Source organism: Hypanus sabinus, chromosome 3 (assembly GCF_030144855.1).
Source record: "Hypanus sabinus isolate sHypSab1 chromosome 3, sHypSab1.hap1, whole genome shotgun sequence".
NCBI classification, from domain to species: domain Eukaryota; kingdom Metazoa; phylum Chordata; class Chondrichthyes; order Myliobatiformes; family Dasyatidae; genus Hypanus; species Hypanus sabinus.
The window spans coordinates 18,947,271-19,091,449 of record NC_082708.1 but is presented as its reverse complement, the minus strand read 5'-3'; positions in this window follow the sequence as shown (position 1 = coordinate 19,091,449).

Sequence of the window (144,179 nt, the reverse complement as noted above, 5' to 3'; positions counted from 1 at the left end):
CCAATGATCCTTCTGGCCCTTTTTACATGCCTGTCTTTGTAAACGTTTTGAATAGTGGGAAGTTCACATCTACAGCTGTGCTGGGCTGTCTGCATCACTCTCTACAGAGTCTTGTGTTGAGGGAAGTACAGTTCCCAGGCAGTGATGCAGTCAGTCACGATTTTCTCAATAATACCCCTGTAGAAAGCTCTCAGGATTTGGGGACTCATGCTGAACTTCTTCAATGTTTTGAGGTGAGAGACGCGCAGCTGTGCTTTTTTCAACACATAGCCAGTATGTACAGACCATGTAAGACCCTCAGTGATGTCTATGCTGAGGAACTTAAAGTTGTTCACCCTCTTAACCCCAGATCTATTGATGTTGATAGGGGTTAGCCTGTCTCCATTCCTCCTGCAGTCCAAAACCAGCTCCTTTGTTTTTGCGACATTGAGGGGGATTGCGGGACATTGATGCGAAATGAGTTATTTTGCAGTAGTGCTGCTTCCCCTCTCCTAATTATGATGACAACATTCAAATGTGAATGTTAATTGTTATTCTGATGTGACGGGATCTGCTGAGCGCTTCCTACATTTTCTGTTTTATTTTGAGTAATTACCTTGATGGTTCCAATGGCTCTTCTTAAATTCATGCGTTCTAGTGTAGCAATGCCTCAAGTAGGTGGCATACATCACTAAGGAGCATGGACTTCCTGGCATACCCTTTTCTCTTTATCACCAATGAGGAGGAGGTCTAGAAGCCTGAAGACTTGAGCTCAATGATTCAGCAACTAATTCTACTTCTCCATCCTCAGATTCCGAATGGTTCATGAACCTATGAACCGGACCTCATTATTTTGCTCTAAATATTCTTACTGTAATCTACAGCAATGTTTAATTATTGAATCAGAATCAGGTTTAATATCACAGGGATATGTCATGAAATTTGTTGCTTAGCAGCAGCAGCACATCACAACACATAATAATAAAAATTATAAATTACAGTAAGTACATACAAAAATAAATTAAGTAAGTAGCGCAAGAAGAGAGGGAAAAAGTATTGAAGACTTGTTCCATGGGTTCATCGCCCGTTCAGCCATCTGGCGGCAGAGGGGAAGAAGCTGTTTTTGAAATGTTGAGTGTGGGTCAATAAATCAGCCATGACTATCTGTGCAGACCCTTTGGGCCAAAAGGCCTAATTCTATGAGCTTATGATCTTTTGGTCCATTCTTCTTAAGCGCAGGAATCCCTAATGGTAAATCCACTGCTCAAGCTCCTTGAAGGTAGCAATGAGAACAGGGCTTGCCCTGGGTGACGGGGCCCTTAATGATGCATTAAAATAACGACTTTGTGAGATATGTCACACCTGATTCTGATTCTAATTTCATGTCTTTGCACTGTACCGCAAAACAACAAATTTCACATGACTGCAGTGATAGAAAATCTAATTCTCATTCCGATTGTTACTATCACACTTAAATGATACTCCTTAACAATGTTGACATGTTTCCTTTACCTCTGATACAGTTGTCCCTATACTGAAACGAATGAGGTAAAGCTTAAGTGATCTGCGGCAGTTGAGAAAATGAAAGGAAAATCTGGAAAGAGCCTTTTATGGTCTTGAGTTATGCTTCAGCCAAATAAGTGTATCTGTAGCATGTACCCTTAGACAGCACAGGGAGTCAAATCAGCTGATCGTCGGATTAACCTCTGTGTGCAAGTTTTCTAAACTCAAATGATTATCGTTGGATAAATATCTGTTAGAATGCACTGGTGTAAATCTTTCTGTGATAGTGTAATTCGGACAAAATAAAGTTGGCAGCCAGTTTAATAATGTTCTCGATTTTGATTTGAGTTGAAATGAAAATTGGGAGAGATGCATTCTTGGCCCTCCAGCACTCATATTACTTGATTACAGAAGGGAAACCCTATCTATTAATAATCCAGCTGTTATTTTGGTCTCATACAGGCACAGTGTTGGGACACAAGAAACCAGATGTTGCTGTTGGAACATTGGATACTGAAGATGCTGGAATCTGGAGCAAAATGTCAAGTGCTGGTGGAACTCAGCGGGTCAGGCAGCAGCCAGAGAGGGAGATGGACAGTCGACGTTTCAGGTTGAGACCTCCAAATTAAAAAAGAGGGTTAACGAGATGGTGCTTCATGGGTTTATGGACCGTTCAGAAATCTGATGACGAAGAGGAAGAGGCTGTTCCTAAAATGTTGAGTATAGGTCTTCAGGCTCCTGGACCTTCACCCTGATGGTAGTAATGAGAAGAGAGCATGTCCCAGATGATGAGGGTCCTTAATGTTTGATGTCGCCCACTTGAGGCACCTCCTTTTGAAGCTATCATCGATGCTGGGGAGGGTTGTACCCAGAATGGAGCTGGCTGAGTCCACAAGGGTCTGGAACCTCTTCCAATCCTTTGCACTGAAGCCTTCCTGATAGACTGTGATGCAACATGTCAGAATGGTCTCTGCTGTGCATCTGTAAAAATCTGAAAGAGTCTGCATTGAGTTGCTGCAACATGATTGGCTGATTAGATATTTGCATTAGTTCATGTGTATCCAATAAAGTGGTCACTGAATATAAGTCCTCCAAGAGACCACAACCTTGATTTGGTTTGGGAAGCAGTTGGCTGGAGTCAAGGCTTTAGGCTTTGGCTTTTGCCAGGGTCACCCATACCAAACAAGTCAAAGGGTAGAAGCCAGACTATGAGTGGTCCACCTGTCCTCCAGGTTTGGGGGTTCAGCTCAGGACCATCAAACCTGACTGGTCCAAAAAAATTGTTACATAAATAGCAATGAAGAATCCTTCTACTGAGTGCAATGGTATTCCTGAGTCTCCATCTGGGACTTGCATGACCGACAGTAGAGAAAAACTGAGAGGAAGGTACTGACATAATGAAGGAAATCCTGAACACCAACAGAAATGGAAGACCTTCATTGCTGCCATAAATGGCAGCAGTTTAATGGGCAGTAAGTATGTTTAGTGACTTGACCTGCATTGCTTTTCAAATTGCCTTGGCCATACATGTACCCTGAAGCTGTGCATATAGGCTGGGTACAACACCAGGGCGAACAGATGGACAAAAGCTGGGCATGAACCATAATCTACCTGAAACGGCCCAGATTCAAGCTCAAGAGGCTGACTCACTTGTTCCTCACAGCTGATCTCCCTGGAAATGCAACACACTATACAGAAATGCTAATGGTGAAGAAGAGGTGGCAAGTTGCACATTTCAACTTGACAGTCCCTGAAACATTTAAATATTTAACCATCTGTAAACTTTGTTTCATTCTTAGCAAATATAATTAATGTTGGTGACTGAGTGGTGTTGTTAACAGTACCACTGCCTTTTCGTTCAACCATACACAATTATATAGCTAAACAAAACAGTGTTCCTCTGGGTCCTAGTTGCAAAACACAGTACATACGGTCACACACTGCACACAACACATGTAGTTATGAAAGCACATATAGACACAAAATAATATCAGCACAAATCCCTGAGTGGCATGGCCTAAAGATTGATGGTGCATGGAATGTTGTCCTGGAGCCATGTTTCTGCAAGAACAAGTATGCAGCAGTTCCTCATCTTCCACTGCGTCAGCCACAGATGAAGCAATCCAGCATGTCTTCCAGGGAGTGGACACCAGAGAGCAGCACTAATGGGAGAGCTAGACTGCAGGGGCAAGACCCCAAAGCAGCACATAATACAGCATTCTCACCATGCCTCTGTTCTCTCCCACACAGCCTCTGGTGCCTCCTCCCCTGGGTGGCTCTAACAGGTGACACTGCAGCGAGAGAATCTGGTCCACAAAGAGCCACACAGCCCCCTCGCCATCGGTCTCTACAATGAACCAATGAACTGGACTTGCAGAAGTTTGTATTACCAATGTCCAATAGGGTCTTGCAATCACAAGAAAAACGCTTAAGGCAAACATTTGCAGCATTTGTTGGACCCGGGGAAGCCACTGTGGCCAAACATACTACCATCTTACCAGAAATCAAATACATTCCTGGTGGAGTGTGCTCATCATCCCTGTTATCATGTGCATTTCCACCCAGTGCTCAGCCTTCCAAAGAGTGATGGATTGGTATCTGTAACAGAGCAGGTCGGCAATACTAACTTTCCCGCTAACTTTGCCTCTTTGGCTGGTTAGTCACTCCTACTCATTCTGTCCCTGATCTAGTTTCCCTAGTAGTTCACACACTTTTCCCTCCCATTCTGGAGTTCTTGGGCATTCACTATTTACATGCCTCAACAGTAAAACAATTGCTAGCTTGGCTAATCAAAACAATCCCTTCAAATAACTTGCTCTACTGTTTTATAACTCATAAAAATTTGGATTCTAGATACAGTCATTCCAAACAGTTTCATTTATTTTTGCTCACACCATTACATCGGTTTGCAGAGAGCAGAATGGCTCAAAAGACCTGAGGGACATTTTGGGGTATCCTAAAATAATGCCTGGGTTAGTGGGAGCAGGCTCCCTACACCTTGTGCAGGAAACGTCACCAGTGGGGAGGCATTATTCTTTTATATTCATCTGAGTGTGTGGGCACCGATCTATGTGTTTAACTGAGGCATTTGTGGCTGAATAAAACTGTAGTATTTAGAATCCCTGTTTAAAATGTTCCAATTCTGCATCTGAAATAATTATTATGGTCTGGTCACATGATTATCCCCCTCCCCTCAGACCACCAGTAGAATTTCCTGCTCCTTCTCGGCCAAGCTGAGGCAGATTTAAACCCTCAGTCTGGCTTTGCTAGAGAGGGGTGGAGGTTGGATTTGACAGTTGGTGAATAGTTATATTGGAAAGTTAAAGACAAAGTGTGCCGTGGAGAAAGCCTCTGTATACTTGTGAATTTTTGTAGATGAATGTTTGTATTCATTTGTCTATTTGTAAATATATTTTTTCTTCACTGCTTTTGGGCAGTTTTTGCACTTTTTTCACCTGGCACTAAATAAAGCACCTTGCTCTAGCATGCAGTTGCGGCTTACCAACTGCTTTTCTTTTCAATTGGTAACCCTCGTTGGCATGCTTACCCACACTTGATAGCGAGGTGTGGCTGCATCAGAATCAGAATCAGGTTTTTAATGCTACTGACATATGAGTTGATTTTTTTTTTGTTTTCCAGTAGAAGTACATTGGTTCAAAGTTCAAAGTAAATTTATTATCAAGGTACATACATGTCCCAAACACAACCCTGTGATTCATTTTCTTGTGCATTCACTCCATAAATCTATAATAGAATAATAACCATAACAGAATCAAAGAAAGACCACACCAGCTTGTGTGTTCAACCAGTGTACAAAAGACAACAAACTGTAAGTACAAAAAGAAAGAAATGCTAGTAGTAAATAAATAAACAATAAATATCTTGAACATGAGGTGAGGAGTCTTGGAAGTGAGTCCATAAGTTGTGGGAAAATTTCAATGATGGGGCAAGTGAAGTTGAGTGAAATTATTACCTCTGGTTCAAGAGCCTGATGGTTGAGGGGTGGTGATTGTTCCTGAACCTGATGGTGTGAGTCCTGAAGCTCCTATACCTTCTTCCTGATGACTGCAACAAGAAGAGAGTATGTCCTGAGAAGTGGGTGTCCCTGGTGGTTAATTTGTCACTGTAAACTTTTGCTTTGTGTGGATGACTGGTAGAATGGAAATGTTCTTAATGGGAGTGGGAGGTGGGGAAAGAGGAAGAATAAAATGTGTTAGGGTGGGATTAGTGGAAATGTGCAGTCTTAATGGCTGGCATGGACTTGATGGAATGAATACTCCATTTTTAATGATGTATCTTTCAGTGACTCTATAACTTATTAAATCTGAAAGAGTATGAGACCACCCCTCTTGAGATGGTCCAACACATTGGACTAATTTCAAGTTCCTAGGCGTCTATATCTCTGAGGACCTAACCCAGACACAACATATCGATCAATGCAGCTATAAAGAAGGCAAAACAGTGGCTACATTTCATTAGGAGTTTGAGGAGATTTGGTTTGTTAATTAAAACACACAAAAATTTCTACAACTGTATTGTGGAGAGCATCACCGTCTGGTATTTGGTGGGGGGGGGGGGGTTGCAAAAGGAGCTACTGCACTAGATCAAAGTAAGTTGCAATAACTTGTAAAATTAGTCAGCTTCATTATGGGTACTAGCCTTTGTAGTATCTAAGACATCTTCAAGGAGTGGTGACTTAGGAAGGTAGAGTCCAGCATTTAAAGTCCCCAACATCCAGGACATGCCCTCTTCTCAGTGTTACCATTGGAAAGGAGGTACAGAAGCCCGAAGGCACACAGTCAATGATTTAGGAACAGCTTCTTCCCCTCTGCCATCCAGTTTCTAAATGGACATTGAACCCATGAACACTACCTCAACGCTTTTTTATTTCTGGTTTTTTGCATTACTTATTTTAACTTAACTGTTTAATAGACAAATAGATACTTTATGCAACTCAGCTTTTTCCCTCAGTATTTATTTATCACGAAGTTCATTGGACTACTGCCGTTAACATAGTTCATGACACGTCAAAGATGTTAAATCTGATTCTGATATTGATCAGACAGCTAAGATTCTGAGCAAGTAGATAGGGCAAGGTCCTTACACATACTGGAAATAGAGGCCTAGGATTTTAAAACAGATGTCTGACCTGAAAGATCCATGGACCTTTGGAATTCTGAACTCCAATAGTCAATCAGGACTGAGATGTACAGACTTTTGGACATGGAATTTCAATATCTTGCAGGAAACTGTATGATGTAAGGGTTCAGAAATCATCTGAATGAATGGTAGACCAGCCTTGGAAAATGTTTATCTTCTATAATTTGTTACTTTGTTAAATTTCACTTTACTGCTAAATGCACATTTTATTGGGGTCTATTAAAGCTCAAGCCAGCCAACAAGATACAGCCACTGGTGTCTGCACAGGTCATTAAGAGCTGCAGGTCTGTATGGTAATGTTTAAAACTACTGTAACTATAAATCAGAGATAAAAGGTAGGACCCACTGCTCTACTGGAAAATGATTCCCACCCTCCAAAAGTCTTCTGCACTATCCTTTTCACACCCTGCACCCTCTCCACCAATATTTTGAGTTGATTTGTTATACTAACTAACCTGGCTCTCTGTCAACCAGTGTAACTGGCTCTCTTTAAACCCACATACACAGGACAACTGACTATTTTTATATTCCGTTTTTGATTGACTTTGATATGCACCTACATACAGCTAAAAGATAAGGCAAGATTGGCATGTACATACCTCCCATCTCCCCCTGCCCAGTGCTATGAAAGGGGGAAGAGAAGGCAGCAAAAACTGGTTTTATTAATTCATCTTGTCTGGTTTTCCTGTAGAAAGAATCTACAACACAACTTTTCATGTTGTGTTCATGAAAGTTCATGACCTCACTATAAGCCCTGTAAAATCTGATTCATTTGGGCAGTGCTTCCTGGATTTAATTACTCGTTAAGAGACCCCTTCTTTTGCAATAAAATTTTATATTTTGACCTCCTGCAAGGGAGATGAAAATGTCCTGGTGTTTTTCCCCTTTAAACTAGGTGGATTTGCACAGTGCACTAAAAGAGAGGGCACAATGCAGCGCTGAACGTTATGGGTAGGACACGAGGGGAAGAAGGTGTTGAGGGAATGTCTGCATAAGCACGGGCCAGTCTCGGTTTGATTGGGGCTAGCACCCACCGAAGTAATCGGTTTGAAAGCTGGATTGACTTGAACATCAGCGGAAGTGCGGAAAGGGAAGAATGAGTGTTAGGTGTCTGAGAGTGAAGGGAAACAGGCCGTGAAGTGATTGGGCACAAGCTTAAATCATGAGAGCGAAAATTATTAGACTGAAGTACAAAGCCATTTTTGGTTGAATATCAAAAATTCTGCAATTTGGAAGAAAATGCCTTAAAGGTTATGACCATTCTGCTGCAAATCTGGGCAGCTTGCTGCTTAACTATTTGTTTCATAACCGAGGCTAGTATTGTGGTCCGCTGATAGCTCCCACAGGAGAATTCAATCCAAGAGTTGATTCTTCTGTCACTAAACCTCTTCCAGCGTGCTCACTAATGGTGGGGTATTAACTTCTCAGGAGCTTCTGTCCTGGGCCAGCACATAGATGCAATCATGAAGATAGTGCGCTGGAGAGTCTACTTCCTTCAAAGCTCAGGGAGATTTGGGAAGCCACCAAGTACACAAACAAACTTCCACGAATGCACTGTGGAAAGTGTTTATACCATTGCATTGCGGCTCGGTACAGCATTTCCAAAGTACAGAGGCAGCAGTGGGTGATGGAGACAGAGTGGCACATTATGGGCACAGCCCTTCCCAGTACTGAAAGCAGCGACAGGGTTCAAAGATTCAAGATACATTTATTACTGAGTTGTGTGCAGTGTTCAGCTTCAAGATTCATCTCCTGTAGATAGACATGAAGCAAAGAAACACCATAGAACCCTTAAGAGGAAAGCATCCAACAACACCCAACGTGCAAATAGAAGAACAAATTGTGCGAATGGCAATAAAAATGAGCAAATAACACACAGAATCTTAAACATCAAACCACAGAGTCCTTGAAACAGTCAAGGAGTGTTCAGTCCAGTTCACGTCAGTCTAGTGCTGTGTCATTTATTGACTGCAAGCCGCAGAGCTAGACCGCGACAAAGTGCCCCAATTGAATCCTGTAAAATGGCAAAGTAAGGGTAACTAGAAAACAGAAACACATGTAACATGAACCACATCATCCTCCAAAACCGAGTCCAAACCTTGCTGCATAAGGCTCAGTGACTCTTGCATCCTCTTCTGGCAGCAGCAAGTGAGAGGAAGAGGGAAACTTGTCAAACACAGGCAGATGGCGTTGAACATCTGCTGACATTCCCATTGATTTCAATCTGGCTCGACACTTCAAGTGGTGAGAAGAAACAGAGTTGATCATGGGTTCACGTCTCAGCCCACTCTCAACCTCAATGAATTCCCTCAGAGACAGCAGAGGTGCCAGATCACTCAGTCAGCCCAAAAACACATCATCAAAATGTAAATCCAGGCTACAGTCGCACACAGCTGAGTAGTAGAAGCATATTTAAAAGGAGGTGCTGTCTCAAGAAGGTCAAGAATCTCAACCATCTTCTCACTGCTACAATCAGGCAAGAGGTACGTAATCCTGGAATTGCTCACCACCAGGTTCAGAGCAACTGATTTCTTATAGCCAACAGGATCTTGAACCCTATTCCTACCTCAGCAATGGAATAGCATTGACCATCACTTGCACGACCATGGTCTTGTCTCTGTTTGTAGTTTCTTGTGCACTAATGTCTTGTTTTGTGCTGTTTGCTCCACCATCTGGTATAATTTATGTATAACTTTTACTTTGTGCATTGTCCAAATCTAGGCTGCAAGCAAACTTTTCTTTGTACTTGTACTGCTCCGTACTCATTCCATATAACGATAAACTCAATTTGGCTATGATTTGGGTGAATGAACATGGAGGAGGACCGTCAGCGTATAAAAACCTGCACTGGAGAGAGAATCTTTGAACCACATACTTGACGTGAAAGAAGAAACAAGCCAAACAAGGAAGTACAGAGCAGTACAATAAAGGAGAGGTGAAGGGGGTGAGACTTGAGATTTCCTAGAAGGAGATCGAAAAGTAGGGCTTAGAAATCTGGCAGGAGCAAAGGATGTTGGGAATGGCTGTGGGAGGGGCGGGGACAGATGACAGAGACAGAACAATAGATGCTCATGGGTGATGGCACAGGAGCAGATATACACAGCCCTGAGGCACCAGGCAAGGTCAGTTTATTCTAAGCAACGGGGTTGTTGATCATTAAAGAATGTCTCTCTGGTGCTTCCCGCTCCCTCCCCTCCCCCTTCCCCTTTTCCCAACCATCATTCCCCTCTCCCTGCCCCCTTCCCGTATCAGAATCAGGTTTATTATCGCTCATATATGTCTTGAAGTTTCTTTTGCAGCAGCAGTACAGTGTATAAAATTACTAAGGAACTGTACAAAAGTCTGAGACATGCTAGCTATATATATGTGTCTAAGACTTTTGCACTGACTGTATCTTCATATCTGCTTCTAATATGCCCATCTCACCTTAAAGCTATGTCCTCTTTATTTCATACTTTCGTGATCTGTTCTATCTACACCTCTCACTACCTTATGTATGAGCAATCAGAATTAAACAGGATTTTCCTTCTGGGGTTGAGAGGAGTGATGATAGACTTCTCCTCTGGATGTGAGATTGTTGGCTCAAACTCCATTACAAACACCAGAGAACCAGCTCAAGGTTAACCCTCCAGTTTAACATGAAAGGGGATTATCAAAGTTTCGAGCAGGGGTTCCCAACCTTTTTTATGCCATGGACCAATACCAAAGGATTTGTAGATCCCAGGTTGGAACTTAAGAGGAACGTACCTAGTAGACAGGGCAATCTTTTACATTCAATGAAAAAGATCCCACCGTCCTACTTTCAGAAAATGCATCATTGCAATTAAATTATCCATTAATCAACACTACTAGAGTACTTATCAAACCATTATTTCATTGTCATTGAGTGCAAATTAACTGTCTTTATTGCATCAGTGGTTATATTTCAAAAGTACTAAATAAACTTCTAAACACAAGAGATTCTGCAGGTGCTGGAAATCCTGAGCAACATGCACAACATGCTGGAAGAACTCAGCAGGCCAGGCATCATCTATGGAGAGGAATAAAGAATCAATGCTTTGGGCCAAGGCCTTTCATCAAGTTCTAGAGTTTACAGAGAATGGTGGGAACAACATCTATAAAAAAAATCCAATGAGTGACAGTTCCATGGGTGAAAACACCTTGTAAAAGGGAGAGGTCTGAGGAGAGTGGCCAGACTGATTCAAGGATTCAAGATTGTTTAATGTCTTTTCCAATACACAAGTGTAAAGGAGAATGAAATATTGTTACCTTGCATCCAATGCAGCACAAAGCAAAACACAATATGATAAAGAACACAATAATTTAAAAATGCACAATAAATGTAAATACATAAGAAAGTTTATTTTCATTGTTTGTATGTCCATAAAGTGATGGTATGCACAGGAGAGTCAGTACATAAGGTGACTGAAAGGAAACGATAAAGTAGAGGTGGTTGGGCATGTGAAAGGGTGGGCTAGTGGGTGGAGGTGTTGATGCCTTTCTGTTTTTTGGGTCTGGTGGCACAGGCATGGATGCTACTTCCAGATGGGAGTGGGACAAATGGTCCATAAGCAAGATGGATGGGATCCTTCATGATATTACTGGCCCTTTTCTGGCACCTTTCTGTGTAGAAGTCCTTGATGTCAGGTAGACTGGGGGTGGTGATGCATCAGGCAGTTTTTTGACTCCCCGTTGTAGAGTCTTCCTGTCCTCAGCAGTGCTGCTTCCGTATCAAGAACTGACGCAGCTTGTTAGAAGTCTGGACTGTCTTACACAGAGAGGTTTGAGAGACTGGGCTTGTACACGCTGGAATTAAGGAGATTAAGAGGGGATCTGATTGCAACATATAAGATTATTAAGGGATTGGACAAGACAGAGGCGGGAAATATGTTCCAGATGCTGGGAGAGTCCAGTACCAGAGGGCATGGTTTGAGAATAAGGGGTAGGTCATTTAGGACAGAGTTAAGGAAAAATTTCTTCTCCCAAAGAGTTGTGGGGGTCTGGAATGCATTGCCTTGGAAGGTAGTGGAGGCTAATTCTCTGGATGCTTTCAAGAAGGAGCTAGATAAGTATCTTATGGATAGGGGAATCAAGGGATATGGGGACAAGGCAGGAACCGGGTATTGATAATAGATGATCAGCCATGATCTCAGAATGGTGGCGCAGGCTCGAAGGGCCGAATGGTCTACTTCGGCACCTATTGTCTATTGTCTATTGTTAGGATACTCTCTACTATGTATCTGTAGAATGGAATGAGTAGATGTGCGTAGTCCAGCTCTCTTCAGCCTCCTCAGAAAGTAGAGGTAGTGGTTCACTTTCCTGATTGTGTAGAATGTACTGAGGCCAAGTGGTTAAGGCTTTGGGCTGGCAATCTGAAGGTCATTAGTTCGAGCCTCAGCTGAGGCAGTGTGCATGTCCTTGAGCAAGGCATTTAACCAGACACTGTTCCTGCACGTTTATAGCCCAGTGGTGACGGTTGGTGCAGTCTGGGCAAGACATGACAAGAGACCATAAGAGACCAGGTGACATCTGACAGAAAGGTAACTCAGGTAACCACACGTTACAATAGTGGTGTATGCAGAAGGGCATCCCTGAATGCACAACATGTCAAATCTTGAAGCGGATGGCCTGCAGCAGCAGAAGCCCGTGGGCGTACAGTCAGTGGTTATTTTATTAGTTACAAGAGGTACCTAATAAAGGGGCCACTGAGTATAAATTAAGCAGAGGTTGGTCAACACATATTCTGTTCCTTCGTACCAGAAAGGAATTATTAGTCGACAACTTTGTTGATCCAGATGGTCCTAGAGAGGATGGCAAAGGCAATGATTCTCAAACTGACGTTTACAGTGCCGAGATAACTGAAATCTCACATTTCTCCCTGTACCATTGAATGTTACAGTGTCCCAGTGCTGTGTAAAGTGAAGGCCCTTAGTGTAAAAAAAAGGCCCTTTTCGGTATGTTAACCTCGCAGTGGTTTCTGCTATTTAATAATGGCTTATTTTATTGAAAAGATCAAAACCAATTATATTGTCATTTTCAAAACAAAACAGCACTAACGCCATGATTAGCCTGAAAATCCAAGCAATCTTTAATTATGATATAACAGACAAAGAATGTTTGAGAAGGGGGTGCTTAATGGGAAAATAGCTTAATGGGGAAATTATTTATGAGCCATTTGCAATGCACCTGAAAATACCTCTCGTGAAATTATGTTTGGCAACTTGAACTACTTTGAAGTCAATGGAGTGGCAATAAAAATTAGGCCTTCATTAGAGAACATTGGCTTTAAAATTGATTTGGCAAAGGTTCAGCAGGTCAAACATAGTTATGCTGCAATCTGGTTGGCAGCGAAACACACATGGTAGTAATTTTGCTGATTCTGTGCTGTTTTTATGATTTTCTCTTTCAAAATTTTCTCCCGCATGGCCTTTAATGTCCGCATTTAGGAAATTAACACTAACCATCAAATTACTTTGTAAATATGAAAGTAAGTATAGAACTTTTGAGAAATAGTTTCGCCCCTCAGGCAATTGCTTGGGAAGCAACAAAGGAATCCTTGATAGCTGTTTTTAGGTATGTGACTGCAGAGAAGTATGCTTTATTTTATCAAGTGTACATAATTTTTCAATTGAATTTAATATGCGGTACTTATTTCCCTGGTGTACATTTCCTGTGAATGCAGCGGCAGCAAGGGCTGGGAACCTGCTGAAAGTGGGTACAGGCAGGGGGAGAGGTGCAGCATTGGCCGGGTCATTTATAAACGCTTTAATTTTTGACCAAGAACAGATGAAGCTCATTGAGCTAAGCAGTTACTTTAACTAAGCGCTGTAATCATCGATAAGCAGAATCAGCGGAACTTGGAGGAATTCTAATCTGTGGAGATGTAAGATAATTACTTAATCACTTGCACTTGTAAATCTTATTATGAAAGAATTACTGTCTTGATCAAATTACACAAATAAATATGCTAATCACTTTGATTAACTGGTCATGTTAATCTGTCACTTTCAAGGCAGATACCAGTATTTTTTATTGTTTAATTTCTGTCTATTTTGTTTGAGTAGGTGCTGAATTAAGAATTGAAAGCAGACTATGGAAGTCACACTGCTTATGGGATAGAACACAGAACGTAGAACAGTACAGAACAGGAACAGGCCCTTCAGCCCACAATATTGTGCTGAGCCATTTAAGTGAGTAGTGATCTGGATGAGCATCATGTAGAAGAATCTTCACATTGGGTGACCACTAAAAGACCCTGACTTTTACTCACCATGGGAAACTGAAGAACGTTACTCTGGTGCAACTTCAGCGATATGCAACATGACAGAGATTGGTTGAATAGGTTAGGATTTCTCTGAAGCTCTGGAGAACGAGAGGAGAGTTGATAGAGATATGCAAAATTATGAGGGGTACGGTTACAGTGAATGTTTGGAGATGTATTCCCCTCAGATTCTGTGAGAGGTCATAGGTTTAGGGTGAAAGGTGAAATATTTAAGTGGAAGATGAGGGGGATTTTACTTTTTATTATTTAGCAATATCAGACAGAGTGAGTCCTTTAGGCCCCTCTAGTCAGGCTACCCTGTAACCCTCGACAAACCCAACTAACATTGGCCTAATTACGGGACAATTTATAATGACCGATTAACCTACCAGGTATATCATTGGACTGTGGGAGGAAACAGGAGCACCCACTGGGAAACCCCACGCATTCCACGGGGAGGACATGCAGACTTCTTTCACAATGGTGCTGGAATTGAATTCCAAAGGAATGCCTCGAGCTGTGATAGTGTTGTGCTAATTATTACGGTAATAGTAACTTCTTCACTCAGCGGGTGGTGTGAGTGTGTAACAGGCAGCCAGCAGGAGTGGTAGATACAGGTACAATTATAACGTTTAAGAGAAAATTGGATAGGCTTATGGATGAGAGAGGTATGCAGGGCTGTGGGCTGGGTGCAGATAGATGGGACTAGGCAGGAAACCAGGCTGGCATGAACTGTGCAAAAGTCTGAGGCACATATCTATAGCCAGGGTGCCTGAGACTTTTGCACAGGACTGTGTTTGTCAATGTGCTGCTGAGAACGAGTTTGTAAATCAGATGGAAGCATAGGATGTTGGGAATGGTGAAGGTGGAGTGCCATGGGAGGGGTGTAGGACAGGTGGCAGAGAAGGAGTGCTGGAGCTGGGTGTGTGACAGGTGCAGAACACACAGTCCTGAAACATGCTCAGTCTGCAACGGAGGCCCATATCAGATTCAGGTTTATCATCACTCACATATATCATGAAATTTATTTTGTTTTTGTGGCAGCAGTACAGTGCAAAACATAAAATTACTACAGTACTGTACAAAGCTTTTAGGCACCCTAGCTCTATATAAGTCTTTTGCACAGAAGGGCCTGTTGCTGTGGTGTTGGAGCTGTAAGATTCTCTGGCTTCTAGGTCACCACAGCATGCTGTAAGCCTGGTCAGCTGCTCACTCAATATGGATAGGATCATGAGGGACACAAGGTGATTGTACACAGCACCTGACATTGTGATCCTCACCAATGTGTACAACTGAATCCCAGCCAATTGTATCGACCCTCCATACTCTGTAGTATTCACCTATTGGTAAGAATCCAACATAGGGGTCAAGGTTAGGTAACGTGTGTAGTTATCCTGAGAACACTGTCTGTGTAAAGTGAAACTGAGACTTAAAAGATGATTTGGTTGTTCGTGTCAGAAGTTTAGTTGTAGTTATCGCGAGCTGTTGCTCATCGGATTTTACAATGATGTTTTAGCATAGGTTCACATGGCTGACTTTGGATCACATAGGTTCAGTTCAGAAGGACAAACCAGGATGAGACTTACACAGTAACACATACAAAGTGCTGGAGGAACTCAGCAGGTAATGCAGCATCTATGGAAAGGAATGAAGAGTTGACGTTTTGGATCGAGACCCTTCACCATAAGTTCCCAACATTTTTTAAGCCATGGAAACAATATCATTAAGCAAGTGGTCTATGGGAACCTCTGTCTTACCTTCATATTTCCTCAGTTCTTCTCATCTCCCCCTGGTGTCCCTCCTCCTTCTGTTTCCTCCACAATTCACTGTCCTTTCCCGTTAGATTCCTTCTTCTTTTATCTGTTACCTCCCAGTTTCTTACTTCATCCCTCCCATCCACCCACCTTCCCCCTTCACCTAGTCTCACCTACGACCTGTTAGCTTGTATCATTCCTCTTCCCCTCCCCCCACCTTCTTATTCTGGCTTCTGCCTCCTTCGTTTCCAGTCTCAGCCTGACATGTCGACTGTTTTTTCCCTCCATAGATACTTCCTGGCCTGCTGAGTTCCTCCAGCATTTCGTGTGAGTTACTCTGGATTTCCAGCATCTGCAGAATCGCTTGTATGTAAGACTTACGCAGTGAATGGTAAAGCGTGCAGTAGAACAAAAGGACCTATGAATATATATCTGTAATTCCTTGAAATTGGCATCACAGGTGAATAGGGTTATTGGCACATTTGTTTTCATAAAAACATTGTTGCGAGTACAGGAGTTGGAATGTTATGTTGAAGTCATTTAAGATGTTGGTAAGGCTGAATTTGAAGTTATTTTGTGCATTTATGGTCATCTACCTACAGAAAAGTTATCAATAAGCTTGAAAGAGTACAGAGAAATTTTACATGGAATTTAGCAGGACTTGACGACCTGAGTTAAAGGGAAACATTGAATAGGTTAGGACTTTATTCCCTGGAATGCTGAAGAGTAAGGGAAGATCTTAAACAGTTTCACAAAGTTATGAGATAGATAGGGGCAATGCATGCAGGCTTTCTCCTACCATGCTGGTGAGACTAGAACATGAGTTCGTAGGTTTAGGGTGAAATATGAAATATCTAAGGGGAACCTGAGAGGGGACATCTTCACTCAGAGGAAGGTGCGAGTGTGAATGAGCTACCAGTGGAAGTGGTAGATGTGGGTTCAATTGCAACATTTAAGAGAAGCTTGGATCAACATGTGGATGGAAGGATCATGGAGAATAATGATCCATGTTCAGGCAGATAGGTCTCAGCTGAAGATCAGGTAACCTTGGACCAGGTACACCAGGGACCCATTTCTGTGTAGTAATACTCTATGACTCTACGGCAGTGATGGTCAAAATGGGAGATGAATCTTCAGGGCAGTTAAAGATGAGAAAAAAAAACAACATACACCTTCAGTAACAGCCTTCTCCATCACTAGTAGAGGAAACCACTTGGGCAGTTCTAGCACCAATGAAAAATACTAAAATTAGGAGCTGGAACTGGCCTTTTATATCCTTAAAACATTTAGTGTGATCATTTATTTTACTTACTTGTTTGTGGGATGTTGACATCACAGAGAAGACCACTGGAGATACAAGCAATGGCTGATGCTGGAAGACCATAATTTATTGTCCATCAGTAATGGTGGATTACATGGCAATTTCAGTCATACATAAAGTGAAACAGATTAGGATAACAGGTTTCAAACTGTTTTTTTAATGACAGTTCAATAGCTTCAGGGTAGCCTCCTAATGATGCAAGGTTTTTAATTGCAGATTTAATTGAACACCTAGCCTTATATTCTGAATTATTTAATCACTTGGATTTAAGTTCCTCAGTTGCTATGGTGAGATTTGAGTTCATGTCTCTGATTGTCCAAGTCCCTGGATAGCAGCTGAATAATAACCACTATGTTACTTTACTGTCCCCTATCATCTGAATAACATATCTCTGTTCCAAATACCCAGCTTTATGTTTAAAAGCCACAGAATAAAACTTGTCAGCCTTGAAATAATGGTTAACAATTGACCCCACATCAATTATAATTTGTGGCAGAATCATCCAAACTTTCACTAGCTCTTTCTGTCTCAAATTTCACACCTCAAATTTTTAAGCTCCATCCCTAATCCTACGCTCCCCATATCTCTTTACTTTGGAATTCTGAAAATTCAAAGTTCAAAGTAAATTTATTATTGAACTACATATATGTCACCATATACTACTCTGAGATTCATTTTCTTGTAGGCATTCACAGCAGAACAAAGAAGTACAACAGAATTAATGAAAAACTACACTCAAAGAAAGACTGACAAAGAACAAACAACCAACATGCAAAAGGTCACCTTAATATTCTCTTGAAAGAAAACAAAGGACAATTGGCTTCAGTAACATTCATCCCATTTCCAGGCTGAACCGACTTTAATATAATGAACCAGGACTCCTCTTCTGACTTGTAGATTTCTTTGATTCTCTTGTCAGTGCTCAAGTGATTCTTTATCACCTCCTCAGGTCTCTGGTGCTGTGTTCACCCTACTTGACAGAAATCATCTCTCAATATTGCTCTTGGCCTGAAATGTTGACTCTTTATTCTTCTCTGTAGATGCCTGCTGCCCTGCTGAATTCCTCTAGTGTTTTATGTGCGTTACTCACAATATTGTTCCTCTTTCAAGTTAATACTTAGGTGATTTGGGATGCATTAATGTCTAGGTGACTGATGACCATATGCAATTTAGAGAGGGGAAATATTGCGGTGGGAGGAGTTTTACATAGGGCATTCCAGAACATTATGAATGGCATAGAGAACACCTTAGGAAAAAATTCACAGGTTGCATGTAGCCAACAAGAGCTAGTTTGCAGGTCATATGTCATTGACAATGTAATAACTTTGATGGAATAGTAGGATCTGTGAAGTTACCTTCCATCTAATATTCAACATACATCTTAATAAGCTTCACTCTGAGTATACTCTACACACATTCATTACCTATCACTCTTCATTTGCACCTTTCGAAGAATAAATACCTTCTGTCCAGAGTAAAGATTAAATCCTAAAAGCTTAGCTTTATTTATCACATGTATATTGAAACATACAGTGAAATATATAATTTGCTTTAAATCAAATCAGTAAGAATTGGGCAGCCTGTAGGTTTTGTCATGTTATTCAGAGCAAACATCAGAATGGGAAAGAATTTGAATTTTGAATTGACTTACATCCTTCCTATACATGAGGAGCAAAATCTTTACATTACGTCTGCATCTAAATGTGCAGTGTGCTATTTATAGTAATTTATAATAAATAGTATGTACAATAGGATTGTCAATATAACATAGAAATACAGTTGTGTCAGCATGAGTTAAGCATTCTGATGGCCTGGTGGAAGAAGCTGTCCCGGAGCCTGTTGGTCTTGGCTTTTATGCTCTGGTACTGTTTCCCGGATGGTAGCAGCTGGAACAGTGTGTGGTTGGGGTGATGCTGGTCCCCAGTGATCCTTTGGGCCCTTTTTACACATCTGTCTTTGTAAATGTCCTGAATAGTAGGAAGTTCACACCTACAGATGCTCTGGGCTGTCCGCACCACTCTTTGCAGAGTCCTGCGATTGAGGGAAGCACATTTTCCATACCAGGCAGTGATGCAGCCAGTCAGGGTGCTCTCAATTCTGCCGCTGTAGAAAGTTCTTTGGATTTGGGGGCCTACACCAAACTTCTTCAACTGTTTTTGGTGAAGGAGGCGCTGTTGTGATTTTTTCACCACACAGCTGGTGTGTACAGACCGCCATGATGTTTATGCTGAGGAACTTAAAGCTGTTCACCCTCTAAACCTCAGATCCATTGATGTCAATAGGGGTTAGCCTGTCTCCTTTCCTCCTGTAGTCCACAATCGGCTTCTTTGTTTTTGTGATATTGAGGGAGAGGTGGTGTTCTTGACACCACTGTGTTAGGGTGATGACTTCTTCTCTGTAGGCTACCTCATTATTATTTGAGATTAGACCAGTCAGTGTAGTGTCGTCAGCAAATTTAATTAGCAGTTTGGATCTGCCAGTTAAATAACTTTGACCATGGAACGATTGTTGGTGCCAGATGGGGTGGTTTGAGTATCTCAGAAAATGCAGATCTCCTGGGATTCCTACCCTCATTGGCCCCTAGAGTTTACAGATAATGGTGCGATAAACAATAAAAGACATCACAAGAGCAACAATTTGTGGGTAAGTATACCTTGCTAATGAGAAAGGTCAGAGGAGACAGGACAGACTGATTCAAGCTGACAGGAAGGTGACTATAACTCAAATAGCCATGCTACCACAGCGGTGTGCAGAAAAGCACCTTTGAATGCACAACACATCGAAGCTTGAAGTGGATGGGTTACAGAGCAAAAGACCATGATCACTCTATTAGGTACAGGAGGTACCTGGGAGTGCACATAATGGACAATCTCACTTGGTCCTTCAACACCACCTCTTTAGTCAAGATAGCACAGCAGCTTCCCTACTTCCTGAGCAGATTGATACAAGCACGACACTTCTCCACTACCACCATTCTAATCAATTTTTACAGGAGCACTATTGAGAGTGCCCTGACCAGTTTCATCACCGTCCGATACAGGAATTGCAAGTCATCTGACCCAACAAACTAACTGCTGAAAGACTCTTTGGGGTCTATCTTTCTGCAATCCAGGATACTTATCAGAAGAGCTCTATACATGGGGTCCCTGGCGTTGTCAAGGCTCCCTCCCATCTCTCCCACAATGTCTTTGACACCCTACCAAGTGCTAAATATCAATCTCCTGAGCTATACTTTACTATTTGTTAATTTATTTGTAGTAATATTACTTTAGGTTTTTTGTGTGAGTTTTATGTAGTGAGTTGTGCACGGTGGTGTACGTGTACACTGGTGAATGACAATGAACTTGAAATTGCGCTACAGGTTACTGCAAATCCATTGAACACTTACAAATAGGCGATTATACAGATGTACACTCACTTACTGCCCACTATGCTGCTGGCATTTAGGGCAGCAATGAAGGTCCCACATCTCTGTCGGTGCTCAGGGCTTCCCTCATCAAGTCAGTAGCTTCCTCTTAGTGTTCACTGCTGTCAGTCTTGCAAGTCCCAAGCAGAGACTCGGGAAATACCGCTGCACTCAGATGTAGAAGGAGTCTTCACTGTTGTTTTTTTGATAACAATTTTGTTTTACCAGTTGGGGTTGTTAGCCCAGAGCTGAACCTCGAAACTGCAGGACTGGTGGGCCACTCTTAGTCTGGCCTCCACTCTTTGACCTGTTTGGTACGGGTGACCTTACCAAGAGCCAAAGCATAAAGTGCTGACTCCCACCAACGTAGCTCTCCGGGTCATTGAGGCTTGCAAGCCTCCAAACCCTATGACAAGGTTATGGTCCTCTTGGAGGCTACAAAAGTATTAGCGAGCTTAATGAAGTTAAATTACAAGAAATGACATTTTGGACCCTAATTCAACAGGAAGTAGACATCTGGGATATTCTGTCCAATGTCCAGGTGAAGCAACTTTGTACAGTATTGTAATATTAATTAGACTTGTAAATAAAAGATTCTGATGTTTTGAACCTGCAATATTCAGACAAGAAAGCAGAGCTTTAAAAATACTTAGCACTAAATGATACGAAAAATCTTCCACTACTTAAGCATAGATGAGAATGGAATGATTGGAGTTCTGGGTCAGGTAGAATATAGTCTGTTCAGCATTGATACTAATCACACACTGATTAAATAGTTCCTGTTTGCAATTTCAATTATCTCATCTCCCAGAATTCCCACATTGGAAGGGATGCCTTTCCTGCATTTCACAGTGGGGAGAAAATAAGGTCAAGGGCAGTTCACATTTTTCAGACTTAGGAATGATGTGGAAAAAGGGGCCAGGGATGTAAGAAGCCACTGATGAAGAGAAGACAGATGGAATAGAGGGATGAGAAACTTAATTTCAGGCAGAGAAAGTGGGAAGCACCGTACAGCAAATAGAAATAAAAAGGGTAAATGGGGCAGATAAATCAGCAAGTAGGAGGAAAGCAATTTAATTTTGGTATTTATTTACATCCATATGTAGGTGGTGTAACTAACAAAGGGTGATGTATAAAATTAATCAGGTACATTGTCTTCTGCTGCCTTCCGCAATGGATCATGTACGATAGAATACTCACCATCTGCTTGAGAGTGTGCAGCTGCAAAATAAAGAAAGCTGATAAATTGTGCATTTATACAAACCTAGTGGAAACTTTATTAGATACTTCCTGTACCTAATAAAGTGGTCACTGAGAGCACGTTCGTGGTCTTCTGCTGCTGCAGCCGATCCACTTCAAGGTTCAACGTGTTGTGAGTTCGGAGATGCTCCTGCGCACATCACTGTTGTAATGTGTGGTTATTTGAACTCCTACTGCCTTCCCACAGAACTGTCAGTGATCTGAATGGGGTGGCTTTGCTCAGCATGCATTAGTTTCCACTGCGGGGTGACTGTGTAACTACAGCTTATCGCTGATTTTCCTAGCTCCCACCTAAGTCACCCACTTCATGTTTTTGGGATGTGGGAGGAAAGCAGAATGTTCAGAGGAAACCCCCTCATAGTCACAGGGAGAGGTTGCAAAGTCCAGACTGACAGTGTCAGAGGTCACGATTGAGAGTGGATCACTGGAGCCTGGAGGCAGCAGCAGCACTAACCACTGCTCCACCATGCTGGTCTCTTCTCTCTGTAGTCCATGATGGTGCTGCAGTGGCAATTGAAAGGTAATGAGGTACACCGGTCTCAATAGAGAAAACTACTGTATTTCCTTTCAATTTAGCAAATTATAGCAACAATTTCATTGTTTCCATACCTACCTTGGTCTGGTTCCAGTCATCTGGGCACAGACGAAAATATGGAAGAAATTATGCACGGAAATTCACAGGAGGAGCCAAGCCATGATGTTGGAGCAGTTTTCACCTCACACTCAGCAGTAGCGATGCGGAGAAAACAATGAATTACTCGGTTATACGATAGAAGCATTATCTCAGTGGAGAGTTTCTCAATGCTGTGTAATAAGCAACAGTTCTTCTTACACACTTTGTACAATCATACTGTTAAATGGTCATTATCAAGCTAACAGCTGATGTGTGCTCACCTCTGGGTCAAAGTCTCAGTAAATTAATTATCAAAGTACATACAGTACTGAGTAAAAGTCTTAGGCACGTATTCATATAAACTAGGGTGCCTAAGACTTTTGCATAGTAGTTTAGTAATGTTATGTATTGCTGCCACAAAAAAATTAAACAAATTTTATGATGTATGTGAGTGACGATAAAACTGAATCTGTTGTGGAGTGGAATTGGGAAGGGGGCAGGGAGAAGGGAATCATGGTTGGGGAAAGGGGAAGAAGCAGGAACACTAGAGAGGCATGGTGCGATGATCAATACACCAATCGTTTGGAATCAAACGACCTTGCCTGGTGTCTCAGGGCTGGGTTTGTCTGCACCTGCACTACCCCCCACCCCCACCCCAGCACTCTTTCTCTGCCACCTCTCCCACATCCCGCCTGCAGTGCATTCCCAACATCCTTTGCTCCCGCCAGATCTACAAACTCACTCTCCACTCCACATTGCCAAATACAATACTGCGCAGAAGTCTTAGGCACTCTAGCTATATACAGTACATGTGCCTAAGACTTTTGCACAATACTGTCTATGTCACCATATACTATCTTGAGATGTACTATCTTGCAGATATTTACAGAAAAATAAATACAATAACTATTTAAAAAGCTCTACATAATTAAAGACTGACAAATATTCAATGCACAAAAGATGATGACATATTGGTGTTATCAACTTCCTTTCCAGTCCTTGGAAATAGACTGAAGACTTCAGCATGCTGTTCCACTGAGAGAATGGAGGAGCTTATTTTTTTTCTGTTTTCTTTGGTATTATGATATGTTCAAGGTACTTGTAGAAATACAGACAGGGGAGTGAGCCATAACACAAAAAAAGCAGAATTAGGCCATTTTGTCCATTGAGTCCATCCTGCTATTCCATCACAGCTGGTTTATTATCTTTCTGCACCCCCTTCTCCTACCTTACTCCCATAACCTTTGACATCCTTACTAATCAGGAACCTATCAACTTTCTAAAGATTTAGCTTACATCTTTCTGTAGTGCTGGACTTGATAAAATGTTACGGTTAATTTTTTAAAAAATATTACTTATATTTTTGCTTTATTTGAATCTATTTAATATGTACATGTATATACTTACTGTAATTAATTTACTTTATTTTCTTTCTATATTATCATGTTTTGCATTGAACTGCTGCAGCTCAGATAATAAATGATAATAATGATAATAAAAGATAATAAATGATGACTGTGCCATAATTGGATGCATCAGCAGGGGAGATGAGGCTGAGTACAGGGCGACGGTGGGAAACTTTGTCACATGGTGTGAGCAGAATCATCTGCAGCTTAATGTGAAAAAGACTAAGGAGCTGGTGGTGGACCTGAGGAGGGCTAAGGCACCGGTGACCCCTGTTTCCATCCAAGGGGTCAGTGTGGACATGGTGGAGGATTACAAATACCTGGGGATATGAATTGACAATAAACTGGACTGGTCAAAGAACACTGACGCTGCCTATAAGAAGGGTCAGAGTCATCCCTACTTCCTGAGGAGACTGAGGTCCTTTAACATCTGCCGGACGATGCTGAGGATGTTCTACAAGTCTGTGGTGGCCAGTGCTATCATGTTTGCTGTTGTGTGCTGGGGCAGCAGGCTGAGGGTAGCAGACACCAACAGAATCAACAAACTCATTTGTAAGGCTAGTGATGTTGTGGGGGTGGAACTGGACTCTCTGACGGTGGTGTCTGAAAAGAGGATGCTGTCCAAGTTGCATGCCATCTTGGACAATGTCTCCCATCCACCCCATAATGTGCTGGTTAGGCACAGGAGTACATTCAGCCAGAGACTCATTCCACCGAGATGTAACACTGAGCGTCATAGGAAGTCATTCCTGCCTGTGGCCATCAAACTTTACAACTCCTCCCTCGGAGTGTCAGACACCCTGAGCCAATAGGCTGGTCCTGGACTTACTTCCACTTGGCATAATTTACTTATCATTATTTAATTATTTATGGTTTTATTTTGCTATATTTCTACACTATTCTTGGTTGGTGTGACTGTAACGAAACCCAATTTCCCTCGGGATCAATAAAGTATGTCTGTCTGTCTGTATGTCTGACAACACATCATAAACCTGATTCCGATTCTGATTCTGAAACCGTTAACTCTCATCTCTCCCTTAGTCCTGATGAACATAGATAGATAAATAGATAGATAGATAGATGGATAGATAGATAGATGGATAGATACTTTATTCATCCCCAAGGGGAAATTCAACATTTTTCCAGTGTCCCATACACTTATTGTAGCAAAACTAATTACATACAGTATTTAACTCAGTATAAATATGATATGCATCTAAAATCACCCTCCCAAAAAGCATTAATAAATAGCTTTTAAAAAGTTCTTAAATAGTTTACTAAAATGCATTGAGTGGTAACTTAAGCTCAGTCCTAACCCCGGCACTTAACATGTCTTGCCCCTGGTGGTTGAATTGTAGAGCCGAATGGCGTTGGGGAGTAATGATCTCTTCATCCTGTCTGAGGAGCATTGCATTGACAGCAACCTGCCGCTGAAGCTGCTTCTCTGTCTCTGGATGGTGCTGTGCAGAGGATGTTCAGGGTTTTCCATGATTGACCGTAGCCTACTCAGTGCCCTCCGCTCTGCCACCGATGTCATACTCTCCAGTTCTGTGCCCACGACAGAGCCCACCTTCCTTACCAGCTTATTAAGACGTGAGGCGTCCCTCTTCTTAATGCTGCCTCCCCAGCACGCCACCGCAAAGAAGAGGGCGCTCTCCACAACTGACCGATAGAACATCTTCAGCATCTCACTACAAACATTGAATGATGCCAGCCTTCTGAGGAAGTACAGTCGACTCTGTGCTTTCCTGCACAGGGCATCTGTGTTGGCAGTCCAGTCTAGCTTCTCGTCTAACTGCACTCCCAGATACTTGTAGGTCTTAACCTGCTCCACACATTCTCCATTAATGATCACTGGATCCATATACTATTATTTTCTTATGTACTATTATTATTATTATTTTCTGTCTTTATTTCAGATTTCCACCAACTGCAGGTTTTGTCTTTACCAGGACCACCTGAATCAGAAGGTTATGAGTCAAGTTCCACACTCAAGACTAGAAAGCAAAAACCACTTTGGGTGTCATGATAATGTAGCGGGTAGCGTGATGCTTTTACAGCACAGGGCGTTTATAAGCTTGGTGCCCTTCTGTAAGGGACCTCTGTACGTCCTCCCCGTGGAATGCATGTGTTTTCTGTGGGTTCGGTTCTCTCCCACAGTCCAAATACAGGCCAGGTGGGTAGAGTGGCCATTGTAAACTGTGCCCTGATTAGGTTAGGGTTCATTGGGTTTGTCAGGGGCCGCTGGGGATGGGTGGCTCGAAGTACAGGAAGGGCCTATTCTGTGCTGTATCGCAAAATTAATAAATAAAAATATCATATCGTTTAGACGGGCAAGCCCAATGCAGTGCTGCTGGGAAGCCTGTCTTTCAGATGTTGTGTTATACAGTGAACCTCCACAGTTGCTGTAAAGAGGCTTTGAACCTTTGTGAAAGTATGAGTCAAATTGGTATGCAACAGTATTCCTCTCTGGAGTGCACACAAACCTAACCTGGAAATGAGTGTTTATATTAAACTCTTTATTTCAGCGTTACAACATGAATTTTTTTTAGGAAGTTCATGTTCTTGGGAGCTTGACTGATCGCATTAACACTGTGGCTGCAAGAACAGGTCAGAAGCGAAGTATCTTGCGGCAACTGACTCACCTCCAGGCATTCCAAAGCACTTCCACCGTCCTCAAAGTATGATGGAATACTCCTTGAGAGTGTGTAGCTGCAAAATATAAATCGTGCCTTTATATACACTCCTACATACTTAATTGCTGCCTGTTACGCCACTGACGTTTAGGGCAGCAGAGAAGGCCCTCCATCTCTGGCGGTGTTCAGAGCTTCCGTCATCATGTTAGTAGCTTCCTCTACCGTCAGTCATGTGAGTCCTGGGTGGAGTCTCAGGAATACCGTCGCACTTAGATGTAGAACAATTCTTCATTACTGTTTCTGCAACAATTTTGTCTTTACCAGTCTGGGTTGTTAGCCCTGAGCTGAACCCCCAAAACCTGGAGGACTGGTGGTCCACTCTTAGTCCGGTCTCCGCCCTTTGACCTGTTTGGCATGGGTGACCCTGTCAAGAGCCCGAACATACGACCCTGACTCCGGTAAATGTAGCTCTGTGGGTCAATGAGGCAAACCTCTGAAACAAGACAAAGTTGTGGTCCTCCTGGAGGTTATGTACACTTAATGACCATTCTGTTATGTACCTCCCATACCTAATAAAGCGATCACTGAGCAATGGGCTGCTGTAGCCCTTCCACTCCAAGGTTTGATGAGTGGTGGTTTCAGAGATACTCTTTTGCACACCACTTTTGTAAATACATGGCTTCACTATCATCTTCCAGCTCGCCACCTTCCCTTCTCCCCACCTTTTTATTCTAGCGGCTTCCCCCCTTCCTTCTCAGTCCTGAAGAACGGTCCCAGCTCGAAATGTCGACTATCAATTTATTTCCATAGACGCTGCCTGACCTGCTGAGTTCCTCCAGCATTTTGTGGGTGTTGCTTTGGATTTCCAGCATCGGCAGATGTTCTCATGTTTACGGTTGTGGCATGTGGTTATTTCAGTTATTGTTGTCTTCCTGTTGGCTTGAAGCAGTCTGGTCATTCCTCTCTGACCCCGCATTTACGAGGTGTTATTGCCCACGGAACTGATGTTCACTAGATATTTCTGTTCTGTTTTCACCACTCTCTGTAAGCTCTAGAGACTGATGCGCAATAAAATCCCAGAAGATCTGCAGTTTCTGAGAGACGCCAACTTCCCCATTTGGCACCATAAATTATTCCACAGTCAAAATCACTTAGATCACACTTCTTTCCCCATTCTGATGTTTGGTCTGAACAGCAACCGAATCTCTTGACCAGGTCTGCATGCTTTTATGAATGGAAATGTTGCCACATGATTGGCTGATTAGATATTTGCATTAACGAGCAGGTGCACAGGTGTACCTAATAAAGTGGCCACTGAGTGTACCTCCAGGCTCAAGGACAGATTCTACCCCATTATTATAGATCAATTCAATCGTTTCCTGGTACTATAAAATGAACTTTGACCTCTCAATCTACCTCATTATGATCTTGCACATTATCATTTGCCTGCACTGCCCTTTCTCTGTAGCTGCTACACTTTATTCTACACTGTTTAACTTTGTTCTACCTTAATGCACTGTAAGGATTTGATCTGTATGAACAGTATGCAAGACAAACTTTTCTTTGTACAGTGCTGTGGCGAAGTCTATACAAAAGACGTTTGTATAATACTGAATACGCTGATGTAGAGTGGAGTTTGTAAATGTGATAGGAACAAAGGATGTTGGGAATGGCAAAGGTGGGAGGAGTGTGGGAGGGAGAAGGAGTGCCAGGACCAGAGGTGCAGACACACTCAGTCCTGAGACACCAGGTAATTTAATACCAAACCATTGATTTATTGATTAATTTGTTGTCTCTCTGTTGTCTCCCTTCTCTCTCCCTGCCCTTTTCCATTCTCAGTTCACAATAGAGATCCACATCAGATTCAGGTTTATCATCACTCACATATGTAATGACGTTTGTTTTTTTTGGCAGCAGTATAGTGCAATACATAAAATTACTACAGTACTCTGTATAAGTCTTAGGCATCCTCACTATACATATATGAATGGAAGACTTGGCACAGTACTGTATCTCAGTACATGTGACATTAATAAACCAACTCCTGTTCCAACAGAGAGCGTGATGGAGAAAGACTAAAAAGGGCCTGCAGTGGGTTAGAATACAGGTAACAGAGGATTATGGTACTAATCACAATCAAGAGAAAATCTGCAGATGCTGGAAATCCAAGCAACACACACAAAATGCTCGAGGATCTCAGCAGTCCAGGCTGCGTCAATGGAAAAAGAGTACAGTCGACGTCTAGGCCCAAAACATCAACTGTACTCTTTTCCATGGATACTGCCTGGCCTGCTGAGATCCTCCAGCATTTTGTGTGTGTTGCTCTGGGCTTCCAGAATCTCTTGTGCTTATCGATCTGCACACATCTCCTTACACTCCTCACATTCTCAACAAGTCGGTAGCATAGCTGTTTGTGTGGACCTATTGCAGCATGGGGCATCAGAGTTCAGAGGTCAATTTCGGCATTGCCTGTAAGGTGTGTGTCCATTCTCTCCTTGTCTGTGTGGATTTCCTCCAGGTGCTCTGGTTTCCTCCAAAGACATACTGGTTAGTAGTATAATTGGTGATTGTAAATTGCCCTGTGATCAGGCCAGGGTTAAATAGATGGGTTGCAGGGTAACACAGCTCCAGGAGACAGAAGGGCCTGTTCTGTGCTGTATCTCTAAGCAAATAAATAAAATCCTAAATAAAATTAATCAACTTCCATCTGATTCTATGATTCACTTGTGCATGAGGGGTAATTCACAACAGCTACAGGGACAATGTGCATCCGTCCTTCAGCCAGCACTAGAATTTATCCTGGAAATTATTTAAGATGTAAGGGACTTTATGTATTCCTGTGCCACCCAGATTTTTGGATGAGAACTTAATTATCAGGAAAGTGGGGAGCTTGGGGAGTGTAGACCTGCAATGGTCAAGTCCGGAGACAGTTGAACTAGTTCCAGTCCAACCCTCGCTGAAGTACGCCAACTGGGAACAATAGGTTAAATGCACCTGCACATTCAATTCCACTGCATTCCCTTCCTCTTCTCTCAGTCCCCATTGTTAAAATTGATACTAATACTGCTGTCTCCTCTGATTCATTTTCTCTGACAACTTCAAAACCATGAATTCCTTTCCCCTCTCAGACTTCACTACCTTCTACATTCCTTAAGCTTTCCTGTACCCAAATTTGACATAATCTAATCACTACATCCTGATTTACTTTATCTCCCCTTTCATGCATTTTAAATTTGGCCATATCATTCACTGTTTTTTACCCCCACACATTGTTTCCTCAAATTAAATATTTTAAAAAATCCTCATTAAAATCCGGTCCTTGACAGCTCCAAGCCTATGTGTTGGAAGATGGCATGCACCGTCTTATTGCTGAACTGTAAAGTTTAAGCATTAAAAATAAATATCCAGAGCCAAGGTCTGGCAGTCTTAGAAGAGAGATTGAATTTTTGCCGTGTGCAGCTTCTAATGAGGGAGGAGATGCGATGCAATGTAGGACAAAATGAGTTTGAGACGAGGGAAACACAGTGCGCATAATGAGTTTTTAAAATGTCTTTAGTTTTCGATCAGTGTAAATGACATTGCCATGGTGTCAGCACAGACAGAACAAGCTAATTTTTGCATATTTCAAATAAGAATTCCCTGCCACTACTTGTTGAGCCCAAAAGCAGATTCACATTTTAAATATACGAAGGTGTGAAACAACACAGGTTTCTGACAAGCCAAACATCACACACAGTTGTCTATATGGTAATTAAAAATTTTGCATCACTTGGTTATTTTGTAAAGCCTGGGGTCGAATCTTTTAACCCTTACATACTGTTCGGGTCAAATTTGACCCATTTTGACATTTGACAGTAGTAAAAACACCCTAAATGCCATTTTTTAAGCCAAAATTTGATGACTTTTTGTAAAGTGACCCAAAATGCGCAAAAATGAAAATATTTAAAAATTTTATACTTTTGCACAGGTGCTACAAATTTTTGTACATTGAGGATGTTCCAGGTCAAATTTGACCCGTATCTATTGAAATGGATTTTACATCTCTGAAAAGTTAATTAAGGATTAATCACCCATTTATTAATGTCAGATCGGCTATTTTACATTTTAAGTAGATTTGTGGTTCAAAATTTTGTATAGACACTTGTTATGAGGGGATTCTTGGGCCAGTCAAAATTGACCCAGACCATACTGTGAAGGTATAGAATATGAACTGTATGTATGGGTTAATGACATATAATGCAACATGTTATTATGGGGTCAATTTTAAAGCCAATGTGTGAGTATTTCTCTTTCTATCTGTTTATAAATAGACAAAAAACCTGATTCAACCTCATTCAGTGGCTTGGTAACTATCTGCCTGCTTCATTGAATGCCATTTTGGCTTCTCGATCTGTTCCATTTTGTTAGCAACTCATTTCACAGAATTATAAAAATTGATGGCACAGGAAAGGGCATTCACACTCGTGCAACACACTCAAAATGCTGGAGGAGCTAAACAGGTTAGGCATCTATGGAAATAAATAAACAGTAGACGTCTTGGTCTAATACTCTTCTTCAGAACTAGAAAGGAAGGGGGAAGACACCAGAATAAAAAGGTGGAGGGAGGGGAAGGAGGATAACTAGAAGGTCATGGGTGAAGCCAGGTGGGTTGGAAAGATTAAGGGATGGACAGGAAGAAATCTGATAGGAGAGGAGAGTGGACAATAGGAGAAGGGGACCCGGGGGAGGTGATAGGCAGGTGAAAAGAGGTGAAAGGTCAGAGTGGAGAATAGAGGAAGGGAGGGCATAATTGTTTTATTGGAAGGAGAACTAGATATTCATGCCATCAGGTTGGAGCCTGCTCAGACAGTATAGAAAATGTTTCTCCTCCACCCTGAGGGTGGCATCATATAGGCAAAAGAGGCGGCCATGGACTGACTGACCATATGAGGGGTGATTGATAAGGTTGTGCCTTAAGGTAGAAGGAGATGAGTTATTAACTTCAAACTTTCTGCATTTTCACTCAAAGAGTTGAACTTCACATGCATGTAACGAGAGCTGTATAACTCATTTCTTTCCAGCTTAGGCCACAAACTTATCAGTCACCCCTGCTGTGGACCACTTCTATAAAGAAGGGAGCTGTATGCTCCATGACCACTGGACTAAGTGTGTAAATGTAGGAGGGGACTATGTTGAAAAATAAATGGGCTAGGTTTTCTAAAATGGACTCTTTTGATCCGAGGCCACAAACTTATCAATCACCCCTCGTACACCAGTGTGTATTACCAACAGAAAATAAAGAACTATTGAATCTAATTTCCAGTTCTCAGTCGGTGGTATTGCAGATTTACTCTCTTCAAAATCAATATAAATGTGATGAGGATTTATTCCCTCACTACCCTTCTATCTTCTTCAAAGATCGTCACGTTATCATGGTGGAGAGGCTTGTGAATGCCTGATACCCCGTGTGTGATGCAGTATGGAGTTTAGCTCCTGCTAGGGTCACCCATGGCGGTAAGGTCAAGGGGAAGGTTCCAGATAAAGGGTGATTCAGCCAAGACCTCAACAGTAGTGTTGGTAGAAGGTGACGACGCATCAAGGCGGCAGTAAAGGTAGAAAATTGCAGCTGCAGTGAAGTGTCCCAGTCATCTTACATCCCATGCCACTGGATCCTGACCCCAGTCTGTCAAGCCCTGTGTGGTGGCTGCCCTTATATCAGCCTCCCCACATTTAAATAACGTCATGCACAGACATTCTTAATTAAGGGAATCCACCCGAACATCGCAGATTAAGTCTTGTGGAGAGTGGTAAGAGGCAAATGAGGCAGGATTGTGAGGTCTGGAAGCCCACATTGCACCTGAATATGTGGATCACAGATCAACCACTACAGTCACCTAAGGACCCACCCATAGACAGCCCCCTCAGAGAACATCTCACTCGACTTGAGTGATTGCACTATGACCCTTCTTAACAGAAGTCACAGGTCCCACCATTATCTGGGTAAAAGTAAAATCCACCCTTCCCCTCCTGTCTTTCTACCAGTTACCTTAAACCTACAGTTATACCTAGTTCCCCTGTTTCACCTGCATACTTTTCTATCGAGCTTACTGCTATACTCTGTGACTGTCCTTAAACAGTTTTGAAAATAATTGTGAGTGAGAAATATTATGTACAGGTGGCAATAGACACAGAACATAGAACGGTATAGCACAAGGATAGGTTCTTCAGCCCTCAATGTTGTGCTGAACCTCCCTCTGGAAACCTTTCTCCTTCCCTTTCTTCCATGGGCCACTGTCCTCTCCTATTAGTTTTCTTCTTCATCCTCTTTCCCCTCTCCTCACCTTCTTGTTCCAGGTTCTGCCTCCTTCCTTTCCAGTTCTCATCCATAAGTCCTACTTGACTTGTTGAGTTCCTCTAGTACTTTGAGCATGTTGCTCAAAGATTTCCAGCCTCTGCAGAATCTCTTGTATTTAAGACAGTGAAAGAACTGTTCTTTATTTTTTGCTACCTGCAAACGTTTAGAGCCCTTTCTCCATTGCCCTTGACAGGAGATGGGTGAGCATTCTTTCTAAACAGTGCAACCCTTTTGGTGAAGGGAACTCCAGGGTTTCTGCCACAGGTGAGGCAGAAAGCAGATGGAACACCTGCCTTCATAAATTCATAAATCGATACAGTTACATGGCATAGAGATAAACCCTTTAGCCCAACTCATGCAGGACTACCAAGTTGCCTATATAAGCTACACCCTTTTAAGAGCATAAAATAAAGAAGCAGAATTATTAGGCTGTTTGGCCATCAAGACTGCTCCACCGTTTCATCATGGCCGATCCATTTTCCTTCTCAGCCCCCACACCCCCCCCATATCCCTTCATGTTCTGACCAATCAAGAATCTATCAACCTCTGCCTTAAATATATTTAAGGAATTGGCTTCTGCAGCTGCCTGGGGCAATGAATTCCATTGATTCACTACTCTTTGGCTTAAGAAATTCCTCCTCATCTCCATTCTGAAAAGACATCCTTCTATTTTGAGGCTGTGTCCTCTGGTCTGAGCTACACCCACCATAGGAAGCTTCCTTTACAAATCCACTCCATCAAGGCCTTTCGCCACTCAATAGGTTTCAGTGAGGTCACCCCTCATTCTTCTGAATTCCAGTGAATGCAGGCCCAGAACCATCAAATGTTCTTCATATGACAAGCTTTTGGTCTTGGTATTATTTTCGTGAATCTCCTTTGAACCCTCTCAAGTTTCACCACATCATTTCTGAGATAAGGGCCCAAAACTGCTTACAATGCTCCAGGTGAGGCCTGACCAGTGCTTTATAAAGTCTCAACATTACATCCTTGCTTTTATATTCTACTCCTATTGAAATGAATGCCAACATTGCACTTGCCTTTCTCAACACAGTCTCAAGCTGCAAATTAACTTTTAGGGTTGCTACACAAGGACTCCCAAATCCCTTTGTGCTGCAGATTTTTGTATTATGTCTCCATTTAGAAAATAGCCAACCCTTTCATTAAGTGCATTACCATAAACTTCCCTGCCATTCTCCTAATCTTCTGTAGCTCTTCTGTAGCCTCCCTACTTTCGCAAAACTATCTGCCCCTCCACCCATCTTTGTATCATCATTAAAATTTGCAACAAAGCCATTAATTCCATCATCCAAATCATTGACATGTAACGTAAAAAGAATTGGTCCCAACACATGCTTCTGTGGAACACCACTAGTCACCAGTAACCAACTAGAAAAGGTTCCCTTTATACTCACTCTTTGCCTCCTGCCAATCCACCACTGCTTTATCCATGCTAGAATCTTTCCTGTAATACCATGGGCTCGTAGCTTGTTAATCAGCCTCATGTGTGACACCTTGTCAAAGGACTTCTGAAAATCCAAGCACACAACATTGACTGACTCTCCCTTGTCTATTCAGCTTGTTACTTCTTCAAAGGATTCCAATCAATTTGTCAGGCAAGGTTTTCCCTAGAGGAAACCTTGTTGACTACGGCCTATTTAATCATGTGCCTCAAAGAATGACAAAACCAAATCCTTTGCAATCAGCTTCAACATCTTCCCAACCACTGAGTTCAGAGTAACTGGCCTACAATATCCTTTCTTCAGCCTCTCTTCCTTCTTGAAGAATAGAGTGACATTTGCAATTTTCCAGTCTTCCAGAACCATTCTAGAATCGAGTAATTCTTGAAAGATCATAACTAATTTCTCCACTAATTTTTTACCCATCTCTTTCAGAACCCAGGGGTATACACCATTGGACCAGGTGAGTTACCTACCTTAAGACCTTTCAGTTTCCCAACCTCCTGTCTAGTCACGGTAACTTCACACACTTCATGACTCCTGATAGAATGGTTCATAACATGGAACATAGAACATAGAATTTTACAGCATAGTACAGGTCCTTTGTTGTGCTGACACTTTAACCTACTCTACAAGCAATCTATATTTCGCTCCTACAACACCCTCTTTTTTTCTTTCATATACAAGCCTCTTTCTAAGTCAAGATGTTATGGATCTTGGAGGGAGAACTGCTGGTGATAGTCCTCCCACATGCATTCCTGCACCTTGTCCTCCCTGGAGCTAGGGTCTTTGGGTTTGAAAGGTGTTATATCATACAAGCATAAGACATAGGAACAGAATTAGACCATTCAGCCCATTGAGGCTGCTCTGCCATTCCAATTGGCTGATTTATAACCCCTCTCTACTCCATTCTCCTGCCTTCTTGCTGTAACCTTTGACACCCTGACTAATCAAGAACCTATCAATCTCTGCTTTAAATATACTCAATGACTTGCCCCCCACACTGTCTGTGGCAATGAATTCCACAGATTCATTATTCTCTGGTTAAAGAAATTCCTCCTCATCTCTGTTCGAAAGGGGTGTCCTTCTATTCTGATGCTGTCCCTCTGGTCCTCGACTCCCCCAGTGTAGGGACCATCCTCCCCATGTTCACGGCGACTTGGATGCAGAATAAGGCCACTCAGCCTAGAAGGTCTTCCTGACTCCTGACAGTGCAGACCCATGTGAGACATACTTACTTACTGCCTCTTATGATGCCAGTGCTTGTGGCAGCAATAAAAGGCCTCCATTTTCTTTCTTTTTCAATCTTTTTATTATTATTATTAATATCAACAAAATAAAATTGATACATAGATAATGGGATTACAAACATACACATTTCAACTGAACATGAAAGAATACATAAGCAATGGTTACAGTATAAATGAATATTCCCAAATCATGGATGATACAATTTACAAATAAGCAAGGCAAACCTAGGTATATCATAATATATATATTAAAAAAAACAGAAAAAAAGAAAAAATTATGCAAAAAAACTAATCTAATAACTAATAAGGAAAAAAAACAAAAAAGAAAAAAGAGAAAAAAAAGGAAAAAAGGGCTGTTTATAATATCTCACAAAAATACAAAATCATCAGTGTCATCAACTCCGATCCTCTCAACATATAAAAAATTGAAACTGGAAAAACAAATAGGCTTGGAACAGAGTCATATGAAAATATGAAAATATTGAATAAATGGTCATATCTTTTCAAATTTAATAGAAGTATCAAATACAACACTTCTATTTTTTTCTAAATTTAGACATAACATAGTTTGAGAAAATCAATGAAATACAGTAGGAGGATTAATTTCTTTCCAATTCAACAAAATAGATCTTCTAGCCATTAATGTAAGAAATGCAATCATTTGACAAGCGGAAGAGGATAAATGGAGTGATTCCATCATTGGTAAACCAAAAATTGCAGTAATAGAATGAGGTTGTAAATCAATGTTCAATACCGTAGAAATAATATCAAAAATGTCTTTCCAATATTTTTTCAGAAGCGGACATGACCACAACATATAAGTTAAAGATGCTATCTCAGAATGACATCTGTCACAAATAGGATTTATATAGGAATAAAAATGAGCCAATTTATCCTTGGACATATGAGCCCTTTGCACAACCTTAAACTGTATTAATGAATGTTTAGCACATATAGATGATGTATTAACTAATTGAAGAATTTTATCCCAATTCTCAATAGGGATAGTAAGGTTAAGTTCTCTTTCCCAATCATTTTTAATCTTATAGAAGGGCTCTGAACGTATCTTCATAATTATATTGTAAAGTTTTGATATTAGCCCTTTCTGAGAAGAATTTAGTTCAAACAAATTCTCCAAAATACCTGAAGACACAAAATTTGGGAAAGTAGGAAGTACAGTATTTAAGAAATTCCTAATCTGTAAATATCTAAAAAAATGAAATCTAGGCAAATTATATTTATTAGATAATTGTTCAAAAGACATAAAACAATTATCCAAAAATAAATCGGAAAATCGTAGTAATCCTTTGGTCTTCTAAGCTGAATAAGCTTGGTCTATAATAGAAGGATAAAAAAAGCAATTGGATACAATAGGAATATTTAAAACAAACTGAGTCAACCCAAAAAATTTCCAAAATTGAAACCATGTACGTAAAGAATGTTTAACTATCGGGTTGTCAATTCGTTTCGGCAATTTAGAAAGAGCAAAGGGAAGAGAAGTCCCTAAAATAGAACCCAATGAAAATCCTTGTACAGATTTAATTTCCAGGTTCACCCAATGAGGGCTAAAAGATAAATCCCAATCCTTCAACCAACATATCAAATATCGGATATTAACTGCCCAATAATAAAATCTAAAATTAGGCAATGCCAATCCACCTTCCTTCCTTGCCTTCTGTAAATATTTTTTTCCTAATCTAGAATTTTTATTCTGCCATATGTATGAGGAAATTTTTGAATCAACATTAGCAAAAAAGGATTTCGGAATAAGAATTGGTACCGCTTGAAATATATATAAAAACTTGGGTAAAATAACCATCTTAATAGCATTAATCCGACCTATCAGAGATAAAGATAGTGGTGACCACTTAGTAAACAAACATTTAATCTGATCGATTAAGGGTAAAAAATTAACCTTAAATAAGTCCTTATAGTTTTTTTGTGATTTTAATCCCTAAGTAAATAAAAGAGTCATTAACTAATTTAAAAGGTAAATTTCCATAAATTGGAACGTGTCTACTTAAAGGCAACAATTCACTCTTATTAAGATTTAACTTATACCCGGAAAGATCACTAAATTGAGCCAACAATGATATAACTGCAGGAATGGATTTCTCAGGATCAGAAATAAATAATAATAAATCAACTGCATATAATGATAGCTTATGTATATCTGTCCCATGATTAATGCCAAAAATGTTCTGTGATTCTCTGATAGCAATTGCCAAAGGTTCTAAAGCAATATCAAATAATAATGGACTAAGAGGACAGCCTTGTCTAGTACCCCGAAATAAACAAATAAAAGGCCTCCATTTTCATTGGCGATTCAGGAACAATTTTTTTTTGATCAGTCAGAGTTGTTAGTCCTGAGCTGAATCCCCAAACCTGGGTGGACCTCTCTTATTCTGGCCACTACCCTTTGACCTGTTTGGCATGGGTGACCCGACCAGCAACTAAAGCCCAAAGCCCTGACTCCAGATAACCTAGTTCTCTGGTTACTGAGGCATGCAAGCCTCCAAACCCTATGGCAAGGTTGTGGTCTTCGTGGAGGAGGTGTTCTATTCTCCACTTTTTAATCACCTGTAGTCCTGTAAATTATTTCCCTTCCAAAATGCCCCTTTGATGCTGCTGCCAGTTACCTGCATCACAGAGTAATTTACAGTTGCTATTTGCATTAGGACGGGGGGGAGGGAAGTGGAAATACGAAGCAGTAACTCACACAGTCTAAGAGAGAAGGTGTAAACTCCTTACACACTGCACCGGAGTTCAGGCTCAAATCCAACTCTTTGAAATGTTGGTGCAGCAGCACTACCCGCTGCATGGGCATGCTTCCTATTAATTGATCTAGCACTGGGAATGGCACATAACAAGGGCAACCCTTTGAACGTCTCCAGGTATTGATGAGAGTTCGGTAATGGAATTCCACTCTGGCTCTTTCTGGAGTTATCCTGGGTTGCAAAATTTCTTAACGAGCCCAGTGAGGACCTAATGACTCTCCGCTGGCATTCTCCGTAAGGGAGTCAACACCAGGCTCAAGTCAGGCCTGTAACATAATTCTTCTTGGCATCTGAACTCAATCTGAGCAGCTGCGGGGATAAACTTCAGTAGATCATATTTACCCGAAGCAGCTGAAGCAATCTGAATGTTGTCACTTGAAACTTGGGATCAAGCTGCCTTTCCCCCTATTCATAAACACAAGAGACTCTGCAGATACTGGAAAACCAGAGCAATGCACATAAAATGCTGGGGGAGCTCAGCAGGTCAGGCAGTATCTATGGAAATGATTAAACAGCTGATGTTTCGGGACGAGACGTTAACTGGTAGTTCATTTCCATAGGTGCTGCCTGACTTGCTGAGTTCCCCTAGCATTCTGTGTATATTTCCCCTTATTCATATCATTTTCACTCAGTACATGAAGATTCACCAGCTACTTGTTTTGATTGTGAGCATCTCAATAACACTACCCACTAATTATAACATCAATCCTTAACTTCCACACCCAGATTTGTTTCTTTTTGTTTCAATTAGTTTGAGCTCTTCACCTTTAACGTAAGTATTCCCTCAGAGATGACACATGAAGAAAGCATGGGGGCGCTTTTCCTTCCATAATTTGCAAAGATACAGCATGGCATCTAAAACTTTGACAAACTTCTATGGACATGTGGAGCAGAGTGTATTGACTGTTTGCCTCACAGCCTGGTAGGGAATGCCCTTGGATGGAAAGTCCCACAAGAAGTCGTGCATATAACACAGTCCATCATGGGTAAAACTCTCCCTGCCACTGAGCGCATCTGCATGAAAGGAGAGCAGCATTCATCAAGGACCCCACCATCCAGGTCATGCTCTCCCCTCACTGCTGCCATCCTGAGGAAGGTACAAAAGCCTCTGGATTCACATCACGTTCAGGAACAGTTATTACCCCTGAACCATCAGGCTCTTGATCTAGAGGGGGCAATTGCACTCAATTTCACTTGCCCATCACTGAACTGTTCCCAGAACCTATGGACTCACTTTCAAGGACTCTTCATCTCATGTTCTGGATATCTATTGCTTATTTATTTATTTGTTTGTTTATTTATTTATTATTGCATATTTGCTGTTTGTTGACTTGGCATATTACATGTTTGTCTCTCCTGCTGAGCGTGGTCTTTCAATGGTTCTATTGTGTTTCTTGGATTTATTGAGTATGCCTGCAAGAAAGTGAACCTCAGTGTTGTATATGGTGACATTATGTACTTTGATAATAAATTTACTTTGAACATTGAACTTCACTTTGACCATGACTTTCCAAATAGATACTGAACAGTAGGTCTGTTCAGCCACAGAACCTCACTAATACTGTTCAGGCAGTAGCCAATGTCAGCAACAGCTGCATGGCAAAATTTGTGAAGCAGAGGTTTCAGAGCAATATCATTAAGGAACAATCCTGGACACATGGCCACTTTAAGTGTCATGTCATCTGATACATTTTATTTATTTATTGAGATATAGCGTGGAACAGGTCCCACTGCCCCTTCAAACCACACCGCCCAGCAATCCCCCATTTGACCCGAGCCTAATCATGGGGCAATTTACAACGACCAATTAACCTACCAATCTTTAATCTTTGGTCTGTGGGAGGAAACCGGAGCAACAGGAGGAAACCCACGCATGAACTCTTTAGAGGCAGCGGTGGGAATTGAACCTGAGTCGACTGTGCTGTAATGTGTTGTGCTAACCTCTGCGCTACCATGCTGCCCATTCATTCACTTAGAATTACCCTTGGTGTGCGCTCACCCAGAATATGACTCGATTGCATCTTCAGTTATTACTATTCTCAGCCTTTCCTCTTTGGACTCACTGCTAGGGTCAGCGAGCCCCTGGTGGGCAAAAGAAGCGATTTAACTGTAACATCAAAACAGCCTGAAGAAATTCAACTTTACATCTAAATACATTGCACTCAATAGATACAATCAGACCTGGAGGAAAGCTGTTCAAGAGGGAGCTGTGCTTCAGAGCACAAGAGGCCACTGTGAAAAAGGGAGACTGAACAACCAACAGACCCAACCACTATCCATAGCCATAATTTACTCGTGCCCAGAACATGTGGATGTTAGATACAGGCACCCGAGGACCCACAAAGACAACCTGCTATGAGAACATCAAATGATCCCACTACCAGCTGCCATACCATTCTACATGATAATGGGCCTGCACTGTTAATGCTTGCTCCTGGTCATTGGTGACGTTCCTGAATCTGCATCGGCTGCAACACATATTTATTGTTCTTCCCCAGGCATTACCCCACCAACTGCAACCTGCTGCTGAATTCCTGCCTGCCCAGCAGTTAAATATTACCAAGCTAAGCACTCAAAGGGAAGGGCTGCCTTCAGAATCAAATCCAATGCAATCCCTCAGATCTTCAGAGAATGTTTCCAGACTAACCAGAAGAATCCTGAATTGACAGCCTGGACTGAAGTTTGAAGGAATGCATTGGTTATCCTACTTAAAAGCCAGCAAATGGGGCTCACCTCCATGAGGATCACTACCTTGTTGTGGTTTTGCATGCCTCAGTGACCCAGAAAGCTACGTTGGCTGGAGTCAGGACTTTATATTTTGCCCCTTGGTTAGTGTTACCCATGCCAAGTAGGTCAAAGGGTAGAGGCCAGGCTAAGAGCATCTCCCAGGTTCAGGGACAACCCTGACTGGTTAAACAAAACATCACAGAAATAGCAATGAAGAATCCTTCTACATTTGGGTGTGACAGTATCCCTCAGTCTCCACCCAGGACTTGCATGAAAACCGAGAGGAAGCTACTGACCTGATGAGGGAAGCCCTGAACACTGCCAGAGATGGAGGACCTTCACTGCTGCCCTAAATGCCAGCGGTGTAAGTAAGCAACCTGGGTTCCAATTCCTGCTGCTGTCTGTGAGGAGTTCGTGCATTCTCCCCGTGACTGTACGGGTTTCCTGCCAGATTCCTAGAGGGTAAGGCTTAATAGGTTAACTTTTCACATGGGTGCAATTACGTGGTATTGGCTGGAAGTGTCTGTTACCATGCTTCTCTTTAAATCTGAAATCCTAATTTTAATTCTGTTTCATTTTATTAGCAGATCAGACAAATTATAACATCATCACCTCAAATATGTGCAACACACACACAAAATGCTGGTGGAATGCAGCAGGCCAGGCAGCATCTATAGGAAGAAGTACAGTCAATGTTTCGGGCCAAGACCCTTCGTCAGGACTGAATGTATGTGTGTGTTTCTGCTTATATCTGTCTGTCTTTATATTTGTGTATGTGTGTGCGTGCTCATGGGTGCATACGAGCATTTGCATGAATCTGTAAGAGTGTATACACGTGTGTGTCTGTGCATGTGCGTGTGTGCATATGTGTGTGTGTGTGTGTGTGTGTGTGTGTGTGTGTGTGTGTGTGTGTGTGTGTGTGTGTGTGTGTGCGCACATTAGAGTTCATTGAGGTGACCATCCACCTGTCTGCTGAATCTCCATGGGGAAGATTTCAATGGGATTAGTAACATAACAGCTGGACAATTCAGCCCACATGTTACCACCTTTGCAAAAGCAACCCTACCTATTCTTGGTGAATGCTGGTTAAATTGTATTAGTTGATGAGGCCTCCATCAATCATGGTTGACCATGGGCGTTGCATCCTAGCTGTCTAGATACACAAGCCTGTTCAGTAAGATACAGCCAGCAAGCTGTTGCCCATGTGGGAAGTTTCCACTCTCCATGCATCTGACAAACCCAAAGGAAATGCAGAGACCGATACAATTTAACACCAGCAGCATCACAGGAGATGCCTGTCAACATTGAACTCAATGTATGACTGCCTTAGGGACTCCAGTTCTGGAATCTTCCCTTGTGGCTTACTCCCGAAGCCTTCCCCATGAGTGGGTATAGCTGCAAGGCAGTGGAAGTTTGAGATTAATTTTCCTTCTCCTAGATAAGCAGCCAACCATGGCTGATGAGCCCAATCTGCCTGAAGAAACTGTTCTTAAGGTGCCAGAAGCCCAACTTTGGCCCTTCTCCTGTCAGTAGAAATGGTTCCACTGCACGTGAGGGCCAGGAGCTGGACTTGGTTGAACTTGGTTATCAGAAGTTATTTGAGTTGAACACCATTGGGGGGCATTTAATAGGTAGTAGGAGCTTATCCCCATTACCACCCCTGCCTATAATAACCTTAAGGAACCACTGTATTAGTTATGTTCAGACAAAGGGGGCTATTTATAACGTAAACACAAATGCAAATAAATCCAATTTAGAGCTCAGGTTAAACTTCCTTCACTTTCCAAGAATGAAAAGGGTTAATGCATGAGGAGTGTTTGATGGCTCTGGGCCCGTAGTCATCGGAGTTCAGAAGAATGAGGGGTGACCTCACTTAAACCTACGGAGTGGTGAAAGGCCTTGATGGAGTGGATTTGGAAAGGATGTTTCCTCTGGTGGGTGTATCTAAAACCAGAGGATACAGCCTCAGAATAGAAGGATGACCCTTTAGAACAGAGATGAAGAGGAATTTCTTTAGCCAGAGGAATATGACTCTGTGGAATACATTACCACGGAGGCCAAGTCATTGGGTATATTTAATACAGAAGTTGAGAGGTTCTTAATTAGTAAGGGCACCAAAGATTACGAGGAGAAGGCAGGAGAATAGGGTTGAGTGGGATAATAAATTAGCCATATAGACTTGATGGACTGAATAGCCTAATTCTGCTCCCATATCGTCTGGTCTAATGGTCTTGTATCAACAATATGGAATAACGCTATTGGAAGCAGTTGAGTTTCTATCATAGATGTATTTTGGAAAAGGTGCTGTAAATGTCTACTTCTCCAAGGGCCGTCTTTCTGCAGTCAGAGGCTGTGAGTTATTGAGAACACGAGAGCAATGCCGTCTGGAGTTTAGCCATGTGGATCTTAGCTCCTGGTAGGGCCAACCATGTAAAGTCAAGGGAAGGGTTCAGACAAAGAGTGATCCAATCGAGTCCTCAATGGCGGAGCTGGCTGAAGATGATGACATATCACAATGGCAGTGAAGGCGGAGGAAGGCTGCAGCAGTGAGCAGACCTCGGTCATCTTGCACACCTTACCCACTGAGCCCGATCTGTCAAGGACTGTGTGATGGCTGCCCGTGCATCAACCTTCCCACTTTAAACAAATCATGCACCACAGTCCTCTAGTAAGGGAATAACCCCTCAGGAGAACATCATACCGGTCTCTACTACTACTACTACAATACCACTCATACAATTAATACTCTCAGTGGCCAGTTTATTAGTTACCTCCCGTACCTAATGAAGTGGCTGCTGAGTGTACATTTGTCATCTTCTGCCGCTTGTAGCTCATCCACTTCAAGGTTTGACATATTGTGCATTCAGAGATGCTCTTCTGCACAACACTGTTGTAACATGAGGTTATTTGAGTTACTGTCACTTTCCTGTCAGCTTGAACCAGTTCGACCATTCTCCTCTGATCTCTCTCATTAACAAGGTGTTTTTGCCCACAGAACTGCCGCTCACTGGATTTTATTTTTGTTTATCACACCATTTTGTTTTTAAACTCTAGAAACAGTTGTGCATGAAAATCTTGGCCACTGGGTGTAGTTTGATGGCTTTAATGGGCATTGTTCACTTTCCTGGGGAACACAACTGAGAATGGGCTTACTTCATCACCCTACAAAATGTTGGAGGAGCTCGGCAGGTCAGGCAGCAACCATGGAAATGAGTAAACAGTTGACGTTTCAGGCCAAGATCCTTCTTCAGGGCTACAGATCTCCAGCATCTGCAGATTTTCTTGTGTTTGTACTTCAGTTACTGATATTACTGATATTGCAACTTATCTTCAGCCCGTCTTCAGAACAACTGCATTCCAACCCTTTCTCATTAAACCATCCTGTTCTCCACTGTTATCGCTGCAATTCTTTGTGCTCGTTATTAAACCTAATTAGCCAATCAAGACATTAGCCTTGCTAGGATGACAAAGATTGAGTAACTTGCTGATGTTATCCTTGCTTATAATTAGAGACATCAGTGTTCCTGGTGCCTGGGATGTTGATGTAAGACACATGGGCTGTGGGCATTGCAAATGATTAAAAGGAATTGGGCAAATGAACAAACATTAAAACAATTTTATCTTTGCCTATCGATGCTGTAATAAATGGACATGTTTCCAGCATGAACAGACATGCTGTGCAGTTCACACTGTAATATCTGTAAGGATAGTTAGAGTTCTAATAGATTGCAGAGAGAGGAAAGGAAAACCCCATTTACCTAAATTCATCAGGGATATTTAAATAATTTCTTCTGATACTTAGAATCAGCATAATTCCTGCTGATGGTGTCTGGTGAAACCCTTTTCCATGCCTTAGTCTCCTCCAAACTCAATCATCCTAACACCATAACACCTTCCAATTCCTTCCTAAAATGATTCTAGTTCCTGTTCAAAGTTCAAAGTAAGGTTTATTATCAGAGTACATACATGTCACCACACATAACACTGAGATTCTTTTTCTGTGGGCATACTTAGCAAATCTATGGAACAGTAACTGTAAACAGGATCAATAAACAACAAACTGTGCAAATGCAAATATAAAGAAATCGTTGAGGGGTAGTAACTGTTCTTGAACCTGTTGGTATGAGTTCTGTGGCACTTGTACTTTCTACCTGATGGCAGCAGTGAGAATAGAGCATGGGCTGGGTGGTGAGGACCTTTAATGATGGGTACTGCCTTTCTACACCAACGTTTCATGTATATGTGCTCAATGGTTGGGAAGGCCTTACCCGTAATGTACAGGGCCAAATCCATTACCTTTTGTAGGACTTTCCACTCAGTTGCATTGGTGTTCCTATATGTTCCCATACCAGTCCATAATACAGCCAGTCACCACACATCTATAGAAGTTTGCCACGGTTTTTAATGACATGTCAAATCTTCACAGACTCTTGAGGAGCTCCACATCCAGTCCTGACCATTTTCCGATTTCTGTGGTCACTGACCTGCATGGCACTCATTACCCTTCCATCTGCATAATCTCCCACTATCTCTGCAATGTACCCATTCTAAAAGTCCTTACCTTGATGTGAAGTGCTGTTTCGCCTTCTAATCCTTGTGGTTTGCTGTTAATAGTTGTTTACTCCAGGTGCTCCGCTTTCCTCCCACATTCCCAAAAGACAGACGGCTATGGTTAGTGAGTTGTGGGCATGCTATTTTGGTGCCAGAAGCTTACAACATATGGAGGCTAAATAGCACAACCTTGCTGATTTGAGTTTATACAAATGCTGCATTTCACCCAGTATGTTCCGATATACATTTGACAAATGAAGCTAATCTTTATCTTTATAATCATAACAGCAATTCTAGAACAGTACAAAACAGGAACAGGCCATTCAGACTACGATGGTTCACTAATTCGAGTTAACTTATTTTCTCTGTTGGTTTCAGTTATTCTGTAAGTATTTATCTGTCATGTTGAGTTAGTCTTTCCCTCCCCACTGACACTGCCCAATCTGTCGAACATTTTCTACAGCTTCTACTTGTCCCTTTGTTTTCTTTCTTCACTCTTAACTTTCTCCATTGACCAATCAGCCAGTTGGCTTCATCTACAGGTTATTAACATTTCATCCTGAACCCACCTTGTGAGGGATTTTCTCTTCCTATTGACCCCTATTACCCTCAATAAAAAGAAAGAACGACATCATGCCAACCTGATGGGAAGAATATCAATTCCTCCCTCTGGTAAAATAATCTTTCCTTTCCTCTCACCTCCTCTTCTATTCTCCACCCTGGCCTCTTACCTCATCTCACCTGCCTATTGCCTCCCACTGGATTCTCTCCGCCTTTCCTTTCTTCTATGGTCCACTCTCCTCTCCTATCAGACTCCTTTCTCTCCAGCCCTTTACCCTTCCCACCCATCACCTCCCCCTGGTGTCCCTCCTCCTTTCCTTTCTCCCACGGTCCACTCTCCTCTCCTATCAGACTCCTTTCTCTCCAGCCCTTTACCCTTCCTAACCACCAGGCTTCACCTATCATCTTCTAGTTACCCTTCTTCCCCTTGCCCACCTTTTTATTCTGGCATCTTACTCCTTCCTTTTTGGTCCTGATGAAGGGTCTCAGCCCGAAACGTCAACTGTTTATTCATTCCATAGGTGCTGCCTGACCTGCTGAGTTCCTCCAGTATTTGTGTGTGTTGCTTTGGATATCCAGCATCTGTAGACTTCTTCGTGCTTGTGATTTGCGGCATTTCCTTTCTCGATTTGGCATGACATCTAAAATTAAGACAAACTCCTATAGATGTACAGTATGGTGGAGAGTATATCGACCGGCAGTATTATAGCCTGGTACAGAATCCCTGGGACAGAAAATCCTACAAAAAGTAGTGGTTATGGCCCAGGCCATCATGGGTAAAGCCCTCCCCATTGTTGGGACACCTACACAGAGCACTGCTGCAGGAAAGCAACATTCAATATCAGGAACCCACCACCTGGGTCATGCTCTCTTCTCACTGCTGCCATCAGGAAGAAAGTACAGGAGCCTCAGGACTCGTATCACCAGGTTCAGAAATAATTATGGCCCTGACATCTGTTTCTTAAACCAAAGGGGATAACTTCACTTACTTTCATTACCCCATAATTGAACTGTTCCCACAAACTGTGGATTCATTTTCAAGGACTCTTTACCTCATCATCTTGACATTTATTGCTTCCTTATTCATTTATTCATTCATTTATCCATTTATTCATTTTTAATTTATCTACCTATCTATTTATTTATTTAATTTATTTATCTGGTTTGTTGATTGATTAATTAATTAATTTCATTCCTTTTGTATTTGTACAGTTTATTGTCTTCTGAACACAGATTTTCTACCTGTCGGTGTGGTCTTTCATTGATTCTATTATGGTCATTGGATTTATTAAATATGTGCTCAGGAAAATGAATCTCAGGCTTGTATATAGTGACATATATGTACTTCATAACAAAATTACTTTAAACTTTGTACTTTAGGGGGCGGAGCTAATGATGACACGAGAAGGAGGTTTCTCCCAGCTCATCAGTGAAACAGTTAAATTTCTCCTATTCTGATCTCTCTAATTTCCTTTTCAGGATGGCTGGGGTCCTATTGAGATCTTCGATCTACAGGCACGCTCAAAAACTGTGGTTCTTCACGATGTCATGTTCATGATCTTGGAGCTCGCTGATCTGTCACATTTCGGTATGTCCAGGTTCAGCCTGATGTCGGGTGACTTTAGGGCCTGCGCAGCCCTGTGGACGTGAATTCTCACCGGTGTCACATACTGAAGCATAGTGGGAGCCAGAACAATGAAGACAGTGAGAGTGGCTGTCAGAGGGCTCCGCCCTTGGTAATCAATTTGTTGATTCTCGAGTTGGAGAACTCAAAATAAAAAGAAACGTTTCAGACTAACTGTAACATTGAAATAATGACTGTTGTCTCACCTGTCACTGTAGACGGAGCAATACCTATCTCTCACTTGTTAGTGCGAGAGAAAGCCTGTGGAATATCAAAATGTTGAAGTGAACAGACACTTTTTACGGAACTGTAGACCGTGGTCTCTCATTGGGGGCTTTGCTGTTGTTGGCATGGTGGGTGGTGGGAACGCTGATGCTTTATATAAGAATAAGTGAGGAGGGGCACAGGAAGCTCTGGGTTTCTTACTTCTTTCTTTCTGTCATTTATTCTTTGGGTTTCTTCTTCTGTTTTGAGGATGTCCATGGAGAGTAAGGATTTCAGGTTGTACCTTGTACACATTCCCTGATATTAAATGGAACTATTGAAGTGTTGAATTTTGATTTAAAATTCTACATTGTAAAACATAGAACATGGAACAGTACAGTTCAGTACAGGCCCTTTAGCCTATGATATTGTTCCAACATTTTAACCTACTCTAAAATCACTTTAACCCTTCTTTCCTACATTGCCCTCCATCTATCATCCATATGCCTGTCTAAGAGTTTCTTAAATGTATCTAATAAATCCGCCTCTACTACCACACCTCGTAACGCATTCTATTCAATCACCACTCCCGGTGTAAAACATTTAACTCTAATATCCCCCTTATATTTTCCTCCCAACACCTTAAAATTATGGCCACTTGTATTAGCCATTTCTGTCCTGGAAAAAAGTCTCTGGCTCTGCATTTGATCTCTGCCACTTATAATCTTGCAGCCCTCTATCAGGTCACCTCTCATCCTCCTTCACTCCAAAGAGAAGAGCCCTAGCTTGCTCAACCTTTCCTCATAAGACACGCTCTTTAATCCAAACAGCACCCTGGTAAATCTCCTCTGCACTCTTTCTAAAGCTTCCACATCCTTCCAAAAATGAACTGAACATGATGTTTGATGTGAGGTCTGGCCAGAATTTTATAGAGCTACAACATTACCTCATGGCTCTCGAAGTCAATCCCCCAACTAATGAAGGCCAACTCACCGTACACACTAACGACCCTATCAACTTGCACGGCACATATCATTTTGTGCTTTTATATGATAAGGGGGTTATTAATCAAAGCTGATTTAATTTGTTTTCATTTCACCTTCTAGTACCCAAAAAACATTGGTTTTGATTTTTTCAAGTTAAGAAAGGATTATGAAAGCTTACAAAAGTTCAAAAGTTCAAAAAGTAAATGTACTATCAAAGTAAACACACGTCACCATATACAACCCTGAGATGAATTTTCCTGTGGGCAAACTCAATAAATCTGTAGAATTATAATCACAACCGAATCAATAAAAGACCGCGCCAACGTGGGTGTTCAACCAGTATGCAAAAGACAATAAACTGTGTGATTACAAAAAGAAAGAAATAAAAAATAATACATAAGTAAACAATATATATAGAGAACATGAGATGAAGAGTCATTGAAAGTGAGTCTATTGGTTGTGGGAATATTTCAATGATAAGGCAAGTGAAGTTGAGTGAAGAAATCTGCTTTTTTTCAAGAGCCTTGAGTGGTGAACTTGGTGGTGAACTCACACCTGAACTTGGTGGTGTGAGTCTTCTTCCTGATGGTGGCAGTGAAAAGAGAGCATGTTCTGGGTGGTGGGAGTCCCTGAAAATGGATGCTGCTTTCCTGTAACAATATTTATTGTAGATACGCTCAATGGTGAAGAGGGTTTTACCCGTGCTGGACTGGGAATGTGCTATGTCATACTGTTCAGGATGGATCAGGATTTGTTCTAAACTCAAGAGGTCCTGAGAAAGCCGGAAATCCAGAGTAATCGGCAAATTCTGGAGGCACGCAGAAGGTCAGGCGGCATCTATGAAGGGGAATAAACTGCCGATGTTTCAGACAGAGACCTTTCATCAGTCCAGTACTACTCTCTTTCCACTGCTGCCATCAGGAAGGAGAAACAAAAGCCTGAGTTCTCGCACAACCAGGTTCAGGAATAATTATTACCCTTCAACCATACGACTTGTGAACCCGAGGGAATAACTTCATTCACCTCAACGCATAGTTGATTCCACAATCTATGGACTCTCTTTCAAAGATTCTACAACTCATGTTCTCAAGACTATTTTTTACTAATTTATTTATTATTATTTTAGTATTTGCACAAGAAATGTGGCATCCTTTGCACATTGCTTGTTTGTCTGTTGATGTGTGTAGCTTTTCATTGATTCTATTGTGTTCATATCTACTGTGAGTGATTGCAGGAAAATTAATCTGCTGACGCATACTTACCTTGAAATAAATTTACTTTGAACTTTGAGTTTATTCCCTCCATAGATGCTGCCTGACCTGCTGAGTTCCTCAAACGTTTTATGTTTTTCTGAGAAACACGAGGAAATTTGCAGATGCTGGAAATCCAAAGCACTGCACATCAAATCCTGGAGGAACTCAGCAGACCAGGCAGCATCTAAGGAAAAGAGTAAACAGTCAACGTGTCGGGCTATGGCCCTATGTCAGGACTCAGGATTTGTTAGGGGCATTTCAGCCAGTTGCCTAGAAGAAGGTAACCATGACAACCCAACAGTGGCAAAACAGTTCACTAGAAAAACACTCTGTCCATGATCCAGGGGCTAGGTCACTGTGCGCATTATGTATCAAAATTTATGGAAAGATTTAATCAATTCCAAAACCTGCAGCCTCTGCCAGTTAGAAAGACCAGAGAAACATGCTTGTAAATATATTGCTGGGAATTGAGGATGGGGAATAAGGTTAAGACCTTATTCCCTGGAGTGTAAGAGAATGAGTGAAGATCTGGTAGAGTTATACAAAATTATGAAGGGTATAAATAGGTCAAACAGACTTTTTCCACTGAGGTTGGGTGGGACTATAACTAGAGGTCATGGGTTAAGGGTGAAAGGTGAAATGTTTAAGTGGAACATGAGGAAAACTTCTTCACATGGAGGGTGGTGAGAGTGTGGAATGAGCTGCCAGTGGAAGTGGTGGCTGGGGTTTCAATCTCAGCATTTAAGAGAAGGTCAGATAAGTACATGGATGAGATGGACATGGAGGGTTATGGTTGGGGTGTGTGTAGATTGGATGAGGATGAAGTGGGCTGAAGGGCCTGGTTCTGTGCTATAGTTCTTAATGAGTCTTTCAGAACAGGAACCTTTGTCTCTCTGCAAAGGTCGCTGTATACCAACTGGTCTGTGTCACCACCCTCCTTTATAGCTGTATAGTCGTCACATCAAGTCCTTGGAGTGCTTCCACATAAGCTGCCTTCAGCGCATCCTGGGAATTACTTGGCGTGAGCGGGTGCCTCACACTGAAATACTTGTAAAGACCAACTGCAGAAGTGTTGAGGCTATGATCACCCAGGGTCAGCTGCAGTGGCTGGGGCACGTGATAAGGATGTCCCCATGTCAGCTACCCCACAGAGTGTTATATGACCAGCTACATCATGGTTGATGCTCAGCTGGAGGGCTGAAGAAGCGCTATAAGGATCAGATGAAGAATGCTTTAAGGAAGTGCAAGATCAGACCCGAGGACCTGGAGGATGTTGCTGCTGACCATAACACTTGGCGACAGCTGTTTAGGGATGGGTTTCATATTCTGGAGATGGAAAGAACAACCAGAAGACAGCAGAAGAGAGCCAGGAGAAATGCAGCCATGGTTGCCATCACTAACACCATTACCACATGAACATGTCCCACCTGCGATACAACTTGTGGGTCCAGGTTAGAACTGTATAGTCATCAAAGATCTCATCATTGAAGGAGTGGACGTCATCATCAGATTTCGATGGACAACTGAACAGAAGAATGACTCTGTGCACAAAAGGATCACCAACTGTAAGTTGCCGACCAACTCACACACCCCAACCTTTTGGATTGGATTTGGAAGTATTTTACCATTCTTTCATTGTTACGGTGGCTGATGACCCTACACAAAATTAATATAGGTGTGTCTTCACTAAAGGTTTGCAGTGTTATAGAATCATACAGAACAGATGTGGCCCCAACATCCCCATGCTAAACTTTCAGCCCATTTACGGTAATCTGCTTTGTCCACATATATACTTCTGTGCTTTACCCCTTCAAGTGTAACTGAAGTGTTCTTAAACATAATAATGGCATTTGATTCCTCCACCTCTTGACAGTGAAGGAAGGTCCCTGCATTCGAACGGTCTCTTTCTCCCTCAAAGCTGACGGAGGATGGTGCCAGAGCAAAGGTTTGACTGCCGCGGTTTCTGGATCGTTCACATTATGATGTTGCCTCTGGCTTCTGTCCGGCCCCTTTTTCCTTTGTTATTTTTGGGCAACTTTGAATCGAGGTGGCTTGCAGATAATGAACATGGACTCTTTGTGCTTCATATTCTATGTTTTTGTTCAGACTTTTTTGTTACTGTTTGTGTGATTTGTTTTTTCCACGCATGAGGTTTTGATGATTTTCTTTAAATGGGTTCCATGGTTTTCTTTGTTTCGTGGCTGTCTGTGTGGAAGGCGAATCTCAGGGTTGTATACTGCATACGTAATAAATGTACTTTGAATCCTTTGAATCTTTTGAGTTCCAGATATCAACAAATCTCTATGTAAAAAACATCTTCTAAATACCCTTAAAAAGTCAAGCTAGTTGGTTTTTAATACCCTATGATGGGAAAGAGATTCTACTATCTACTGTATCCATGCCTCTTACATGTTATATACAGTATTTCCATCAAGTAACTCCCCTTCCTTCTTCTCTCTGAGGAAACAAGCCCAGCCTATGCAATCTTACCCAAAACTGATGTCCTCTAGTCCAGGTAACATTCCTATTAATCTTCTCCGAACTTTCTGCAGCAAAAACACATATTTCGTATGGTGTTCAGAACTGCACACAATACTCCAAGTGCAGTCCAACCAGTGTTTTGAAAGGTCTCAACTTTTATATTCTGTGAAAGCGTACATTTTCATTTTCACTACTCTGTTGGAATTGGTTTATTCCTGTACCAAGATACAGTGATCAAATCATTACACAGTGCACTGAACTAAAATAAGGTAAAAAAAAAGTAGTTTTTCTAGGCATCCGTTGGTCTTGTGAGAAGAAGGTTTCCAGGGCACAGGCCTGGGCAGGGTTATATGGGAGACCAGCAGTTGCCCAAGCTGCAGGCCTTCCGCTCTCCACGCCACCGATGTCCAAGGGAAGGGCACTAGGACCCAAGCACCAGTGTCATCGCAGAGCAATGAGTTGTTAAGTGCCTTGCTCAAGGCACAATGCGCTGCCTCAGCTGAGGCTTGAACCAGTGACCTTCAGCTCACTAAACCGATACCTTATCCACTAGGACATGCGTCAACTATAGCAATACAGTGGCCCTTGACCTTTCCCACTGACCTGGCTTCACCTATCACCTTCAAGCTATCCTCCTTCACCCTCCCTCCCCACCTTTTTATTCTGGCATATTCCCCCTACCTTCTCAGTCCTGAGGAAGAGTCTTGGCCCAAAACGTTGACTATCTATTCATTTCCATGGATGCTGCCTGACCTGCCACGTTCCTCCAGCATTCTGTGCATGTGTTGGTAAAGTGTAAAAGCTGCTGTTAATGTGCAGTGTTGGTAAATTGCAAAGTGCAAGACAATAACGAGGTAGATTGTGAAAGCAAGAGTACATTTTATTGAACAACAGGTCCATTCAAGTGTTTGGAAACAGTGAGATAGAAGTTGACCTTGAGCCTGCTGGTACGTACTTTTGTATCTTATGCTCAATGGACGAGGGGAGAAGAGAGATTCTTCAAGGTGGGTACAGTCTTTAATTATTCTGGCTACTTTACCTGAGCAATGATATGCACAGACAGAGGGAAGGCTGGTTCCTGTGATGTGTTGAGCTGCGTCCACAACTCTCCAGTTTCTTGCAGTCACGTGCAGAGCTGTGCCAATCCAAGCCATTTTCCATCCAGACAGTAAGTTTTTATGGTGGATAAATAAAAATTGATAAGAAACAATGGGACTTGCAAAATTTCTTCAGCTTCCCGGTGAAGTAGAGCTTCAAGTTATGGTCAAGTTTTTTTGACTATGATATCAATGTGGTTTGACCAGGATGGGCTCTTGGTGATGTTCACACCCAGGATCCTGAAGCTCTCAAGCTTCTCAAGCTCAACTCCACTCCCTTTTCTGAAGTAAGTGACCAGTTCTTTTGTTTTGTTGACATTGAGGGGATGGTTGTTTTCATGACACCTTGTCACCAAGCTCTTTATCTTCTTCCTGTACTCCTATCTTATCCTACATAACTATATTATCACTGAATGTCTCTCTGGTCAACACATCCTTAGTGTCCAACCCTTGTTTGACTTCCCAAAATACATTACTTTCCACTAGTCATAATTGCATTTACTCTGCCAACACCCCACCCAACTTTCCTTCTTATAGCCCCAGCAAATTAATCAGATTCCACTTCCCATTGCTAAGTTTGCCCTTTATCGCTTTATGGGAAATTGTCTCTTAGTGCTAACATTGTGTTCTTACTAATCATTGTGGGAAATACCTTTTCTGCCTTGTATTTCACATTGACACACCTGAAACCACTATACCCTAGAAAAGGGGGTCCCAACCTGGGGCCCATGGCATAGAAAAGGTTGGAAACTCCTGCTGTAGAATATTGAGTAACCAGCCCTAATCTTCCTTCAACCACATTTCTTTGATTGTAGTAACAATTGTGATATGATGAGGAGGCATATAGGAGTGAGTTAATCAGCTGGTTAAGTGGTGTCACAGCAACAACATTATACTGAACATCAGTTAGACCAAAAGATTGCTTCTGGACTTCAGGAAAGGGAAGTCAAGGGAACACACATCAGTCTTCACTGAGAAATCAGAAGTGGAAAAGGGGAGTAGCTTCAAGCTTCTGGGTGCAAACTTCTCTGAGTGTTGATCCTGGGCCCAACATATGCAGTAGATACAGCTATGAAGAAGGTATGCCAGTGGCAATATTCCACTGCTTTGAGAAGATTTGGTATATCACCAATGCCTCTTGCAACCTTTGACAGATGTGCTGTGGAGAGCATTCTGACTGGTTATATCAGTCTCGGTTAGGGAGGAGCCAATGCACAGGATCAGAAGAAGTTGCAGACTACTTTAAACTAAGCCAGCTCCATCATGGGCAATAGATTCTCCAGCCCTGAGGACATCTTCAAAGAGCGATGCCTCAAAAATACGGCATCCATCATGAAGGACCCTCACCAACAGGACATGGCTTCTTTTCATTACTATCATCAAGGAGGAGGTACAGGATATTTTATAGAAACATATAAAATTACCAAAGGGATAGATAAGATAGAGGCAGGAAAGTTTCCCTGGTAGGTGAGACTGGAACTAGGGGACATAGTCTCAAGATTTAGGACGGAGATGAGGAGGAACAACTTTTTTCAGAGAGTGGTGTATCTGTGGAATTCTCTGCCCAATCAAGCAGTGGAGGCTACCTAGAAAAATATGTTTAAGACAAGGCTGGATAGATGTTTGCACAGTAGGGGAATTAAGGGTTATGGAGGGAAAGGCAGGTAGGTGGAGATGAGTCCATGGCCAGATCAGCCATGATCTTAGTGAACGATGGGGCAGGCTCAATGGGCCAGATGCTCCTATCTCTGACGATGTTATGTTCTTACAGAAACATAAAGACGCACACTCAATAATTCAGGAATAGCATCTGGTACTCTGCCATGGACACTATCTTTATTATTCTGCTCTCCTCTTTTCCACTACTTATAGATAGGAAGCTCAAGGGCTGGTTGGTCTAAGCATTTTTGCATGTCAACCATAAATGTGACCATTGCAGATAAATGGTCTTTAGCATTTCTGTTCCTCCCCATTACCTCTTAGGGGGAAGCTGATCAGAATCAGTTTTACTATCACTGACATATTTTGTGGATTTTTTTGTTTTATTTCAACAATACATAAAATATATTATGAATTACAATATGAAATATATATCAAAAGATTAAAGGAGTAGGAAGGGGTATCTAATGATGGATACTGCCTTTTTGAGGTATTTCAGTTTGAAGGTGTCCTCGATAATGGGGAGGTTAATGCCCATGATGGAGCTAGCTGAGTCTGCATCCTGCTGCAGTTTTTTTTTTCAGATTCTGAACAGCAGCCCCCTTCCATACCAGACCGGATAGAATGCTCTTTCTGGTACATACGCGAAGACCTACAAAGAAAATGCAACTTTGGGAGCTACCTTTCCATTATAAATTTTCCGTCTTTGATTCTGCAATTTTTTCCGAAACTGGATCTGCAAATTAAAAAGAAAACTTTACCAAAAAAGGCTTTGATTATTATTCTGCGGTAAAGTGAAGCACTGGGGAAATCTGTTCTAGTGCAGGAGAGATCAAAGTGCATGTGGCATTTGATCTGTATGCAACAACATGGACTGTTCCATTAATGATAGCGCACAAAATAGAACAAGCACACAGATTTATTGCTGCTGAATCTGACATTCTATTAGTGGATTTATGCATTATGGACTTTTATATTCATTTGGGCAATATGAACATGACTTCCATTTATTTATTTTATATTTATTTATTTAGAAATTCAGCACAGAACAGGCCCATCTAGACGACTGGGCCGCACCAGCAACCCATCTATTTAACCCTAGACTAATTGTAGGATAATGTACAGTGAACTTTTATATTTCTTACCCGTACCTCTTTGGAATGGGAGAGGAAATCGGAGCACCCAAAGGAAACCCACACATATTACAGGGAGGACGTTCCAGCTCCTTACAGGCAGTGTTGGACTTGAACTCGAACGCCGACGGTCCGAGTTGTAGTAGCATCGTGCTAACCGTGGAGCAATTCTGCAGGTCGAACAGCATCTGTGGAGGGAAGAGGTTGTCGACACTTCGTGTTGAAACCCTGCATCAGGAAATGATGCTGGAGGAAATTGGCAGGATTTGATGAATGGTCTTGGTCCGAAACATCGATTGCTTGTTCCCTCCAGCATTTTGTGTGTGCGTTGCTCAAGATTTCCAGCATCTGCAGAATCTCTTGTGACTGCATCAGGACATGCTGTGTTTCTGTTTACTGAGCTTGGTAGCGTAGCAGTGAGCACCCTGATTTACAGCGTTTGTGATCACCGATCAGGGTGCCACTGCCTATAAGGAGTCTGTATGTGCTCCCCATGACCACACTGGTTTCCTCCCACTTTCCAAAGTCAGGGTTAGTAAACTGTGGGTATGCTATGTTGGCGTCAGAAGCATGATGACACTTATAGGCTGCTTAGCTGCTTTGATTTGATGTAAATGATGCATTTCACTGCATGTTTTGATGTACATGTGATAAAAAAGCTAATCTTTCAAATTTAATCTCAATCATTTCTGAATTGTTATAAAAAGATGGTGCTGATTCATCTGAAAGTGTTATTCTTGTGGTTTTAACTTGGGGTTGACATAAAATAAACTTAAATGAGCCTCTGGCTCAGCATTGCTAATGGAAGCACTGCAATCAGATATTAGGTTCAGCCGACGATCGTCTCCTTTCACTGACTATTTCTTGCATTTTGTGGTACAGAGTCCCAAAACTTTAACCTACTGACCACAAGGAAAGAGTATATATTTTCCAAATGAGGAACAAATTCAGAAATCAGAAGTGCAAAGGGATTGGGAGTCCTTGAGCAGAATTCCCATTTCGAGGGAACTAGATATGAAAGCAAAGATGTAATGCTGAGGTTTTATAAGCATTGGTGAGCTGCACTCGGTATCAGAATCAGGTTTATTATCACCAGCATGTGATGTGAAATTCATTAACTTAGCAGCAGCAGTTCAATGCAATACATAATCTAGCATGGAGAGAAAAAAATACATAATAAACAAGTAAATCAATTACTTATATTGAATAGATTATTAAAAAATGTGCAAAAACAGAAATACTATATATTAAAAAAAAGTGAGGTAGTGTCCAAAGCTTCAAAGTCCATCTAGGAACCGGATGTCAGAGGGGAAGAAGCTGTTCCTGAATTGCTGAGTGTGTGCCTTCAGGCTTCTGTATCTCCTACCTGATGGCAACAATGTTGTAAGCAGTTTTGGGCCCTTATCTAAGAAAAGATGTGCAGGCATTGAAGAAGGTTCAGAAGAATGATCCCAGGAATGTGAAGGTTAATGTATGAGGAGAGCTTCATGATCCTGAGCCTGTACTTGCTGGAGTTTAGAAGAATCAGAGCAGAATCTCATTGAAACCTATCGATATTGAAAGGCCTGGATAGAGTGAAAGTGGAAAGGATGTTTCCAATAGTGGGGAAGTCTAGGACTAGAGGGCCTAGCCTCAGGTTAGGACATCCTGTTAGATGAGGAGAAATTTCAATCGCTAGATGTTGAATCTGTGGAATTCATTACCACAGATGACACTATAAAGCGGATGTTGATAGGTTCTTGATTAGTAAGGGTGTCAAAGGTTACAAGAAGAAGAAGGCAGGAGCATGGGGTTGAGAGGGATAATATATTTGCTCTGTGAGATTTACTCATCTGTACATCTAACTGAGGCTGTGGCCTGCAGCTAATGGGCTACTGGATCGGCTGAAGTGATGACTGGCTTCATGGCTGTTGACTGACTTTCGTGAACTTTAGTTGCTCACTTACTTCTGTTGTTCGCATGATTTGTTTTTTTTTTCCCCCTTGTACATTGGGTGTTTGATGGTTCTATTCAGTTTCTTTGTTTTGTATCTGCCACTAAGGAGACTGATAATAAGTGAACTTTGAAGTCATCCTTTGAAATCATCATGGTGGAGTAGATTCGATGGAGTGAATGGCCTAGTTTTGCTCCAATGTCTTATGGCATTATGGTCTTATATATGTCTGATTTCCTCCAAGAGGACCCCACTTTGTTGTAGGATTTGAAGCGATGACCCGACCTGGAAAGCTATGTTGGCTCAAGTCAGGGCCTGTGCTTTCGCTCTTGGTAGGTCACCAATGCCAAACAGATCTAAAGGTAGAGGCCAGACTAAGAGTGTTCCACCGATCCTCCAGGTTTGGCGGTTCAGGTCAGGACTATCAACCCTGACTGGACAAATACTGAAACAGCAATGAAGTTTCCTTCTATATCTCTGTTCAACTGTATGGACAGACAGAGATGGAGGACCTTCATTGCTGTCCTAACCGCCAGCAGTGTAACGGGCAGTCAGAAGTAAGATATGTCTGATTTGGAACTTGAGTACCTTGGATGTGATTATTTCTCCACAGTATTATCCTCATCTTAATATATGGCAGAGGATTTATATGTTGGGTCATACTAAACTTAGAAGGCATCAGAGTATGGTACTGCAATCGTCCAGGACGAACTGAAAGGGGCCAATTATCCTTTTGAACCTAATGCTTCAGTGCTTTCTCCCCATTAGCAGTCAGTCAATACCAGATTGTGATTGTTAGTATGAAGGGCTTTGGTTGCAACAAAATGATGATGAGAATATTGTCAGAAGGTTGCTCACAGACTGAGACCATTCTTTTCAATCCCTTTTCTCAAAAATACGCGTTGTTTTTGTTCCAGGCATGAATAGTGTGATGGCTCGCTGCCTGCTTTTGAGCAGCCTTGAGATTATCATCCTTATTTCCCTTCGATCTCTTGGCAGCAGCCAGCTGGACTAGGCTTTTAATTTCTGCAGCTGGCAGCATGAATGGCTTGGTGCTGGATGCCAGCCATTGTGAGTGGCACAGGCAAGTTGCTTAGGGGCAACTAAACGATAAGTGCTGTCATTTTAATATTCAAGCTGGGGTGTAGAGGGGCTTCCAGAAGACTGCACTGACAAAGCAACAAGGTTCTCATTTGTGCTATTGAGGTGTTAATTTAAAGCGCATTCAAAAACAATGCCAAGCACAGGTTATAAAGGCACAAGCTGAAGCATCAGTTCTGTGGCACAGATCTTCATTAGGTGGTTGTAGATCTGTGTATTTCTCTTGAAAGGAGCCTACCTGATGTACAAAGGCTATGCTCCTGAATAATCAACTTCTAAATCCAGATCAAATAATGCAAGGCAATGTGACAGAGAGTGCGCACACACACACACACACACACACACACACACACACACACACACACACACACACACACACACACACACTCACACTGAGACACACACACACACACACACACACACACACACACACACACACTAACACACACACACACAAGCATTCTGCTATCCTTGTGCTAAGTGTGCGTACTTCGAAGTATTCCCCAGTTCCCCATTATATAGATTGGGGGTGTTGTGGGTAGTGTGGAGGGCTGTCAGAGATTACAACGGGACATCGATAGGATGCAGAATTGAGCTGAGAAGTGACAGATGGACTTTAACCTAGATAAGTGTGAAGTGGTCCATTTGGTAGGTCTAGTTTGAAGACAGAATACAATATTACTGATAAGATTCTTGGTAGTGTGGAGGATTTGAGAGATCTTGTCGATAGGACTCTCAGAGCTGTTGTGCAGGTTGACAGTGTTATTAAGAAGGTGAATGGTGTGTTGGTGCTCATCAACCGTAGGACTGAGTTCAAGAGCCGAGAGGTAATTTTACAGATATATAAGACCTCGGTCAGATCCCACTTGGAGTATCGTGTTCAGTTCTGGTCACCTCACTACAGGAAGGATGTGGAAACTATAGAGAGAGTGCAGAGGAGATTTACAAGGTTGTTGCCTGGATTGGAGGGAGTACCTTATGAGAATAGGTTGAGTGAACTTGGCCTTTGCTCACTGGAGCAACGGTGGATGAGAAGTGACCTGATAGGTGTATAAGATGATGAGGGGCATTGATTGTGTGGATAGCCAGAGGTCTTTTCCCAGGGCCAAAGTGGCTAACAGGAGGGGGGGCATAATCTTAAGGTGCCTGGAAATAGGTACCAAGGGGATGTCAGGGGTAGGTTTTTCACACAGAGAGCGGTGGGTGCGTGGAATGCACTGCCAGCGACGGCGGTGGAAGCAAATACAACAGGGTCTTTTAAGAGCCTCTTAAATAGGTACAAGGTGCTGAGAAAAATAGAGAGCTATGCACTCGGGAAATTCTAGGCAGTTTCTAGAGTAGGTTACATAGTCGGCACGACATTGTGGGCTGAAGGGCTTGTAATGTGCTGTAGATTTCTATGTTCTGTGTATATGGTCATAATGGTTGATGTGCTCAGAGTGGGTTTATGGTGCCTTTCCCACCATACTCACTTCTTTAGTAAGGGATATGTAAATATGTATATATTGTTTGTATACTGTATTTAAGGTAGATGCTTCTGTTTATATTGCAACATGATTGTAAGTACATTGTGGGTTGCATCATATTCTAATTCATGTGTGGTCTTAAGTTAACTTTGTAGGTAATTAAAGATGGTAGTGTCTAAAAAGGTGAGGTGGTTCACTCTCAGTAGGAGAGACAGATCGAGCTGTCAAGGGTTCACACTGGATTAATAGTATGAAGCTATTTATTGCATTTCTTGGTAGATATCTTATTGTAAATATTGGCAGTGTTCTTTTCACTATTTTCACAATTTTTTGTAACTTTGACTGTTGACACATCTAATAAACAACTTTGCACAAAAGTGCTAAGTGACTCCAGCCATTTTTCTTTTGGTCATAACCCACCTATTGTAACAGGCTATGAAAATACAAGGTGATTGCGGATGGTTTCAGGGCCATAGAGTCATAGAATTGTACATCAAGGCAAAAGGTCCTTCAGCCCATTTGAGTCCATGCCATTGTGCATTCAAGCTAATCCCAATTGCCCATATCCATCTAAACCCTTGGAGGGCTATGGACCCAGTGCAGGTCAATGGGACCAGGCAGATAAATGGTTTGGCACAGACTAGATGGGCCAAAGGGCTTGTTTCTATGCTGCAGTGTTCCATGACTCTATGAACCATGCACCTGTCTTCCAGGACATTGGAGGTCAGGACTGAAGCTGGATTACTGGAGTTGGTCAGCTAGCTTCTCTACCAGTGCCATACCTGTGCCAAACCTTTAACGGCATGAAGATACAAATGGCAAACTTGCAGGAATCTACAGGAAGCACTGTTCAAATTCACATTTTTGGTCAAATGACTGTAGAGATACGTATATGTATTTACAATGATGTTGCTTGGATTGGACAGGATGCTGTATGAGAATAGGTTAGGTGAATTTGCCCTTTTCTCCCTGGAACAACAGAGGATCAAGGGTGACCTGATAGAGGTGTATTAGAGGCATTGATCGTGAGGCTAGCCAGAGGCTTTTTTCCCCAAGGCTGAAATGGCTAACACCGCGGGCATAGTTTTAAGGTGCTTGGAAGAATGTACAAGAAGGAAGTCAGAGGTAAGATTTTCAGACAGAGAGTGGTGGGTGTGTGCAATGCACTGCCAGCAACAGTGGTAGAGGTGGATACAATAAGGTCTTTTAAGAAACTCTTAGATAGGTACATGGAGCTTAGAAAAATAGAGGACTATAAGGTAGGGAAATTCTTGTCAGTTTCTAGGATAGGTTACGTGGTTGGCACAACACAGTGGGCCAAAGGGTCTGTAATGTGCTGTAGATTTCCATGTTCTATGTAGAACCAAATGAAACAATGCTCCTCCAGACAGCACTACATATATCACACATAGCTCATAAAACAAATTATTATCATAAGTAAGTTGATAAAATGTAATTCAAATGGCATGTAGTGTGCAGCCCAGGTAAACAGTAAACAATAAACAGTATACAAGCTCGCTGTCCAAGTGACGAGACCTTGGTGGTAGCAGGGCATTCATTAGCCTCACAGCCTGAGGGAAGAAGCTGTTAGCCAGTCTGACAATCCTAGTCCTGATGCTCCTGCACCTCCTTCCTGAGAGTTTAAACTGAGATTGCTGGGGGGTGGGAACCAAACTGAAGAAACGGAGGAAGAGACGGTTGGCTCACAAATAGAGGAAGTTTGTAGGCAGTGTAAGAGGGGGGATAGGCAGGTGATAGAGAAGGGATGTACTCAGGCTGATGGTTTGAGATGTGTCTATTTTAATGCCAGAAGCATCATGAACAAAGTGGACGAGCTTAGAATGTGGATCAGTACTTGGAGCTATGATGTTGTGATCAAGACAGAGACTTGGATGGCTCAGGGGCAGGAAAGTTCCAGGCTTTAGATAATTCAGGAAGGTCAGGGAGGGAGGCAAAAGAGGTGGGTGTGGTACTGCTGATCAGAGATAGTGTCACGGCTGCAGAAAAGGAGGAAGTCATGGAGGGATTGCCCACTGAGTCTCTGTGAATGCAAGTTAGAAACAGGAAGGGGTCAATAACTCTACTGGGTGTTTTTTATAGACCATTTAATAGTAACAGGGATATCAAGAAGCAGATAGGGAGACAGATTCTAGAACAACGCAATAATAACAGAGTTGTCATGATGGTGGATTTTAATTTCCTCATATTGATAGGTATCTCTCTAAAGGGGTTTAAATGGGATAGAGTTTGTTGGGTGTGTTCAGGAAAGTTTCCTGACACAGTATGTAGATAAGCTTACAAGAGGAGACGCTGAACTTGATCTAGCATTGGGAAATAAACCTGGTCAGGTGTCAGATCTCTTGGCGGGAGAACATTTTGGAGATAGTGATATTAATTCTATCTCTTTTACCATAGTATTGGAGAGGGATAGGAACAGACAAGTTGGGAAAGTGTTTAATTGGAGTAAGGGGAAATATGAAGCTATCAGGCAGGAAATTGGAAGCATAAATTGGGAACAGATGTTCTCAGGAACATGTACGGCAGAAATGTGGCCAAATGTTCGGGGATATTTGCATGGCATTCTGCAAAGGTACGTTCCAATGAGACAGAGAAAGGATGGGAGGGTACAGGAACCGTGGTGTACAAAGGCAGTTGAAAATCTATTCAAGAAGGTTTAACAACTAGGTAATGATAGAGATCTAGAAAATTATACGGCTAGCAGGAAGGAGCTTAAGAATGAAATTAGGGGAGCCAGAAGGAGCCGTGAGAAGGCCTTGGTGAGCAGGATTAAGGAAAACCCCAAGGCATTCTACAAGTATGAGAAGAGCACAAGGATAGGACATGAGAGAATACGACCAATCAAATGTGACAGTGGAAAAGTGCGTATGGAACTGGAGGAGGTAGCGGAGGTACTTACTGAAAATCTTACTTCAGTATTCACAATGGAAAAGGACCTTGGTGATTGTAGGGATGAGTTATAGCAGACTGGATGTAGATATTAAGAAAGAGGATATGCTGGAGCATTTGGAAGCATCAAGTTGGATAATTCACCGGGACCAAACGAGATGCAACCAAGGCTACTGTAGGAAGCGAGGGAGGAGATTGCTGAGCCTCTGTCAATGATCTTTGCATCATCAATGGGGACAGGAGAGGTTTCAGAGGATTGGAGGGTTGCAGATGTTGTTCCATTATTCAAGAAAGGGAGTAGGGATAGCCCAGGAAATTATAGACCAGTGAGTCTTACTTCATTGGTTGGTAAGTTAATGGAGAAGATCCTGAGAGTCATAGATAAGGTGGATAGTCAGTCCAAACCAGGCAACATACTGCTAAATCTCCTCTGCACCCTCTCCATAGCTTCCAAATCATTCGTATAATGAGGTGACCAGAATTGAACACAATCCTCTAAGTGCGGTCTCACCAGAGATTTGTAGAGTTGCAACATGACCTCTCTACTCTTGAACTCAATCCCCCTGTTAGTGAAGCCTAACATCCCATAGGCCTTCTTAATTACCCTATCAACTTGTGCAGCGACCTTGAGGGATGTATGTATTGGAAGGGCCTGCATTGTTCTTTAGGTTTTCTGTTTTCTAAAACAAACAAAAAAAAACAATCGAGTGAGCGGCAATTCTGTGGGCAAAAATGTCGTGTTGATGAGAGAGATCAGAGGAGAATGGCCAGACTGATTCAAGCTGACAGGATGGTGCCAGTAACTCAAATAACCACGTTTCAACAGTGGTGTGCAGAAGAGCATCTCTGAACACACAACACATTGAACGTTGAAATAGCAGAAGTCTACGAACTTACAATTAGTACCTCCTGTACCTAATAAAGTGGCTACTGAGTATGGATAAATACATCGGTTAGAGGTTTAAATAGGCTAATCACTGGCAGATGGGACTACTACCTTGCTGGGGAATTCTGATGGCATGGATCAGATGGGCTGAAGGGCCTGTTTCTATCCTGTATGATTCTATGACTCAACAATCTACTCCTGTTCCTATTTCCTTGTGCTTTTGATTTAAGAGAACTCCCACACTTAATAACATTTGATTTGAAACTAATCTTGTACAATGCATGTCAAAAACACACCACATTCGTTATTTTTATGAATTTAGATGTTAATTAAATCCATTTGGATATCCTGTTATATTTCAACTATCAAAACAATATGCGGTCTGATATATTCAGTAACATATTGACAAAATACATTTTTAATGAAAAATGTTTTTAACACATTTGCTGCCCCATCAAGTTATGGAGGCCAATGCAATTTGGAAATGTTTTGTGAAGGTGCATGTTTAATTCAGTATTCAAATAAGAACACAATCAAAGATCTAACGATATTCATTACACATAGAATATAGGCTAAGCCTAGATGATAAATATTTATGCACTAGCAACATGAGGCTGGCAGCTCCACAATGTCAAGAGATTTGTAACCAGTGAATTTTGAAATAGCTGGTTGATGCTGTGGTTTGAGACTCAAACAAAGACCTCGGACTCTAGAGACCAAGACAATTCATTGCCAATATTACATTGATGATTGTTGGGCTGCTATTAAACTCTCTAAGGGCTGAAGTGATTGAACAACGCTGGAAATTCAATGAACCTGCACTTTATGTTTGCCATCCTATCCTCGGGTTGGATATCGAGACACTTTGCTTGATCCGTCCCACACCTACCTACCGCCTGTTAAGCGCTGGTGTTTAGGGCAGCAGTGACGGTCCTCCATCTCTGCCGGGGTTCAGGACTTACTTCATTGTGTCAGTAGTTCAGTCATGCAAGTTCCGGGTGGAGACTCAGAAATACCATCACACTCAGATGCAGTACTGCTCATTACCGTCTCCATAACAATTTTGTTTTAATAGTCAGTGTTGTTAGCCCTTAGCTGAATCCCCGAATCCTTTAGGACCAGTGGACCACTCTTGGTGTGGCTTCTACCCTTTGACTTACTTGGCATGGGTGACCCTACCAAGAGCCAAAGCATAAAGCCCTGACTCCAGCCAACATACCTCTCCGGAGCACTGAGACATGCAAGCCTCCAATCCCTACAACGAGGTTGTGGCCCTCTTGGATAAATTCTACACCACACTAAACCCAAATTGGGCAGCACAGTATCCTGCTGTGCCATGGATCCAGCCATCTGGGTTCAACTCGACCTCTGGCACTTTCTCTGTAACATTTGTCTCGACGCTTCAGTTCCCTCTGGCATTCCAGTGATACCCAGATTGCAAGGCTAATTGGCCACTGTGAAATGCCCCTGTGTGTCCGTGAGTGATGGATTCTGGGAGAGTTGTCGGAGACGTGAGGGAAATGGATGTGGTGGGCTAAAGGCCTGTTTTTGTGCGTTTGATGCTGTGACCCTAAGTGTACTATCTCATGCATTCTGCCCCAAGCTTGCCCTTCTCTCCACAAGGCCCCGAGTCTGTTTAGCTCCAAACCAGTCAGAAGATTAGCTGAAGGGATATGAAAAGCTGAAAGGTAGACCTGATAAATGAAGGGTAGGGGGCAAACAGGAATGACCAAAGTTCAAAATTAGAAGTCAATCCATTGTTAATATACATACATGTCACCATATACCACCTTGAGATTCATATTCTTGCAGGCATTCACAGAAGAACAAAGAAATACAATAGAATTAATGAAAGCCATGTGATAAATGTCTGTAGGAGAACTTGCACATTTCCCAATGCTGCAATTTACTCAGCCAATGAAGAGTAACCATTGAGAAACTGTGGGAGATAAAGCAGGGTAAGATCCTGTGGATGTTTATTTATTCACTTTCTGAGACATCGCACAGAATAGGCCCTTCGAGCTATGCCACCCAGCAATCCCTGGCTTAACCCTAGCCTATTCATGGGACCAATGACCAATTAACCTACCAATGGGTACATCATTGGACTGTTGGAGGAAACCAAAGCATCGGGAGGAAACCCACACGGTCACAGAGAGAATGTGTATTGTGCATTGTGTCTGAAGGGAGAGGGGAGAAAAGAGAGAATGACTGGGTTGAGTGGGGTCGTTGATTATGCACATTGCTTTATTAAAGCCAGGGGAAGTATAGGCAGAGACAATGGAGGGCAGGCTGGTTTCCATGATGTGCTGAGCTCTCTCCACAACTCTCTGTAGATCCTTGCAGTCACATGCAGAGTAGTTGCCATACTAACTCATTATACTTACATACATGCATTATATATGCTAAGCCATTATACTTCCAAATAGGATGATTTCTGTGGTGCATTAAGAAAAATCAATAAGGGTCAACAGGGATATGCTGAATTTGAGGAAGTAGAAACTTTAGTGAGCTTGTCCGTGTTGTCTATGAGGTTGGACCTGGTCAAGCTCTTATCCCCAAACTGTCTGAATTTGTTATCATACACAGTGCATGGAATTCAAAGCATGAGAAGAAATCCTTTGACCCAAATGAGCCATGCCTTTTTTACGATTGATGGGTCAGATGCCCTGGACTCACCCGTGCCCATAGATTGCGAGGCTGGTTAGATGAGTTGGGTTAAACCACACCATAACAGCTCAAATCATTACTTTATCCAGGTCAGAATCAGCGCGACACACCGGTACAGCCAGAAGAGTCACAGCCACGCTTTTCTGGTGATTTCGTGCTGTCTGTGTGAAATTTGAATGTTCTCCCTGTGACTTCATATGCTTCTCCCAGCTTCTCCTGTTTCACCTCAGATCCCCAAAACAAGTACTTTGTTGGGTTATTGGGTTAATTGGTCAGTGTTATTTGCCCCTAATGTGGAGGTGGTTATATAACCTGTGGGCACGGATAGGAATGTAACGATTAGTATAAATGGGTGCTCAGTAGTTTACGAGGGCTCAGTGAACCGAAGGGCCAGTTTCCTCGCTATTTCCCCATCTTCATCATCATCATCATTACGTCACCTGTTGTGTGATCGTTCTTGGCAAATTTTTCTACAGAAGCTAGTTTGCCATTGCCTTCTTCTGGGCAGTGTCTTTACAAGACAGTTAACATTGCTATATATCTGACTTATTTGACAAGAACTGTGCATTTGTTCTTTATCAATATTTAGAACTTGACTTCAAGTTGAGTTTGGGGAAAATTATAAGTGCTCAGGTTGAGTTTGGCGATTGACTGCAATTACATTGAGTCTTCATTTCATGTGCAATGAGAGGATCTCCTTACAGGAACATTCTCCCATCTTTCTTCTTCTAAACTGAGTCAACTTCTTGCTCCCCTCTGTGTTTATTTGGACCAGTACATCACAGGTAAAGCCCTCCCAACCATTCAGCACACCTGCATGAGACACTATCATAGGAAAGCAGCATCCATATCATGTGAGATTCCCTGCACCGAGGCCATGCTCTCTTCTCGCTGCTGCCATCAGGTAGAGGGTACAGAAGCCTCAGGACTCCCACCACCAGCTTCAGAAACAGTTACCATCCCTCAACCATCAGACTACACTCACTTGCCCCGTTGTTGAAATGTTCCCACAACCAATGATCTCACTTTAAAGGCCCTTTATCTTATTATCTCATATTCTTATTATTTATTGCTACTTATTTATATTTGCATTTGCACAGTTTGTTGTCTTCTGCACTCTGGTTAATCTTTCATTGATCCTGTTACAATTGCTATTCTATATATTTGCTGAATATGCATAGAGGAAAATGAATCTCAATCTCAGGGTTGTATGTGCTGACGTATATGTACTTTGATAATAAGATTTACTTCGAACTTTGAAGTCCAATTGGAAGCAAGATCCATATTTCAACCACTTTTCATATAACAACATTGCTCCAGAATTTCACACCAGAATTACTTGACACCCAAGGCAATAAAACAAAAAAAAGTTACTGTTTTCATCACTGGTGTCTAATACCATTTAAGGTGAGAGGATATATCTTCAAACACGGTATGAGGGGCAAGGGTTTGACAGAGAGTTTGGGTGCCTGGAATGCACCACCTGGGATGGTATTAGAAACAGGTAAATTCGGGACTTTTAAGAGATGTTTAGATAGGCACACGAATATGAGGGGAATGGATGGATATCATTGTGTAGGCAGAAGGGAATAGTTTACTTGGCTGTTTGATTACTAATTGGTTCAACACAACATTGCGGGCAGAAAGGCCGACTTCCTGTGCTGTACTGTTCCATGCTTTACATTCTACTAGTGTACCCCAATACGTGGAGAGGCTTAAGAGGATAGGAGAGTAAAGAAAAAGGGGGAGGGGGAGGGAGAGAGGGAGGGGAGGGAGAGGGGAAGGGGATGGTGGGAGGGAGAGTGGGAGAGAGGGAGAGGGGAGAGGGAATGGGAGAGGGAGAAGGGGAGAAAGGGAGAGATGGATAAAAATGACAGAAAGCAAAATGGACAGAGAGGGAGGGAGGGGAGAGAAAGAGAAGAAAAGCGATATAGGCACAGAGAGTTCAAGGAGGGGGCAGGGAGAGAGTGAGTATGAGACAGTGTGCAAGAGAAAGCGAATGTGCAAGAGATAATGTGTGCGAGAAAGAGAGAGAGAGAGAAAGAAAAGGAAAGGAGAGAAAAGAATCTGTAAATCCAACACCAGCGAAGGACTGGGAAATGCTGTTTACCCTTTTAACTCAAGGGCAAAGTGCTTGATTGGATGAGTATTGATTGAAGGCCACGGTTATTAAAGAAGTGATGTGCTTTAAATACATGAAAGAGCAATTGCTTCAGCTTAAATAGAGTCCTGTCGAGATTACAACTGTATATAAATTAGAGTTGCAGCCACCACATTTTGCATAAAATGTATGACTTCAAGAACAGCCAATGTAATTGCCGGAACTGCCATTTTGAATCGATCCGCAAGCGGCCGAGAGTGACAGCCAAAGGTCGCAAATTGGTCTGCCTCATGTTCCAATCTCTCTGTCCCTTCATCACTCATGACAAATCGCACAAAAGGGCATCTGACTGTCAGTTAAAGCATTTGGAATAATGACACTCTTGATCGCTGCTGGCATGCTGATTTAAATAGTGGGTTCATCTGCGGAGGGATCTCCTGGTGTCAATTGGTGCTGAAGGCAGTAACTTTGGGGGAATTTTAAGTTTGCATGGTATTCATACATAGAACGTAGAAGATAGAACAGTACAGCACAGGAACCAATTCAATTAGTAATCTAACCTACTAAATTAATCCATTCTACCTTCACAATGTCCCTATCCTTCTATTTCCCCTCATTTATATGCCTATCTAAATATCTCTTAAAAGCTCCTATTGTACCTGCCACTCCCAATACCCTAGGTAGTGCATTCCAGGCACCTGCCACTCTCTGTGTAAAAAAACTTGCCCCTCACACCTCCTTTGAACTTAGCTCCTCTCACCTTGAAGCAGAGTTTCCAACCTTTTTTATGCCATGGACAGATACCATTAAGCATGGGGTCCATGGGCCCCAGGTCGGGAATGTCTGCTTTAAGTGCATGCTCTGGTATTGGCCATGGGAAAAAGATTCTGTCTGTCTACTCTATCTTTTCCTCTCATGACTTTGTTAAGCTCTATCAGACCTCCCCTCAGACTCTGCCTGAGTCCTTATTAAGGTGGTGTGGTCAAGTACCCGGACAATGCAGAGTGTAATTCAATTGGAAACGAACATGCAAGATTCAAGATTTAAAATTGTTTATTGTCATGCTCCAGTACATGAATGTAAAGGGAAACACAATTATTGTTTCTCAGGGTCCAATGCAGCATAAAAAACACAATAAGCATAAAAATTACAAGAAATATCAAGATAAAAACACCGTATAAAATACAGTGTCCATGTGGATGATGCTTTTGTGCAAGGGAGAGGTTGGGGGTGGGGTTTGGGGTTTGCAAGTTTTGTTTTTTCTGCAGGAAGGGATCCTCTATGACTTCAATAGCTTTTTCTATCTGCAGAAGACAAATCTCAGAGTTGTATTCTGCATACCTATTTTGATAATAAAGTGAAACTTTGAGCCTTTGAAGTAAATGTTGAGTGCTGCCATATAACATAAGATTAGCTCATATATATGTGCATGAAGTGATATTAGGTGTTTGGAGGATTTGAGGGAATACTTGAGGCAGTGCAGCACAGTTGTTGATGCCATTCACTTTATCCCAGCAAGGGCATGTGTGAAATAATAAATTAGCAGAATAAACAGAGGAATGGGATTTGTGGTTATTCAGAGAGCCTGCATCAATAGAATGGACTAAATGGCTTCCTGTCTCATAAGCAACATAAAAGGATCAGTGACCATAAAATGATACTAACTTAAAAATGAAAAGAAGTACAGAAGCTAAAAAAGACGCCTGTCCTGGTGTTAGAGGACTCTGTGTGTGTGTAAGGGAGGAATTAAAGATTCAAAGTTCGAAGTATCAAAAGTATATATACTATATACAAGCTTGAGATTCATCTTCTTGCAGGCTCTCACAAGTCAAAGAGACGCAACAGAATCCACCAACAAAACACTCACAAGGCTGTTACACATCCACTTGCAAATAATAAAACCGAGTAAACAGAAACATATGGAACAGGAACCACAGAGCCCCCAAAGTGAGTCCACAGCTGCAGAGCCATTCAGTGCTGAGGGGAGCGAAACCAGTCCAGGAGCCCAATGGCATCAGGGCATCAATTGCTCCAGAGCCCGGCAGTATGGTACCCAAGGCTCCTGCACCACCCGCCCAACAGTAGTAGAGGGAAGAGAGGGAGACTGGACAAGCGCAGGCAGATGGTGTTGATCACCTGTTCGTTTTCTGCTCTCGTCCTTGACAATTTAAATCTTACCCAACGCTTTAATCCATGCGAGTAATGGAACTGACAACGGGGCCGTCTTCCTCCATCAGCCCTCGAAGCAGTCTCCATCCTCAGCGATGGCTGCCCCAGCCCTACCTGCACTCTCCAGTGTCCTGTTCACTGAATTCTTCAGGAGATAGCAAGAGCATTATTTACTATTATATTGTAATTTGTCCTCTACTGTGCCTATTGTCTTGTTTATTAATTATTGTACTGCCCTGCATTGTTCTGTGCACTTTATGTAGTCCTGAGCAGGTCTGTAGACTAGTGCAGTTTTTATGTTGTTTTACGTAGTCTAGTATAGCCTTGTGCTGTCTCACATAGTCTAGTGTAGTTTTGTGTTGCTTCATATTGCACCAGGGTCCTGGAGGAACGTTGTTTCATTTTTACTGTGTACTGTACCAACAGTTTATAGTTGAAATGACAATAAACTTGACTTGACTTGAAGAGCACCAGATCTTTTAGTTCATTCAAAAGTACATCTATAAAAGGGAAATGACAGGCTGCAGAATGCAGAAATCAGAAGAAAAAGTATATTTACTCAAGTATCTAGTAGTTTTGCGAGCTGTCTGACAAAATGTCACCATTAATCGCCGGTGCTATCTTGGCCAGCAATGCAAAATGGGGCTTTGTTTTGCTGTTGTTTTTTTCCTTATTATCTTCTCTGGTGTTCTGCTGAACATTATGGACTTGTTATGTTGGTGGTGCAAATGTCACTCCACTCTTTAAGAGGGGAGGAAGGCAAAAGGAAGGAAACTACAGGTTAGTTCACCTAACTTCAGACATTGGGAAAGTGTTGGAGTCCATTATTAAGGATGTTGTTTCGGTTTACTTGAAGGCTAATGATGAAGAAAGATACTGGCATGGATAGAGGAATAGCTAACAGGCAGAAGGCAGTGAGTGGGAATGAAAGGGGCCTTTTCTGATTGCTGCCAGTGACTAGTGGTGTTCTTCTGGGATCAGTAATGTCAATGATTCAGAGAATAGAATTGATAGCTTTGTGGCAAAGTTTGCAGTTGATATAAAGTGCAAGACTCCTAGAAGGGTCAGTCACAGGTTGAGTTTGTGGTAAAGAAGGCAAATGCAATGTTGGCATTTGTTTCAAGGGGAATAGAATATAAAAGCAAGAAGATAATGCTGAGGCTTTATAATACACTGGTCAGGCCTTAGATTGCACTTTGAGTATTGTCAACAGTCTTGGGCCCCAAATCTCAAAAAGGACGTGTTGTCATTGGACAGAGTCCAGAGGAGGTTCACGAGGATGATTCTGGAAATGAAAGGGTTAATATATGAGGAGCATTTTGCAGCTTTGGGTCTGTACTCACTGGAATTTAGCAGAATGTGGGGGGGGGGGGGATTTCATTGAAACTTACCGAATATTGAAAGGACTAGTTAAGGTGGATGTGAAGAGGATGTTTCCGATGGTGGGGAACCAGAGGGCACAACCTCAAAACTGAGGGGTGAACTTTTGGAACAGAAGGAGGAATTTTTTTAGCCATAGAGTAGTGAATCTGTGGAATGCTCTGCCACAGACTGCAGAACACAACCACATAGAAAAAGAAAATAAATAAACAAGTAAACAAACAAACAAATAGATAAATAAATAAGTGCAGTACAATATGTATATACAGTCCCTATAAAAAGTCTTCACCCTCCCTTGGAATTATTTTTTGTTTTACAACATTGAATCACAGTGGATTTAATTTGGCTTTTTTTAACACTGTTCAACTGAAAAGAGACCCTTTCATGTCAAAGTGAAAACAGATCTCTACAAAGTGTTCTAAATTACTTACAAAAATAAAACACAAAATAATTGATTGCATAAGTATTCCGTCCCTTTAATATGAGAAACCAAATCATCACTGATGCAGCCAATTGGTTTGAGAAGTCACATAATTAGTTAAATGGAGATCACCTGTGCAATCAAGGTGTTTCAATTGATTGTAGTAAAAATACACCTGTATCTAAAAGGTCCCACTGTTAGTGAGTCACTATCCTGCTAAAAACTACACTATGAAGGCAAAAGAACACTCCAAACACCTCCATGAAAGGTTTATTGAAAAACACAAGTCAGGAGATGGATATACGGACATTTCCAAGTCCCTGAATATCCCTTGGAGTACAGTTAATTCAATCATCAAGAAATGGGTAAAATATGGCACAGCTGTAAATCTGCCTAGAGCAGGCAGTCCTCAAAAACTGAGTGACTGTGCAAGAAGGGGAATAGTGAGGGAGGCCACCAAGAGACTTATCATGACTCTGGAGGAGTTACAAGCTTCAGTGGCTGCGCGTACAACTGTTGCCAGGGTGCTTCACCATTTGCAGATTTATAAGAAAGTGGTAATGAGAAAGCCACTGTTGAAAAAATCTCTTAGAAGGCATCTGGGAGACTCTGAGGTCAGCTGGAAGAAAGTTCTATGGTCTAACGAAACCAAAGTTGAGTTTTTTTTGGCCATCAAACTAAGTGCCATGTTTTGCACAAGCCAAACACTGCATATTATTGAAGCATGGTGGTGGCTGTATCATGCTGTGGTAATGCTTCATTGCTGCACGCCCTGGAAGGCTTGTGAAGGTACAAGGGAAAATGAATGCAGCAAAATAGAGCGAGATCCTGGAGGGACACTTGATGCAGTCTGCAAGAGAACTGTGACTAGGCAGAAGATATATTTCCTAACAAGACAATGACCCCAAGCAGAAAACCAAAGTGAAACAGGAATGGCTTAAAAACAGCAAAATTAATGTCCTGGAGGGGTCAAGTCAGAGTCCGGACCTTAATCCACTTGAGAATTTCTGGCTGGATTTGAAAAGGGCTGTTCACTCATGCAATCTGACAGAGCTTCAGCAGTTTTGTATAAAAGAATAGGGAAAAATTGCAATGCCCAGATATGCAAAGCTGATGAAGACTCAAGGCTATAATTGCTGCCAAAGGTGCACCTACTCGATACTGACTTAAAGGGGTGAGTAGTTATGCAATCAATTATTTTGTGTTTAATAATGGTAATAAATTTAGATCACTTTGTAGAAATTTGTTTTCACTTTGACATGAAAGAGTCATTTCTGTTGATCAGTGTTGGGAAAAAGCTAAATTAAATCCATTGTGATTCAATGTTGTAAAAAAAATACATGAAACTTCAAAAGGAGGTGGGTCAATACTTTTTATAGGCAGTGTATATGTATATTAATAATTTAATTAAATAATTAAAGAAAGGTAAGCTAGTGTTCATGGGTTCAATGCCCATTTAGAAATCGGATGACAAAGGGGAAGAAGCTGTTCTTGAATGGCTGAGAGTGTGCCTTCAGGCTTCTGTACCTCCTTCCTGATGGTAACAATGAGAAGAGGGCATGCCCTGGGTGTTGGGGGTCCTTAATAATGGACGGTTCCCTTCTGAGACATCACTCCTTGAACTTGTATTGGATGCAATAGAAGCTAGTCCTCAAGATGGAGCTGTCTAATTTTACAACTTACTGTAACTTCTTTTGATCCTGTGCATTAGTTCCCCCCATCCCCAATATCAGACAGTGATACAGCCTGTCAGAATGCTCTCTGTGGTACATCTGTTGAAGTGTTTGAATATTTTAGGTGACAAACCAAATCTCCTCGAGCTTCTAATGAAATACCTTCTTTATAGATGAATTAACATGTTGAGACCAGGTTAGATCCTCAAAGGTACTGGCACCCAGGAATATGAAAGTACTTGCTCTCTCCAGTCTGATCCCTCTGAGGGCTGTTTTGTCTTCCCTCATCTTAGCCTTTCAGAAGTCCACAATCACCTTTTTCCACTCAGTGTCAATAAGACCAAGGTTTTTGCTGTGACCCCACTCAACTACCTGCTGTACCTCACTCCTACATGTTCCCTTGTCTCCATGTGAGATGAGATAATTTGCTCTTTTTGAGACCATAAATTGGCCGCTCGGCCCATCATGTCTTTGTCATTCTATCTCGGCTGATTTATTATCTCTCTTAAACCCATTATCATGCCTTCTCCCTGTAACCTTTGATGCTTGTCCTGATGAAAGGACTGAAAGAGAGTTTATTCCTCTCTGTAGAAGTTACCTGAGCTGCTGGGTTCCTCCAGCATTTTGTGAGTTACAATAATTATTTTGGCTGTTTTTAATTTGAAATGCAAAAGTGCTAAGAGTTTCAAGAAGAGCTTTCAAATTTGACAGTTCATGAAGAAGAATTCCTATTGGACAGCGCCATGAGAGGATTATTCATTTGGAAAAAAAGCTCATGTTTACTAGTTTTATTTTAGGAATGAGTAGATTTTGTATCTCTAAATGAAAGCAGTGACATTTGTCTGCTCTCATGAGATTATCTCTGTGATATTATTAGTTTGCCTCCGTGGGCCCAACAGCTTTCGTAGACAAAAGAAAGAAGTCACTTAATAGGGAAACATTCATACACACTTATCAGAGAGCAACTGTGTCTGGAAGCAAATATTAGGGAAGCCTGAAGCATATTTTGGGAAAGTTTTAAATATTCACCAGGGAGGTTTGTGTTGTTTCATGGAAAGGAGGCTTGAATCACTGTTGAAGATGCTGGAAGGGTCTATCAGATGAAGTCTAGATAACACTGCGGTGTGAGAGGTTGAGTAAGTATCTAAAGTCTCCTCCTTCCCTCATAGGTCCAAAGGCATCATTCAGGGATATTCTCCGAGTTACTAGAGAAATGTATGTATATATTTAACAATCCAGCCCACTAAATGAACTGTCTTACTCTATTCTTGTCTGGGGGTGGGTGCTTGATGTACACAAATTTAGTTTTGTTACTGTCCTCGAAGCAGGTTAGTTGATATATAGACTCAGCGGCCACTTTATTAGGTACACGTGCTTGTCAATACAAATATTTAATCAGCCAATCATGTGGCAGCAAGTTGCTGCATAATAGCATGCAGACATGGTCTAAGGACTCAGTTGTTATTCAGACCAAACATCAGAATGGGGAAGAAATGTGATCTATGTGACCTTGATGGCGGAATGATTGTTGGTGCCAGACAGAATCGTTTGAAAATCTCAGAAGCTGCTGATCTCCTGTGACTTTCATGCACAGTAGTCTCTAAAGTTTACAGAGATGGGTGTGAGAAACAACAAAACAAAAATTCTGTGGGTGGAAACACCCTGATAGTGGTCAGATAGAAAGGCCAGACGAGTTCAAGTTGACAGGCAGGTGACAGTTACTCAAACAACCATGCATTATTGGTGTGCAGAAGACATTTCTGAATGCATAGCATATCCGGCCTTGAAACTGATGTGCTACAGCAGCAAAAGACTCAAGCATGTACACGGTTGCCACTTTTATTATGTAACTAATAAAGTGGGCACTGTATTTGTCATTTACATGTGAAGTCCGAGTGGAAATATCTTTATGCGGGAGTCCTTCCTGTGTACATTGGGGACCTGGGCTGGTGGAAGGTGTTGCTTAGGGCTATAACGTGCGATGGGTTTTTAAGTAAGTTCACTGACGCCCTGTCCACTGTCCATTCTGTGTCTGGGAGGAGTGAGTACCACGTGTATATGCAAGATGTGAGGTCGTAGCCATTTGAATATCTGAAGGGGCTGCTCTTCATGTTTTTGTTACATTGCAACCTCACACTCCTTATACACGGGCACCCGATATGAAATGGGTGGGGGCAGGTTGCTCAGGGTTTACTGGTGGGCTTGCTTCTGGGCCTGGACAAGATGGCAATTCATGGGACCAGGCAGCAGACAATCAAGTAGTCTGCCAGGGCCGACTTCCTGACCCTCTTCCGAGGATACGTATGTACCTGGCTGTCCTTGGAGAGGGAGCAGTGGGTACAGTAGGAGATTTCCGGGAGTGATGAATTCCCCTGGGAATTGGCAGTTTTATGGACAATAATAATCATATTTTAATTTGAATTTGTTTCACTGTCTTGAAAATGCTTGATGTTTGTACTTTGTGCCAATAAACTTTTGTAGTTTTGTAAAGAAAAATGTTATATACGTACAGTATATATGCCAGAAAAACAATACACTTCCCTAAAAGGCATTAGTTGTATTCAATGACAATCCAGCTGTTTACTGGTCACAGTGACAGGCTTACTTCAGATTTTTAAAATGTGATTGGAATTTAAGTTCTCTAGTTGCTGAAGTGGGATTTGACCATGTAACTCTGTGCATGAGCTCAACAATGAGCTCATTTCAAAAGTGTTTCATTGGCTGACAAGTGGTTTAACACCCTTCAAAATTACTCCATAAATGCAAGTGACTCCAAAGTTGTCCTAATGAGGGATCACAGGCATGAAACTCTGCTTCTCTCACCATGGATGCTGCCTGATTTTCTGAGTTTTTCCAGCATTGTCTGATCAACACACGCAAAATATTGGAGGAGTTCAGCATGTTAGGTAGGCAGCATCAAAACAGTCAACCCTTGGGTCTGACGCCCTTCATTGGGACTGATGATGTGTGATAAAAGTTCTTGGCTCATTGCGTCAACAGCTTATTCCTCTCCATTTCTCCATAGAAACTGCTTCACCTCCAGCATTTTGCATGTGTTGCTCTGGATTTCCAACAGCTGCAGAAACTCTTGTGTTTATGATTTCCAGCGTGTGCTGATTTTATTTAATTGTTATTTAGATTTTTTGGATTTTATCATAATAAAGTAGGAGTTCCCAAACTGGAGTCCAATGATCCCTAGTTTATTGATATTAGTTAATGGCATAAAAAAGGTTAAGAAACCCTGTTCTCAAGGTATGGACCTTTGTTTATAGGATCCTTCAAATTCATTTCAGCTGGTTAACTGTTGCAAAAGCTTTCTTTGACAGAAGTCTTTCACATGGCAGTCAGTTGGCATAACCCCAACAAAAGTTTCCTTAGATTATTTAGCAAATGTCCTTATAAAACAACAATTTTGCATTTCTGAAGTTATTTTTTGCTGAGTAAAATGCTGCAAAACAAAATATAGAGTCATAGATTCGCAGAGAGTTGTACAACACACAAACGGGCCTTTTAGCCCATTGTATTCACACCATTCATACTAGTACCATTTCAAAGTTCAATTTTCAAAGGAGATTTATTACCAAGGTGCATGTGTCACCACATACTACCTCGAGATTCATGGCAAGTGCAAACAATCACAATATAATCAATGAAAAACCACACACAACAAAGACTGGCAAACAACCATGATACGAAAGAGAACAGAATATCCAAATACCCAAAAGAGCAATAAATATTGAGACCACGAGTTGCAGAATCCTGAAAAGTGAGTCCATAGAATGTGGGAACCAGTTCTGTGTTGGGCTGAGTCAGTTTACCCCCTCTGGTTCAAGGCCTCATGTTTGAGTTGTTCCTGAGCCTGGTGATGTGGGACCCAAGGTCCTGTACCACCTCCCAGATGGCAGCAGTGAGACGAGAGTATAGTCTGGTTGGTGGGAGTCCCTGATGGATGCTGCTTTCCTGCGACAGCACTCCATGTAAATGTGCGTTGATGATGGTGAGGGTTTTACCCATGATGGACTGGGCTGTATCCACCACTTATTGGCCCCGCTACATTTCATTTTTGGCCCACATCCTTTTATCGATCCAGGATCAAGCATCAACTTTATTTGCCATATACGTGCCATGCATTTGGAATCTGGTGTGGTGAGTTGGCATGACAAGCAATAAAAAGCAATAAGATTCAGTAATTATGAAAAAAACATATAGGTAAAATTTGGAATTTGGATTTGGAATAAAATGTGCATAAATGCCATGTATTTACAAAGTAAACGGCATTATAAAAGTGGTTTAAAGTGTTCGCAGTACAACGATGGAGGCAATAGTTAGAGGGGGCTGTAGGGAGACTAATTAGAATGGTTGCTCACATTAACTACCCAGGGAAGTAACTTTTAAGACGGCGTGAAGTTTTTGTTTCAATAGCTCTACAGCACTTTCCAGAAGGGAGTTTTTGAAAAAGGCAGTTTTCTGTTCAATTAGTGACCACAATGTTTTTCCTTCTACCGTCTTCTTTACCCAAGTGTGGTATCACGAGTGCCTGATAGAGCCTCAACATCACGTTCCTACTCTTGGATTCTATACTCTAGAAATGAATGCCAACATTGCATTCACCATCTTCACAACCAACTCAACTTGGAGGTTGACCTTTAGGGTATCTTGCACAAGGATTCCCAAGTCACTTTGCATCTCTGCATTTTAAATTCTCTCCCCATCTACATAATAGACTTCCCATTTATTTCTTTCACCAAAGTGCATGACCGTACACTCTCCAATATTGTATTTCATTTGCCATTTTGTTGCCCATTCCCCTAAACTATCTAAGTCTCTCTGCAGGCTCTCTGTTTCCTCAAAACTACCTGCTCCTCCACCTATCTTTCTATCATAAGCAAATTTAGCCATAAATCCATTAATACCATAGTCCAAATTAGTGGGATGATAGAGGATTAGGAAGTTTTTAAAAACCTACCTAGAGCAATTACAAGAATCATTAGAAGAGAAAGGATGAAATAGGAAATCAAGCTAGCAAATAATATCAAAGTGGATAGTAAAAGCTTTTTCAAGTATGGGGAAAAAGATGAAAGTGGATAGAGTCTACTAGAAAATGAGGCAGCAGAAATTAATGTGAGACAAGGAGATGGCAAATGAACTAAATGAGTATTTTGCATTAGTCTTCACTGTGGCAGATGTAGTGTGCCAGATGTTGTAGAGTGTGAAGGAAGAAAAGTGGGTGCAGTTACTGTTACAAAAGAAAAGTGTTCAAAAAGCTGAAAGATCTAAAGGTACATAAGTCACCCAGGCCAGATGAACTGCACTCTAGGTGGTAGAGTTAGATATTGTGGCAGCATTAGCAATGATCCTTCAAAAATCATTGGACTCTGACATGTGCCAGAGGGCTGGAAAATTGCAAATGTGACTCCACTCTTTGAGAAAGGAAGAAGGCAGCAGAAAAGAAATTATAGACCAGTTAGCCTGACCTCAGTGGTTGGGAAGATGTTAGAGTCAGTTGTTAAGGATGAGGTAATGGAGTACTTGGAGACACAGGACAAGATAGGACAAAGTCAGCATGGTTTCCTTCAGGGAAAATCCTGCCTGACAAACCTGTTGGAATTCTTTGAGGAGGTTACAAGTAGGATAGATAAAGGGGATGTAGGGGAAGTTGTATATCTGGACTTTCAGAAGGCCCTTGGCAAGGTGCCACACAAGAGGCTGCTTACCAAGTTAAGAGCCCATGGTATTACAGTAAAGTTACTGACATGGTTAGAGCATTGGCTGATTGGTAGGAGGCAGTGAGTGGGAATAAAAGGATCCTTGTCTGGTTGGCTGCCAGTGAGTAGCAGTGTTCCGCAGGGGTTGGTGTTGGGACTGCTTCTTTTTATGCTGTATATAAATGATTTAGATGATGGAATAGATGGCTTTGTTGCCAAGTTTGTGGATGATACGAAGATTGGTGGAGGGGCAGGTAGTGTTGAGGAAATGGGTAGGATACAGATGGACAGACAGATTAGGAGAATGGGCAAGAAAGTGGCAAATGAAATACGATGTTGGAAAATGCATGGTCATGCACTTTGATAGTGGAAATGTGTGAAGTATTTTCTAAATGGAGAGAAAATACAAAAAATCTGGGATGCAAAGGGACCTGCGAGTCCTTGTAAAGGTATTTGCAGGTTGATTCAGTGGTGAGGAAGGCAAATGCAATGTTAGAATTCATTTCAAGAGGTCTAGAATACAAGAGCAGAATATGATGTTGAGGCTTTATAAGGCATTGGTGAGGCCTCGCTTTGAGTATTGTGAACAGTTTTGGGGTCTTCATCTTGGAAGCGATATACTGGACAGGGTCCAGAGGAGATTCACAAGGATGGTTACAGGAATGGAAGAGTTATATGGTGAATATTTGATGACTCTGGGTCATGTTCTCGATGGAATTTAGAAGGATGAAGATGGACCTCATTGAAACCTTTCGAATGTTGAAAGGCCTGACAGAGTAGATGTTTCCCATGGTGGGAGAGTCTAGGACAAGAGGGAACAGCCCAGGATAGAGGGGTGTCCATTCAAAACAGATGTGGAGAAATCTCTTTAGACAGAGAATGGTGAATCTGTGGAATTAGTTGCCACATGCAGCTGTGGATGTATTTAAGGCAGAGATTGATAGGTTCTTGATTGGAAATGGCATAAAAGCTTATGGGGAGAGGGCTAGGAAATGGGGATGAGAATGAGAAAAAGGGATTGGACATGACTGAATGGCAGAGCAGACCAATTGGACCAAATCACCTAATTCCACTCCTATGTCTTATGGTGTTTGGTCTTGTGGCTTGAGGAGAAGAGAAGGAATTTCCTTAGCTGGAGAGTGGTGAATCTATAGAATTCATTGCTACAGGTGGCTGTGGAGGCCACTGGGTATATTGGCTATATTTCAGGCATAGGTTGATAGATTTTGTTTGGTGAGAGTATGAAGGGATATAGGGAGAAGGCAGAAGAATAGGGATGAGAGGGAAATGGATCAGCCATGATGAAATGGCAGAGCAGACTTGATGGGCCAAATTACCTAATCTTGCTCCTACATCTTAAGGTTGTCATATCTGGAGGGAGGTGGTATTGGGGATAATTTCCCACTACCTATTAAATGTTCCCAATGGTGTGCACCTCAAATAGCCTCTCATAACCAAGTCCAGTTCCTGGTCTTTATGTATGGGTTAGTTACCAAGCCTGGGGGAACTGTTCCTACTGAAAGGAGAAGAGGCAAAGATGGGTTGCTAGCGCCATAAAAGCAGTCACTTTGGCCAGATGGGACTCATCAGCCCTGGCTGGGCAGTTCTCCTAGGAGAAGGAAAACTCTGATCACAATCCTCCACTACTTTGTGGCTATACCCACCCATGGGGAAGGCTTCAGGAGTAAACCCCAGGGTTTTGGGTGTGGTGTGGTGGGGAGTCCAGAGCTAAAGGCACTCCTATATTGAGTCCGTGCTGACTGACATCTCCTGTGATGCTGCTGGTACCAACATGTCTCTGCCATTACTTTGGGTTCGTCAGGTGCATGGAGAGCTGGAGGTTGCTACATGGACAACCACTTGATCTCCATGTCATACTGCCTGGGCTTGTGTATCTAGACAACTTGGATGCAATATCCATGATCAACCCTGCTGACGGAGGATCTCACCTCACCTTCTTATGGTCTTATGGCAATTTAGTTAGAATGGATAATTTGAGCTGAAGTGCCTGTTCCCATGCTGTACCACAACTATATGACTCTCTGTGAATTTTCTGACTTTACTAACAATGAAGCGTTGCCATATTTGGAACTGGTAAGTACTTAAATTTTTGCAATTTTTCCAGGTCAGTGGAATATTAACACTGTGGAATTGCCCATAGAGAACATTTTGGGAGCCTTGGTGGGAGATGGGAGTATCAATTTGTGAGCCTTCTTCTGAGTCTTTATGTTGTAATGTGAGCATTATCAAAAGTAAGTTCATACTAATCAGGAAGCTGTTGGTAACAAGAGGCGGGTTCTGGGCTCGACAAGGTTTTTTCTTCCGGTATGCATTGTACGTAGCTCCACCACCCATGCCGCACGAGGTACCTGAAAGCCTCTGTATTGTAAATATCATTTGCCGTCCCAGATAAAGATGTTCTTTTGGCCATAAAATTGTCGAGTGGTCCTCTTGTAAAGTATAAAGTGTGGTAACTTCTAAGGCATTTGTCACACAATGCTTGGAGTACTGTAAGCAGCTTTGGAGCCCCTCATCTAAGAAAGCAGGTGCTGGCGGAGGAGAAGTCAAGAGGACGTTCGTGAGAATGATCCCAGCAATGAGATGGTTAAATTATAAGGAACGTCTAATGGCTCCAGGCTTGTACTCTCGGGAGTTTAGAAGAATGAGGGGGAATTTTATTGGAACCCATTTAAATATTGAAAGACCTAGATAAAGTGGATGTGTAGAGGATGCTTCCTATAATGGTGGAGTCTAGAACCGAAGGGCACAGCCCCAAAATAGAAGAGAATCAGTTTAGAACAGAGTTGAGGATGAATTTCTTTAGCCAGAGGGTGGTGAATCTATGGAATTCATTGGCACAGAAGGTTGTGGAGACTAACTCATTGGGTATAAAATGATGGTTGTTAAATTCTTGATGAGTAAGGGTGCTGAAGGTAACGGGGTGAAGGTAGGAGAATGAGTTGGAGGGGGGTAACAAATCAGCAAAGATGGAATGGCAGAGTAGACTTGATGGGCTGTATGGTCTAATTATGCTCCTATGTCTTATGGTCTTGTGCATTCCAGAATTCAATAAGGGAAATGAAGAGCTTCGCTGTAAAGATCTAAATTCAAGACACTTGCACAGATGTTATGCTGCAATTTAAGGGGATAATTTATAATCAAGCAATGTGATGTGATTAGCTAAGTTATTGTAAAGGCCTAGTACGTCTCCAACCTGTCACACACTTTTTCTCATTTCCAATTGGGAATAATAATGTTGGCATGAATCAACAAATAAACATCTGTCACGTCTGTTTGCTATGATAGAAAGACCAGAGAAATTACAGTTGTTCTGATCAATGTGAACTTTTTAATCTCTTTGTGAACTCCTTCTCACAAAAGTGAGAGGATCTCCTGAATTCCCACCCACTCAGCTACAAAGACTCTCTAGTCAAATAGGTTATGGATTTCCTTCAGGCTGGACTAATCACTGAAAACATGCCCTCTTCTCATTACTACTAAGGAGGAGTTGCAGGAGCCTGAAGACACTCTGTTTTAGGAACAGCTTCTTCTTTTCTGTCATCAGATTTCTGAACGGACAATGAACCCTTGTACACTACCTCACTTTGCAATTCTTATTTAATTGTTTATATATCTTATTGTAATTTAATTTTCTTATTACAATGTACTGTTGCCACAAAACAACACATTTCACAATGTATGGCAGTGATATTAAATCTGATTCTGAAAAACCAGCATTATATCGTGCAGTTCACAACCTTGTGTTGTCCCAATGAGACTGACAACCTATAATTTATCTTCCTTTATTGCAGTAATGTTGAAAATTAAATGATATATAGTGATATCCCACTAAAGAGCTTCTTCAAAAGGCGATGCTTTGAAAAGGTGGCATCATCCTCAGCATTCAGGACATGCCCTCTTTTCCTTACTACCATCAGAAGCGAGGCACAGTTACCTGAAGAGAGACACTTGACATTTTAGAAACGACTTTGGCCATCAGGTTTATGAATTGACGATGGACCCATGAACACTACCTCACTATTTGGTTTATCTTTTTTGCACCAATATATACGATTTCTTTCTTTCTTGTCAGAGCCATTCATCTGTTCTCTATCTGATTTGTACTCTGTATTGAATGTTTAATATGTAGCTAGTCTTGGGGGTGGTGGGGGTGTGGTAAAAGCAAATATTTCAGCTACTGTTTATGCTTTGATAAACAGTTTGGTTCTGGGGACTGCTAGATGTCATATCTTTTATTGGCCGCTTTGTTACACCTACTTAATCTTAATTATGCTTAGTTGCATTGCTTCAAGATTGTAAGTTTTGCCAGATGCTAATGAAGGATCGAAAACCTATAGCACAATACAGGCCCTTCAGCCCACAAAGATGTGCTGAACATGTCCTTATCTTAGAAATTACCTAGGCTTACCCATAGCCCTCTATTTTTCTAAGCTCCATGTACCTATCCAGGAGTCCCTTCAAAGACGCTATCATATCCACCTCCACTGCTGCCAGGAGCCCATTCCACGCACTTACCACACTCTCTGCGTTATAAAAAAAACTTACCCCTGACTTCTGCTCTGTACCAACTTCCAAGCACCTTAAAACTATGCTGTCTCATACTAGCCATTTCAGCCCTGAGAAAAAGCCTCTGACTATCCACAAGATCAATGCCTGTCATCATCTTGTACACCTCCATCAGGTCATCTCTCATCCTCGGTCACTCCAGGGAGAGAAGGCCGAGTTCACTCAACCTTTTCTCATAAGGCATGCTCCCCAATCCAGGCAACATCCTTGTAAATCTCCTCTGCACCTTTTCTATGGTTTCCACATCCTTCCTGTAGTGAGGTGACCAGAACTGAGCACAATACTCCAAGTGGTGTCTGACCAGAGTCCTATATAGCTGCAATATTACCTCTTGGCTCTTAAACTCAATCCCATGATGGATGAAGGCCAATGCACTGTATGCCTTCTTAACCACAGAGTCAACCTGCGCAGCAGCTTTAAGTGTCCTATGGACTCTGACTCCAAGATCCCTGTGATCCCCAACACTGCCAAGAGTCTTACCATTAATGCTATATTCTGCCATCATATTTGACCCACCAAAATGAACCACCTCACACTTTTCTGGGTTGAACTCCATCTGCCACTTCTCAGCCCAATCTTGCATCCTATCGATCTCCTGCTGTAAACTCTGACAGCCCTCCACACTATCCACAACACCCTCAACCTTTGTGTCTTCAGCAAATTCACTAACCCATCCCTCCACTTCCTTATCGAGGTCACTTATAAAAATATGAAGAGTAGGGGTCCCAGAACAGATCCCTGAGACACACCACTGTGACCCCCATGCAGAATATGACCTGTCTACGACCACTCTTTGTCTTCTGTGGGCAAGCCAGTTCTGGATCCACAAAGCAATGTCCCCTTGGGTCCCATGCCTCCTTACTTTCTCAATAAGCTTTGCATGGGGGTACCTTATCAAGTACCATGTTGAAATCCATATACACTACATCGGCAGCTCTACCTTTGTCAATGTGTTTAGTTACATCCCCAAAATTTGAATCAGGCTCGTAAGGCACTGCCTTTGACAAAACCTTACTGACTATAATTGATCAGAGGGCACATCATACAAGATAAATCCTTATGCTAAGTCGTCATCGGCGGCAGTAGTGTGTTAGAATAGCCATTACATCTCTTAATGTAATTTTATACTATGTTTTGTGTATTACACAAAATAACAAATTTCAGTGATAATAAACCTGGTCTGATAATGAAAATGTTATATTGAGCAGCTAATCTTACATTTTTTAAAAAGAATTAAACAGGATACAAGAAGAAATTCTCCTTCCAATGAGAACATGTGAGCAGAAATAGGACATAGACCCTCACAACACAAGTCTACCACTGACTGGATTGTGACTTACTGCCACTTTCCTGTAAACCTAAAACTCCTGAACGAGTAGCATTCCGTCTGTCTCATATTTGAATGCATTTAGTGACTTAACAAAGAATAACAACCTTTTGGAAAGAAGTTCCTCCTCATCACCATCTCAGAAATATACAGAATAAAGAGTGGACCATTCAGCCCATCAAGCCTGCTTCACCATTGAAAGTTTTCATAGTGGATCAAACAATTTGAGCATTCTTTTCCTGTTTATTTCCACAGATACTTTCATTCATTTAGTCTTTAGAATTACATCTTACTACTTGAATATTTTCCAATAATTCAGCCTTGATTGCTGTATTTGACAGAGCAGTCCATAGGTTCACCACACATTGATGAAAAAAATTCCCCTCATCACTGTCCTCATTGGCTTGCCCCTTATCCCTCACCTCCTGGTTCTGGAAGTTGCCATTATTAGATTCCTTCCTTCATCTAATCTGTACAATGCTGCCATTGAGTCCCAATGAATGGTCTCAACCTGAAATGGCAACTCTTTACTCGTCTCCATAGATGCTGAGTTCCTCCAGCATTTTGTGTGTGTTAATTCTCATTTTTCTATACTCCAGTAAGTCTAGTCATAGTGATCTCTCTTCACATGTCAGACGGCGAACCTTCACAGCTCTCCCTCCCAGGCAAGAACTTCCTTTCATTTACAAAGACATTGCCCAGGCATTGAGGATTAGTTCAGCCGGTCATTTGATTACTAATTTATTTGGTTCAGCACAGCTCCAGTTTCCTCCTGTCGTCCAAAGATGTATCGGCTTGTTGGCCAATTGGTCATTGCAAATGGTCCTGTGGCAAGGCTAGTAGTAAAATAGGTGGGTTGCTGGGTAACGCCACCTGTTGGGCTGAAAGGGCCTGTTCCACATGACCTCTAAATAAAATAAATAATTTGTTAATAATAAAATATAATAATTAATATTTCTACATAATTGTCAGACCTTGTCTTTAGCAGAGTGGGTAGAAGTAGGTACACTCACTTGCTCCTTCACAAGACGTCATCTTCTGGTTGTTGCTGTCAGCCCTAATTCTGCTATGGATTCCCTGAGGTGAGCAAGGTCCTGTAGTAAGTGCTAAGCCAAGTTCTCATACTCACTGCCTTCTGCCCTCTCATTTTCTCCCTTCACTACCATTGATCTTTTAAATAGATGATTTCCAATATCTTTGTCTGCATACTCTCATGAAGGGTAATATCCCCTCAATAGCCATCTAATTAAAAGTCCACAAAATTTGTGTTATGATTACTATTCATTCTTCTAAACTTCAATGAGTATTGCCCCAATGTGCTCAAAGGTGCCATGTAAACCTTTTTAAAGATGAAATGATTAAATATTGGTTTTATTTTTCACATGTACAGTACACTGAAGCATTAAAACAGTCAGTGAACTGTGACAATAACCATCACAGTCCTATGATGTGCTGGAGGCAGCCTGCAAGATAATGGTTAGCTTTATTTATCACATGTACGTTGAAGCTTATAGTGAAATGCATTGTTTGCTTCAGATTAAATCAGTGAGGATTGTACTAGGCAGCCCACAAGTGTCACAGTATCAACATATCCTGCCCACAGCTTTCTAACCCTAATCTGTAAATATTTGAGATGAGGGAGCAGACCAGAGCATCTAAAGAAAACCTATGTGGTCACAGGGAGAATGTACAAACTCCTCACGGACAGCCGTGGAACTGAACCCCTATCACTATGCTAACAGTTACATTACCATGTCTTTGTCTCTCCCCCTCAACCCCAGTGATCAATCCAGTGACTCCTCTCTGTAAGGATGTCTTTTCTTAAATAAGGTTAGGATGTGTGCAGTAGATCGGTCCTTTGTAAAGCAATGCTACGTGAGTAAAACAAAATAATTTCAGTTTGTATCTCTTCGGAAGGATAAAAATTTTCTTCCATTGTATCATCGTCTTTGCAGCAGGGTTTTATTAGGTTAATAAGCAGCACCTCCCAATTGACTATTAAATTGGAATCCAATCCAAAAAAAAGCCCAAAAGCTAATCAGCAGCTTAAGAGATCAAAGCAGTAACTCGCCTGTAATGAGGGGTCCCGTTCCTTTAAATCAGGGGTTCCCATTCATGGGCTCCACCAACCCCTTGTTTAATGGTAGAGGTCCATTTAAAAAAGGCTGGGAATCCCTAATTTAAATAGATCTACTGAGTAGTATTTCCTTGGCAGTTTTGTGCAAGCTTTATGTACTGAGTCAGGTACAGATGAAAATCACTGTTCCAAGAAGGATCCTATTGCAGACATTGGACTATTATTCATAGAGGTTATTCTGTGTTCAGTAGGTATTTGGTATGTTATCATGGATGGCAGTACCGATACAGATTAATGGCTCAAAGATGGCTGAATCTCCAAGAAATCTTTCTAGATGCAAGGAAGGGATCACAAGGAATGAATGTGCCACAGAAACTTTACTGTCTTCGAAGGTTAAGAAGGTTTGGCATGTCACGAAACATTCAAACAAATTTCTTCAGATATACTGTTGAAAATATCATGACTGTTTGCATCATGGTCCGTGTTGGATTCTAATGCTTTTGATCCAAGATTCTTTCAGAAGTCGGGTAAGAGGCAGAAAACTTGTTGGTTCACAATTGTTTTATTAATAGGAAAGTTGAACAGCCAATGATGGAACAGGATAGGAATAAAGATGGTGCTGCTTTGTTTAGCTATTTTACATCCAGAAATAAGGAAATAACTCATTCAAACCTCCAGTTAAGAATTAACCAGTTAGAAAGCACTTACTTCATGTAGAACAAAAACTTCCAGAGCATTCTAGAATTATACTTTGTATAGCTACTAGAGGCATATTAAACTGTGTGTGTGTGTTTGTGTATATATGAGAGAGATAACTGCTTAAAATTCAAGCAGATAATTAGTTGTTAAAATGCAAAGAAAATAACAATTAAACAGACTAATCTGAGTTAAACAATCAGATTTAACATCTGCTATGGCAATTTGAAGGCACAAGGATGTAAGAAACTGCAGAGAATGGTGGACTCAGCCCAGTACAGTATGGTCATATTTCTCCACAACAGCAAAAGTGTTCCCACCTCAAGAAAGCAACATCCATCAACAGTGATTACCACCATCTGGGCTGTGCTTTTGTCTTGCAGATTCCATTGAGCAGGAGGTACAGAAGCCTGACATCAGGCACCACTGGGTTCAGAAACAGCCACTTCTCTTCAACCATTTGATATTTGAACCATCCTGCACCAACTCGGTCACTACCTCAGTATAGCAACACTATAACCACTTTGAAAGCCCAGGAGAGATTGGTCATCCTAAACCAGCCTAGAAAATTTAACTGCTCAGCGTATGCTGAATTTTTACTCAGCCATCTTTGAGAGTGTTGTGATCACCTCTCACTATTTGGCTTCCTCTCTGCCTCCTCCCTCTCCTAGTCCAGGTAGAAGTGAGTGGCCCACTCATTGGAGAAGATCATTGGCTTGTTCATTGAAAGACTGAAGAAAAGAGCTGGAAAAAAAAATAGCTGTTGACTCCAGCTACCCTAGGAATCACCTATTCACCAAATTGCCTTCAGGGAGACACAAATCCATTACCACCAAGGCTACATGTCATCTCCAAAGCTTCTTTCCAGTAGCTATCCAGCTTCTCAACAAAACCCACTCAGGTGTAATACCCTAACTGTCCCTGCACAACATCCGTTAAATGGTCTTTCTTGATCTCCTTGTTCTGTTGACAATTATTGAGTCTGTTCATATGTTCACATTTATTTAAGTTTGATTATTGACATTTGCACATGTGACTGTCCTGCTAATTGTTGACTGCTTATGGCTGTTTGCACTATAGTCTTGTTTGTTGTTGTTTGCTATGGTATTGTCCTGTGTTTTGTTTGGCACTGAACCACAATTCTGCTACGTTTCACTTAATGGCAATAAAATGATTCTGATTCAATGGACTTTTGTTGTCTTAATTGTTCTTTATCCTGTATAAATTTGCATAATGTTATGTTTTCCTTGTGGATTTTGTATCTCCCTTGCTATTTGCCTGTGCTGCTGCAAATAAGTTTCTTATTGCATCTGTGCATTCATGTATTAGTGAATGTAAAAATGAAATTGACTTTGACTTTAGACTTTCTCAAGAAATAGCAATAGAGTATTACTCATCTATTAATGGTCAAGATTTTCTTGATGTGATCTAATACAAAGCTGGATTAATTTGAAACCTTCTAGGCATCAATGTTTGTCATTATTGAAGTACTCGTGTGGTGCTCCAGCTTAAGTGTGCAGTGGCTGATTGGCAGGAGACAGAGTAGAATAAAAGGAGCCTTTTCTGGTTGGTTGCCAGTGATGAGTGGTGTTCTATAGGGGTCTGTGTTGGGACAGATTTGTTTTACACTATATGTCAATGATTTAGATGATGGAATTGATTGCTTTGTTGCAAAGTTTGCAGATGATCAAAGATAGGTGGAGAGGCAGGTGGTTTTGAGGAAATGTGAAGGCTACAGGAGGACTTGGACATATTAGGAAAATGGAGAAAAGAAGTGGCAGATAGAATAGTGTTGGAAAGTGTGCTGTCATGCATTTTGGTAGAGGAAATAAAAGGGTTGACTATTTTCTAAGTGGAGAGAAAATGCAAAAATCTGAGATGCAAAGAGATTTGGGAGTCCTTGTGCAGGATTCCCTAAAGGTTAATTTGCAGGTTGAGTCTGTGGTGAGGAAGACAAATACTATGTTAGCATTCATTTCAACAGAACTAGAATATAAAAGCAAAGATGTAATATTGAAACTTCATAACACACTGGTTTGAAGGTTGAAGTTTGAAGTTTGAAGGGCACATGGTGGCTCAGGGCCTGGATTCCCTAGAATTAAGAAGAGTGAAGGGTGACCTAATTGAAACCTATCGAATAGTGAAAGGCCTTGACAGAGTGAATATGGTGTGGATGTTTCCTGTGGTGGGAATGTCTAAGACCAGATGACACAGCCTCAGAAGAGAGTGGTGTCATTTTAAAATGGAGATAAGGAATTTCTTTAGCCATAGGGAGGTGAATCTGTTGGAATTCTTTACCATAGGCAACTGTGGAGGGCAAGACTTAATGTATATTTAAGGAAAAGCTTGATAGATTCTTGATTGATCAAGGCATGAAGGGCTGTGGGGAGGGGGAAGGCAGGAGACTGGGGCTGAAAGGAAAAATGAATCAACCATAATGAAATGACACAGCAGACTCGCGGGGCCAAATGGCCTAATTCTAATCCTATATCTTAGAGTCTTATGATCTTGTAATGTGGCAGTACCACTTCTTAAAGTGCTACTATATCATACCTTCAAAATGTGTTGCACAGTGGATTTTTTTGGGGAGGGGGATGAAGGACCGTCGCAGCAAGGGTTATTGGCAGCTGTCATTTAGCTGACTGAACTCTTGGCCTCTGGGTCAGAAGTTTGAGCGGACAAGTCCAACTCTAAACTGTGGGCACAAAATTCAACGTGAACTCTTCAGTGAAGTACTGATGAGTCTGAAGACGGGTGGAATTACAGTGTATCTGACAGCTATGCTACTCAACTTGGGCAGGAACACACAAAGCACCAGATGAAATCAACAGACAGATGCTGGTGTGGATTTCTGAAGCCGGTGCGTTCTTGCATCCCTTTGTATGTTGCTGTGAGTTCCACCATTTGCATCCTCTTGTGTCTCCTTTAATCTGAGGCTGTGTCTCTTCTCTGAAGTGAGAGTATTCAGACTGGTTGTATCACCATCTGGTGTGGAGGCATCAATGCACAGGATCAGAGAAGCTGCAGGGTGTTGTTGACTCGGCCAGCTCCATCATGAGCACAAGCCACCCTAATATCGAGTACACTTTCGATAGGCAATGCCTCTAAATTTGGCATTTATTTAATGGTATACAGCATGAAATTTGCTCTTCTGCCCCTTCAAGCCACATCACCCAGCAATCCCACAATTTAATCCTTGCCTAATTATTGGGCAATTTACACTGATATATTACCCTTTCATCCAGTATATCTTTTGACAATGGGAGGAAACTGGAACACCCGGAGGAAATCCATATGTTCATGGGGAGAACGTACAGGCAGTGGCGGGAATTGAACCTGGGTCGCTGGTATTGTAAAGCATAGTGCTAACCACAGTACTACTGTGCCACCCTACTACACCACCATCATTAAGGACCCTCATCATCGAGGACACTCCCCCTTCTCATTGTCAACATCATGTAGAATGTTCAGGAACCTGAAAACACACACTCAGCATCAATGTACATGTGACAAACAGAAGTAATCTTTGACCTTTATCAAACACTTTCTGAATATCCATGAATAAAGCTTCTGCTAATTCATTCATCTACTCTACAAGTCACCTCCTCAAAGAACTGAATTAGGTTAACCAACCATGATTCTTCTTCCTAAATCCATACTCAATCCTGTTACCCTTTTCAAGCAGTTTCTTTCCTTCAGAAACAGTTTCCAGAATCATCAACACAAAAGATTCTGCAGATGCTGGAAATCTAGAGCAATGTGCACAAAATGCTAGAGAAACTCAGCAGGGAAGGCAACATCCATGGAGGGGAATAAACACGATGTTTCACAACTGGAAAGGAAGGGGGAAGAAGCCAGAAGAAGGTGAGGAAGGGGAAGGAGTACAAGCTAGGAGGTGAAGCCAGATGAGGGGAAGGTGGGTAGGTAGGGGATGGGGGGGGGGGGTGGGGGAGATAATGAAGTGAGAAGCTAGAAAGAGATGGGAGGAAAAGTTAATGGACTGCAGAAGAAGGAATCTGATAGCAGAGGAGAGCGGGATGAGTGACAAACTGAAATTCTGTGAGCACTTTGTTGCCTTCAAAGCATTTGGAAACATCCTTAAAGAATATGAAGGATGCTATTTAATTGCTTAAGTAATGAGTTGCAATTTCCTTTTATACAAATAATGAACAGCTTTTTAATTCTTCAAAGGATTTTTTTTCAGTACAACTATCACCTGAAGCTTTATTCTAAATTTATTTTATTGTGGGGAACATCTGCGCTTGGAGAACATCGGGTGCGAGAAGGTTTAATTGAGCTCAGCAAATTTCCTAGATGTTAGATGTATCAGCAAACGCCAACTGAGTTATCTAAATTATTATTCTGGGAAAGATCTGTCAATATATTTTATTGAGTCTTGTTTTGTCGACATTTGTAATCGAGCGGAGGTGGAGAATTTGTATCCATTGCTTAATGAACTTAGAAGGATGGACATAAAAGGTCTGCAAATTTTGCATTGAACTTCAAGAACAGTTTTAATCAATTTGAATGAACCTTAACCATAGCAGGTCATAAATGCTTGTGGACAGCTGAAATTGGACATTCAAAGATTTGCATTAATTAGAGTCTTCTCTAGTGGCTCACAATTGTCTATGAACTCAAATAAAAAGGTGCTACTTAAGGTAAAAATTGCTGCAGTGTCCATGTTAACATTGACATCTTCAGATGGATCATTAGTAGAAAAATAGCAAATTTATCAGAGGCAACTTTTGATTCTTACTAATCATTTCTAGGCAGTGAAACAAGAAGTAAACTATGTATATCTTGCCAAATGTTTCAGTCATTCATTCTTGAACTGGATTGTCAAAAAGACTACACTCAGAGTAGTGATTAAGTTACTGGATTATACCTCAGATTTCTGGGCTAAAGATTGAGAGAGTCAAGTTTTGAGGTCCTCAGTGTAGTAAATTACACTCAGTGATCACTGGCTCATTAGATACCTCGGGCATCTAATAAAGCAGCCACTGAGTGTATCCTCAGTCTTCTGCTGCTGTAGCCTGTCCACTTCAGCGTTAGACATATCATGCATTCAGAGATGCTCTTCTGTACAAAACTGTTGTAATGCATGATTATTTGAGTTATTGTTGCCTTCCTGTCAGCTTTAGCTACTTTGGCTGTTCTCTGACCTCTCTCATTAGCAATGTATTTTGGCCCATAGAGTTGCCACTCATTGGATTATACTAGCAAAGTTTTTCTTTACTATTCTCTGCAAACTCCCGAAAACAAGGTGCATGAAAACTCCAGAGGATCAGCAGTTCTTGAGATCGTCAAAACGCCCTGACTGGCACCAACAATCATTTCATGGTCAAAGTCATGTAGATCACATTTCTTCCCAAAGTAGATCAATGGTCTGAGCAACAACTGAACCTCTTGACCATGTCTACATATAACAATTACAGCACAGAAACAGGCCATCTCTGCCCTTCTAGTCCGTGCTGAACGCTCACTCTTACCAACCTGCACTCAGCCCATAACCCTCCATTCCTTTCCTGTCCATATACCTATCCATTTTTTTTAAATGACAATACTGAACCTGCCTCTACCACATCTACTGGAAGCTCATTCCACACAGCTTCCACTCTCTGAGTAAAGAAGTTGCCCCTCGTGTTACCCCTAAACTTTTGCCCCCTAACTCTCAACTCATGTCCTCTTGTTTGAATCTCCCCTACTCTCAATGGAGAAAGCCTAGCCATGTGAACTCTATTTATCCCTCTCACAATTTTAAATATCTCTGTCAAGTCCCCCCTCAACCTTCTATTCTCCAAAGAATAAAGACCTAACTTGTTCAACCTTTCTCTGTAACTTTGGTGCTGAAACCCAGGTAACATTCTAATAAGTCTCCTCTGTACTCTCTCTATTTTGTTGACATCTTTCCTATAATTTGGTGACCAGAACTGTACACAATACTTGAAATTTGACCAATGCCTTGGACAATTTTAATATTACATCCCAACTCATACTCATTGCTCTGATTTATAAAGGCTAGCATACCAAAAGTTTTCTTCACCACCCTATCCACATGAGATTCCACCTTTAAGGAACTATGTACCATTATTCCTAGATCACTCTGTTCTACTGCATTCCTCAATGCCCTACCATTTACTATGTATGTCCTATTTTGATTAGTCCTACCAAAATGTAGCACCTCACCCTTATCAGCATTAAACTCCATCTGCCATCATTCAGCCCACTCTTCTAACTGGCCTAAATCTCTCTGCAAACTTTGAAAACCTACTTCATTATCCACAACGCCACCTACCTTAGTATCATCTGCATACTTACTAATCCAAATTACCACTCCATCATCCAGATCATTAATGTATATGACAAACAACATTGGACCCAGTACAGATCCCTGAGGCACACCACTAGTCACCGGCCTCCAACCTGACAAACAGTTATCCAGCACTACTCTCTGGCATCTCCCATCCAGCCACTGTTGAATCCATTTTACTACTTCAATTTTAATACCTAAAGATTGAGCCTTCCTAACTAACCTGAGTGGAACCTTGTCAAAGGCCTTACTGAAGTCCATATAGACAACATCCACTGCTTTATCCTCATCAACCTTCCAAGTATTCTCTTCAAAAAATTCAATAAGGTTTGTCAAACATGACCTTCCATGCACAAATCCATGTTGACTGTTCCTAATCAGACCCTGTCTGTCCAGATAATTATGTATACCATCTCTAAGAATACTTTCCATTAATTTACCCACCACTGACATCAAACTTACAGGCTGGTGGTTGCTAGGTTTACTCTTAAAAACCTTTTTAAACAATGGAACCACATGAGCAATACGCCAATCCTCCAGCACCATCCTCGTTTCTAATGATATTTGAAATATTTCTGTCAGAGCCCCAGCTATTTCTACACTAACTTCCCTCAAGGTCCCAGGGAATATCCTGTCAGGATCCGGAGACTTATCCAACTTCCTCTTCTTTAATCATCATAGCTTCGATAACTACCCTACTTGCTTCCATTACCTTACACAATTCAATATCCTTCTCCTTAGTGAATACCGAAGAAAATAAATTGTTCAAAATCTCCCTCATCTCCTTTGGCTCCACCCATAGCTATCCACTCTCATTCTCTAAGGGACCAATTTTATCCCTCACTATCCTTTTGCTACTAATATAACTGTAGAAACACTTCAGATTTATTTTCACCTTACTTGCCAAAGTAACCTTGTATCTTTTAGCTTTTCTAATTTCTTTCTTAAGATTCCTCTTACATTCTTTATATTCCTTGAGCACCTCATTTACTCCATGCTGCCTATATTTATTGTAGATATCTCTCTTTCCTAACCAAGTTTCCAATATCCCTTGAAAACCATGGCTCTCTCGAAATTCTAACCTTTCTTTTCAACCTAACAGGAACATAAAGATTCTGTACTCTCAATTTCACATGTAAATGACCTCCATTTCTCTATTAGATCCTTCCCATAAAACAAATTGTCCCACCCACTCCTAGATCCTTTCGCATCTCCTCAATGTTAGCCTTTCTCCAATCAAAAATCTCAACCCTGAGACCAGTCCTATCCTTCTCCAGAATTATATTGAAACTGGATCACTGTGATTGTGATCACTGGACCCAGAATGCTCCCCAACACATACCTCTGTCACCTGACCTATCTCATTCCCTAACAGGAGATCCAACACTGCCCCTTCCCTAGTTGGTACCTCTATGTATTGCTGCAAAAAAACTATCCTGCACACATTTTACAAACTCCAAACCATCCAGCCCTTTTACAGTATGGGCTTCCCAGTTTATGTGTGGAAAATTAAAATCTCCCACAATCACAACCTTGTGCTTTCTACAAATATCTGCTAACTCTTTACAAATTTGCTCCTCCAATTCTCACCCCATTAGGTGGTCTATAATACTCCCCTATAAGTGTTATTATACCTTTCCCATTCCTCAATTCCCCCAAATAGTCTCCTTAGACGAGCCCTCTAAACTATCCTGCCAAAGCACCCCTGTAATATTTTCTCTGACAAGCAATGTAACACCTCCCCCTCTTGCCCCTCTGATTCTATCACACCTGAAGCAACAAAATCCAGGAATATTTAGTGGCCAATCACACCCCTCCTGCAACCATGTTTCACTAATAGCTACAATATCATATTTTCAGGTATCAATCCATGCTCTAAGCTCATCCACTTTTCTTACAATGCTCCTAGCATTAAAATAGATGCATTTAAGAAATTCTCCACCTCTTACTCTCTGTTTATCCCTTACGGTGCAAACAACGTTATCTTTTTCTTCCCTTTCCCCTACATCTTCGGTCTGAGCGCTCCCCTTCTCTGTCACCTGCCTATCCTCCCTCACATACTGTCTGCAAGCTTTCTCTATTTGTGAACTAACCTCCTCTCTCCTAATCTCTTCAATTTGATTCCCACCCCACAACCATTCTAGTTTAAAGTCTCTCCAATACCCTTAGCAAATCTTCCCAGCAGGATAATTGTTCCCCTAGGATTCAAGTGCAACTGGTCTTTTTTGTACAGGTCACACCTGCCCCAAAAGAGGTCCCAATGATCCAGAAACTTGAATCCCTGACCCCTGCTCCAATCCCTCAGCCATGCATTTATCCTCCACCTCATTCCATTCCTATTCTCACTGTTGCATGGCACAGGCAGTAATCCCGAGATTACTACCTTTGCGGTCCTTCTTCTCAACTCCCTTCCAAACTCCGTATATTCTCCTTTCAGGACCTCATCCTTTTCCTACCTATATCATTGGTACCTATATGTACCACAACCTCTGGCTCCTCACCCTCTCACTTCAGGATACCTTGGATGTGATCTGAAACATCCGGGACCTTGGCACCAGGGAGGCAAACTACCATCCGGGTCTCCTGACTGCGTCCACAGAATCACCTATCTGGCCCCCTAACTGTCGAGTCCCCTATTACTACTGCTTTCCTCTTCCTTTCCATACCCTTCTGAGTTACAGGGCTGGACTCTGTGCCAGAGGCATGGCCACTGTTGCTTCCTCCAGGTAGGCTGTTTCCCCCCTCCCAACAGTACTCAAATAGGAGTACTTATTGTCAAGGGGGACAGCCACAGGGATACTCTCTAGTACCTGATTCTTACCCTTCCCCCTCCTAACCGTGACCCACCTGTGGCCCCAGTGTGACCACCTGCCTGTAACTCCTCTCTATCAACTCCTCACTCTCCCTGACCAGACGAAGGTCATCGAGCTGCAGCTCCTGTTCCCTAACACGGTCCCTTAGGAGCTGTTGCTCGACGCACCTGACACAGATGTGGATGTCTGGGAGGCTAGGAGACTCCAGGACTTCCCACATCCAACACTGAGAACAAGAAGCTGCCCTCGCACTCATAATTCCCCCTTTCCTCAAATAACAGGAAAAATTGAAACCTAAACCTGCCTTGCCGGTTTCCGCCTAAGCCCGTTAAGCCAAAGCCCTTAAGCCTGCACTCTGCTCCCGGCACACTCTGCTGCCCGCAAATGACGCTGCCCGCTGTATACGGCTCTGTTCCTTCTAAGTCTTTTATACATGCTTTCATACATTGAGTGGCTGCCACATTATTAGCTAATTAGATATTTTCATTACTGAGCAGGTGGACACAAACTCTGTTTACTAATAAAGTAACTACTGAGTGTAGAGGGGTACTGGATAAATGGTGGTGTTTCCAAGTTCCCTATTACCCTTGCCCTTTTGACTGTCAGAGTTCATGCAAATAGGATATGGAACAGGTCAGTTGAGATTATTACCATCTGCACAAATACATGTATGCACAGGTAGGAAGAGAAACTTTCTCACAGTGGCATGACAGGCACAGAGTATCATAGGGAGAACATCATAATTTAAACAACTTTTTTGAAGAACATAATTAAAATACAAAACAAAATACACTAGAGACATTTAAGAAACTCTTATGGATGACAGAAAACTGAAGGGTTATGTGGGAGTAGGTTGAAAGGCTGGTACAACATCGTGGGTTGCAGGGACTGTATGTGCCGCATTGCTCAAGTCTCAGTGGCCACTTTAGTTGGTACACCTGTCCACCTGCTCGTTACTTCAAATATCTAATCAACCAATCATGTGGCAGCAACTTAATATATAAAAGCTTGCAAGTCAAGAGGTTCCGTTGTTGTTCAGACCAAATAGCAGAATGGGGTTGAAATGTTATCTAAATGACTTTGACTGTAGAATGATTCTTGGTGTCAGACAAGGTGGCTTGAGTATTTCAGAAACTGACTCTCCTGGGATTTTCACATGCAATGGTCTTTAGAGTTTACAGAGAAAGGTGTGAAAATAAAACCATGTCATTGAGAGGCAGTTCTGTGAGTGAAAACATCTTGCTAATGAGAGAGGTCAGCAGAAAATGGCCAGACTGGTTCAAGCTGACAGGATGGTGACAGTAACTCAAATAATCACGTGTTAGTGGTGTGCAGGAGAGTATCTCTGAACGCACAGCACATTGAACCTTGAAGAGGATGAGTTACGATGAAGACTAAGACATTTCCTGTAACTAACAAGTGGTCACTGAGAGTATGGTTTGTGTTCTAAAGCTCATTTCAGGCTTAATTGGTAAATAGCTTTGATGGACATCTTTGACATAGACAAGTTGGGCCAAAAGCACCAATTGACTATTGTTTGAAAGAAGTTTAAAAATTTAAAAGAATGCGTATGTCATCAGGCACAACCCTGAGATCCATTTTCCTTCAGTCATACTTAGTAAGTAGAATCAATGAAAGACTGCATCCAAAAAGGCAGACAATCGGCATGTAAAAGACAAGAAACTATACAACTACAAAAGAAAAAGGAGATAATGAATAAGCAATAAATATCAAAATTGAGTTGAAGAGTCTTTGAAAGTGGGTCCATTGTTTGTTGGAACAGTTCAGTGATGGGGGTGAGTGAGGTTATCCCCTCCCTGTCTCAAGAGCCTGATGGTTGAGGGGTAATAACTGTTCTTGAACCAGGTGGTATGAGTCCTGAGGTTCCTGTACCTTCTTTCTGATGGCAGCAGCGAGAAGAGGGCCTGACCCAGGTGGTGGAGGCTACTTTCCTATGTCAACACTCTGTGTAGATGAGCTCAATGGTGGGGTGGGCTTTACCCATGATGGACTGGGTTGCATCTGTTACTTTTTGTAGAATTTTCCATTTAAGGGCATTGCTGTTTCCATACTAGACTGTGATGCAGCCAGTCAATATACTCTCCACCGCACATTTATAGAAGTTTGTTAAAGTTTTAGATGTCATGCCAAACCTTCAGAAACTTCTAAGGATGTAGAGGTGCAGCCATGCTTTCTTCATAATTATACTTGTGTCCTGGGCCTATGACAGGTCCACTGAAATGATTAATGCTGAAGAATTTAAAGTTGCTGACTCTCTCCACCTCTAGCCTCTGATGAGGACTGGCTCATGGACCTCTGTTTTTCACTTTCTAAAGTCAATCATCAGCTCCTTGGTCTTGTTGACATTGAGAGATTGCTGTTGTGAAGGATCCTTGGTAAGTAGCTGCAGTTCATTTTTGTAGCCCAATGAATTGTAGTCAATGTGCACTAGCAACGGAGGAATTGCAAATTTACAATGGTAAATGGGTGCTAATTAACAAGGCATTAATCTGATTCATGTCAAACCTTGAAAAATAGAAACAAAACAAATATGATTACATTAAGATGATTTAAGCTAATGTTGCAGTGTCAGTAACAGATATACATCTGTATTTAATGTGGCTGGTTCCCCGTTGAGGAATTTTGGGATGTAGTACACAGCTCTTGAGAGAATAGAGTGGGAAACAACGATATCTTGCTGCAATCTAGTACTATCATTTCACTGTTTGTTGCATTTCCATGTAAAATTAAATTGGTAAGTTTGTAATTAATTATTGTCACATGAATCAAGGTGCATTGAAAAGCTTTGTTCTGCATCCCATCCATACAAATCACTTCATCACATTAGTACATTGAGCGAATACAAGGAATAGTAAAAACAGAAGGCTGAAATGTTGCCATTACAGAGAAAGTGCAGGGGAGGGAGACGTTAAGGTGAAAGGCTATGGCATGGTAGATTGTGAGGGAAAGTGTCCATTTTGTCGTACAAGATGTCCATTTAATGATCTTGTAACAATGCGATAGAGGCTGTCATTGTAACCCTCACAGAATATCTGTCCATTATTTTAAAGGGGTGGAGAGCCAGAGAAAGGGGCCACAGAGTTTTCCTTCACCATAATGTGGCTCGCCAGAAAGTAATCTACCTAAACGGTTCCAGACATGACATTGTGTGAGGGAAAACCTTATTTATATCTGCCACCTGAAGTCAGAGTTTGGATAACAGCCGTTATGAGTTATATTTTATGCACAGAGACATTCAACATAGGAGGTGATTGAGCCCAACGTGTTTCCATCAGCTCTTTGAAATATCTGACAATTAGTTTCAGCCCTACTTCAGTCCGGTGGCCCCGAAAGGGCTTCCTCATTAAACAGAGATCCAGCTCCCCTGTGAAAGTCAGCATGGATAACAGAGCCACTGCCATTTCCAGCTCCATTCCCCAACCATTTACTGCATTTTAAAAAAAACTATTCTGCACAACCTGAACTTTGCCAATTTTATATCTTTTTCTGTATGGAATGTAAGTTTTATTGTCTCAATAATTTGCAGTACGTGATGTGATATGAAGCTCGAGCACCTGGGGGAAACCTATGCGGTTCACGATGAGAACATACAGAATCCTCACAGAATTGATCTTCAAATTCTGAGCTGTAATAGTGTTGTGCTAACTGCTATGTTAATGTGGTGCAATGTGGAATTCAGGCAAGTCAAAAACAGATGATTTTATATGATACATTATCAGGGACCACTTCTGAAATACGACTGATTCCCTTCCATTGAAGCGCTAGTGATAGATTCGAAGGCAATGATTTGCCCGTTGGAGCACATGGGGAATTTGCATTATTTGTGGTAGGCAGTGTAACTTCCAGATAGATCCAGTTTGCTTTCAATTGGATTAAATTAGTGGCAAGTTAAACTTGCCTGGATCAGGAGAGCCCAGTCCTGTGAGTCAGTTAGTGGAACAGACAGGAGATTCTGTGGGCAAGAACGAGATTCCCAGATGGTATGTTGCTTTCTTAAGTGTGAGTGTGAACAGCCAGTAGTCGTGGTCCATGTAGGTACCAATGACATGTGTAAGACAAGTGACAAGGTTCTGCACAGGGAATTCAAGGAGTTAGGTGCTAAGTTAAAGGGCAGGACCTCCAGGGTTGTGATCTCAGGATTGATACCCATGCCACATGCTAGTGAGGCCAGAATCAGGAAGATTATACAGTTTAACACATGGCTAAGGAGTTGGTGTAGGAGGGAGGGCATAAGACATTTGGATCATTGGGCTCTCTTCCAGGGAAGGTGGGACCTGTACAGAAGGGACAGTTTGCACCTGAACTGGAGGGGGGCTAACATCTGAGTGGGAAGGTTCGTTAAAGCTGCATGGTGGGGTTTAAATGAGAATTGCAGAGGGTTGGGAACCAGAGTGCTAGAACAGTTAGTGAAGAGGTTGTTGAGACAGGTGTCACCTCATTATACAAAGGATGTGGAAGCTATGGAGAGGGTGCAGAGAAGATTTACCAGGATGTTGCCTGGTTTGGAGAACAAGTCATATGAAGCTAGGTTAGCAAAGCTGGGCCTTTTCTCTTTGGAGCATAGAACAATGAGAGGGGACTTGATAGAGGTCTACAAGGTTATGAGATGCATAGATAGGGTGGATAGCCAGTACCTGTTTCCCAGGGCACCAATAGCAAACACCAGAGGGCATATGTACAAAATTAAGGGAGGGAAGTTTAGGGGAGACATTGGGGGTAAGTTTTTACACAGAGGGTTGTGAGTGCCTGGAATGACTTGCCAGGGTTGGTGGTGGAGGCTAAAACATTAGGGGTATTTATGAGCCTCTTGGACAGGCACATGGATGAAAGAAAAATAGAGGATTATGGGGTAGTGTGGGTTTAGTACTTTTTTAAAAGAATTATATGGGTTGGCACAACATGAAGGGCTGAAGGGCCTGTACTATGCTGTAGTGTTCTATGTTAGTAAGATCTCAGAAAAAGTTAGGAATCAAAAGGTTGAGCATAGTGCAACAAACAGGGTGAATGCAGGACTGGAGGTATTGGATCTGAATGTGTGCAGAATACAGAATAAGGTAAAATGTAGGTAAGGTAAGGTAAAATGTAAGGTAAAATGATACTATTTGGCAGGTATGATGTTGTAGCCATCATGGAATCATGGCTGAAAGATTATAGCTGGGAGCTTATTGTCCAAGGATACACATTATATCGAAAGGACAGGCAGGAAGGCAGATGGTCGGCGTTGTTCTGTTGGTAAAAAATGAAATTAAATAATTAGAAAGAGGTGACATAGGGTCAGAGGTGTTGAATAATTTTGGTTAGGTCTAAGGAAATGCAAGGGTAAAAAGACCATGATTGTAGTTGTGTACAGACTCCCAGACAATAGTAAGGATGTTGCCCACAAGTTACAATGGGAGATAGAAAATGCATGCCAAAAAGGCAATACTACAAAAGTCATGGAGGACTTCAGAATGCTGGAAGACTGATAAAATCAGATTGCTGCTGGGTTGCAGGAGCGGAAATTTCCAGAGAGCCTCTAGAATTTCTAGAGGGTGAATTGTAAAAGCTGCTCGTGGTTAAGCCCACTAGGGGATCAACTATTCTGGTTTGGGTGTTGTACAATGAACCAAAATTAAGGTAAAAGAACACTTATGGGAAGTGATTACGATATAATCAAATTCACCCTAAAATTTGAGAAGGAGAAACTAAAGTCAAATGTATCAGTATTACAGTGGAGTAAAGGCAATTACAGAGGCATGAGAGAAGAGTTGCCAGAGTTGATCGGAAAAGAACACCGGCAAGGATGATGGCAGAGCAGTAATGGCTGGAATATCTGGGAGCAATTTGGAAGGCACAGGATATATACAGTACATCCCAGAGAAGAAGTAGTATTCTAAAGGAAGGATGACACAACCACGGCTACAAAGAGAAGTCAAAGCCAACATAAACACCAACGAGAGGGCTTATAGTAGAGCAAAGCTTATTGGGAAGTTAGAGGACTAGGAAGCCTTTAGAAACCAATAGACAGCAACTAAAAAAAAATCATTAAGAAGGTAAAGTAAGCGAGCCAATAATATTAAAGAGGATAACAAAAGTTTCTTAGATACATAAATTGTAAAAGAGGTGAAAGTAGATATTGGCCACTGGAAAACGATGCTGGAGTGGTAGTAATGGGGGACAATAAAATAGAGGATGAACTGAATAAGTATTTTACTGTAGAAGACAATAGCAGTATGGTGGAATTTCCAGGTGTCAGGGAACATGAAGTATGCAGAGTTATCATAAGTAGAGAGAAGGTTATTGGGAAATAGGAAAGTCTGAAGGTAGGTAAGTCACCTGGACCAGCAGATGTACACCCCAGTGTTCTGAAAGAAGCAGCTGAAGAGATAGTGGAGGCATTAGCAATGATCTTTCAAGAATCACTAGATTCTGGAATGGTTCCAGGTGACTGGAAAATTGCAAATGTCACTCCACAATTCAAGAAGGGAAAGAGGCAGAAGAAAGGAAATGATAGGCCAGTTAGTCTGATCTGAGTGGTTGGGAAGATGTTGGAGTCAATTATTAAGATGAGGTCTCAAGGTACTTGGAGGAAACAGAAAAAATAGGCTGTAGTCAGCATGGTTTCCTCAAGGGAAAATCTTGCTTGACAAATCTATTGGAATCCTTTGAAGAATTAACAAGCAGGATAGACAAAGGAGAAGCAGTTGATACTGCGTACTTGGATTTTAAGAAAGCCTTTGACAATGTGTCACATATGAAGCTGTTTAACAAGCTATGAGCCCGTGGTATTACAGGGAAGATTCTAGCATGGATAAAGCAGTGGCTGATTGGCAGGAGGCAAAGAATGGGAATACAGGGAGCCTTTTTTGACTAGCTGCCAATGGCTAGTTGTGTTCCACAGGGATCTGTGTTGGGACTGTTTCTTTTTATATTATATGTCAGTGATTTGGATGATGGAATTGTTAGCTTTGTTTCAAAGTGATTTGAAAATAGCTGGAGGGGCAAGTGGTTTTGAGGAAGCTGAGAGGCCAGAGAAGGTCTTAGACAGATTAGGAGAGGTGGGCAAAGAAATGGCAGCTGGAATATTGTGTTGGGAAGTGTATGGTGTTACGTACCAGCAAAGATAGAGAGGTCCGTTGAAGTCTGATGGTACTATTTTTAACAGTATTTATTGATAAAAATACACAAGAATAATATCAATGCAAACATACAGATAATATAAGTCATTAATACTAAATCTAAAAGCGCAGGTATAATAATAATCAGTAAGAAATAGCTCTATCGTTGTCTAGGGGATAATGGAAATATAATGGAAATTGTCTGATGGAAATATAAAAGTCACTGTTAATTCGTTCAAGCTGCAGCGTTTTGGTTGGAGAGAAAGACGGGTTAAAACTTGCCCAGTCCTTTTATGATGTCAATCCTTCGAGAGTCGTTGGGAGTTGATTTCCCCGTTGTTAGCTAAAAGCTGTTCTTCCGTAGTCAAGGCACACCGATTCTGGGGCAAATGGAAACGGACGCACGTGTCCTTCCCACCGGCTTTTGCTATTACATGATCGCTAGCGTTTCTTCTGGTGCGTCTGAGGGGCTGTTCTCACAGACCCTCTTTTATCCTGACTCACAGGGTCTCAGATGTCAATCAGGTTGGGATGACGCAATCCCTCCACCAATCTCCCCCTCGGTTCATTGCCTGGGGGCTTCGATGCATCATACCGGATTCAATACACAAGTCCGTCTCCAAGAGACAATAACCAGTATCAATGGCTCTGCCTTTCGGAGGCCAGGACACATTCCAACTCTTTGTAGATTCTGCATGTCTTTCTCTCATTTCCTGGGTCTCCTGAACTGACTTAATAGTGATCTTGCGATTCTCAAAAAGGCACCACCATTCAGCCCCTTCGGCCCCTCAGAGCTGTGCTACATTCGTAACAATGGTCATGCACTTTGGTAGAAGAAATGAAAAGGTCAACTATTTTCTAGATAGAGAGAAAATTCAAAAAACTGAGGCGCAAAGGGACTTGGCTAATTTACAGGTTGTGCCTGTGGTGAGGAAGGCAAATACAATGTTAGCACTTATTTCAAGAAGACGAGAATCTAAAAGCAAGGATATAATGTTGAGGCAACACGAGTGAATCTGCAGACGCTGGAAATAAATAAAAACACAAAGTGCTGGCAGACCTCAGCAGGCCAGACAGCATCTATGGGAGGAGGTAGTGATGATGTTTCAGGCTGAAACCCTTCATCAGGAGCCATATAATGTTGAAACTTGATAAAGCATGGATGAGGCCTCACTTGGAATATTGTGAGCAGGTTTGGGCCCCATATCTTAGAAATTATATGTAGAAACTGCAGAGGGTTCAAAGGAGGCTCACTAAAATGATTGTAGGATTCAATGGCTTGTCATGTGAAGAGTGTTTGTGTCTGGGCCAGTATTCATTAGAATTCAGAAAAATGAGGGGTGACCTCATTGAAACCAATCAAATAGTGAAAGGCCAAGACAGAGTGAATGTGGAGAGGAGGTTTCTTCTGGTGGGAGTGTCTAAGAGCAGAGGACACAGCCTCGAGTGTCCTTTTAGGAACTTGAAACTGCTAATCCTCTCCACTTCTGATCCCTCTTTGAGGATTGGTATGTGTTCCTTCGTCTTATCCTTCCTGAAGTGTCACCACTTGAGAGTCTACCAACAATGGTTGTATTGCCAGCAAATTTATAGATGGTATTTGAGTTATGCCTAGCCACACAGTCATGGGTGTATAGAGAGTAGAATAGTGGGTGTAGTGTTCTCGCTCGGGTGTAACAGAACGCCGAACTAAACACCGAGGTAAACCGTAGTCAATGAAAATAAGGTCGAGTAAGATTAACCATTTACTGTTCACTCTTCCTCATTAACGTATGGTGAAAACTGCTGATAAAACAATACAAGATTTGTACAGCATTTGTTTCCTTCTTGATATTACATTTACATCGTAAATACTTGCAAAAGTAAAACTACAACAACTACATTACATTAAAGTGCAGCATACAGTTAGAATCTACCTATGCCATTGACTACTTTAAATACACTTCAACACAAACTATCCGCAACTCTTTAACTAACGAAAACATAAACCTTATCGACTGTCGTTACTTTTAACGGAATCGGCGTTAACATTTTAATTCAACATATCGATTATCTCGTGAACTTACAGCGTTGCTTCCACTATGTTTCTAGTGCGTAGAAAGACAACTTTTCTTGCGCTGATATTGCACTTGTCTCGCCCCCCACCTTCCCGTTTCACCAAACCGGTATTTTCCCACAAGACGTGGCGAAACCGGATGTGACGTCATCACATGCCGCGATATATCACAGACAACAAATTTACTTTAAACAATCCTAACTTTAGCTAGAAAATGCTAACAACGACTTATTAAAGTGAAAATATTATAAACTAAATAACTGCCATAAAGGCAACACAGTGGGCTAAGCACACACCCCTGAGGTGCACCAGTGTTAATCATCAGCGAGGAGGAGATGTTATCACCAATCCGCTCAGATTGTGGTCTTCTGGTTAGGAAGTCGAGAATCCAATTGCAGCAGGAGGTAGAGAAGACCAGGTTCTGCAACTTCTCAATCAGGCTTGTGGAAATGATGGTGTTACATGCTGAGTTGTAGTCGACGAACAGCATCCTGACGTATTTGTGTTGTCCAGGTGGTCTAAAGCCATGTGAAGGGCTATTGAGATTGCATCTGCCAATGTGCCAAATGGCCTAATCCTGCTCCTATATCTTATTGTCTCCCTACCATTGAGCATGTCTATAAGGAACACTGCTGTAAGAAAGCAGAATCCATCATCAAGGTCCCGTCATCCCAGACATATTCTTTTCATTGTTGTCATTGGGAGAGGTACAGGAACTTTAGGTCTCACACCATCAGGCTCAAGAACAGTTATTACACCTTAATCATCAGTCTCATGAACCAGCGTGGATAAATTTACTCACCTCAATCCTGGACTGATTCCACAACCCATGGACTCACTTTCAAGGACTCTACAACTCATGTTCTCAGTAATATTTGTTTTATTATTACTCTTTTTTTGTACATATTTGCACAGTTTGCCTTTTGTACATTTTGTGGTTTGTCATTCTGTGTGTGTAGTTCCTTTATTGGTTCTGTTCTATTTCTTTGTTCTATTGTGAATCCCTGCAGGAAAATACATCTCAGGGTAAATGTGCAACACTGTGCAAAAGTCTTGGGCACCCAGAGTTTTTTAATACGGTTTCAGATGGTGTGGCCTCCACAATGCCCTGATGCCAACACCGTCGAGGCAGATTGGGTTAATCTGGAGAGATGGAAGCAAACAAAAAAGCCAATGTCTGTGGAAGAATTATGGCAAATTCTCCAAGATGCTTGAAACAACCTACCAACTGAATTTTTTAGTAAACTGCATGACAGCATACCTAACAGAAATGATGCTGTTTTAAATACAAACAGTGATGCACCAAATACTGATTTGATCTAGTTTTTTACCGCTATTCATTTTTGAAAGCATTTGGTTCAAGAACCTGATGGTTGAGAGGTAGTAACTGTTCTTGAACCTGGTGGTATGACTCCTGAGGCCCCTGTAACTTCTACCTGTTGGCTGCAGCGAGAAAAGGGCACGGCCTGGGTGATGAAGATCTTTGATGATGGATGCCATTTTTCTACGGCAATGCTTTGTGTATTTGTGCTCAATGGTAGGGAGGGCTTTACCTGTGATACACTAGGCCGAATCCACTGTTTATTGTAGAATTTTCTGCTCAAAGGCATTTACTGGTGGTTTGTGTGTAGTTTTTCATGGATTCAGTTGTCTTTCTTTGTTCTACTGGGATTGCCTACAAAGAGTGGATCTCAGGGAGGTACTTTGATAATAAATTAACTTTGAAGTGGCTTGTGGAATGACTGGCAAAGCAGGGGAAGTGAGTGGTGAAGGCCAATGTTAGTCCAGAAGAGTGGACAATGGGTCAGAAACAGGAATGGATAGATTGGGTACGTACGGCGTTACTGGAGGAGACAGTGGAACAGAAAAAGGAAATAAGTTCAAGGTGAATGTTAATCTTCACTCTGCAGGCGAAGCCAGGAATTCTAATAAGGAATTCAAATAGATGGAACTTGGTCAGCAGGCTATAAACACCACAGACTTGCATTAGCAAGTGTTGATTAATCAGTTGGTATAAGAGATCAGGAGAAGAAGATAAGAATGGTTGGGTTTGGAAATAACCCAGGTTGGAGGGTTCTCCAGCAAAAGGCACAGGGGAGAGTGATAACAACAGCAAACCTAACTCATCAAATAACTCGGATGAGAGTATTTTGAGGCCAGCTGCTGAAACAAGTTCATAACCAAGTAGTATCCACTGTACTGTGCCGAGAAGGAACTTGTATTCTGTTGAATAGAAAGGAACCCTGCAGAAGTCTCTAAATGGTTAATGCGGTTTCTCTTTCCACTTAACGTCCCTTGAACTTATGTTGATTGCTTGCTTTCCCATAGGAAAAGAATGTGCAAAAGAAGACAAATTGTGCAGATATGTACAGGAAAAACAATAATAATAAAAAAAGATGATTCAGAACATGAGTTGTAGATTCCTTACAAGGTTGTGGAATTAGTTTGGTGTTGAGGTGAGTGAAGTTATTTACACCAGCTCAGGAGCTTGATGGTTGACATATAATGGCCTCTTTACCAAATCCACTGCTCAATCGCAAACTTTCCCTTCAAGCACCTGTGGTAAACTATGTATACCTGTCTGGACACACCCCTCTGCTGACTGCTACTGTGGCTCCTCCCACAGACCCTTGTATAAAGGGGATTGGAGGCACTGCTCCCCCCTCAGTCTCCGAGATGCCATGCTCCATTTTGCTGCTAATAAAAGCCTATCGTTTGCCTCCCGTCTCCGAGAGTTATTGATGGTGCATCGGCACCCTCACTTCAGAATTGGGGTTCCAGTTTCAAATCAAAGCTCTTCATCACACCCTTTGAAATGAAAGCCTGCCATCTTTTGTTTATGTGAATTTTTGCTCTTACTCCTGAGAGCTGGTACAGCACCAGTACCAGGTATGTGCGGATTATGGATGTGGACGAAAAGTAAAGCAAACCTGCCTTTTGTTGCTCCTTTGAAATGAGTTAGTATCTTGGCCTTCTCCTTTCAGTTCATCCTGTTACCACATCAACAGCAGAAATGTAACCAGGAGCTTATTGCTCTCTGTCATTGAGGAATGCTCTTTTCTATTGCCATCTGCTTCAATTATACATATATATATTCCTGACTTCCCCAGTTTGCACATCTGTTCAAAATCAAGAACTCTCATTGAGCTATGTATATCTCTCCTCTACTTCATACGTTGTGGGGGAAATTTACGTTAAAGGCATTTCTGGATTGCATATTTTGTTTCAGAGCAAGCCAAAGAATTTAGCGATACAATCATGAATTGATATCCGTCCTGTATACACATCTTAAGAATGAACAGGCTGGATCTCTTAAATACAACATTTTAAAATTATCAAAGGTTTAGTTGAAGTAAACAGTTGGAACCTGTTTTTACATATGGGAATGGCAAAAAAACAAAATGCTTTCAATTATAAATCAATCACAACAGTATCAAATAAACCATTGAGAGAAAACTTCTTCTCCCAGAGAGTATGGAGCTCATCAGCGAAGTGAGAACACAAGACAAATAAAGAGGAAATCTTTGCTCAGCAGCCCTCAGGACTCCATGAAGGATCTCGGCCTGAAATACCAACTGTTCACTTCCCTCCATAGATGCTGCTTGACCTGCTGAGTTCTCCCAGCATTTTGTGTGTTGCTCCAGACTCCCACAGAATCTCTTCTTTGAGTTCAAACTCTACCGCCACCCTTTATTTCATGGCCCAGCAAATTTGTTTATTTCGCATAGTTAACCAGCTCCCTTATGAACATAACTAGTGAATCTGCTTCCATTAGCATTTTTGTCAGTGTATTCCAGGATTTAAGCACTGTCTAAGACATTTCTCCTCACATCACATTTAATTCTTTTGTTGGTTGCTGTCATTTTGTGTCCCTTTTTTTCAAGGCACTTCTTCAAATGAGACAATTTGTCTGTACTTACACCCTTTAGGATTTTAAGTACCTGAATCAAATCTCCCATATAACCCCACAGTCTCCTGTCTACCCACATAAGATCACTTTGATAAATCTCTTCTACATTCTCTTCAAAGCTTTCACATCAATCCAAAAGTGAGAGGGCCAAATTGGGCACAATATTCCAGTTGAGACCACGTCATTGTTTACTAAAGGTTCGGAATTATTTCCTTGTTTTGTCATCAGAGCCACTTATGACCTCCTACCAACACCCCAAAACCTGACCCAGTGGTGGGGAGAAGAACCCACTTGCTCTCTTTGTCAGGCACCTAGATCGCTAAGGCACATTTTAACAGGATGCACCATGAGCCTCAACCAGGGGCCTCAACTTGGCGGCATAACCAAGTTCTCAGCTGGCATCAATCTTGGAACAGAGGCAAACCACCATAAATGCTCTCCCACAAACATCGGCAGGAAATATCCACATTACACGATTTGTACCAGCAGATCAACCTCCAGAGCACCAAGTAACATGGAAGGATATAAGCATTTTGCATGTTGCTCGGGATTGGAAAATGGACACGGACTTGGAGAAGAAGATTGTGTTTCCTCCAGACATTGTGGCTACAACTCTCCGGCCAGACATAGTCCTGTGGTCCACAACAGCCAAGCTGGCATATGTTGTGGAATTGACAGTACCATGGGAAGATGGCGTTGAAGAAGCTTATGAGAGGAAAAAGACCAAGTACTCTGAACTGGCAACTGAAGCTGCTCAGAACGGCTGGAAGACCATGATTTTCCCTGTAGAAGTGGGATGCAGGGGATTCGTTGCTACATCTATGACCAGTCTGTTGAAGAAGATGGGGGTGAGGGGTGTCTCCCTCCAACAAGCAATCAAGTCCTTGTCAAATGCAGCAGAAGAAAGCAGCAATTGGATTTGGATTAAAAGGAAAGACAACAAATGGGCTACAAGATGGAGACAGGAGGGTACGGAACTGAGTGGGGTGTATCTGGGACACCGTTGAGCCCTCTGGAGACGTTGTGGGCTTATCAACGAAATGTCAAAGAAAGAGAGTGCCCACCTGATGACCCCGATGACATAGCTACCCTCTTTGTCACCACTCCAAGTCTACTGCCAAAATCGAGAGTGCCGACTTTATCACTGGGATTGAAACATCAAGTCCTAGTAGCTCTACTGCTATATTGTCTCTATTTATAAAGCTGGGATCCCTTAAACATTTGTAATCATTATCTCAGTGTATATCTGGTTGCTTTGTTGTTGCACTTCTCTTAACATGGTGAATGCTCATTTATATAATCTCTTCTGATCCTGCACTTAAATTACCTGTTACTTTTAAACCCATTCCACTAGCCTCACTAGATTTTCCTGCGACCTAGAACTAACATTCACACTGTTTGCTACATTTCCAAGTAAAGTTAAATTGGTAAGTTTGTAATTGTTTAGTTATTGTCAGATGAATGAAGGGACATTGAAAAGCTTTGTTCTACATGACATCTATGCAAATCATTTCATCACATTAGTACATTGAGCTAATACAAGGAATGGTAAAAGCAGAAGACAGAAGATAGTGATGTTGTGACAGAGAAAGTGCAGGGGAGGTAAACTAGGCAGCAAAAGGCCATGGCATGGTAGGTTATGAGGAAAAGTGTCCATCTTATCATGCAAGATGTTCATTTAATGGTCTTATAATGATGGGATAGAGGTTGTAGGTACTGTAATTTCAGGCTTTATCTTCAGCCCACTGGAAGTGGGGAGAAGAGAGAATGCCTAGGGTGGGAGTAGTCTTTGATTATGCAAACTGCTTTACCAAGATCATGAGAAGTGTTAACAGAGTTAATGGAGGGGAGGCTGGTTTTCGTGATGTACTGTGCTGTGTTCACAACTCTCTGCAGTTTCTTGGGTAAAGAAGTTGCAATGCCAGTCTGTGAAACATCTGGATATGATCTTCCTATGGTGTATCTATAAAAGTTGGTTAGGGTCAACTGGGAAGTATAGAATTTCTTTAGCCTCCTAAAGGCACCGTATTGTCATCAATATCATTATGTGCCGTGTTATATGATATCATCATTATGTGCCATGTTGAATGATGTGGGCAATCATGGTTTTTCCATAACCATGATTGTTTTTCACAAATTTTTCTACAGAAATGGTTTGCCATCGACTTCTGGGCAGTGTCTTTATGAGACAGGTGACCAAGCCATGATCAATGTTCTTCAGAGATTGTCTGCATGGCGTCAGTGGTCTTATAACTAGGACTTATGATATGCTCTAGCTGTTCATATGACCATCCACCCTGGTCCCATGGCTTGACATGACCCCACATGGGGTGGAAGGTAAGCAGGTGGTACACCTTGCCCAAGGGTGACCTACAGGCTAGCGGAGAGAAGGAGCGCCTTACACTTCCATTGGTGGAGGCGTTTCTCTGCCCTGCCACCCAACTCGATTGTATCATCTCCAGCTTTGAAAGTTATTCCCTGTTAAGGCAAAGCCAAATTATTGTTATTGATTGAGAAGGGCAATGTGCCTTACCCGGACTACTGGAGAGCTTTACCAAATAAGAACAGAAATCACTGGAAATACTCAGCATGTCAGGCCATCTCAATAGGAAGAGAAATAGAGTTAATGTTTCAGCTGTTTGCTTTCTTTTATTGCTTACACAACTTGTTTGTGTTCTGCACTCTGGGTGGTTGACACTGGGCACTCTTTGTTTTTGTGGCTGCCTGTAAGGAAATAACTCTCAAGGTTGTATATAATATACATACTTCACTAATAAATGCACTCTGACTTTAATTGAAGACCTTTCATCATATTTAGGAAGGAGAAAATATGCTTGTTAAACTTTAGTGTAGCAAGGATCAACTTTATTCACCATATACATTTATAAGTATTAGAAATTTGCTGTGGCGTGTTGCTCAGGGTGTGACATGCAATTTTAAAAAAAACAATCAACAATCATCTCACCTGATGAAGGGTTTTGGCTCAAAACACCAAATGTTTATTCCCTTCAATAGGTGCTGCCTGACCCGCTGAGCTCGTGTATCACTCTAGATTTTCAGCATCTGCAGTACCTCTGGTGTCTAACATTCAACGATTATACAGAATAAAAAATTATATAAAATCTAAATTTAGAGGTTAAAGTACAAATATGGAATTAAATGTGCATAAATACCAACCTGTATTTAAATTGTAAACAGCATTATAAAAAGTGGTTTAAAGTGTTTGCAGTGATTGCTGTTACTTAACTGGTTATTAAACAGCACTGTTACAACCCCTTTATTCTGTAAACTTTAGTAACTTTAATCTTAATGATAAGCCTATTAAGTGCCACCATAGATGTATAAGATGATGAGAGGCATTGATCATCTGGATAGTCAGAGGCTTTTCCCCAGGGCTGAAATAACTAACATGAGAACATAGTTTTAAGGTGCTTGGAAGTAAGTACAGAGGAGATGTCAGGTGTAATTTATTTTTTTTTTTATGCACAGAGTTGACAGCCGACGACAGTAGTGGAGGCGGATACGATAGGGTCTTTTAAGAGTCTCCTGGATAGGTACACGGAGCTTAGAAGAATAGAGGGCTATGGATAACCCTAGATAATTTCTAAAGAAAGTACATGTTTAGCACAGCATTGTGGGCCTGTTGTGCTGTAAGTTTTCAATGTATCAAATACCATTTTATTTGCATTTTTCTTATTGACCCTCTCTATCATTTCATCAAGGAAACTTTATCAATTTAATTTGGCTTTTTTTAATCAGTTGTTAGAGTCCTTGAAAGTGAGTCCATAGTTTGTGGAATAGGCATAGTGAGTTGCAGGATAGACACCTCTGTGCCAAAACATTCAAGCACAAATTTACATGCAAGCTATTTTTCATGCATTCAAGGTGGGATTGATCACAAGCCACTGAAGTCACTCCTTTTCTGTCGGCACCCGGAATTGAGTGGAATTATTCCCACTTTCCAAAATGTGCTATCTAAATGATGACATCATCAGACGGTGGATCAGCTTGGGTTGTTTTCTCTGGAGTGCCAGAAGCCCAGGAGAGATCCTGAGAGAGGGCAAAGAAGGGTTGACATGCCTAATACCAGAGGGCATGCGTTGAAGATGAGAGGGGGTAGGTTCAGGGATGCGAGGGATAAGGTTTTTAATTGAAGTCATGGATACTTGAGATGTGCTGCCAGGTATAATGGCAGAGGCAAATACATTGGAGATTTGAAGAGACGTTTGGATAGGCACATGGATGTAAGGAAAATGGAAGGATGTGAACATGCTGAAGGCATGTGGGACTAGTGCTTGGGTGTTTTTGATTTGTAGAATATTAAAGGGTATTTTCAATAGTGAGGGAGCCTAGGACCAGAGGGCACAGTTTCAGAATGCAAGGATGTCCCCTTAAAACAGAGATCAGGTGGAATTTCATAAGCCAGATGGTGGTGAATCTGTGGAATTTATTGCCATAAATGGCAATGGAGGTATATTTAAAGCAGAGTTTGATGGGTTCTTGATTAATCAAGACATCAAAGGTTACTGGGAAAAGCCAGGATAATGGGTTTGAGAGGAATAATAAATCATCCAAGGTAGAATGGTAGAGCAGACTAGTCGGGCAGAATGGCCCAATTCAGCTCCTGGTGTTATGGTCTAAAATCACTGCTTATATTTTTAAACTCTGAAGAATACCGACTTGACTTGTAGCTGTTTGTGATCAGACAACTCTATCATCCCAGTGAATCACTTCTGAGCTGCTGCCAGTGCTCCTTGTTGCCTGCATCTCATTAACAAATTAAATGAAAGTTATTTTCTAATCTCCAACCTCGTTGCAGGAGTTTGCGTCCAGGGATTATGTGAACTTGGTTGTACTGTGTGCAATTGTGGCAGTGGGTTAACGTATTGTAGAAGAAAAAAATGGCTACATCTCCATGGAAGCAAGAAGCTTTTCACATCAGCCATCACTCTCTTCCATTTTGACCATTTTTTTTTTGCTGTAAACCTATTAAATGTACAACAGGGATTCACTAATACCGAATTTGCAAATAGCTAACAGGAGACTGAACGCTTTAATGTGGTGAAACTATTGTACTTATAAAGCAAATGTTATAGAGAGAGAAAAAAATCCTATCAGGGAAGGTTGCAATATATGTTCAGGGCACATTTTGCTTTCATTTTCTATCTTCCCACAAGTGGGTCAGCCATATGATTGCAAGGCACTTCAATTCTATAACCGTCGTGGGCTGATTGGCTCTGCTTAATGAAGATTTATAGACCTTATAACCAAACTTCTTTGAGCTATTCTCCATAATTGCACAAGAATTGGGATGGAATAAAAGAAAGTTAATGGGTTCCAAATCAGCATTCCTTTCAGATTAGAGTGATGTACTGTTCTTTGAACGTAGGGGGTTCAATTATTTGGGTCTCATTAACCTACTTCAGAATGTTTACTAGGAGCAAGTCTTACGCCATGTTATTGTACATTCAACATTTTCATTGCAAGCATGTTTTGGAAAAGATATTTGGCTGTTTTCCTTTGATTGAATGGGCCTTGTATCCAATTATTTTTATAATAATTTTTCAAGACTTGCCAGTCATTGGAATCTATTTTCTTTCCATAAATCAGTTTATCTGTCTTTTTGTCCATGCCGTAGTCTACTCCACATGGTGCCATCCACATAGATTGATGTTCAAGTGAAAGTAATAGAAATCAGGAGCTAGTATTTAGGTGATTTTTCTGTATTTTTATGTATTGCACAGTACCGACGCTGCTGAAGAACACATTTCATGACATATGTCAGTGATTATAAACTTGATTCTGACTCTGAGAAAATTTCTCTTAATGTTTGGTTCACACTCCTCTTTGCTAAGATCAGACCATTCCATTTTTATTTTCCGTCTGGTTCCTAATGTACTTTTCATAGAACTTAAATCCTTGCACAAGAACAGGCCCTTCGGCTTACAATGTTGTGCCAAACCAATTAGTAATCAAACGCCCAACTGAACTAATTCTTTCTGCCTACAGAACATTCATATCCTTCCATTTCCTATACATTCGTGTGTCTATCTTAGCCTCTTGAATACCTCTATCATCAAAGGTAGCACATTCTAAGCAGCCATCGCTTTCTGTGTAATGAAAAAAACTTGCCCTGCACATCTCCTTTGAACTTAACCCTCACACCTTAAATGTATGACTTCTGGTAATGGATATTTCAACTTTGTGACTGAAGCGTTCCTCCCCCCCATCTCCAGCCCCATCCCACCTCACCCTACCCTAACCATTCCACCTTGAACAGGCGCATTTCAAAAGGCTTTCAATAAAATCTTCAACAAGGGGATGGTTACCAATGTTAGAAGATGGGGAATTGGAGTTAATCTGCTTACCTTAATTGGCAACTAGTTACTGGATGGAAATCAATGTGTAGATAGAAATAGATTTTTCTCTAACATAAGGTAGGCCAACAATGTTAGAGGACAGGGAATTGAAGGTAACCTTCTGGCTTTGACTAGCGATTGGTTACTGGATGTAAAGCCAAAGACTAAGGAACAGCTTTTTTTGGCTTATACATTTACATGCATTTGGAATTTGCCATGGTGTGCTGGTGCTGCGTGCAATTAATAAACATTCAGCAATTACAAAGAATAAATACCTATTAAAAATAAATTCAGAAATATGGATATAGAATATATGAGCATAAGTACATAAATACCAGCATATATTTAAAATGTTATCAGCATTATAAAGGCTGGCTTGAAGTGTTTACGGTGCAGTGCAGTTACTGAGGTAATAAAGAGGATGGGAGGGGAAGTCAAATAGATCAGTTGATCAGATTAACTGTCCAGAGGAAGAAACTTTAAAGATGCGTGAAGTTTTTTTTTTGCTATAGTACTTTCCAGAAGGGAGTTTTTGGATTGCGTTGTTTTCTGGGTGGGCAAAGTGTGGGTAGAAACAAACTCTTCTCCGATTGGTGCGCTATGCTGAGAGGAGTTCACTAGGATTGCTGCCTCTGTTCCATCTGTTCATGGAAATAGCAGTCATTTTCCAAGGATGCCAAATGTCAGATTTCCAGGTCTGATTATGACACTAAATTGGATGGGAATTGGAGTGGGAACAGTGATGAAAATGTGGGATATGGGCAAGCTGAATGAGTAGTTGAGAAGGCAACAGATGGAATGTATACATTGTATTGACTTGGCAGGAGTAATAATAGGAAGAACATGGAAGCTTTACAGAGACTGCACAAGGTTTTGTCTTCCAAGAGGACTAGAACCTTGTCATGAGGTTTGGAAACTGGCATGCCCCAGTGATTTGGAGGGCTCTGTTGGCTGGGGTCAGGGCCTTGTGCTTTGGCTCTTGGTAGGGTCACTGTGCTAGGCAAGTCAAAAGATAGAGTCCAGAGGATGAGTGGTCTACTAGTCCTAGTCGTACAGGTTTGGGAGTTTAGCTCAGGGTTAACAACCCTGACTGGTCAAAAATAATTGTTATGAAAAGAGCAAAAAAGAATCCTGCTATATCTGTGTGAGACAGTATGGACAGACAGATGGAGGACCTTCATTGCTGCCCTAATTGCCAACGATGCAATGGACAGTAAGTTAATAGATCGAACAAACTAGGGTTTTTCTCTTTGGAATGGAGGAGGATGAGAGATGACTTGATAGAAATGCACAAGATGATGAGAGGCAGAGATAGAGTGGACAGCCAGCATATTTTCCAAGGTGAGACTTGGAGGATATGAGAGGGCATAACTTTAAGCTGATTTGAGGAAAAGTAAGGGGGATGTCAGAGGTAGGTATTTTATACAGATTGGAAGGTGCATGTAACTCATCAGGAATGGTTGTAGATGCAGAAATACTGTATTAGAGATATTTAAAAGACTCAAGGCACATAGTTAGAAAAATAGTTATGTTGGAGAAGGGTTAGATTGATCTGAGAGCAGGTTATAGGGTTGGCACAACATCATGGGCTGAAGGGCTTGTGCTTTGCGGTAGCGTTGTATGTTCTACGCTTTATAAGGCGAGTGGTACAGTAGTGCATTGGTTAGCACAATGGCTTTACAGCTCCAGCACTCACCAATTGGAGCTCAATTCCTGCTGCTGCCTGTAAGGAGATTTTCTGCTGTCCCTGTGACTGTGTGGGTTTCCCTGTGTGCACCAGTTTTCTCCCACATTACAAAGTTAGGGTTTGTAAGTTGTGGGCATGCTATTTTGACACCGGAAGTGTGCGATACTTATCGGCTACCTCCGGCATAGTCCTCGCGGATTGGTTTTGAAGCAGACGATGCACATATTTCAGTGTCTGTTTCAATGCTGCAGTGTGCAAGTGACAATTGAAGCTAATCCTCGGTATCCACTTTGGTGGACAAGGTTGAAAAGCAGAGTATCTTCAAAAGGTCAGAGTTTGAACAATGTTGACGTTTCAAGGTAACCAGGTGTGATGGAGAGCATTTGGTAAACCCCCACCTTGCTCACATGCATTTACACTTTTTTACATGCACACGCACGCACGCACACACACATCCTTGTCATTCTGCTGTTGTTGTGCTGAGTGTACACACTTCAGTGCCTTCCCCTGGTATATTCTCATAATGGGTACCAAAACGAGCTGATGCACTCATGGTGGCTTTGTGGTGCCTTTCCTGCCATACATTTTTCTAGCAATGGGGATGTGTAAATGTGTATATATTGTATGTATACTATATTTAAGGTGGATACTTATAATTACAATCATATTACAAAATAAGCATAAGTCCATTTGCCCATGAAGTCTGCTCCGCCATTTCACTGTGGTTGATCCAATTTTCCTCTCAGCCCCAGTCTCCTGCCTTCTCCCCATATCCCTCATTTCCAGACCAATCAAAAACCTATCAACCTCTGCATTATGTGTACTTAAAGACTTGCCCTCCACAGTGGCTGTTGGCAAAGAATTTCACAGGTTCACCACTCTCTGACTAAAGAAATTCCTCCTCACCTCTGTCCTCAAAAGTTGCCCCTCTATTCCGATGCTGTGTCCTCTGGTCTTGAACTCTCCCATCATAAGAAATATCTGCCCCACGATTACTCTATCAAGGCCTTTCACCATTCAATAGGATTCAATTAGGTCACCCCTCATTCTTCTGAATTCTAGTGTATACAGGCCCAGAGCCATCAATTGCTCTTCATATGACAGGCCATTGAATGCTGCAGTCATTTTCATGAATCTTCTTTGAACTCTCTCCAGTTTCAACAAATCTTTTCTAAGATAAGGGGCCTACAACTGCTTTCAGTGCTCCAAGTGAGGGTTTTTATATTCTACTCCTCTCGAAATAAATGCTAACATCCCATATGTCTTCCTCACTCCAGACTCAAGCTGTAAATTAATTTTTAGGGATTCCTGAGCAAGGACTCCCAGGTTCCTTTGCACTTCAGTTTTTTCTATTTTCTCTCCATTTAGAAAATAGTCAACCCTTTCATTTCTTCTATCAAAGTGCACGGCAATACACTTCCTGACACTATATTCCATCTGCCATATTTTTTGCCCATTCTCCTAATCTAATTCCTTCTGTTGCCTCTCTACTTCCTCAAAACTATCTGCCCCTTAACTTATCTTCATATCATCTGCAAACTTTGCAATACAGCTATCATTCCATTATCTAAATCATTGACATACTGTATAATATAAAAAGAATTAGTCCCAACACAGACTCCTGTGGAACATCACTAGTTACTGACAACTAGTCAGGAAAGGCTCTTTTTGTTCCCACTCTTTGCCTCCTGCCAATCATCCACTGCTTTATCCATGTTTGAATCTTTCCTGCAATACCATGAGCTTGTAGCTTGTTAAGCAGCCTCATGTGTGGCACATTGTCAAAGGCCTTCTGAATATCCAAGTACGCACCATCAACTGATTCTCCTTTGTCCATCCTGCTTGTTAATTCTTCAAAGGATTCCAGCAGGCAAAATTTTCCCTTGAGGAGATCATGATGACTAAGCTTATTTTATCATGTGCCTAGAAGTATCCTGAGACCTCATGCTTAACAATTGACTCCAATATCTTCCCAATCACTGGGGTTGAATTAACTGGCCTATAGTTGTTTCAGAACTCTGGGGTGTACACTATCTGACCGACCTTCAGACCTTTCAGTTTCCCTAAGAACCTTCTCTCTAATTATAATAACTTCGAATACTACATGCATTCTGACACCTGAAACTTCCACCTTACCACGAGAGTCTTCCACGGTAAAGACTCGTGCAAACTATTTATTCAGTTTGTCTGCTAATTCAATGCCCACCATTACTACCTCTGTTTACATTCTGGGGTGCATCATATTGTAATTCATGTGTTGTCTTAAGTTGAATTTGTGGGCAATTAAAGATGGTATCCCCTGGTGCCAAAAACAAAAGGGTTCTTCACTCTTAGTTTGAAAGAGAGATTGGAATTGCCAGGAGTTCACATAGGACAAGAGCTGTTATTGTGTTTTCTGGTGAGGTTTTTTTTGTAAATATTGGCAATTTTCTTTTCACTATAAGTTTGTCAAAACAAACAAAATAAACACCTGTGTATAAAGTGCAAAGTCCTGGAGGAACGTAGTTGCGTTTTCACTGTGTACTGTACCAGCAGTTTATGGTCAAAATGACAACAGACTTGACTGTGATGCCAGCCATTGTTTTCTTTCATCATGACTCATGTATTTAACACTAAGTGTTCTCGAACGCAAGTCACTGAAAGCTAACATGTAGGTACAATAAGAACAGTTTGTTGGCTGTCGATCAATAATCATTGTTGCATACCCTGTTGGTATCTTGTGACTGTCTTATGACCATGATGTAATGGTCTTGTGATGGTGGGGTGATGTAATTTTCCCGCCAGTATGAGGTCACGTAATGACATGTTCTCAACAGGTATAAAACGGGAAAGCCTACAGTGATGCAGGAGCTTTGAGTTGAGCCATTGTTTAATTTGTCAGTTACTCCGTTATGCTGCGTATTTGTCTTATGACGCAGTTTCGCTTTAAACTGGAGTTTTACTTTCTATTGTAAGGTGCAGAATCGTTGTGCCGGCAGTTTCGCCCATCACTGCCAGTTCTCTGTGATGTATCTTTGATTTAATTTTGAAGTCTAAGTATGGGAGAGTGCAGACTTCACTGAGGTACGGGAACCTGAAGGATCGAGTAAAGTTGGTGTTGTTTGGCAGTTTAATACAGGATTGACCTTATTGAATCTTCGTTCAGAAAATAGTGACCTGCATCTGAGATAATCCTTACCTGTAAGAGCAGAAAGGGTTGTGCAGCATTATTCACCAGGAAAAAGGTCAGTTCCTTCAAGTCATTTTTATTTTCTTCATCATGAATCCTTCGGAAAAGGCATATTTTGGCTAGTATCAGCAGAAACATCACATCATCGAGGAATTCGTTACTTCAGGAAAGTCTCTCCTAATTGACTGTATAAATCACTTGGACTTTCATATTTACCATTTTAAGACTGCGTTTGCATTTACCACTTTAAGAACGGTTCCAGAGTTGTTGTCTGGCAGTTAACTCCCGATTAAGTTAGTCGTTTGTTTATTTTTCATTTTTGTTGAGCAGAGTTTAATAAATGTTTACTTGTTTATGAAAACTGACTCAACAATATATTCATTGTTGCCGGACATGTGATGTCATTAATGGACTTTGAGTATCTTCTGTAGTAACCCAAGGACCTAATATACCCACAGCTAGAGTATTTTATGATTGCATTCTCCTAAATAAAAAGTCCATGGTAGAGCGAGAGAGTGCAAGAAAAATTCACCAGACTGGTCCCTGAAATGAGCAGATTTGTCTTTTGAGGGAGAGATTGAGTGATCCAGGCCTGTACTTTCTAAGAGTTTAGAAAATCAAAAAAGTATCTCACAAAGTCTTTGAGCTGGAGAAGATGCAAAGAAGTTTTACAACTATGTTTCTGGGACTGGAGGGTATTAATTATAAGGAGAGGCTAGGTCTTTGATCCCTGGAATTTGGGAAGTTCATAGATACTCTGAAAGTTGTTTATAAAATTATGACGGGCTTAGGTAAGCCGAGCAGCCGAAGTCTTTTCCCTAGGGTGAGGGAGTCCATGAAGTTGGTTCAATGTATTCAGAAATTGATAGTGGTGGCAGGAACTATTCATTAAATGTTGAGTGCTAAGGTATATCATTTGTCCGTGTATGGAAATGCTGAATGAGCAATGTCATTCGATATGTGTTGTGTCCTCCTTTGCAATGGTGTTTAATAAATGTAACCACACTATCACTTTACTGCAGGATGAAAAGCTGTATCATTCTGTTTGACTATATTTAAAATTACATTTCAAGCTGTTTTAATCCAGACCCGATAACCTTGCAAGTGGTCTGTGTTACGTTGCTTTGATCTCAGGAACCTTTCGGGATTTCAGGCTGGAGAAAACAGTGAAGGGCCCCCAATATCGCCGCAGTTCATTAGGGAACCTTTAGCAGCTCTCAACAATTAGGCTTGTCAGGCAATGTAGCTCAAATCCACAGAAGTTTGTTAACGATTTGTTTCTGTGGGAATTAGCCAAGAATCGGGCGATAAAGTTTTTACTTGTGATGGCAAAGTCACGGGATTTCAACTGAAGTTGGATGCCTTGTTGCAGAAAATTACAGAATGCATCTGCAGAAATGATGTTCAAGTAATTATTCACATAATTATAAGATACTTGGACAGGTACATGGATAGAAAATGGTTGGAGGGATAGGGGTCAAACACAGGCAAGTTGGACTGGCTTAGCTGGTCACCTTGGTCAGCATGAATGAGTTGGACTAAGGGCTTATTTCTAGACTATAGTATCCTATGATTACCTTACAGGTTGAGACAACTACATTAATTTTGAGAGCACTGGAATATAAATATAAGGCTGCAATGCTGAGACTTTATAAGGCATTGGTCAGACCACACTTGGAGTAAGTCAGGATATGCTGGCATTGGAGATGGATCAGAGAAGGTTCACTGAAATGATCTCAGGAATGAAAGCATTTGATGACTCTGGGCCTGTATTCATTGGAGTTTAGGAGAATGGCATGGGGGTGGGCGGAATTTCATTGAAACCTTTCGAATATTGAAAGACCTAGATAGAGTGGACATTGAGAGGATGTTACCTCTAGTGGGTTAGTCTAGGACCAGAGAGTGCAGTCCCAGAATAGAAGGATGTCCCTTTGGAACAGAGATGAGGAGAAATTTTTAGCCAGAGGGGTAGTGTATCTGTACAACTCATTGCCACAGAAGGCTATGGAGTCCAAGTCACTGGGTATATTTAAAGCAGAAGATGATTGGTTCTTGATTAATAAGGTTGTCAGAGGTTATGGGAAAAGGGGATAACAGGGTTGAGGGGGATAATAAATCAGCTATGCTGGAACTTTGGGCTGAATGGCTTAATTCTGTTTCTTTGTCTTACGGTTTTATCCTTTCAGTCTATGCTTTAGTTTAGCAAGATGACATACTGTTGTGTAATCAAAGTCAATCAGACAGAGAATTAGCCAAATAGCCCCTTCAGTTAGCTTTATTATTCAATAAGATCACAAACAATTCACATACCTGATGTGTTTCCAGATTTGACTTGGAATCTTCAGTAATTTAAAAGATTTACAGGACTGCAGAGCCTCTGGCTGAATCCCAACTGTCCATGGTTCTGCAAAAGTAATTTACTCAGAAATCAGTCTTTACAGTAGAGAAGGGAATAAAATTTTCTACAAATTCCCAACAAAGGCAAGGTCATTTCTGCTGAAAAGTTCACGGAGTGAAGAGTAGCAAATGGGTGATGCATTCAGGCTCAGTCAATCACTGTAGGGTGGCCGCCAAGCTATATTGATAGCTGAATTCCTCAAAAAAAACTTTGCAAATATAGAGTATGCGGACCTTTATTTTTAAATTTTCAATGAGCAAAATTTAACATCAGCGCCAGACTCTGGAATGGAGGTTCCTGGTTTCGAATCCAGTTGGGCCGTTCCCGAGTATGCTTCCTGTCCGTGCCGATTTGAGTGAGCTTGCAACTCGGCCTCATAAAATAAAGAAAAACGCTGCAAAATGTCTGTGTGAGGAGTGGCACGCCATACAGTTCCGCGCCTTGTAAGGCATGAAAATGCCTGACGCTGGTCTCTCAGGCCTGAGTCGACATCATCATCAATGAACAAACATTAAAGATGAGCTTTATTTGTCACGTGCATTAAACCATACAGTGAAATACATCATTTGCATCAAAACAAATCGGCAAGTGTTGTGCTCAGCATCCTGCAAGTATCGCCACACTTCCAGAACTAACACAGCATGCCCATGACTCACCTAACCATGCACCCTGGAATGTGGGAGGAAATCAGAGCACTGGGAGGAAACCACAGTCTGAAGACATACCAATTAGTGGGTTAATCGGGCATTGGTTAGACTCAGATTAAATTGGCGGATAGTTGGACAGTGTGACTTGAAGGCCCTGAAGGGTCTGTTTCTCACTGTATCTCAATAAATAACCACATTACATTGTAGCTGTATAAAATTTTGCTTAGGCTGCACTTTAAACATTGAGTGCAGCTCTGGTCACCCTGTTAAAGGAAGGACATGAAAACTGTGGAGAGGGCACAGAAGAGGTTTACAAAGATGCTGCCCAGATCTAAGGGTACGAGCTATAATAAGGAGAGGTTGGACCTAGTTGAGTTGTCTTCTGCGGACTGTCAGAGGCGGGGGAAGTATTTTATCATTTCCTAACAGTCACCTTATGTACAGATAATGGCATCATTTTATGTACATACAATCACTATTTGCTGTATTTAAGCTAAATGTATGTATTTATATTTACTGTGCTTTTATGCTATTTGTGTTTTTTTTAATGCTGCATTGGACCCAAAGAAACAATCTTGAGTTTTGAGTCTTGACTCAAGGACCTGATATAAGATAAAATTATGACAGGTATAGATAAGGTAAACAGTATCTTTACTATTTCCAGGTTAGAAATGTGAGGGACTGAAACATTGATGAAGATGTGCTGCTCCTGCTTTGACACACAGAGTGGTGGGTGCCCGGGGTGGTAGTGGAAGCAGATACAATCGTGGTATTTAGAGGCTTTTAGGCAGACACATGAATACGCAGGAAACGGGTATATGATCATGTGCAGGTGGAAGAGATTGGCTTAATTTGGCATCATGTTCAGCACAGATATAGTGGGCTGAAGGGCCTGTTCTATGTAACAGCTGGCTCTACACCCCATGTGAATCTTCATTGTAAATGTAACCCAGTTCCCTTCTTACCTTCCAAATTTAACACAGCAGGTCATACACAGCAAGATAACAGTCAGAAGTCTTGAAGAAAGAGATGGGAGTTGATTGATGTTGATCCTGAGGGGTCTTGGCAATCTGGATGCGGAGGGGATGTTTCCTTTAGTGGGAGAAGCTAGAACTGGAGATCACTAATTTAAAATTTGGAATCACTGACTTAAGAAAGAAATTACCCTCAGTGGCCCCTTTATTAGGTACACCTGTGTGTCTCATTAATGCAGATATTTAATCAGCCAATCATGTGGCAGCAACTCAAATATTTGACTTGCACGCTTTTATGCATTCAGTTGTGGTTCAGACCAAATAACTGAAAAGGAAAGAAATGTGATCTAAGTGATTTGGACCGTGGAATGGTTGTTTGGTGCCAAATGAGCTGCTTTGAGTATCTCCCAAACTTCTGATCTCCTGGGATTTTCACGCACAGTAGTCTCTACAGTTTAGAGAGGATGAGGCAACAAACAAAAACAAATCCAGTGAGTGGCTGTTCTGTGGGTGAAAACACCTTGTTAATGAGAGGGGGTCCGAGGAGAATGGCCAGACTGGTTCAAGCAGGCAGGAAGGTGACAGTAACTCAAGTAACAGTGCCGTGCAGAAGAGCATGAACAAACATTCAGTGGCCACTTCATTAAGTACAGGAGGTACCTCCCAGTAGGTTGTGAGACTCCTTAACCACCACCAAGCAACAGTGGAAACAGAATGTCTGAATATTTTGAGTGGGGAATTAGTTGAGTCCTTTTAAAGTGAGAGGGTGAACGATTATTGTGGGTGGAATGCAGATTTGAAATTACCGTTGAACAACTCAAGCATCCATCCAGCATAGCTCTGCTTCTAATGAACATGTGTCTGTGATGTAGCTCGTAGAGCCACTGCTGCACATTGCTGGAGTTCAATCTGGACCTTGAGTGTCGTCTGTTTGGAATTTGCTTGTTCTTCCTGTGACTATGCGGGTTTCCTCCTGTTGTGTCTATATAACTACGTATCAAATAAATAAAAGCGTGAGCTTGGAGGAGAAATTAATGTGTATGTTCACTTTACAAAGAGAGCAACAAATAAATGGTCATGCATAAGCTATCAGTCAATAATTAGTGCTAAGATGAGTCATTGTGCTAAAAGAAATAGTTATACATTACACTTCCTCCCCCTTTAGATTAAAGTAACATAAAACTGTTTATGTAAAAAGCATTCAATTTCCCTTCAACAGACCATGTCCAAATAATTATATTTGCACAATAAAGGTGTTTCCTTGAATTTTCTCTTTTTAGTTAACAGTCCATAATTAACTTTATTAAAGATAGTCTTTTGGGTGGCACTTTGTTTCTTCCAGGATAACACCTCTGGACTTGTGGAATGGAATCAGGTTTGACAGATGTCTTGTCAAAGACAGCGTTCTCTGTTGCAGGTGTCATGTTTTTTTTGGTAACATGATCATCACTGAGAGGCAAAACAGTGGATCGATGTGTCTGCCTTGTTGGATGTAGTTGATTCAGGTGTGTTCTTCCGACCATCCAGTGTCTGGTCCACATGATGTCTCCGTGTATAATCTCCAACATTTACTGCGTATATCAGTGGTCCATTGCTTGTAGAAATCCTACTGGGTGTCCATTTCTCTCCTTGGTAACCATGTACTGAGATTTCCTGTCCAACCTCAAAGTTCCTTGCTGATTTACTTGGCACTGGTATTCTGCACTTTCCTCCATATCTAGTTTCAGGAGGTCTATGCAAGATCTCAGATTCCTGCTCATGAACAGCATTGCAGGTGTTTGATTTGTCGTTACACGAACAGAGTTCTGATACGCTAAAAGGAAGTTATTCACCTTGTGACATAGAGAAATGTCCTCCTTGTCCATCGCTTTAATGGACCGTGAAGGTTTTGGATAAACCTTTCAGCTAACCCATTCATTGCTGGGAGTAGAGGAGTTGACTTGCCTTATTAGTCTGAACTTTACAGACTTGTATTGTGGTCCATTGTTACTCACAATTTGTTCTGGTAAGCCATTTTCTGGAGAAGATAGCTCTCAGAGCGGAAGCAGTGTTTTTTTGCTGTGGTTGACTTTATTGGTATGACCTCAGGCCATTTTGAAGGATTTCATGAATGGCCCAGCAAAGTCAATATGCACTCTTTGCCAAGGTGAAGACGGCCTCTCCCATGGGTGCAACGGTGCACTATGAATTCTGTGGCATCCTGTACAGCCTTTGGTCAAGTCTTCAATCTGTCTATCTATTCCTGGCCACCGCACGTGGCTCCAGTTGACTCTTCACCTAGGCCGTACCCAGGTGTCCTTCATGCAGATTTTCCAACACTCTGGTGTACATCTTAGAGGGAACCACATCATGAGCTCCACACATCAGAGTTCTTTAACATACAGACAGTTGGTCTCATTACACTCAGGACTCTGGAAACACGGGATTACCATGAGCTGGTTATCCTTGCATGGTGATGTCAATGTCGGGTCCTTATTCCTTTTTGTGTTTCAGAATTTGAAACTAGCAGCTGGTCCACCAGTGTTGAGTTGAACATCTCTGCTGGGTCACAGGCTGAAGACTTTTCTTCGGTAGCCAATAGTGGAAGACATGACAAGCCATCCATGTTGCTGTGTTGTTTGGTACCATTGAACCCTATGTCATAAGAGTGGGCTCCTAGGAGAAATTCCCAACATTGCAACAGAGTAACAGACATCCCTAGGATTCCCTTCCTGGCACCGAAACTGGACACAAGGGGCTAGTGATCTGTCACTAGAGTAAATTTTTGTCTATACAGGTAGTGATGGAACTTCTTTATGCCCCATCCTAGGCTAGGGCCTCTCAGTCAATCTGTGCATAATTGCTTTCTGCGCTCATCGGTGATCTTGAAGCAAAAGCAATCAGACGTTGAGATCCATCTTTCATAATGTGTGACAAAATGGCACAAAAGTCATGAGCGGATGCATCGCATGCAAGTCTGATGGGCAGAGGTGGGTCATAATGGGTGAGCAGTTCATCAGACGTTATTCATTTCTTTGCTTCCTGGAATGCTCTTTCACATCCTTCTGACCATTCCCACTTTGTTGCTGTCTGCAGCAGTGTGTTCAATGGATGCAGCACTGTCGCAATATTTGGGAGAAACTGGTGACAGTAGTTTACAAGGCCCAAATATGACCTGAGGGGACACATTTTCAGTTTGGGTGCCTGTAGCACTGCTTCAGTCTTCTCTTGTGACTCATTGTAAGCCATGGTTGTCAATGACATGTCCACAATATGAGATTTCATTCTTGAAAAACACACATTTTGCCCTCTCTGTGTGCAGACCATACTCACTCAATCTGGTAAACAGTTTACCAAGGTTTTGGAGCTGCTCTTTATCATTATTGACAGTAACAATGATGTCATTAAGGTAGCATTGCATTCCTGGGATACCTTGGAGCACTTGGTCCATTGCTTTTTGCCAATTTCCTGGAGCTTTTGCGATGAGACGAGACGATTATACTAGAACAGTCCCTTGTGAGTGTTAACTGTGAGGAACTTGCTGCTTGACTCCTCGATCTCCACTTACAGAGAGCTTGTGACCAGTTAATCTTTGAAAACCTCTCCCCACCTGCCAAAGATGCAAAAATGTCTTCCATTCATGGCAGTGGATACTACACAGTAGTCAGCACCAGCATGATGCTCACTTTAAAGTTCACTCATATGAAAACAGCTACAGGCTTCCATTTCTTGATCACCAGGACAATGAACATGGCCCAATCACTCCACTCAGCCTTGGAGAGAATGCCAGATGCCTCCAAGCTCTGCAGTTCAGCATCCACTTTAGGATGTAATGCGTAAGGCTCTGGATGCACTTTATGGAATCTTGGTGTTGCTGCTTCATCCAGCTCTGGCCTTCGTGGCTTTGAGTTTACCAATGCCCTTCTCAAACACCCTCCCATTAGTATTAAGCAGCTGTGACAGTATCTGGTTAGTGCTACCTCTTGGGCCGCTGTTGCCAGTTGATGACACATTGAGAGCTTTGATTCTGTGCCAGTCTCGTTGGATTATTCTCAACTATTCATGTCTGAAAAGTGCTGGCCTTCACTTTTCAACACATAAAAATCTAACCGAGTACTTGGCCTCTGTACATCACATTCACATTCAGCATACCTTTAGGAGACACTTTTTTTTTTAATCTGTCTTTGGCATCACCATGGTCTTTTCTAATGGTAGATTAGAAAACAGTCTGTTGTAGTCATCCTCTGAAATTACAAAGTTGACCCTGCATCCAGCTCCGCTTTCAGTTTTACACCAGACACATCTGTTGTGATCCATATGATTTTGCAATCTGCTTCAGTAATGCAATACAGTTCCAGAACTGACAGCTCACCTTTCTCAGAAGCTATGTTGTCTGATGCAGTTTCACTTTCAGATACTTTATGTATTTGTTTGATTTTGTGTTTGAAACTTTTCACTCTGTGGTTTCTCTCTTTGGTTGTTTTTTTTGACTGACACACACTCTCTCTATGTGGCTTTTCTGTGACATTTTCTGCTAGCTTTTTATTTGAATCAGCAGTCATTTGCATCAAGAGAGGATTTGCTACATTGATAACATTTTTGGCTTTTTGCACCATTCAGGGACATTTTGTGCATTTCACGTTCTAAACTCTTTTTCTGTAGTTCTGCCGCATCCTTTGCTGCATTCTCTAATGGAATTACAGTGATCAATACCTGTTCTAAGATTAGGTTTCTTTTGGCAGTAGGGTCTTTTGAGTGCTTTCACTATACATGCCACATACAAGCCAGTCCCTTAATGCATCACAAAGTCCATCTCTAAAGACACAGTATTGGGGAAGTTTGTGTAGTTCTGCAATGTATTCAGAAATACTTTCATCTTTTGACTGGTTCCTTTTGTGAAATCTAAATCTCCCAGTTATTACTAGATATTTTGGGCTTAAGCGATGTTGCAAATTTGCAACAATTTCATTGAACATCTTGTTTGCTGGATTTTAGGATTGACTAAATTGTGTAAGAGATTGTATGTTCTAGCATCTATTAAGCTAAGAATTGTGGAGACTTTTTTTTTTTACCTCATCCACATCATTAGCGTTGCAATACAGTTCAACCCTCACGATTTGCAATTCCCAATCCTCATTAGCACTATCAAATTCATCAACTTTCCTGACTGAGGCCATTGTAATGTCATTTTTACATTAGCTTTGCTAGTTGTGCATCTCTCATTGCATACAGTGCATTGTTACTCACGAGTCCTTTTCTACAGTCCATGATGGCCTTCTCCATACTGGTTCAGTTCACTCTTTTCTCTTGCTAGCTTTCTCCCTTCCTCAGAATTCTGTCATCTCATAAATGTCAGAGCAGTTGGCGATATTTGCTGACATTCGGGTTCATGTCCGTCACCAATTTGTTGTGTCTATACAACTACATATTAAATAAATAAAAGAATGAACTTGAAGTTAATGCATATGTTCACTTTGCAGAGAGAGCAACAAATCAATGTGCATGCAAAAGTTATCCATCAATAATTAGCGCTAGGGGGTGGGGGGTCGTTGTACTAAAAGAAATAGATCCCTATATTACCCTTCATCCCAAAAAGCAGAAGTTTATAGGTTAATCGATTGCTATAAATTGCCCTGTGTGTAACTGGGTGATCAAAACATTTTTTTGGGCCCTTAACTCCCAATGGAGCATAGCCCATTGACTTCCTGTCTCCATTATCCAAAGTTGGTGGTATTGTTCGAGTTCATCAATATTACTATAATCCATTGTATCCAGTGTATTGGAGATTGGCTTATACATCTTCACCAGAGCCCTGCTGGTTGGCCTTATCTGTTTCTACTTCTCACAACGGGTACAGTGCGTTAAACTTTGAGAGGTGGTGCTCAAATCTTGGAGGAACAAAGCACAGAGACCATAGAACAGTACAGCTCAGCATTGGCACTTTTGGCCTGTGATGAGGTGATCAATGTAAACTTCCTTCATGAGTAATCTAACCCTTCCCTCCTGCACAGCCCTCCATTTGACTTGCATCCATATACATATCCAAGAGTCTCTTAAATTTTCTTGTTGTTAACATTCTCTACCATTAACCATGGTAGTGCATTCCAGGCACTCTGTTTTTTTTATTTAAAAAAAAGTCTACCACTGACATCACATGGAGCTTGAGAAGAGAATCAGGGGAGCTAGAAGGGATACATATATCACACCCATCCCTCATCCATATGTCATCGCCGTAAAAAAAAAATAAAAAAATAAAAAAATAAATTCAGGCTCATGAGGCAGGACCTGCCCCTCACAAAGCTATGCTGACTATCCCCAGTTGAACTGTGATTCCCCAAATGTTCTTAATTCCAATCCACAAGAGTCCTCTCCATTAGCTTGCCCACCACTCAATCATTTGCAAGATTATCCCTATTACCTTTTTTGAACAAAGGAACAACATTTGCCATCCTCCGGTCCTCGTGTGCTACTCCTGTGGCCAGGAAGGATGCAAATGTTATTGGCAATGTGCCAGCAATCTCTTCGCTCGCTTCCCATAGTAACCTAGAGGGTATCTTGTTTGACCTCAGGGACATGTCTTCCCGCTGTCTGTTATGGCACTGGCATTTAGAGCAGGTCCTCCCTCTATGGTGGTGTTCAGGGCTTCTTTCATCATGTCAATAACTGAGTTTTCACTATTAGAAGCAATTCCCATGGGGAGACTCGGAAATACAGTCGCACTCAGATGTAGAAAGATTCTTCACTGCAGTTTCCATAACTGTTTTGTTTTACCAGTCTGGATTGTTAGCACTGAGCTGAGCCCCTGAACCTAGAGAACTGGTAACCTCTACCCTTTGAACTGTTCATCATGGAGTGACCCTACCAAGAGCCATACCATAAAGCTATGACTCCAGCAACATAGCTCTCCAGGTTATTGAGGCATGTGGCAGAGCTTTCCACAGATTCACTACCTTCTGGCTAAAAATATTCCTCCTCACTTCTGTGCTAAAAGGTTGCCTGTCAGTTTTGAGGCTGTGCCCTGTAGTTCTGGATACCCCCACCACAAGAAACATCCTCTCCACATCCACCCAATCTAATCCTTTCAACATTCAATAGGTTTCAATGAGATCCTCTTACCACCTGCTGGTGATCTGACAGTAAGTCCAGGATCCAGATGCACAAGGCAGGGTGAAGGACAAGGTCTCTGAGCTTCTTGTCGAGTCTGGAGGGAATTATGATGTTGAATGCTGAACTGTAATCCAAGAGTAGCATTCTCACATAAGCTTCCCTCTTCTCCAGATGTTTCAGGGCAGCGTGTAGAACTGTGGCTATTGCGTATTCTGGCCATTGGTTGTATCAGTAGGTGAATTGTAGGAGGTCTAATATGGGTGGGAGCATGCTGCAGATGTAGTCCTTGACCAGCCTCTCAAAGCATTTGCTTATTACTGAGCAGAATGCTGCAGGATGCCAGTCATTCAGACATGTTACCTTGGTCTTTTTAAGTACAGGAACAATGGTGGATGTTTTGAAACAGGAGGGCAGTCTACACTGGGGGGGGGGGGGGAGAGAGAGATTAAACAATAAATAGAAATAAATAGTTGACATTTTGGGCTGAGACCCTTCCTCTGGAAGGCCAAGAGGTATCAAGTGCTCCATGGAACCACTTGAAGAAAGCAGAAGATAATCCTGCAATACACTGGCAGATATCTTTTGCCAAAGAATATGGCAGCATAGTGGTTCACGCAATTCTTTACACCAGATGTAAGACTGGGGTTTGATTCCTGCCGATGCCTGTTCTCTCCGTGACTGCATGGTTTTCCTATGGTGTTTCAGGATTGCTCCCACATTCCAAAGCTGTACTAGGTAGGGTCAATGAGTTGTGGGCATGGAATTTTGGTGCCGGAAGTGTGGCAACACTTGTGGGCTGTCCAGCACAGTCCTCACTGATTTGATTTGATGCAAATGAAGCATTTCACTGTGTATTTCCAAGATTCGAAAATGTTTAATGTCACTTCCAGTACCCAAATGTAAAAGAAAACTAAATAATGTTTCTCCTGATCTGATGCAGCACAAAAACACAGTAAGTTAAAGTGCATAGTAATAAAAAAAAACCACTATGTATAAGTGCACAACAGAGCTAATACACATAGTTTGATTGTATGTACATGAAGTGGTGCTAGGCACAGGCGTGCCTGTGACTGACAGGAAATAATAAATTAGGGGTGGTGGGGTGGATTTGTAGTTGGAGGCATTGATCAGCCTTACTGCTTGGCAGAAGAGGCTGATTTTGAGTCTGGTGGTCCTGATGTTGATGTTTCGGCAATCTGAACATTGCCAAAACGAATATTCTGTTGTTTGCTGTTTCTTGCAGTTCGATGTGCTGAAATTGCTATGTTTCTCGTGCTTCCAGTGCCCTGTGCATCTAGCAGATCACCTGACCTGTCACCTTGTCAAGGACTTCCTGCCCCTCCAAGGGGGAGGCCTGTAGTTGCTGCACTGGCTCCTCCAGCCTCCTCAGGGCTCATGAAGTGCAAGCAAGTTATCTGCGATCTCAAGGGTCTGCCTGAGAAGAAAATAAAGTGATTGGACTTAAAGTCCTCCACTGGCAGCAAATCTCTTTCGGATATCTTTCAGTCAGAGAGAGTGCACCATAAATATAGGTTCTATCTTCAGTTCCAACCCAGTGACAGCTCTGGATGTCAGTGCAGAAAGCACGGCAGAGGCAGGCTTGTGCTGACAGACACCGATTCAGACAGACGCTGTCACAGCCTCAATCAAAAACGGAGCCAGAGGCAGATCAGAACTGGCACATTCAAAACCCCAGACAGTACATAACCCTTGGCTAAGGGGTGAAGTCACAGCCTCAGGCACGTTCAGAGTCCTGACTCGGGCCAGAGGCAGAGCCAGAGAGACATCCGCAAGAACAAGATGTCAGCTTGAGGCAAAGGCAGGCATAATAACCCGACCAACCTTCCTTCAGTCCTGGGTCTGAATACAGATGCACTGACCCAGTCATAACCTCAGCTCTACGTGCAGATACAGTGACATATGTAACACCCAAACCTCTGCTACTTCTGTCAAATCCCTTTCCACTTCCCAGTCACCTATCACCTCTGTTCTCAGCGAGCTACAGAGGCTCTTGGTTTAAAGCAGGGTCTTGGTTTTAACATTTTCATTCTTATCTTCCCATCTTTCAGTTTTTCACCACACTAACCTCCCAACCTCCCCCCACACACACACCTCCAATCTCTGTAATTTCAGCCATTCTGAGATACCTATACTCCTTCACTTTTACACCCATAAGATTCAAGTTTGTTTGAGATTCAAAGTTCAAGATTGTTTCATGTCATTTCCAGTATATAAGTGTAAAGGAGAATGAAATAATTGTGCTGAAAACTTGACCACTGCACCTGTAGCTGCCAACCCTAAACTTTGGGACTTTGTCTCAAAACATCTTTTCCTCTCGTGCTTTGTTTTTAATTTTTATGTCATCTTTTTAAACTGATCTCTTTCACGAAGCCTTTGCAGATTTCATCTAATATCACTTTAATTGACAAGTCGTCTTGTTTGCACAGAAAATTGTGATGCGTTTGCCCCACTGTATGTCGTTGTTATAGACATGTACGCAGCAAAAATCACAGACCTGTCTCTGTCATTATGCCAGAATCAACCCAGTCACACAAACCTTTATCATACCTAACCTCTGACTTCAATGCTACTGAATACTAGCATATCCCTTGATTGCAAACCCAACCAGAATCATAATCAGTTTTGGTATCAGTGGTATGTTGTGAAGTGGATTGCTTTGTGGCTGCTAAACAGTGTTATACATGATAACAAAAGCTATAAATTACAATAAAACCATTTGTACATTGTAGAAAAGAATTTTCTGTGCACTGGACTATTTTTGGACCTTAAGATGAATGTTAAAATAATGCCTGTTTTACTCTATGGCATTAACAATTTTAGCACCTCTTTTGACAGCTCTCCTGATTTTTATCTCAACTGGTTTCAGATCAGTAACACAAATCAAGATATGTTGCCAAATCACTCTCACAATTTCATCTGCAGAGCCAAGGCAACACACAAAATGCTGGAGGAATTCAGCAGGTCAGGCAGCATCCATGGAAAGGAATAAGCAGTTGGCTTTTCAGGCCGAGTCCGTTCATCAGGACTGCGGAAAAAAAAATAAGAGGTCCGAGGAAGAAGGTTGTGGGAAGGGACAATGGATGCTGCTTTCTTGTGACAGTACTCCTTGTAAACCTGCTGAGGGCTATCCCTGTGATGGAATGGGCCGTATCCACGACTTTCACTTCCAGGCTGTGATGCAACCAGTTAGGATATGCTCCACTGTGTCTCTATAGAAGTTTTGTCAGGATTGTGGTGACATGACAAATCTCTGCAACTTCTAAGAAAGTAGAGGCGCTGTTGTGTCTCCCTCATTTTCTTGAGCAGTGGCACCAATGATGGAGAATTCCCATCAAATTATTAAAGCTGTTTAATTGAAGGATTTGTTGTGATTATTCAGTACTGTGCAAAAAAGTCTTAAGTGTACATATTTAGCTTAAATATACTTCACAGTACTTCAGTAATTGTATGCATTGCACTGTACTGCTGCCATATAAACACACAAATTGCATGACATATGTGAGTGATGGTAAACCTGATTTTGATATGGGTCTCTTTTGTGGACTGAGAGTGGGAAGGGGGCAAGGAGAGGGAAATCGTGGCTGGGAGAGGGGAGGGAGTGAGAAACGCCTGAGAGATATTCTGTAATGACCAATAAATCAATTGTTTGGCATCAAATGACCTTGCCTGCTGTATCAGGGCTAGGTGTGTCCGCACTCGTGTCACCTCCCACCCCGGTGCTCCTGTGCTAAGGCTTTTGCACAGCACTGTAGTTTACAGATGTCTTACCATTCTCTTGTGCTCATCTACCCCTGGCCAAAACACTTTTAATACCTTCTCTCTCTTTCCTCTTCATGAGGCCCAGCTTCCATTCTGTCACTGGTTACAACTGTAGGACATTTGATATTATCGTGTCAGTCAGCTGACCTCTCCTGGGTTTGGTGGGTGGGCAGGATCTTGGCCCATCCAGCAATTACCTCTAGCTTTCCTCCTACCTCCCAGCACACCCTCATCCTACCTACAGCTCCCACCAGATCACCTGACCCTGAACACAGACTACCAAAAGAAAGTAATAAGTCGCTGAACGTGCATTTTTTTTTGTATCTGAAGATTAAATCCTAAAATGATTATTTCTTTTAGATCTATTTTTCTCATATGTTACTGTATGTTTCTATTCTGGGTGTTACAAAGCAATTGTGTTATCAATTATTAATCAACACAACGCCAATGACCTGTGATAATTCTGTATTTCACTATAACCAATTAACACCTGGATGGTTACTCGTCTGCCCCAGTGAACCCTACCACAGCTGCCGTCATTATTATTCCCAGACAGCCAAAGTACATTGAAAGTACATGTAACCTAGGTGCTAATGGGTTAAATAATATACCAACATAAATCCCTACAGTGTTTTTTAATTTACATTGGTGCTGTCAAAACCTCCCTTAACAAGTGCACAGGGATTTCTCTTAGTTGCTTGCTGAAGAAATGCCAACTCAAGGCCAAAAAGCCTTAACATAATAACATGCACGAGTGCTCTCATGGTAATGGGAGTATTTCTGTTGCTGTGTACTTCAAATAGTGCTTTGATAGGCCAATAAAACTGTATCCTTATAAAATTTTATGCTAAAATTACTTCTATGGCCTGTTCACTAACCTGCTTGCCTTAGGTCACCTTGAGAAAGCTGTAGCTTATTGTTCTGTTAATTCTAACCATAAGAGGACGACATGTTTAAGCAGGTGTGTTGCCAATTTTGCTTTACTTCGAGCTGGCTAACATACTTAATAACATAATAATAAACTTCTAGAGATACTGTAGTGGAGAACGTATTGACCAGCTGCATCACAGCCTGGTATGGAAACACCATTGCCCTTGAATGGAAATTCCTACAAAAGGTAATGGATACCGTCCAGTCCATCATGGTTAAAGCCCACCCCACCATTGAGCCGTCTACATGACATGCTGTTGCAGGAAACCAGCATCCATTGTCAGGTTCCCCAACCTCTCAGGACATGCTCTCTTCTTGCTGCTGCCATCAGGAAGAAGGTACAGGAATCTCAAGACCCACACCACCAGGTTCAGGGTCATGTATTAGCCCTCAACCATCAGGCTCTTGAATCAAAGGGGATAACTTCACTGAAATGTTCCTACAACCTATGGACTCACTTTCACGTTCTTGATTTTAATTGCTTACTTATCTATTATTGTCTTTTTTCACATTTGCACAGCTTTTAGTCTTCTGCACTCTGGTTGAATACCCTAGCTGGCTGGTCCTTCATTGATTCTGTTATAGTTATTATTGTTCTATAGATTTGTTGAGTATGCCACAAGAAAATGAATCTCAGGTTTGTATATGGTGACATATATGTACTCTGATAATAAAAGTTAATTGAACTTTGATACAGGAACTGCTTGAAAGGACAAGGATTATAGTAGAGTTGTGGGGGATCACTAGAGTTGGGTATGACATTTTCCTAAAGAGTCATCTATTGTGGGTCCTCGGGACTATAGAAGCCGAACTATGATCCACATAATCCAAGGTGTTAGGGTGGATGCCCTTACTGGAGAAAGCTTGTGTGTGACCTTGTTTAACATGGGAAGGCTGATGCCTGGACAGTCATCACAAGGTCCTTGACTAATCTGGGTCAGGGTCCAGTACAACGGCATGCAAGACAACTACAGTTCCATCACTGACTCAGACATCCTCCTCCATCACTGCCAATGTGATGAGCCACCATCTCCCACCAGCTCCACTGGCTGGGTCAATGTCTGTTAGGAATCTCATAGGTGAATTGATCATTCCCCTCTCACTATAAAACTATGTACTCTAGCATTTGACATTTCTACTCTGGAAAAAAGGACTCTATCTATGTCTCAAAGTAATTTATTATCAACGTACATATAAACATAGAAATCTACAGCACATTACAGGCCCTTTGGCCCACAATGTTGTGCTGACTATGCAACCCACTCAAGACACTGCCTAGAATTATCCTACCGCATAGCCCTCTATTTTTCTAAGCTTCATGTACCTAAGAGACCCTTAAAAGACCCTATTGCATCCGCCTCCACCACCGTTGTCTTCAGTGCCTTCCAAGCACCCCTGACACCCCTTCTGTACTTACTTCCAAGCACTTTAAAACTATGCCCCCTCGTGTCAGCCATTTCAGCCCTGGGAAAAGCCTCCACACAATCAATACCTTTCATCATCTTATACCCCTCTGTCAGGTCACCTCTCATCCTCTGTCACTCCAAGAGGAAAAGGCCAAGTTCACTTAACCTATTCTCAAAAGGCGTGCTCTCCCATCCTTGCAACATCCTTGTAAATCTCCTCTGCACTCTCTCTGTAGTTTCCACATCCTTCCTGTAGTGAAGTGACCAGAACTGAGCACATTACTCCAACTGGGGTCTGACCATGGTCTGAAACAGCTATAACATTATCTTATGGCTCTTGAACTCATTTCAGTGGCTGATGAAGGCCAACACACCATACGCCTTCTTAACAACACTGTCCATCTGCGCAGCAGCTTTCAGTGTCCTATGGACACGAACCTTAAGATCTCTCTGATCCTCCACACTGCCAAGAGTTTTACCATTAATACTATATTCTGTCTTCAAATTTGATCTACCGAAATGAACCACTTCAAGCTTATCTGTGTTGAAGTCCTTCTGCCACTTCTTAGCCCAGTTCTTCATCCTATTGATGTCCTGTTATAATTTTGACAACACTCCACACTAGCCACACTACCAACCTTTGTTACTTCAGCAAACGTATTAACCCACCCTTCTACTTCTTCATCTAGGCCATTTATAAAAATCACAAAGAGGAGGGGTCCCAGAACAGATCCCAGTGTAGCACTACTGGTCATGGACCTTCATGCAGAATACGAACCACTAACAACCACCCTTTGCCTTCTGTGGGCAAGCCAGCTCTGGATCCACAAAGCAAGGTCTCCATGGCTCTCATGTCTCCTTACTTTCTGAATGAGCCTTGCATGGTGAATCTTATAAAATGCCTTACTGAAATCCATATATACTACATTCACTGCTCTACCATCATCAATGAGCTTAGTCACATCCTTAAAGAATCCAATCAGTCATCACCAAATACCACCTTGAGATTCATATTCTTGCAGGTGTTTACGGGAAAAAATAAAGAAATATAATAGAATCTTTGAAAAACCAGGTGAGACTGAAAAGTCAGGAGTTTGGTAGGGATGAGAGCCCATTTTGCACATTCTCTGTGATGTTTATCTCCATGGTGCTGAGGCTACGAAGACAGCCCTGACTACTGTGCTCCGTGCACTCTAATACGAAGAACTGATAAGTGAGGCTTCAGGTCTACTTGGCCTGCTCCGGGGTTCGGATCTGAGGGCTCAATTTTGGTATGGATCGCTGTGTTCACTTTAATTGTTTGCACAATTTGTATTTTTTTCTCTCTTGCTCAACAAATGTTGGTCTTTTATTTTTTTTTAAATTGGATGCTTTTGGTTTCCTGCTTTGTGGCAACCTGTGAGCAAGCAAATCTCAAGGTCGTATAATTTATAGAGCAAACACAAGGAAATCTGCAGATGCCGGAAATTCAAACAACACTCACAAAATGCTGGTAGAACACAGCAGGCTAGGCAGCATCTATAGGGAGAAGTACTGTCAACGTTTCGGGACAAGACCCTTCATCAGGACTAACTGAAAGGAAAGATAGTAAGAGATTTGAAAGTAGTGGGGGGAGGGGGAAATACAAAATGATAGGAGAAGACCGGAAGAGGTGGGATGAAGCCAAGAGCTGGAAAGGTGATTGGCAAAAGTGATACAGAGCTGGAGAAGGGAAAGGATCATGGGACGGGAGGCCTCAGGAGAAAGAAAGGGGGGGGGGGCGGGTAAGTACCAGAGGGAGATGGAGAACAGGCAAACAACTAAGTATGTCAGGGATGGGGTAAGAAGGGGAGGAGGGGCATTAACGGAAGTTAGAGAAGTCAATGTTCATGCCAGAGAAAGCAGGATCTCCCAGTGGCCACACATTTTAATTAAAATTCCCATTCCCATTCTGATATGTCTATCCATGGCCTACTCTACTGTCAAAATGAATCCAAACTCAGGTTGGCGGAACAACACCTTATATACCGGCTGGGTAGCCTCCAACCTGATGGCATGAACATTGACTTCTCTAACTTCTGTTAATGCCCCTTCTCCCCTTCCAGGTCTTAGCTTCATCCCACCCCCTCTGGGCTTCTCCTATCATTTTGCATTTCCCCCTCCCCTCACTACTTTGAAATCTCTTACTATCTTTCCTTTCAGTTAGTCCTGACGAAGGGTCTCGGCCTGAAACATCGACGGTGCTTCTCCTTATAGATGCTGCCTGGCCTGCTGTGTTCCACCAGCATTTTGTGTGTGTTGTCATATAATTTATGCATTCTTTGATAATAAATGTACTTGAATTTGAATAAAGACAGGCAATATGCAAATAAGGACAACTATTCTCTCATAATTTTATAAACCTGCATCAAACTTATAAGTAATGTCTAACTTCTTCCTCTTAGAGGTACTGTCATGTCACCTATCACTGGAATTATGTACTGAAAGAATCTCAGCGTTTCTAATCTAATGTCAAATTTTGTGCTGGTGAGGTGTCTTGGAGTTATGTAACTCATCAGTGATGTTTAGACTCAATTATTCTCCTTCTGAGGGAGACAATGGGTTAGCTATTCCAAGACATCATGAATCTCCGAGCTAGAGGAGTGATCTGCCACTTTGTGCAGAAAAAAATTTATAAATGTTGGAGATACTCAGCAGGTCTGCCAACCTCGAAGAAGGGAGAAGCAGATTTAAGCTTTCAGATTGAAGTTTTAAAACAAAATTGGGTGAGGAAGGAGGGTGGAGCATGAAACCAAGTAAGGAAAGACTGGTAGGCAGTTACTAACAGTGGGAATAGGGCCAAGTAGGACAAGCGTGTGGATGAAGTGTGTACAGAGGAGATAGAAAAGGAACAGGACAAAAGGAGGGTGTGTGTGTGTTTATGGACATGTGTGTTCAGGAGGAACTGGGTAGGTCAGAAAGAGAGGAAAAATAAAATTGGGGAGCATGATACTTGAAATTGTAGAAGTTCATTCTATCAGGTTATAATTGTCATCATTATGTGCCATGTTGTATGACATAGATGATCATGGTCTCAAGACCATAATTGCTCTTGGCAATTTTTTCTGAAGAAGTGGTTTGCCCTTGCCGCCTTTTAGACAGTGTCTTTACAAGACGGGTGACCCCAGCCATTATCAATACTCTTCAGAGGTTGTCTGTCTTGCATCAGTGTTTGCATAACCAGGATTTGTGATATGCACCAGCAGCTCATACGACCACCCACAACCTGCTCCCATGGCTTCATTTAACCCCGACTGGGCAGATAAGCAGGTCAACACCTTACCCAAGGATGTTTGAAATGATCTGTCTGGATAGCATGCAAACAAAACTTTTCATCGTGGCTCAGTACATGTGACAATAAGAAGGCAATTACCATGTTATTTGAGTCATGGAGCACTACAGCAGAGAAACATCTAATCCATGCCAAGCTATTATTTTGTCTAGTGCCATCGACCCAGATCATAGCCCTTCATACCCCTCTCATCAACGTACTTATCAAAACTTCTCTTAGTGTTGAAATCGAATCCACGTCCATCACATCCACTGGCATCTCGTTCCACACTCCCATCACACTCTGAGTGAAGAAGTTCCCCCAATGTTCTCCTTAAACATTTCACCTTTCACCCTGAACCCATCATCTCAATTTGTAGTTTTACCCAGCCACAGTGAAAAAGCCTGCTTGCACTTACTCTATCCATTCCCCTCATAATTGGGCTTATCTCCCCTCTATCAAATCTCCCCTCATTCTGTTGTGCTCCAGGAATAAAGTTATAACGTATTTAACCTTTCCCTATAATTCAGGTCCTCAAGTCCCAGCAACATCCTTGTAAATTTTCTCTGCATTCTTTCAAATTTACTGATACCATGGGTAGGTGAGCAGAGATGTACACAATACCAAAACAGGCCTCACCACCATTTTATATATCTTCAACATAACATCCCAACCCCTGTTCTCAATATTTTGATTCATGAAGGCCAATGTGCCAGTAGCTGTCTTTATGTCCCTATCTACCTGTGATTACC